At 45.0% G+C, this 144179-nt stretch overlaps 1 protein-coding gene across 1 annotated transcript; it reads left to right on the top strand.

Annotated features, from left to right (window-relative positions):
• Nucleotides 1-39624: 39624 nt before the first annotated feature.
• tafa1b (TAFA chemokine like family member 1b) lies at nucleotides 39625-139994 on the top strand (the record flags this gene model as incomplete). The annotated part of the gene is made up of 4 exons (XM_079748450.1): nucleotides 39625-39748; nucleotides 124792-124932; nucleotides 138276-138400; nucleotides 139968-139994. 4 exons carry the CDS (start codon nucleotides 39625-39627, stop codon nucleotides 139992-139994), a joined length of 417 nt encoding a protein of 138 aa, XP_079604576.1.
• Nucleotides 139995-144179: the final 4185 nt, after the last annotated feature.

Genomic DNA, 144179 nt, shown 5'->3' with positions numbered 1-144179 from the left:
TTGGTCAAAGCACAGTTGAGGGTCGAACAGGACACCAAGATTTTTGACAGATGCACTCTGTGGGATGGCGAGGCCATCCAACCACAGTGAGACATTCTCAAATTCTCTCTGGTCCCGCTTTGAGCCAATAATTATCAGCTCTGTCTTCCCCGTATTAAGCTGCAGGAAGTTCTGTGACATCCAACTCTTCACCGCAGCCAGACAGGACCTAACCTTCTGGATTTGGGCCGAGTCCCTTGGTTCTATAGGAATAAAGAGCTGGTTGTCATCCCCGTAGCAATGGAAACGAATTCCGAAGCTGCGGATAACGTTGCCCAAGGGAAGCATGTAGATTGCAAAAAGTAATGGACCAAGGATCGACCCTTGTGATACACCAAAGCGTAGTTTGCAGTGCTTTGATTCCGAACCCTCAAGGAGCATGGAAATTGTGTTCTATCTGTGAGGTACGATTCAAGCCAGCCAAGAGTCGTACATCCGAAACCAACATAGTGCTCAAGACGGTGAAGAAGAATGCTGTGGTCGATTGTGTTGAACGCAGCACTGAGGTCCAGCAGCACAAGCATTGAGCTTGTATTTGTATCCAAATCAAGAAGGATATCATTTACAACTCTTGTCACAGCAGTTTCAGTTGAGTGGAAATTCGTGAACCCCGACTGGAAAGGTTTGAAGAGATTGTTCCTCGTCAGATAGTCGACGATTTGCTTTGCTACAATCCTTTCCTTTACCTTGGACAGGAAGGGCAGGTTCGATAGGCCGATAATTCCTGACTAATTCAGGATCTAGGCCAGGCTATTTGAGTAGCAGTAAATGTACTGTGTAAGAATCCAAAGTTCCTTTTCATGACTGACCCCTCTGGCTGTAATTGAACTGCAGCCTGCTCCAGCTCTGCATGAAAGTACTGGAGCAATACATAGCAACAAAATGTGAACAAATTATTAAATCTAACTAAACAATAATATAAACTTGCTTAAGCTGGCTCTTGTTTATATACCAGGGTACTCACATTTTTTATTCCACAAAAACATCCCACGGGTTGAAGAAGACAACGCAGTGAGGAGGGTCTTTTTTAGGGTGAAATATAACCACTTCATAAAGCGGCCATTTAAAGTGATGGAATCATGTCCAATCGTACACATATTCACCTTAACAAACTAAAACGTAAAATTTGTTTAAATTGGTTCAGGAAAGTAGTGAAGCCAAATTTGTTAACAGCTATCATGGCACCATGTTTATCTTCATCATTATCTTCATTATGTAAGAGACAGCTGCTTTCCAGCTTTAAACATCGCTCAAAATATATTGTACTTCAACTTACTTCAAAATTATTTACAGGAAGTCATTGCAGAATTCTCCATGTGTGTGATTGGCTCTCTGCCCTTCTCCTAGGGTGGGAGTGTTCCAGTCTCTGTCAAATTAATTTAAATTGGAACAAAATCGGTGGTAGAAATTTACTAAATACCGATCACAGCAGCATTCCTAATTAAAAAGCCATTACCTTTTGTCTTATCCCCTCCCTTTAGATTTTAGAATGCCAGCCATTGCTCAAGACGGATGGAAATAAATAACATAAATAGATTTTACTTGTAGTCCCACACTGGGTCAGAGATGTCACCGGTGGAGTGGAACACACTCCTGTCTTTGGCAGGATGTCTAGAAGGGGGCGAGTTATGTGTGTGTGTGTGTGTGTGTGTGTGTGTGTGTGTGTGTGTGTGTGTGTGTGTGTGTGTGTGTGTGTGTGTGTGTGTGTGTGTGTGTGTGTGTGTGTGTGTGTGTGTGCGTGCGTTTGTGTGTCTGTGTGTGTGTATGTTTGTGTGTGTTTGCCAGCAAGTGAGAGCAAGAGACAGAGAAAGAGAGCAAGAGAGATAGCAAGAGCAAGAGAGAGAGAGAAAGAGAGAGAGAGAGAGAGACATGACCCCTGGTAGGTAATGTACACTAAGCAGCCAAAGGCAGCAGAGTAGTTGCTGCACCACAGGGACCGTAGTGGCTGGACATGCAACAGGCCTGCCAGTGGCACAGCAGCACACACTACCGCCAAATGTAATGGACTGTTGTACCGACTGACACGGCAGAGAGAGGTGAGACTTCCATTTAAATCGGATCCAGGTGGCAGTCACTGTGTGTTTGTGTTTCCAAGTGTTTCCAACAGGTTTATGTATCAGTTCCAGGAAGATCCTGGCATTAAGAAGGACTGACACACGAGATAGGCACTTTGAGTTTTCATTGACAACCTCACCATTCATGGAGTAGGTAAACAAATTGGAAATAAATAATTGTGTTGTAGCCAGGGGCCAGAGTAGTTTATTTTATTTCAAGAGTGCATAATTGTCCCCGGCAGCTTCTGGGCCTAAATCAATGCCTTGTTTTAGTTTCGACATAAACTGCTTGCTAGTTTAGGTGAGCTGTGCCAAAACAGAATAAAATAAGTCTTTGTCTTAAAAAGAGAATGTATGCACAGACCCACAGCATTGAAAAGAGCCTTTCACTTATTTTGTGGGAAAAACCCACCATGGCCACTGCATAAATTATATACTTATGTTTTGCATCCTAAATGATTACCATAAAGTTCTCTACAACAGTCATCAACACTGCTCTCAGCACTGAGGAGAACATGTGAAAACACTTATGTATATTGTACATAGGCATCTTGATTGTAATAATAATTGGACCAAGTATGTTGATATCCTGAGGCGTAGACATTGTTTTGACACTGGGTTTACCTCGAGGGATTATTATTAATGTGAAGTTGACTTAGTATGCGCGCAGAGCATTATAGCAGTGCGGCTTCGCCTGTTAAGCTTTATATATCGCAAATTGCACCCATATTGCCCTTTATTTTAACATTTGGAAGTGTTATTGCGCTGCATTTTAGTCACGCTTCTATAAACTTCTAAGGCAAGAGAAGGGTACACTAAGCTACACCAGAAGTTAATAACTAAAATGTGCACCCCGCTGTCTCATTTTGTTCTTTTTAACAGTCACAAGATGGTGTTTATCCCCCAAAAAAGTTAACTTTGAGTTGACTGTAAGCATCGCGCAGGGCTGCTGAGCAGAGATACTTCCCCTGGGGAGGCAAATCACGTGCATTATTCATCGCATGATGAAACATTTACACACCAGTTAGGATTGTGTGTCATTATTTCACTTGCTTTTATTGTTAAATGCTTCAGCAGGAACTCAGACCAGTCTCTAATCCACTTATTACAGATGCAGATTAGCTGTGGTCCTTCACAGCCATCTTCTTCTGTCAAAATCTGTGCGAGCGTCTCCTTGTTGGTAAACGCAAGGCATTATTGGTAATCGTCCCTTGGCTCTGGCATGCAGAGAGCCGGACTCCTGAGGCAGACGGCTGCAGATGAGTGCCTCCAGTTGCGTGGTGTACAGCCAGCGCCCCCTCACACTCCATGCTGTAACGTAGCACTTGGGGGTGAAAACATTGCCACCAAATAATTAAATAGACCTGAAAAAGGGGGAAATGGCATTTATATGCAAATGCATGTACATACGTGACTTGTCTTGCATGCATATGCATGTAACTTGCGGTACGATGCAGTGTGCTGTGCGGAGGTTAAGTGAAACCATAGTATTCCCCAGTACGCCTGCTAACTACCTCTTTGTTTCTATGGTTTGCGTGTGACCGTATATAAAATACATTTCTACCACACATATTTATATAACTCCTTTTCTAGTATATGATTAAGGGAGGAGAGAGATAGAAAGATAGAGAGAGAGAGAGAGAGAGAGAGAGAGTGAGAGTGAGAGAGAGAGTGAGAGTGAGAGAGAGAGTGAGAGAGAGAAAGTATAGGTCTGAGGAGAGGTCTGTGTGCTTCTTCATAATAATCTCCCTAAGGTATGACTTCGACACGTATTTCTCATCTATTTCCTCCTTTTTCTCCCCCTCCTGTGAAATAAAGCGATGAAAGCAAACAATAGTGTGTGTCTCCGCTTCTTACAACACCCTTCATTATCTCCAGAACATGTGTGTTGAGGTCACGGTGTAAAACGGTACTAATCCAAATCTCCTTCATGCCTCCTTACTACCCAAGTGGGACAGAAGGCAACGGAAAATAAGCACGTAAATCCAAGTGAGTGCATTGTCGATACCGGATGAGATCAACCCCCAGCATTAGCACAAGGGGTCCGGCAATCACTGAGAGACGTTCCAGCGGGTCAAGTGCCAGAGACCGCGGGTGAACGAAACAAGGTTTAGATGATCGCGAGATTGAGGGGTGTGGGGGGGAGTCGGGGGGACGCACTCACACCAGCTCCCAGCTCCACTCCGCCTCCTCCGACTGAGCTCCGTGTATCCGTGTCACAGACACTCGGGGAGTAAGTCCGGAGCACTCCACAATGGCTGTAATTTCATGAAGAGGCTGAAGAGCCGTGTCTCTTCTTTATGGAGCTAACCTGATTACAGGGCCTCCACGTGGGCCGCGGCGGCTCACGCTGTAATCTGAGAGCAACACCTGGACGGCGAACGATGCAAAACAGACTGAATGGGGGAAGCCGTGGCGCAGCACCAAAACATATTAAGGTGGTCTATTCAGGTCTGCAGTGACCTTGGCAGGGATGGGAAGGGAGGAAGGGAGGGAGGGAGGAAGGGAGGGAGGGAGGGAGGAATGGGGGTAAGCCTGCTACCCTTTTTCATCCTCTACTCAGGGAGGAAAAACAAGCCAATTGAGAGGGTTTTTTTACTAAGTAGTTTCTAAAAGGGGTCTGCGTTCATCTGTCAGGTTTCACAGGACAAGATCCAGTTTCTGAGAGCGGGGACCAAGTCATGCCGTTAGAAGAGAAAGATCGATATCGGGGAGAAACAAGGGAGGGGAGAGAGAGAGTGAGAGCGAGAGAGTTAGAGAGAAAGAAAGAGGGGGGGTGAGAGAGGGATAGAGAGAGGGGGGAGAGCGAGAGAGAGATAACAAGAGAGAGAGCGATTGGAAGGAAGGCAAGACACAGGCTGTTGAGATAAGAAAGATAAAGAAGGACGGGTGGACTAAGAGACGGACAGACAGACAGACGGATGGACAGAACCTATGCACAGAAAGAATCAGACAGAGGGGCCGGACAGTGTGTGTGTATACCGGAGAAGAGGAGAAGGAGGGGGAAACAAACAGATTTATGTGAGGGGCGACAGCTAGGTCTCCAGTGGTATCATTCAGCTGACACCTGCCCCGCGGCCCACCCTGTGGCCCCTACCCTCCCGCTGACGGAGCGATGGGAGTCAGCCCGAGAGGCCATGACATCAGATGGACATTTCCCTCTTCTTCCGTAATATCAAGCTGGACTGAGGAGCGGCAGTGGTTGTGCTCCCCATGGTGCTGTTCTCTTCTAGTGTTGCCTCAAACATCTCGCTCAGCCCGACGGGTTGGCTTACGCCTCCTCTCAGGAGGAGCAGCAGAGATAGGAACCCCCCCCCCCCCGCCCGACGTTGAGAGTGAGACACACACACAAACGTATACAATTAAACATATTCACACGCAGATGAACACAAAAACATACACAAACAAACGCATACACACAAATATACACACACACGCACAAACATGTTCATACTCAGATGGACACCATGCGAACACACATAAACACACACACACACACACACACACACAAACATACACACTCACCCGCACACACACACATTCAACATATTCGACATATTCACACGCAGATTGACACACACACACACGTAGATAGATATACACACAAGCACAAACATATTCACACTTCGGATGGACACACACACTCACACAAACCTATTCACCCACAGATGGACACACAAAGATGGAAGCAGACACACACACACACACACATACACACACACACACACACACACACACACACACACACACACACACACACACACACACACACACACACACACACTCGTATCAGCGTCGTAATCCTGGCAGAGTGTGAGAGTTATGTCCTGACCAGGGCGAAGGCGCTCTGTCATACAGGCCAAAGAGAGGGAAAGTATGGTGGGGGGCAGAGGCCTATAAACGTGTTTAATAGCATCGTGGGTAGACGGTGCTTCTGCAAAGCACATGCTTTTAATTAACGACCCAGCCACCCCGACCCCATATTACCTAGTGGTGTAATAATAGAAAAGAATGAGTACCTACAAAAGGATAAGTGCCATGCCTTGGACCCTATGATGCCCCAGCACCTATGACTCAAGCCAATAAATCAATCTAAATGACTCATCATGTCTCAGGCTCCTTTTGTTGTCAGTGTGATTATTCGTGACGTTTGAATCGACTTATCTCAATTGTTCACTAAAGTGTTGAAAAGAAAAAAAATGGTTCTCCCAATGAAGATGGCCAAAGCTTGGAAATTGAGGGAAAGAGTTTATCCCTTTCTGCCAGCACTGCCAGCACTCAATGCACTGTCCCCTGCGGCTTCTGCCTTAGAATTATACATCATCCTTAGAATGAATAGTATATATATATATATATATGCAATATATATACTTTATATAGTGTGAATGGATGTTGACGATATATTTTCGGAAACATTCTGAAATGTTCCTTAAGCACCACGAGAGAGCTTGTCTGGGCAAGGAGAGAAACAAATAAATAAACCCAGGCTCAACGTCCGACCGTAGCACAAAGAACAGCTAGAGCCATGCCCTAAAATATTAACCAGGTACTTGCAACCCAAGATTAAAAACATGTATGGAGGGGAGCAGAAAGAAATATTTTATAGCTCAAAAGAGAAATAAAATGAAAAGATGAAAGAAATAAGTTAAAGGGGCCTCAGCTTTTTCGCAAGAAAACTCCGGGAAAATAGATTAGTGGGTTGTGACCTCTCGCGGCCCGGGCTGCTTGCTCCGCCACATTCCCGGCGCTCTCGGTTGTGACAGTCCTCGCTAGTGACTCATGCATCATGGATGAGGAGGCCCCCGGGCTCTGCCCTCCTCTGTCTTATAACCGTTCCTAACATTTGATGTCGAGGCCTCGGCTCGGGTGTTGTGGACGCCGTCCGGCCTGGTTACCAAGCCGGGAATAAGAAAAAGAAAAAAAGGGAATCGGGAATAGGGAGACGCATGTGTAAATGGTCAATGTCTTTGCACCTTCAAGTGAGCGAGCAAGGGCTATCTGAACGTTTAGGCTTGTTGGTAATTGATTGGAAAGTATATGCACTTGTGTCTTTTTAAATAGGAAGCTTAATTGCTGCAAAGGGGATTTTCTTTAAAGTATTCAGACAGTTCGGTGCCTCGGGTGGAAAGAGTACAATATCAATACTGAAACTGGAGCCATGAGCTTGCACTCTCTCTCAAACAGACACATACACATACACACACACACACACACACACACACACACACACACACACACACACACACACACACACACACACACACATACACTTACAAACACGCACACACACAGGCAATTACACACACACACACACACACACTTAGACACACACACACAGTAAACAACAGGTGTCTACATACGGCACTGCGACTATAAAGTGCAGGTAAAACCCTGATATACCCTTGGAATCGTTGAAAAAAACATGCAAATCCATGCTAAACATAGAAATATAACTTACTTTGAATATACAAATATTACTCAGTCCGTAAGCATGTTATGCGTGACCCTCATTCTAAATGCTAGGCTGTACTTCTAAACCCATATGGAAATCCTTCCCTCAAACTGGCAGAATGCAAATCTAGAGGGCTGATTGCAAACATTAGTTACCACAAATTATACTTTATTATAGAAATATAGAGATAGAGAGAGAGAGAGAGAGAGAGAGAGAGAGAGAGGGGGGGGGGGGGGGAAGAGAGAGAGAGAGCGAGAGAGAGAGAGAGAGAGAGAGAGGAGAGAGAGAGAGGAGAGAGAGAGAGAGAGAGAGAGGGAGAGGGGGGGAAGAGAGAGAAAGCGAGAGAGAGAGAGAGAGAGAGAGAGAGAGAGAGAGAGAGAGAGAGAGAGAGAGACAGTGGGAGTGGGAGTGGGAGTGAGAGAGAGAGAGTGAGAGAGTTATTTAAGACTCAAAAGCGTGACATCCAGATCATGCATTTTTAATGAACTCATTGCTACATCAACATTACCGAGGTCTAAATATCCCTGGCATATTTAGCTCCTCTGAAAACCACAAATAAAACAAAAGTGTCAAAGGAAGTAAACAGTGGTTCTGGTTACAGGCGGGGTGAGTGTTGTTTTGCTCAGCAACTCTGTTGTTTTACGTGTGGCTACTTAGTGACCTTTCAATTTATTCATATTTTATCTAGTGTGAGTGGTAATCTTATTCACAGCTAATATCCCAAGGCAGTGCTTATGAATATAATATTATGTATTTATATGTGTACATATATTTTCATATCCAGTCCACTCAGACCACACATACACAAACACACCCACCCACACACACACACACACACACACACACACACACACACACACCCCCCCCCCCCCACACACACACACACACACACACACACACACACACACACACACACACACACACACACACACATACACACACAAACACTTTCATCTCCAGCTCTAACTTTCACACTAACATACCATACACAGCCTCAGTAGTATCTGAGCTGGAAGGCAGCATATTTATTTACTTAATGAGAGACAACAAGAACAAATGTCACTACTTGTATTCGGAAATGAAACATTTTCAAAGCAGCACAAGGTTATTATGGATCTCTTCACTTGGACAATCTACACAGAGGTGCTCACATTCAACGGAAGCTGGACACTACTTTCTATATTTGAAGTGGCCATGCATCTTCACAGTGGGGAAAATATTCAATGGAAGCAGGATTCTATATTTGAAGTGGCCATGAATCATGCCCAATTACAGGGCAATTGTATAGACATCTTTGAATCTTGTGTCTTACCCCTTGTCTTGCCAATGTCAACAATGAGAATAAGTGCCTTGTTGTGTGTGTGTGTGTTTGTGTGTGAGTGTGTTTGTGTGTGTCCTCGCCCCAGGGAAAAAAGTGGCCACAAGATAATGAGCAATATGGCCGTGTTCTCCCTCCATGTGTTTTCCCTCCGTCTCACCCCACCCTGGTGGGGTGAGACAAACAGCTTGGTGGCCGGGTAGCAGGTGCACCACACAGGATAGACCGAGCTCTGAACACTCTGCTGGCTGCACGTTTCCCTCTCCTGCTACTGTAGACAACTAAATAGGACCGCACTACCTTATTACTTCGTCCAATCGGATTGCATTTTTGTTCAAAGGTCTGTTCCCCATTCTAAATGACTTTATAGAAGAAAAAATAAATGGACATGGGATATCAGAGCCAGATTACGGTCCACTTTCCTAATGTCACATAATATCCAATCATCAAAATTATATCTTGATCCATCGTCGTTGTGTGTATCTATTAGTAATGATTTAATCGGTTGGTTTGATGCAGTGTTTGTGTATGTGTATGTGTATGTGTGTGTGTGTGTGTGTGTGTGTGTGTGTATGTGTGTTTGTGTAGCCAGGCACAAAATACAGTATTTAGATTGTCGTTGTTTGGAATTTACAAATGTTTATAATCTGTTTCAGGACTTTTAACATGTCAGCCTGCTCGAGAAGGACCCTATTAGATGCCTATTATTGTAACTCAGCCAAAAATAACCTCACAACCCTAGAGCCTTATCTGAGTCATACTCATTCTTGAGTTGAGTTGATTGTGGATTCCGAAAATATTCAGCTGTAAATGATTTGGATTGAGTCCAAAAATATTGAATATTTTGAATAACCATCGGTTTCTCGGGCAACAGAAGATTATGTTTTATTACCATAGTACATTAATGTTATGTATGAGAGGAGACACCATAAATGGATGGTGTTATTACTACAGTACATGCATGTTATGGACAAGAGGAGTCCCCATATGTGGGTGGTTGTATTACCACAGTATATGAATGTTATCTACGAGAGGAGAGAATGGTTTTTGGATTCAGATGGAGGGAGTCTGGGATGAGTCCTTTTTGGAACAAAAGAGAAAGAGACTGATTTATATTTGTTGTATATATGATTTATGTATGAGGTATGAGAATAATCAGAGCCTTGGTTAGCCCTTATCGTGTGAAGTGTGGATCACGTACTAAACATTGTGGAGCTTGCGGAGCAGCTACTTTCGCAGTTTACTAACTCCGCAGTCAGTCTAAGTGCACTGCGTATCGTGTTCACACAAGGTAAGTTCACGTTCCATCGCATGGCGTGATCCATTGATAGTACAAGTATAGGATCTGTGGGAGAACAGTGTGGGGGAAGGGGGGAGTCTGTGAGTGTTCTGTCATTTAGTCTCACAGTTGGAGTCTCTGATCTTTTTAGTGATATTGATTCCACTCCTCTGGGGTTAGTACGGTGTGTTATTCCTTCAAATTCTGACAAGCAAAATACCATTTGACAAACCCCACCGATTGCGTTTGCACTGACATTTAACTTTTGTACGTACCCTGAGATAGGTTCTGTGGAGAGTATTTTAGGACAGGCCAAAAACAAGCGATGCCTGACAAACTCTTAATATCCAATATAGCACGAGACGATGAACAGTTGTTGATTCATAATTTGCGAGGTTGCCACCCAAGGTCTATCAAAAATACATCTGTGCAGCTTCCCCGATTTTTAGCTTTAGATCGTTACCCACAGGCCACGCTCTGACCTGAAGCTTCATAATACTATGTAACATAATCACATGGCATTCAACCTTAGACCTTATACTGTGGAATGACTGGTAGACCTCATAATCTAAGCACTCCTATTATGGGAATGTGTGTGTGTGTGTGTGTGTGTGTGTGTGTGTGTGTGTGTGTGTGTGTGTGTGTGTGTGTGTGTGTGTGTGTGTGTGTGTGTGTGTGTGTGTACGTGCGTGTGTGTGTGTGTGTGCGTGAACAATAATGTATTTATGTGTGTAAGTTACAGTAAAACGTGGCTGGGGGTCATTGATTATAGGCCAGTAGGGCCCGCAGGCAGATATGTCTTTATTGTATTTCACTTCAGCAGCTCCTTCATCTTACTTAACTGTATCGACAACCCAACCAGAGAGACGTAGGGTGGGGAAATCGCACATGATCGCCCCATCAGCGCCCCTCAACCATCCCAGGTAACCCTTAACCCTGCCTCCAGAATCTCCAGAAATTTTATGTGAGAATATATAAAAGTCCAAGCTGTTGTGCGGGGTGATAAAATCGGTTACACATTGCAGTAGGCAGAGTTTATTCAGTACAAATGTCCTGAATAAAGTGAGCGAGTAAGAGAGCATGCAAGTCAGTGAGCGAGAGGGTCAGAGTGAGCAAGAGAGAGAGAGCGAGAGAGAGGAAGAGAGAGAGAGACAGAGAGAGAGAAACAGAGACAGAGAGAGAGAGAGAGAGAGAGAGAGAGAGAGAGAGAGAGAGAGAGAGAGAGAGAGAGAGAGAGAGAGAGAGAGAAGAAAGGAAACAAGAGGTTTCAGGGAGTTATACAGAGAGTTAAAAGGAGTGGGACGAGAGAGCAAATAGATGTTTTATTGCAACACATCCAAATATATCCAGGCAATGTGTTATATATGCAGGGCCCATTTATGTCAGCAAGCATCAGTGCAGCCCACATATAGGCAGAGAGAGCGAGAGATAGCCACTTCACCATCACAACCCTCTCCAGAAACAAACACACACATACACAAACACACACACACAACACACACACACACACACACACACACACACACACACACACACACACACACACAGACCACCGCAAAATAGCGGAGGGGTACATGGTAGTATATCGTGAAGAAGACCCACAAACCCTTAAAACCAGATTATAGTGGGGTAGAGTAGGCCCCCAAATAGGAATCAGTTTTGAAGCGGCCCCCCAAGACACTAACATATGATGAACAAGTTAAATGACCCTTGACTGGAGCTGAGAGCCAGTGGGTCTTTGGAGCGGACTTTAGAGGATAACCTCAACAGCTCTTAAGAGTTGCGTTGCGTACATTCACTCACTCTCCACTTAGGGAAGAGGCGGCGGCGGCGGCGGCCGCGCTGAGAGGAGGCTCGGCAGAGCCCTGGCGGCCAGGGTGACATGATGTGTATGTTGATATGAACCATCGGGTGCTGTAGTGCAAACGGCTCCAGGCCGAGAAGTGTTTGCGCAGGAGGGAGGGTGACAAGAGAGTGAGAGCGAGGGAGGGCGAGAGAGAGAGAGAGAGAGAGAGAAAGAAAGAGAGAGAGAGAGAGAGAGAGAGAGAGAGAGAGAGAGAGAGAGAGAGAGAGAGAGAGAGAGAGAGAGAGAGAGATGGAGATAGTGTTTGAGAGAAAGAGTGCCAGGGACCCGCAAGGGAAAGAGGAGGCAAAGAAAGGGAAGGAGGTATAAAGAAATATAATGGAAGTGACATGCTGGTGTGTGTGTGTGTGTGTGTGTGTGTGTGTGTGTGTGTGTGTGTGTGTGTGTGTGTGTGTGTGTGTGTGTGTGTGTGTTGGGGGGGGTTAGAGCTTGTGTTGCATGTAAGTGGTGCAAGGCCGTCTCGATGGTGTGACCACATGCAGGTTTGGGAAATGAAAGTGAGCAGAGTGGTTACAGCAACGCATGGAGATGTTAAGCTACGACGGCGGGGGATGCTAACCAGTGTTGACAATGGGCCGGGCATTGGGAAGGTATGCTAGGAGGAGGAAGGCTCTCTGGAGGCCACCAGCGATTGAAATGTAAATTTAGAAAGAAGCACTTCAGAAAGAAAGAAGTTGTCTCCCTTCTCCCTCTCTCTCTCTTTCACTTTCACTTCCACTCACTCTTTCTCTCCAGCATGTCAGTCTGTGTCTGATTATGCCAAGGTAATGTCTTATGTCAAGGTAACTGTTTCTTTTTTTTCAAACCATCCCAGGGTCATTATGTGTTGACAGCGTATTGCAGCCTATTGTCTACATTGTTGCATACTGCAGTAAACACCCCCAACACTTCTTTATGCCTTTCTTACACTCAACACACTTAAGCAGTAGGGCCAATGAAAGGTTTCTTGTGTGTGCTGGAGAATTGGTTGCCTTATTGCCGTGGGCGTCCTTACTGCTGTGATTATAATGTCACCTCAAGACATGTTGTGCCATGCACACTTCCAAGAAACATATGCATGCTTTTCTCTCTATAATATTTTGTTATTTATAACTCTTGATATAAATAATAAAAACATGTGTAGACCAAACTTGTTATTTCCTTCCAGTTTATACTCAGCTGGGAGAATAATTTAATATGTAATGTGTCAGCCAGAGGATCAACAGGGCAGCTTCCACATGCATTCACTCTCAACTTCAAAAGGTCATTAGTGGCACCAACAGGCCCCCCTCCTCGAACCGCCAATACCCTGCACAGAGCAAAGTAAATCCCCTCTGTGCTTCTCCGACGTGCCCCGTGGGGTTTGGATGTGTTGGTGTGTGTGTGTGTTTGGGTGTGCGTTTGGGTGTTTGTGTGTATGTGTGTGTGTGTTCATGTTTAAAGAGCTCATGACACAAACTACATTGTGGTGGAGGTGGAGAACTGCAAAGATACAAAATACTAGTGCTGCTACTATAGTACTATACTACTACAACTAGTACTACTACTAATACTATAATATAAATAATAATATTGACATATATCATCAAATTACTGCTATAAGTCTAAAAGATTTATATGACTGCAATTATTACACTATTATTGCTACTTCCAATTCCAATAATACTATTACTACTACTACTACTAATACTACTACTACTACTACTGCTACTATTACTACTACTACTGCCAATATTACTAATATTACCGCTACTATTACTGCTACTAATTTTACTTCTCCCAATATTACCTCTTCTAATACTACTACTACTACTACTACTACTACTACTTCTTCATCAACATGGACTAGTTACCCAAAGCAATAACATGGGCCAATAACATTCAGACACTCTGCAAGCAGCCTTTATTAAACTAAGTTAAGGCAAGGATGAGTAGAGCTTGATCCTAAGCCTTTCGGTCCCACTGAAACCCCCAGAAGTATCCACGATTATTGACAGAATTAAATTTAGCAAATGAACATTGATTAATGAAGTGGTTAATCAAGTATTTTCTAATCAGTGGCTTGTTCAATCAGTTTCCAGAATGATGTGATTTGTTGACTGAAATGTCCCTGGTCTGATGGCTCAAGGAGTATCCGGCGCACACATAAACAAACTTGAAGCATGGGTTTACAGTCAACAATCGAACATAACTATTTTTTTGCTCAATCCAAAGGGCCACAGCCAATTGCTGGCCTACGACCCACTGTTTGAGAAACTCTGCCCAAATGCCTGAGATCTGGTGAGGGTAGTAGTAAGAACAGTCCTGTATCAGAGGCTCCTCTGATCTTCTGGTGTGTGGTTGTGGGTGTGGAGGAGGGGTGGTAAGGTACAGTCCTGTTACAGAGGAGCATAGAGTGTGAGGCTGTGGGTGTGGAGGAGAGGTGGCTAGGTAAAGTCCTGTAAAACAAGTCGTCCTCCTCTTATCGGAGGAGGAGGAGGAGGATGTTTAACACAACATGAGGCTCAACCAGGAGCCAAGGAGAAGGTGGAGGAGGGTGGGAGGGATAGACTGCCAGGGTTTGGTGGCGTTGCTGAAGCTGAACAACAGAGAGGGTTCGGGAGTGAAGTATTCGATGTAGAACTCCTTGTGTGTGTATGTGTGTGTGCGTGTGTGTGTGTGTGTGTGTGTGTGTGTGTGTTTGTGTGTTTATGTGTGTGTGTGCGTGCATGTGCGCGCCCACATGTTTGTATTTGCGTGCAGGCTTTCAGTGACCTTGGATATTGCTCTGGTGTGTTCCATGCAACACACATCCATCAATACATTCCTCATAATGGGTTGCATGTCTCAGTGACTCCTATAAGAAAGCTGTGATAAGCTTGATTGAGATCACATCACTGGGATGTTCATGATATTTTAAGCTGAGGTGATGACAGCTCATGAAGATCGTGGGTGTTCTAATGGTGAGGATAAGGATGATGTGGAGGATTCTAGGGTACAGATAGCACACTCCATTGATGGTAGGGAAGATGAAGAACAGTTAAATATTCAGACTAATCCTTTTCTAAAGAGCGACCTTACATAGTAACTAACATTACATGAGTAAACGATTAAAGACAAAAGGATTTCATTTAGATTTTTTTCACAAGACAGCCATTCCTAGAGTTATTTGACCTTTGAGGAACCATGTATTATATATTCAATGTTATATAGTTCTTTATCCGTTGATAATATTGGATGGAGCAGCTTCTATCATTCATAACCACAAACCGAGAATCAATCAACCGAATGAAGATGATTCTGTAAACAATGTTCAAGACATGCAAGGAAAACAAGAAAAAGGAAGTGATGAGGAAAACCGATGCTGTTGCCCAAATAAAAATATGCTTGCACAGCAGTGTACTTTTTGTTCTCAGGAGCTCACAGGGCTAATGAAGTGCTACTCTGCAAGGGAATTAATTAGCAGGAAGGCTAAGCGAGGGGTGATGCTGGAGATAAAGGAGCTATATAGAGGATGTGCTGTGGCTGAGGGTTTGTCAGTAAGCAGGATGGGAGGGAGAGGGGTGAAGGGGAAGAGGAGGGTTTGAGGACATGGTGCAGGGTGAGATGAGGGAGAGAATAAGAAGGTGGAGAAGACAGAGGTGAGGAGCAGGTAAGCCGGGTAGAGCAGGGGTGACAAGCAGGATGTGGAGGTGAGGGAGAGGTTAGAGAGAGGTGAGGAAGAGGAGGCAGGGGATATGGAGGAGATGGAAGAGGAGGAGAATGAAGTAAGGGGGTGAGGAGGCGATGAGGAGGGGTGAAGCAGGAGTAGTAGAGGGAGGTGGGGGTTGAGGGAAGGGTGAGGAGGGAGGGAGAGGTGAGGAGGAGATAGCAGCCTTTAAAGTCTACAAAGCTATTGCTAAGGTTTGTTAATCGTCATAATTCGTTTTTTTTCATAATTTTGATAGCATCCATATTAAAAACTGCAAAATCTTGCGTCATTGTTTCGGGAATGTTTCCGTTAAAAGTTCAGAGGAGATTTGTTCTATGCTTAAAAGCATACAATATAGTGATAGTTAAAGTTTAGTGTGAGGTTGAAGAAGAAATGATGGAGGAGGAGGAGGAGGAGGAGGAGGAGGAGGAGGAGAAGAGAGGCTAGGAGGAGGTGGACAGCAGGGCTGAGAACAGGAGGGCAGAGGGAGGACAGGGAGTGTTTAATGAGAGAGATGAGGGGTGGCGACAATGCATTTCAATGGGGTATCTGCCGCGCCAGTTAATAAAACAAATGAGTCTTTGCAGTGCTGCAAAAACCCTCTGGAGCTGCAGATCATTGCCCGAAGGCGGAGAAACTGCCTTTTCTTATTGAATTATCTTTTATTTATTCATCTTACTTACAGCAGAGGAGGAGGCAGAAGCAAACTGGCCCTTGTAGCTCAGCCAGTCATCACACCTGAGCTTCACAACCGACCCTCTTTACACAGCCTTTTGACCTGAGCTGCTCACACAACACATGGGCAATGTAAGAGACTACGGGTCATTAGAATCCCTTTATTAGAAACTCAAGGAACAAGAACAACCAACAACCCCAGCATGTCGTCGGTTGGCCACCATAACCCTGGGCAACATTCATCTGCTAGGCTGAGAGAAGCGATGTCACGCTGATCAAAAAGTCAGCGGCGAGTATGTTTGACAAACTTGTTTGCCTTTGATATATTGCTGTTGTGGATGGACAGACACGGATCAGGACACTGTGCTCGACAAGCAAGAGAACAGCATCAGGAGGTACAACTGCCTGATATTGCAGCCATCTGTAGTACATGTGTACTTGGTGACTCATATGACTGGATGCCAGAGAGAAAAAACAAAAGAGAAGCAAGCTCAGTGTACGGAAAAACGGAAAAAAATGACGCCTGGTACCTATCTTTGGACTGTCCATTGTGACATTTTTTATCAAATTTCCCTGTGCATATTTATTTTGCAAACTATGCCCAGGGGGATGAATTGCATTCATATTTGCAATGGTGTTCTATAAAAAAGCCCAAGGCCAGAGTTTCAGACTTTTCTCAGACAGGTGCAAGGTTGCTGGAGCTGGGCTGTGTAGGAGGCCAGGCAAGGACAGACAAAGCAAGGAACCAGTTGGAGTGGGTTCATGTAATTAAGTGGAAATTAGAAAAGTGAGCAATCTCGCTATGAGGAGAGTGGCATTGCTCCCATGTAAGCCTGGCGGCTATCATTTCTGGGGTGCTCAAATACAGTGAATAGCTGTCCATGGTGAATACCGGTAAGTAAGATCTAAGGAGCTGTCCATGGTGAATAACGGTAAGTAAGATCTAAGGAGCTGTCCATGGTTCTGAAACACATTGAAGACCGTTAAGCATGTTCTAAGGAGCTGTCCGTGGTTCCGAAAAACGTTGAATACCGGTGAGCAAGTCCTAAAGACCTGTCCGTGGTTCTGAAACATGTTGAATACCGGTGAGCTAGTCCTAAAGACCTGTCCGTGGTTCTGAAACACATTGAATACCGGTGAGCAAGTCCTAAAGAGCAAGTCCATTGTTCTGATCACCGATATAGCAAAGGGCCTTATCCGCTGCAAAGCAATTTGTGATTTTTTTTTTGTCTGTAACTGTATGACACATTCTTTTAAAGAAAAGTAACAGCTACCTAGGTTTTTAATAAATTGTTAATTTAGCAACAATATTTTGTTGGAATATTGATAGCATCTTTATAAATACTGGAACATCTCGTTTCAATGTTTAGGGACTGATGTGTTCATTCAAAAGTTCAGATGAGATTGATTGAATGCTTAAGAGCGAACAATATAAATAGAGTGAGCGTACCAAGCAGAAGATTTAGAGTTGAAGTGAAAAGGTCAGAACATGCAGCTGCCGGCGTTGCGAGAGGAATTGTTAAAGCATCGATCTGTCAAAGCATCACCTTGTGCTGCTTGTTTTAATACCCGCCATCGATTGTCTGACCTTCGGGTATAAAAATGGACAGCCCCTCAATGTGGCCTGCATGGATATTTCCACTTATATCTGTTTGTCAAAGCTCTTAGAACCCCTGGCCTGAACAATCAATAGGCAGAACTACAGCTGAGATCCTTCGATCTACATCCAAATAAATCACCAAGCGCAGAATTAGGGCCACAGGGTTGAATGTAATATCACGCAGCATTGGACTTGGACACTCACTGTTCACCTGCTTTTAAGAGACCTTTAACAGAGTTAGCTTTTACAAGAATATCGATGAGGTGATGGAAGTTGGACTTAAGAGAATCAAATATGCATACGTATAAATCCATATTTATAAACATTCAGTATTAATTGTATATGTATTCAGTTTTGCAAACAACCAATGATTTATGGATGAAGCTTTCCACTGAAGCAACGGTATCAACAGATCAGCATTAATGTGGTTTCAATGATCTACCACAAAACAAAGAAACACAACATCCATCTTGATATGTGGTGGAGCAAGCATCACACTCTCGATCACACCGGGTTTAATGGGAACACAGTGTTTCAATAATGGAGTAAGCAAGCATCCCAAGTCCTTAAATACTGTCTTTGAGAAACGAGTGGCTGTTGGAGGTGACAGCAAGATTAACGGGCGAAAGACGGTTGGAATGCCTGCCTCCAGTGCCCACTGCATAGGGAAGTGGCATCTGGAGTGAGATAGAAAGGTGATAGCAAAGTGCAGAAGTCCAAACTAGGTCAGAACTATTCCTGGTTTCCTGCCATATGCTTAAACGCGGCTCCGATACACAGGTGGCAGAATATCAATCTAGCCGGTGAGCTAGCAGGCTCCCTGAGATTGAGTCCTGGTCTGATGAAACCCAGTTCCACACAAAGGATTAGCTAGTCAGGCGAGATGCAGCTTACAGCCAGGGCAACCTCATTCATCTGCCATCCTCTGAAGTTGCATTCTGACAACAAGGTGCTAGCATGGCAAAAAATCAACAAATCACATATAAGCAAAAAAGACTTGAAGAAACAAGCATGAAAGTACATGGTGAAGTGTTGGAGGAAAGATGTGACTTTCAATATTGAAAATAATGCGTAGTTTCTTCTCAGCTCCTGGTTTTAGTGGGGACTTGTACTCCATTACTTATTAGTTATGTGGAATTTATAAAGTGGTATTCCCGTAGCTGTATGAGCCTCGACATGAATTTGGGTGCAGCGAGTTAATGACTGAAGAGGTATGCATAAGGCATAAAGGGGAAGAAGCTCATGATTTGTTAATAGTCTAATCTTGGAAAATTCTGAACCATTACTGCATTACCGTGCATGCGTATGCTGTTGCATTTCATAGACGGTTCACTTTCCACCACAAAGCTCTCTTTTCATGTACTCATTACCCAGTTTAATGATGGGATAGCAAATGGATCGACAGTGGTTGAGTTATAGAAAGTGAAAACATTGATCCAATTATTTTTCTCTTTGAAATATGAAGGCCGTTTTTAGGGGACATTTAACAGAGTGAGTGATGTCCCCAGCCATGTCATAGCAATGGCCATATATTACTTATAATTAACTTTTTTCCCGTTCAGCCGCAGTCAGAAAGGGCAAAACGAGACGAACGATTTGGCATTTACGCAAAAATGTTTGGTAATGTTTCTCAGACCACGGAAATTCATCCATCTATAATCTTCATGGACATTTTACATTTTACAAGGATGTATTCGACGCAGCGCCTCTAACCCTTCAAACTCCTAACCAGGCTCCCACAGAGACACACCTGAGCTTTCTAGCGCTCTGCTCGTCAGATCAGGTGCCTCATTATGGAGACGCTTGCCTCTTGGCTGCTATTAAAGAATAACTTTCCACCATTCAGTGAGAGTTTAGAAATCATTATGTCTTCAGTGTTTTGGGTTCTGAATTCCACCAGATCACATGCCTCACAAGCCCAATACCATAGAGCAGATAGGGAATAAAGGCGAATTAAGTGAATACTATAGAGTGATTACACAGTAGACCGTCTGAATGTTTTTGTGAGGGTTTTTCCATCCTGACCGTAAAATGAACCCCACTCCAACAATACCGTCTTTTACATGGAAGACTGTGTCAGCCAAACTGCCAGAGAATCAGCCTACTTCTATTTTCCTAAGCTTACTCTTTCTCTCCCTCTCTCTTTCAAAGACAATCTAACATTGTGTCTGCTAACTTGCCAGAATGTTGTTTGAAAGGAGATTATGGGGTATCTGGTAACACAATCCACAACCACAGACTGCATCTAACAAATAAAAGCCCCAAAAACTTGGTGCTGGCAGAGAACAATAGTGTGGCGTGCAATGTGGTCACATGAGCCCAAAAGGAAACGTCTAGGTCACATGTGCAGAATAATGTCACATGATTTGCTCCTGCTAAACCTGTCAGCTGATATAAAACAGCTGGTGGGCAACTTCCTGAACAAAGACAGAAGAAGTGAATCACTTGTGCTTCCTCAAGGGCAGGTGTCCTTGTCGTCAGAGCTGAGTCCTAAATCTTCCTAGAAAAGGGTAACAGAGAGGTGTTTTTATTCTGCCTGGCTGGCTCTGACGACAAAATGTTTCAACCCTGTTTACTGCATGTTTATACACGAGGCAGCTGGTAATAAAACATTGAGTCAATAAATTGTAATTCGGAAACGTAGCTACTTAGTGTCCATCATGTGCACTTCGCCGTGCGCATAAATCTACACCGTCGCATTTTCCTTTTTTTTTTACGTGGACAATTTCCAGCTGGGTTGAAAAATGGGCTATCCGTGTAGTGTCCTAAATTTCACTGTGCCTTGACAGCCCGTTGCCGTATTTACCGCGTGAAATATAATGCAATAAGATGTGACTAGAGGAAGGGCCGTAGCTCTTTTTGATTCGCGGCTCCGCTGCAGAACAGAGCTGTCAGCGGGCCTCCCTGGACTTTTTTATTTGGCCGGAGAATACGCATCGCAATGGGGAGCGTGGTGGCTTCAGATAGATGGATCCTACGGGGGGTGGAGAGGGCGGGTCGTGTGCCCTCCGCCCCCCTGGTCCCCCATCGACTCACAGTTCACATAAGCCCTGCAGGTCGCAAAGTGTTTCACTGCTTTTGCTTATTGACCACATGCCGTTTGTTCATACCACAGCAGGAGGTGGAGGAGGTTGGGTGGGTGATGATCACTGCTGGGGTAGGGTTGTTAGACTTCAGCTCAGTCTGGTGGTTTAAAGAATTCAATCATGACGCTTGAATCAATTCTAACAATTTAGAAATACAACAGACGTAACATAAGCAGCATAATAGAGGAAGCTGTTCAGCAGGTGAAGGGGACTTCAGGGATAACAGCAGCTAACCAGGTGTTAAAGAGACGGTACATACAGGTGATTCTTCATCGCTTGAGCAACGAGACCAAAAGCAAGACTCAACAACAATGCCACAAGGTGGGATGCAAGGTGTGCCGATGCATCAATTCAATTCACCAATCTTCCACTTTATCACCTTATTTCTTTCCAGCTTATTTCCACAGGCGTATCATTCACCCATTCTTTTCTAATCCCCCTCGTCTTTGAGGACTGTAGGTGAATACCTTAAAAGCAGCACACAGACATGCGCAAAGAAGCGTGAACTCACATCAGCACAATGATAAAGCCATCTGTCCAGGCCAATGCTGACCAGCAGTATGCCCATGTCGCAGCAGCCTGAGTCTCTCTCTCTCTCTCTCTCTCTCTCTCTCTCTCTCTCTCTCTCTCTCTCTCTCTCTCGCTCTCTCTCTCTGTCCTTTGATATTTAGCAGAGGAGCGGCAGAAAAACAGGGGAACCGAATGAGAAAAAAAGAGAAGAAACTCAAAATTTATAATGTGGAGAACACTGTGGTTGCTAACCCAGCATTGGTAGCGCCACACGGCTGACATTGACAGAAGCCTCGGGGTCCTTCTTCGTACAGCAGAGCCCTCGTATGCTTCTTCCTCCGCCTCCTCCTGCTCCTCCTCATCCCCCCCTTACCCTCTATTGTGTCTAATCCACAGATTCAATTTACTGGCGTTTCAAAGCGGTTCAAACTTTTATTGTGCTGCTGAACCAAAAGAACACCGTTGAAATGAAATATGAGAGGAAGAAAGAAGACATTTTTTACTGTGAAGTTTTACTGGCTCATAATAGCCCAAGCAAAGTTCTGGCCTCTGTCTCTTTTATGTTTTGGGAGAATGTGATTATTTTTGTGAGCTTTTGGTTTGAACAAATGTTAATCACCCTTTGTTAACTTTATTTGAACAATAAGGATATGTATTATGTAGATTGCAATAAAGCAGATTGATTTAATTTCCTTCTTTATCTTCCGCTTACCCGTCTCCTTCCCTGGAAACTAATTGGATGAGAAACAAGGCCGGGCCGCAGCCGGCAAACTCTTTCCAAGGGAAATAGAGCAAAGCTTGAAAGGTAGATCCATTTCTAAGACACATGGCCAAAAAGTGCAAAATGACTGTATGGTCCATTCGCTCACAGGAGAAAGCCAGAGAAGAAGTAATGCCTTATGGAAATGAAGTCGGTATGACCACACTGCTACAAAGTAAACCACAGGCCCGAGCCACATGGAGTGTGATCCATGCAGAAAGGATCTACCCAGTTGCGGTCTATGCAGCATATCATACAGCAGCTGCATTATGTATAAGTTAGCAATGCATAAATGCATAAGGATAGAGCTTGAGCAGGGGTGGATTGGATGGACTGTGGGTTATGCACAATAAACATAGTTGATTACCTTCCATCCTATCGAGAAGAGCCGCTACTTATTGATGTCGTCACGCCGAGGGAGAGTTAAAGGGCTGCTAAATCCCGCCGGGAAATCTATGCCGACCCAGACAACATCACCAGAGTGAATTTCCATGCCTAAAACAGGCGGGGAAATGAGCGTTAAGGGGAGCCGACAGCATTGAGAGGATTGTCAGCATGCATTTCCTGGATTAGTGTAGCAGCTAGCGGTGCGGAGAGGCTGTGGCTGTGTTTGTGGCTGACAGAAAGGTAATTAATTAAAAACGCCTGTAATGCTCTTCGCTCTGGGTCGTAATGGCTACATTGATACCGCGCTCCGGAAGACAGGGTTATGCGGGGCATACAGCGTGTCCAGGATGTCATCCCATTAGGCAGGGCCACAGATCTCACGTCGGTTTCCCTGTTCATTGTCTACCTGCTGTGTGTGGTCTTTTGTGGTCTTTTGTGCCGAACTTTACTGGTCCAAATTTCTCCATAGCCACCGTGAGACTTGGAGGATTAAAGGTGACATATTATGCCACCAGTTGTGAGTGTTATTAGCGGTTACAACCCGTTCGGAAAATCTGCCTCTTCTGACATCACTAGTGGGCGTGTCCACCTAGATGTGTGCTGGATAGATCAGTCTACCAGCCTATCCAGTGGACTGTTGCAAACATTGCTCATCTATCCAGCATACATCTAGGTGGACATACCCACTTGTGATTTCGGAGGCAGATTTTCAAAACGGCTTGTAACACCTGGCGGTATAATAAGTCACCTTTAAATTCTAGACAATCAGAAGGCCAAACGTTTGAGAGGATTGGAGGTGATTAGGACCATGTTCTGTTTACCGCACAGCCCCAGGTGAACCAACTCCAGAGCAGCCATCCATTGGACGCACTCACCGTCTGCTGGTGGCCTCTCCATGACCCCCCTCAATACAAGCAAACTCTCTCTTGGTCCATCTGTCTGTCTGTCTGTCTGTCTGTCTGTCTGCCTGTCTGTTTATGTATTCATCCATCCATCTATTTATCTCTAAAGGTAGACTGATATTCCTGACGCCATAGTTCAAAGGTCACATGTGATTCACTGGCACCGAGAGACAGATATGTCTGTTACCATGGCGACGGGAGCTGTGAAAGGATTTCACTTGAGTTCGGCAAAGTTAGTCGTGACGTTCTCCATCAATCGTCGGGCTCCCTTAGAACTGTCCTCTGGAGCTGTGCGGCCCCTTCCAAACCACACAGGTTTGAACTCTGAGATGTACTTTACAGTCCGCCTCAACGTATCACTGCAGCACAGCAGGTTGATGCTACATGCTACGTGTCATTGCATTAATGCATGGCGTTACCAAGTATAAGCTGATTACCTGGAGAGAAACGAACCAATTGAGGTCGAACCAAGGCTGCTATGATACCATCGAGGACACAAAGGGCATGTCCTTGGTCTTCATTTTATGTCAATTTCCATGTTTCACAGATCCAGTTCAAGTCGGCAGTAGAAATGCGAGGTATTTAACGACCGGCATAATGATGGGCTCGATGTTCATCAATATTTATGGTTATCAACCTATTAGTTTTATGGTTTCTGTTAAGGTCATAGCGATAAACTACCACCCATTTTCACCATCTTTTCAGGCATATTTTGTCCATTCAATGTTAGCCGTAGCAAATATTTACTGCACTTAAATCTGGGAGTACAGTTTAGTTGCCGGACTGTCTTAAGTGTGGTTGAATTGAATCCAGTTTGCTCATCTAATAAACCATTAATATTTCCGAACGGAATCCGTAGCTTCTTGCTACAACATCCATTATTTTGTAGTAATATTACATTATTAACATTGCAGTTAAAGATGCTTCTAGCTGCATCCGCAGTTTAAATCTCACCTCTGGTGTCTATTTACATCTGGTTCCTCAGGACTATTCCGGGAGCAACTTTAATAGCGCTCTAAGTGACTACCTCACGGGTTTCTTTCGCCTTCAGTTTAAAGAATGGAATTGTGCTCATGAATGATTTAGAAACTAAAAATATTCATGATAATCCTCTTTTATTGCCAATCTATAGTAGATCCATTAGGCATGCATTAGTAAGTGAAGTGAACGGCCTGCATTAAGCCTTCCTAAATACGACTTGTCAACCCACAGACACTTTCAGTTTCAAAACACTATTGTGTATTCTGTTAATTATGAAATGGGTTCATTGTTTGTCTTCTGCGCGGGGCCCTTCAAACGAAAATCTCAGGGATCCCCAAAAAATGGCGTTCAGTTGGAACAGTGGAGACAGACACAGCGGCGCAGCAGTATTACGTCAGGGGGACTGAAGATTGAAAGAAATGTGCTATGACTGCAAATCGGCAGTTCTGCTCTTTATGTAATGGGGATGAGAGGACTTGGGTGCGGCCCTATACTTATCCTTCCTTTAAAGGTATTTTATTTTTATTACAGTAGATGTATCCACTGGGCTATGGATGGATTCTTAAAACGGTTGGCATGGTCTTATTGAATTTCTACTTTGATAATCACATGAAAGCCAGGAGCAAATGACCTACGATTGGATTAGCGGCGCCGTTGTGACTACGACAAGAACAGGTAAAAGGGCTTCAATAACAGATAAAAGCTATCGACTGCCTGAGCTCATTTTTATGTTGTAAACTAAAAAATGAAACACAATTATTTTTAAGTTATCATCCTTTAAAGCAAATGATTGGGGACTACTTCAAATCCTGCCCCCTTTCCCCTCTCTTCCTTTGGTTTGGACAGAGCTACATATGGTTGTGTTCACCATCCCTTCCCGGTGAGACAAAGCCTCGCATCGTCGCTCATAAATCCCCAAACACAATCCCGGTCTTACAGCCGGACCGACCGCGGAGCGCGGCTCCGGCTGCCTCCGAGCTGTGGGCACATGGGCTGCTTCCCAGAGATAAATGGGGACACTCGAAAGGCTCTCTCCACAGCACTCCACCTCCTTTGTCACCTAGTCAAACTCTCGGGGGCTGGGTAGGGGGGAGAGGAGAAGAGGGGGGGAGTGGGGTGGGGGGGCATGGAGGAGATGAAAGTTGAGGAAGTACGGTCAGGTGGAGTTCGCTGCAGCCCCCCTTGGCGACGGCGGTGATCTGACCCTGAAGTGGAAGTACATCTTTGGCGCTCTGATCCCGCCTCCAGACGTGCCCCAAGGCAGGGCACACCAGGAAGAGCACGAGGGGGGGGCACTAGCAGCAGTAGAGAAGGAGGGCTTAAGCCACATCCCCGCTGCGTGGCATGTCTTGGCTTTGGCCATCCTTGCTTATGAAACACAATACAACCCCGATGGGTTGTTACGACATCAACTAATGGGCAAAACAAATGCAATCCCGTGAACACCGGAACGTGAGTGACCATCAACACTCCCTTGTGCCTTAAGAGTGGTCCTGTGGATGCGTAGGTTAACATGTCAATCCATTTCAGTCCAATCTAAAGACATATTGACCCATTCAACCACATGCAAATTGGGAGTACTTGGAGCCAGGCGAAAGAGACCAGCCTCCGTTGTCCCGGTAACAGCTTTCCTTCCCTTCTTACAAACTGGAAATGGATGGAAGGATGATAGGGCCCTACCCTCCTCCATCTGTCACTCTCTCTCTCTCTCCTCCCCTTGTTCTTCACCCCAACGAGTCAAGCCCAACATGAATATAAATGGTTGCGGGCAGTGGTGGAGCAGGGACCGGGCGCCGGAGAGCGGTCTCCCCGCTTTGGCCTCTCACCGCAGCGCCGCCCTAATGGGTTCAGCCTGACTGAATTCAATCATGTCCCCTTGATACTCTGTGAAGAGGATGCAAATTGTCAATCGAAGGCTCCCCCTCCCCGCCCCGAACCCCGCACACCTCACCTCTCTCCCTCTCTCTCTCTCTCTCTCTCTCTCTCTCTCTCTCTCTCTCCTCCACCCAACCTACTCCATGGTCTCACCTCGTTTCCCTTCATCATTTCTGCATCATTCACCCCCTGCTCCCCCACTTCCCTCGGCTTGCCCACTCTCTCACTCAGTCTGACAGGAGTTTTTATTTGCCCGCATGCCCCCCCCCCACCCAACCGAATACACACAGACACACACACACACACGCAAGCACACATAGACACACAAACACACACGCATGCACACAAACACACACACACAAACACAGACACACACACACACACACACACACACAGACACACACGCACACACACACACACAAACACACATACATATATACACACACATTACACCACACACACAAGCACAAAGGGAAATGAGCGCACACACGCAGTCCTCCTGTCGGATCCGTCTTGATCTGCACATAACCTGTTGACACGTACTTCATCTAGCCAGAACGAGATAATAAGTGGAGAGAAGGTCACGGCAGACTCAAACTTCGTCCATTCCCGGGGCCATTGGTGATGTATTATAAAATTGATGCTGCCTCTTAAAAGTAGTAGAATAAAAATGGGCGGTTTGGTGGGATGTTTTAAGATAATAGAGTATTTTTTAGTCCTCAACATCCCTGTAAGCTAACACAAACAGAATAAAGAAATGCACTTACACGCGGAAAACACAATAACAATGCAAAAAATGAAAATTGAAAAATGAATTAATGAGGGTTAATCTTAAAACACCAGGCAGCTGTCAACAGGCCTGAGGAGATGATGAGTTTTGATTTGGAAAGGTTAATATATGTATTGGTTTGTTTCTTTCCAGTACAAGCACAGCTACCAACGCAGTCAGCTCAAAATATTTAGGCAGTGGTTTGTGGGAACAGTGGCAGAGGGTGGGTCGGGGCACACACACAATTGAGGGAAAGAATGAAAGCTATTTCCAGACACACTAGGTAGTACTAGGAAGGTTTAGCCTGGTCCTCCTTTGGGTTTAGGCTCACCCTGTAATGGTGAAGATAGGAAAGACTTGACAAGACAATACTCTTGGCACACCCTCTTGGAAGCTATGATTAAATAAAAAAAAATTGTTGAAATTATTTTGTGCAAACAAATTATAAATATAAATTTTCACAAACATTTAGAGTGAGGTTTCTGTCATTGTGTGGTTAGGCTTGCTCCACTTTGAGGAGCTTGCAATCGTCTACCACTTAAAGCAGATAGATAGAAGAGTGAGATCGATGAGATGTGTGAATGTGTGTGTGTGTGTTTGTGTGTGTGTGTGTGTGTGTGTGTGTGTGTGTTTATAGGTGAGTGGAGAGGGGTAAGGTGATGCACTGCAATTAGCCATGATGAATTGCAAGACTCTTTGGATACATTGTAAATAATTGATTTTACTTTTAAAAGAAACATCAGATGAAGGCATTCCACAGCGAGCAGCATCAGTGTCAGGGGCTGATGGGATGGAAACCGGCTAAGAGTCCATTTCCCCTCCGTCTCCCTGTGGGGAGGGGGGGCCACAGTAAATAACCGCCACATCGCCCCAGGGTGAAAGGTAGAGAGAGAGAGAGAGAGAGAGAGAGAGAGAGAGAGGGGAAAGAAAATCCTCCACACTCTCTTTCAGTACACTTTCTCTTCCTATGCTCTCTCTCCCCCCCTCTCCGTCTCAACCACCCCCCTCGCTTGCTCCCACTTGCAATTCTTTGCTCATTCATTCTCTCCAACCTCCCATCCCCAAAGCCTCTTTGTGCCCTCAGCTTTCTTCCAGCTTCTCACTGTGCTCTGTGTGTCTCAATCTACATTGCTTTCTTGACACTCCCCTCCCACCGACCCACGTCCTCTCAATTCACTACACACACACACACTTTCACACACACACACACACACACGCACCAACACGCACGCACACATACATTCGCACACAGACACACACGCATACAACATTCTACCACAGCCCCCAATCTCGATTCACTAGACACACGTGCATGCACACACACACAAACACTCACACACGCGCACGCGCATACACACACACACACACACACACACACACACACACTCTTCTTTCTCTTGCCCTAGCTTGGCAGAGGATTGCTGAAAGAAAGGTGGAATTGGATGTCTTCCTCACACAGGCGTCCCTTTGAGACTCTCAGGTGATTTTCCTCTTCTTCTCTTGTGTGCAGAAGTGAGTTGTTACAGCTCAGCACTTCAACGTCATCCAAGACAACCAACAGCCGTGGACCATCCCATATGGCCCTCCGGGGTTCAAAGCATATGGTCGTTTCATATGCGCACACACACTTACAAACACGCACACAAACACACACACAATTGTGACTCCGCCATTCAGTGTGCCCACCGAATGTAAAGTTGCAAGGCGTCACATTATTTTGTTCCCAGCCTTGTGTCAATGACACGTCTGACAAAGATTGATGCATGTACATTATTCACCTAGCTCGAGGTCTGTGGACGTGTTTTTATATCGTTTTCGCTTGGTTTTTTTATGTAATGAAAGAAAGAGTGCCATTGCATGAGTCTTGGTGAGTAAGTTGACAGTTTGGTTTCTATTACGTCAGCCACCTCTTTCACAGGAACAACCAGTGTTGATGATTCAATATCCTTCAATATTAACATGATGCCTGATGATCAATGAAGCAGCATTCTGTTTGAAACAAACTAAACAAATGACACACCTAGTTCCTTATTGGGACACCATGGGGAATTCATCCCTTACCAGCTTGTGTTGGAAGAATACTCTTGATAATTCAGATTCAACAGCCAGCATTTGCCATGAGGCTCCCAATCTGCCCTCTTCCCTACATCAGCATTGTCAGGTGCAGGAAGGGAGCAGGACAGAAGAAGCTTAGACGGCCTTCTCTCATGATTGATTCAGTAAGGTCAATGTACGACTTCCATATTACTCTGATAAGCGCTGAGTCAGACCTCGTCCAGGTGATGAGACCCACAGATCCACTATAAAATCCTCATGTTTCTTAACCCAATTCCCTCCTCTTCTCTCCCTCCACTCCCGCCTCCCCACCCCCCCACTCCTCCTCTCAACACAGCGAGTGTCTAAATCTCTCCTCACAGTGGGAATCCCTCGCTCCTCTTATCTCTCTGTCCTTTTTGGTGTGTTTGCAAGAGAGCGAGAGAGAGAGAGTTAGAGAGACAAGAGAGGGACAGAGAGACAAAGAGACAGAGAGAGAGAGAAAGTGCGAGAGTCAGATAGAGAGAGGCGGCCCGAGCACCTTATGGAACACAGCCAGATCAAGGTCGGAGGTGAGTGGGCAGAATAATCCCTTTAAGAAAGCCTGCCCCCTCCCTCCCCCCTGGCTGAAGCAAAGCTGGCGTGAGGAAGGTCAGACCGGGCCTGGCTGTGTAGCTCTGTCCCTCCTCAGTGTCTAGCCCTGGGATTGTTGCTGCTGAGGCTACTGCTCCATTACAGCCTGGCTTATCACCCACGGAATGGGCTGTACACGCTGAATGCAGAGCTAAAGAGAAGCCAGATGAATGTTTGAATGGGTGGGCCCAGGTTGAATGCCTTACCTTTTTTTCTATCAACCTCCTCCCAGCTCTCTATTCCTTATCATCCCTGTGTCATGTTAGCTGCTATTCTCCCTCCCTCGTTTCCTCTCTCCCTCTCTCTCGCTTCTTCTCTCGCTACCTCTCTCACTTCCTCTCTCTCTCTCTCTCCCTCTCTCCCTCTCTCTCTCTCTCTCTCTCTCTCTCTCCGTCTCTCTCTATGGGTCTCTCCCACTCATTTTCTTCTGTCTATTCTTTACCTTTCACGCACGCCCACGTGCTCTAACCCTATGTGCAGGGAATTGAATCGCTCCCTTCTCTATGCTGTGTCTTTTATGGATGACCTGAATGAGGAGTAGGTTTTTCTGAAAGGATCATGTCCTTTTATATGGGTCAGGATATTGGGGAAAGAAAACACTTTGTTGAGCCCACGGACAGTTTCCAAATGAATGTAGTACCATCTTGGCCCAAATGGACATTGTTCCAGTTGTTGGGTGCTGTAGCTTGTCCCCTCCCACTGCCGTTACTTTTTATGCTTACCTTTTTCCTAACTTGCGGTCTTTGTGTTTGTTTCAGTCCTTCTTTGTGCTGCCACCTAATGTAATTCCCTCCAACACACTGTTGGCAAACAGAAACAATGCAGCTCAATGTGACAAATGTGGTTTGCTTACAAACAGGCATCCGTAATGAGTTGTGGTTGAGATCATACTGCACAGTTGACTTGAGATTTATAGAGGGATGTGTTTTTGTGTTAAAAAGTCCTGAACAGTGTTTGTCGGGAAACATAATTATAGCTGTTTACCGTGTCTGATGTTTAGAGAGATTCTTCTGAGGCAGCTCTGCAAGACCAAATACTGTGAATATGTTGTCCTTCTGCCTGCAGAGCTCTCCTTTTAAACCTCAGTTCCCCACAATACACAAGCAATCCCACTGCAGCTGGTTCACACCTACACTGCACCAACAGAAACTCATACCAATTTCTTTCTCAAGATCCAACAATCCATTTCTACAAAGACACATTTGTTTGTACTTGGAGTAAAAACTGTATAATTAACACAGAAACTCATTATGGCAAATTATATTTTGGGGATTTCAAAAATGATCATCACTCACCATGAACAATAACCAAACCTCTAACTTTATATTTCTTTCATTCTTTCTTCTTTCTTTCTTTCCTTCTTTCTATCCTGTCTCATCAGTTTTGCGATCGAAACCGAGCAAAGCATTTCCACAGGTGGCCTCCTTGTCCCTGGTCCAATTACGGCGCGACGGCAGGAATATTTTTATTGTTCTTTGAGGAGACATTCCTATGGCTGCCAACGTCTCTGAGAGTGGAGGGGCCTGGCACACCCCTCTGCCCTCCCTCCAGCCCCCAACCAAGGGAAACCAAATGTCCCCTTAAGAGACCGATCAGGTCCCAGTGTATTACCCACACCAACTGACCTACTTCGAACAGCAATAAACACACACACACACACACACAAGCGCACCCTTACAAATGCACAAACACACACACACACACACACACACACACACACAGACAAATACATACCCAAAAACACACACACACATTCATGCACACAACTTATTTTTACATGTGTGTTTATGCTGCTGTCTCTGTGATTGAATATGTGGCAACAAACAATGCAAATGCATGGAGTCTGGGCAAGGAAAGGCAGCAGAACTCTGAGTCATTCATGGCTGAGGTAGCAACCGGGTAGTCAACAATTAAGGTCATCCATGAATGATGAATTATGGACTAAACATCCTGTCCCCCTGTATCGAGTCAACGGAAGGCTCTGCAACTGACAGACAGTTGATTGGCCTTTGAGTAAAGTACACAACCTTGTGCCAACCCTCCATCGGTAAACAATTGTTGAGATTATTATTATTAACATTATTAATATCACTATTATTATTTATACTATAAAAGGTCCCTGTTATTTGACAGGGGAATTCACTGCAACATCATTATTCAATTTTGTTATACATTCCTATTTGTTTACCAGGAAGTGAGGTTGACATTTATGTTTGTGACTGGCAACATTGTAAAGGCAGAAAGAGCAGGTTTCTCTAATCTCCTTGATATGGATGAACAAATGGGCTTTTTATATTCTGCATTTTTTTCTCCAGGTGCTTTAGAGATGACATTTAAATTGGTATACGTATTTCTCCTTCCCAGCTGTGTGTTATACCCCCCTGATGAATCAAGAGACATTTACTTCCTCTACCAAAGAAAGATTAACTCAAAAACTATTTCATTTGTTAAACTACAGAACAAAATTGAAGCATTATGCAAATAAACCAATGTCTTTTGAGAGTAGCAGCATACATTAGCATGTGTTCCTCAGGCGGGTTCCAAATGCACACAAATATGTAGAAATAGATTCTTCCAATAATATTAATCTAATGACATACATTTGGCTATCACAATAATAATTACTAACACTGTTTTATCATACTTTAGGAAGTGATACTTTTTAAGCTATAGAAACACATGATATGCCTTTTCTGCTATTTAAAATAACTTTTAATTGGAACCACAAAGAAATCGCTCATTACTATAAACAAAAAACTTTCTAGCAATTTGTCTGCCATCTGTTTTCCTACCCCTCAGATCTCAGGATATGTAAGGTTATAAAACACAAGTTCGACCTATAACAAATAAGTCTCGCTCTTTTTTATGCATTATTATCTTTGCTCATTGCAACACACAATTGATTTTATGCATGTTCCCGTCCCATTCTGCTTCCACTGTTTCCTTCCTGGCAATATAACCTTGTTTCTACCCAGTAAACTAGTCCATGGAGAGACTGCAACTCCCATCCCCACCACACAGAGCAATGCTTACCTTGGCTCTGCACGAGGGGACGCAGTGCGAGGCGTTGAGGAGCAATACCGAACACACATTCATTTTTTGGGAGAAGGAGTGGGGGGCTGCCGAGGGTATTCGGAATCAGTATGTAGGTACTGCTCAGGGGTTGAGGGATGTGCTTATTGGAGCCTCAGCGCCGTACTGGACGGAGGAAACTTCATCAATCAGCGGAGTCAGAGAGGGCGAGAGAGGGTGAGAGAGAGAGAGAGAGAGAGAGAGAGAGAGAGAGAGAGAGAGAGAGAGAGAGAGAGAGAGAAAGGGTGGAGAGGGTGAGAGAAAGGGTAGAAAGGGTGAGAGAAAGGGGAGAGAGAGATACAGAGATGGATGGAGAGAGAGGGAGTGTGATACAGAGAGAGAGAGAGAGGGAGAGCGAGAGAGAGAGAAAGGGAAGAGAGTGAGATAAAGGGAAGAGAGAGTAAGAGAGAGAGACAAATGGAAGAGAGAGAGAGAGGGATGGAGAGAGAGAGAGGGATGAAGAGAGAGAGAGCGAGAGAGAGAGAGAGAGAGAGAGAGAGAGAGAGAGAGAGAGAGAGAGAGAGAGAGAGAGAGAGAGAGCGAGAGAGAGAGAAAGAGAGAGAGAGAGAGAGAGAGAGAGAGAGAGCAGGGAGGAGTGCAGGAGTGGAAGCAGGGGTGCAAAGGGAAATGTGCTGGCAATCTCTGCTGGTTAACAGGGCTGCTGGGATGCAAACACAGGACTGGGCAGTGATTGGTTGGTGGTGGATGGGTCTTGGCGTGTGTGACAGCGACAGCTGTTTGGAAATGATGGCATCCCAGAGAACGAGAGGCAGGGCGGAGTGTGGAGGGGTGGAAACAGCACAGCCCAATGATGGCAGAATGGGCCCGTTCCCTACCAGCACACTCTACGCCGCCGTACACTGGGAGATAGAATTGCACCAGTACAACGCAATGAGAAGCCAAAAACAATGGAGGAAAGTGTATCGTTGCAAGGCTCATGACTACAAACCCTGCCGAACGCAGAGGCCCGGCCTCCTCCAAAGAGGGAGCTGCCTATTTTCCTTTCCAACCTCCCAACTCGAATGGCAGTCGCTTTGGGCCAAAGACAGTAGGCATGTTATGTTATGAATAAGCCGATTCCGCTGGTGTACGCGTGCGTGCACGTGTGCATGTGTGCGTCTGCCCGCAAGTGTGTGGGTGTGGGTGTGTGTGTGTGTGTGTGTGTGTCGCCACTAAGCCTAATGGTTAGCTGGCTGCAGTGACTCCCCCACAATTCAGCACCATATGAATCTGCTCATCCGCCCCGTTCTCCCCAGCAGCGATAACGACCCTTAAGCTGTGGCCCCTGGTGCCACGGTGACTGAACTGTTATGAGAAAACACACTAGAAGCCAAAAAGAAGCCAGGCGACCAAATAAAAATGTCAAAAGCCGAAGACACATCGAGGAGTGACCGGAAAAAGTCCCCGAACCGCGACTACCCCCTGAACCGCGTCTACTGCCATTACACTCTTTGTTTAAGACAGAGGCGCTGATATATGGCTGTGCTCAGCCTCGCCTCCTTCTATCTTTTGTCCATTTAGCAGTTTGGAGCATTGCATTACATTTAGCAAACACACACACTGGATGAAGCTGTTTCCGGCAGGGCTTAACTGCCCCACGGAACTATTATTGAACTCAAAATATCATAAGCAATAAACAAAACATTACTGTTGAGTGGAGTATATACATGTAGAGTATACACGTGGGTATTATTCTATAATGAAGGAATCCGTCCGACTCTCGTACAGCCTCGAGTATGTCTCTCTCTCTCTCTCTCTCTCTCTCTCTCTCTCTCTCTCTCTCCCTTCTCCCCCCTCCATCTCTCCCTCCCTAGAAACACTAGCACAAGTGTCTTCTGCCAACATCAAAAGGCCTCAGCTGTATTCTGTGGTCCAGCCTACATTTGGTTTCAATTTCTGTGAAATGCCAAGCAGCTAGCCGTAGTTAGCTGCAGCAGGTGTTTGGGATTGGCATATACGCTGGTGTCATCCTCTGGTTAAGACCGTAAGCAGGGTGCAAGGTTCCACCATATGGCACAGGAGGTATTCTACATATGGAAGCCAATTCCCTGGCCGAGGGCGCTCATATTTCACGCAAATAGGACTGCTCACTGGCCCGTCCCCAGCTAATGAAGAGTGGAGAAATGCCAGAGAAACAAAAAAACTCAGAAAGAAACAAGGAATTCAAAAACGGGGGGACTTGGATGTTTTTTCCCGACTGACTCCAGCTTCTGGTTGCTGCGGCCGAGTGGCATGTCGCTCGATGGGCTGAGATCCCCGCTGGAATATCCAGCCAGATGTCAGCATTGTGAGACTTTGTTTGAGTCTTGTGGAGTGGGGGTGGGATGCTACAATACAAGGAGCAGCGAGGTCACCCTCTCTCTTGCTCGCTCCCTCTCTCCCACACATACAAACACACACACACACACACACACACACACACACACACACACACACACACACACACACACACACACACACACACACACACACACACATATAGATACACACACACACACACACACACACACACACACACATAAACAAACAATCAAACACAGACACACACTTCCAGTCATATGTCCAACACACACACAGGACAGACAGAGCTCCAGCAGCCAGTAATGGATGATGATGGTGATTACGGGCCTTGGAACAGGCATGCTGCCTTCTATTAAAAGCACTGGGCTTGGAGCACATTTCAATCTCCCCTCGTACATGCTCAGAGGCATTGACTAAAGAGAGCCCACCACCCCCCACACACACACACACATGGGCGTGCGCGGGCACACACATGCGCACAAGCATACACAGTTTTGAAGTCGTAACACTTTGTGACACGGGCACACAAACGCACACACACACACAGACTCACATGCACACAAACTTACAGGGTTGCCAACATTGAAGTCGTCACACTGAGTCAGACACACACACAGACACACACACACACACACACACACACACACACACACACACACATCTAGACTACAGGCTATACAATTCTGAGCACCATGCCCCCTGATGCTGGGGCTTGAAGAGGGCGGTAATAAAGCATGCTTCATCTGATGATGAAGTCTTGATGCAGAAGTAGGCTTGCTTTAAGACATGTGATTTAATTCGTTGCCTCTCTCCCTCTCTCTCTCTCTCATTTTCTCTCCCTCTCTTTCTCTCTGTCTGTCTCTCTCTATCTCTCTCAGTCTCTCTTTCTCTCGCTCTACCATCTTGCCCAGCTAAGATGGATCGTAGCACACATACAAATGCCTGCACTCTCACACACTCCCTCCCTCCTCTGTCTCTCTCTCTCTCTCTCTCTCTCTCTTTCTCCTTCCCTCTCTCTCCCACGCTGACTCTGACTCTCAGTGCGCTGTAGAGAGAGGAGCGAGGTGCACACGTTGAGCGCGGCAACTCTACAGGGGGGTGGGAGTGAGCGAGCAGCAGACACAGCAGCCGCTACGAGCCAGCCTTTCCACGGCACGCGCGCAGCCAGGAGAAGGAGAGCCGAAGACGAAAGAAGAAGAGAAGAGGAGGAGAACTAAAAGGGGCAAATTAACTCCCTGCCGCCGCGCCGGGGCTCCATACCGCCACAGAGAGAGACACACAGCGAGGGACAAGACAGTGACAGAGAGAGATACAGAGTGGGAGAGAGAGAGACATATACAGAGAGAGAGAGGAGAAGAGGAGGAGGCAGAGGCAGAAGCTTCCGTCTTTGGTTGAAACAGCAGCGAGCGGATCAAGTGTCTTTACAACCCACAGAACCTGGATAGTTTTGCGCTTCTGACTCGTGCGTATTTGTGCTCTTTCTGGCTGTCCCCTTCCCTCTTTGTGTGTGCACGCACATGAGTTTTTAAGGATTTTCAAGTGGCAGCTACACCAAAAAGGACAAGAGGACAGAGACAGTATTTCATCCTCTGCTGTGGCTTTTGCTTTTTTTGGTTTATTTTTTGTCTTTAGTGTGTGGTGATTGTCCTGGTGGAGGGATCTGCTGTCTGGGAATCGCTTGTTGTTCTCACACTATGGATGGATTTAAGAGAGTGAAGTGAGAGAGCTGGACAGGCAGCAACACTGACTGAGCGTCTTCTGTTCTGGACTCGCTGCTCAGGTAAGGGCGTGGGGGAATGCTTGCCTTGCTTTTGGCTTGGGGCTTTTTGAGTTCCGATCAACATTGTTTTGCTGGAACAGGCACCATGTGGTGTGAATTTTCAAGGGTTGCCTGTAACAATGGTGGGGCATTCCTAGTCTGTGTGTGGAAAACTGACTAAATGTTTTCAGCGCATGTGCCCCCAACACATATTTAGTGGAGGGAAGGATTCAAATATATATGCCAACCCTATGATCTCAAGGAGTGTAACGTATCAAAATTAAATTACATTTACTTGCCAAAATACATAATTTAAATGCAGCTGCATGTTTGAGAGGCTTCTCTTGTGTTGCATCCTCGGATGTAAGCTGCTTTTAATTACAAGTCAAATAAGGAACGAAGTAAACATGTTGAGTTATGTTGTCTTTCCTAAACTTGTCCAGACAAGAGACAACCAGGAGGTTATACAGTGAAAGGAAAGATAGAGATTGAGAGAAAGAACGAAAGAGTGGGGAAAACACTAACCTTTTTTTATTTATATCTGATTAAAGAAGGCTTATGCATATGCATAGGCCACATTCCAGCATGGTTATTCCTTCAAGCTCCTTGTTGTAGGGAATTTTATAAACATATTGTTATGATGAAGTGAATTATATAGGAATATTATTATAATGAAGAGGAGAGGAGAAAGTTAGAAGTTGGTACAAACAGGCAGTTTTCACTTAGGGACAACACTGTGTTGGGAGTCTATAATTGTTATCTAATAATAATAATTGTAATATATTTATAATTATTTATATGATTATTATGAGTCTAATTATAATTTTACGCAAGTATGATACACATTATGCTTGTTATTATTTTGTTGATTATGTTGATTATTTTGATGAAGTGTCAATATTTATTTTTATTATATTACTGTTATTATATAACAAAATATGTGAGCATCCTTTGTTTTGCTCTTGAAACAGCGACATGCATATTTTGTCAGTTGATCCAAACAGTAACTCAGTGGAAGACTAAAGCAAAAGCTTGAACAGAAATAGATCTTTTCACATTTTGGTATTTTTTACAAAACAAACCAATGATGATAGAGGAAAAGAGAACAGTTCACATTTCCCCAAACCTGAGGATTATCATGGGTTTAGTGCAGGGAAGAGGATTTACAATGTGCTGTTAATAATTATATGCTTAATTTGTGCATGCTGGGTATTAAGTGTGCTCAATGTCATCTGAGGGCAAACACCAAAATAGAAAAAATAGAGGGTTCAACCTATCAAGTCGTGTTAGATATTTTTAAATGACCTTCAACTATTGCTTAAAAAATGGTTTGGAAGCAGAGACATTCAGAATTATCACCCCAGATCACGATTTAGTGGAAGTGTCATTTCCCTGGAGTTTAAAGGGCTTAAATTGAAGGGAGGAACGACTTTTCAATTTTATGTTGCCAGATTAGATCCTGATTATGTCAAGTTAGTGTCGTACTCCAAAAATTCCAGAACGCTTGGAGAGAAGCAACTCAAGAACTAAAATCAACCCGACATAGAGTATATCTCTGAAATCTGGCGCCGGTTGAGTGAAATCCCTCAACTGATTCCATGGAGCCTGATTAACAGCATGTGTAGGAGGTTGTGGAAATAGATACAAAAAAAAAAACATGGAGGTTGAGCAGATCTGGAGTGAATCCAACATCCCCCCCCCAGAGCCGTCGTTGGGCAGAGGTCTTCTAAACCTAACTTCACAGGTGCTCCTTTTTAAAACACCAGGTCCGGCGCTACAAGCACCTGGATAGGACGAGGGAGATTCATTATTCACACCAAAGGAGGGGTCGGGGCGTGTCTCTCTATGCTAGCCCGCAGCAAACCATTAGCCTTTCATCAGATGGATCTCTGAGGTGGCTGTCCATGTCTATAAATACACGTCCATCTCACCTCACCTGTCGTCTCCTACTGCAGGAGCCAGCGGCTATCATCCGACGCCATTCAACGCTAAGTACTTTCATACGATTGGTGGTTGTTTCCGCAGTCTGTTAAGGTGGGGTTAAGATTTAGGACATTTCTGGCCTTGTGTTTTGATCACATGTTTGGGGGGCCCCAGAGAGAGACAGCCTCCCCTCTTCATCTTGTCTGTCATGTCGTATTACTCCAGCGAGTATCCCACCAAGACAGCTCCTTGTTGCTATCTTCCATCTTCTATTACAGTCATACCAAAGAGTTCTTTGTAAACGTTGTATTGTCCATGATCTTGTGGGGGCAGGATTGTAGGAAGGCTGATCCCAGCCAAAAGTGTGGGCTATGATACCCCTACGGTCTCCCCTAGCCTATCAGTAGGCATCCATGGGCTGAGATGCCTTATCCCCTACCTGATCTTTAAGGACCTCTATCTGAATTCCCTGTCAGAAGTCGCATTAGATTAAAAGCATCTGCTAAATGCCTCAATGTTAAAAAAAAAAAAAAAGATATATGTGTGTGTGTGTGTGTGTGTGTGTGTGTGTGTGTGTGTGTGTGTGTGTGTGTGTGTGTGCGTGTGTGTGTGTGTGTGTGCGTGTGTGCTGGTGCATGCGGCCGTTCTCTGACCGTTGCCTCTCTTACTCTCCGTGGCCCTGCAGATTCTGGGGGCTCTGCCATGTCCTGGTCGTTGGCAGTGTGGATAAGCCTGGGCTTCCTACTGGCGTGCCAGGCCACGCTCTACCAGACCATCCAGCAGCACCATGTGGCCCGTCCCGGCCGCACCGACATCCTCACGCTCGGTGAGTCCCGCCTGCTCCTGGCTCTCGCACGTGATATCGGAAAACTGGAACCGCCCGTGGTTCATCAGCACTGTTATGCGGCCATCGGGTGCTACGGCGTAATGATTACCTGTGTACAGGAGGCCATCGATGAGGAATCGCACTGGACGTCAATGCGCTTAATGGCTTTATTTTTAGCTGAGAGTTACTGTCAGGGAGATCGCGAGAACGCACGGCTCCGCTGCCTTGTGCTAGTTCAAGGAAATGGAAATAGGAGCGGGTTGACAGGTGTTTCGGACCAGACAATAGACCTGGCCTACTAGCCCATTTAGCTGGTGATTCTCCACATATACTGTCTTCTAAACATTGCACCGAGGATATCTGGTGTTTCTGCGGAGAACCTTTCTTGACTGCAGCAAGCACAAGCTTCCTGGCTGCTAAGTGTAGGAAAAAAAGGTGCTGGTATCCAAGGTGGCTTTGATCAGCCGAAGCTTAGATGGAAACGACAATTACGTTCCGCCTTTGCTCGACAGAAGCATTTGGCAATTATGCCTGATGCGTTCTCCACCATAGTGGCACATGAAGGGGATAGGGAGCGTTGAGCTGGGTCTGACTCGCTGATTATGTAACGCGTGTTTCCTCCATAACGCTTGTGGCAGCAGCGTGTGCGCAAAATGTCACCGAAAAAGGGAGGGAGGTTATTTTGAACCCAAGCAAAGGCTTACTTTAAGCCTTGAACAATAACTGTAACTCTGCTGACGATATAACCCCTCCCACCGCCCCAAAAAATAATTATAAATCTCCCACAGTGTGGTGCGGTCTGAAAGCTGAGTGACGGCTAAACATTGACATTATCTGCTGCTTGCTCGTGCCCATGTAGCATGTTGGAGCCAGGAGCCAGTAATTGAAGTAGAGAAGGATGGGGGGGGGGGGGGGGGGGGTCACAGCTGATGTCTAATGACGCGCCGTTCTAAGAAAGGCAGTATAAGAAGAGAGGCTTTTAAGAAGTTATTTTAGCTGTGGTTATTTTAGCTGTGGAACGGGGACATGTTCAAATCAAAGCTTGTTATTTTGCTGCCCTTATAAAAGGCCTACCACTGGACGGCCCTGTCAGTAGAAACAAGAGAGTTAGGTTTGTCTAACTGAGCTCTGAATCCATTTTCTAGGCGTTGTTTGCGTGTAGGGCCATGGGATGGGTGGCTGGGTTGCTTAAGGTATACCAGCGGAGAGGCACCAGTAAGTGGCTTTCTGTATTATGCATGAATCCCAAAGGGGTAGGAAAGCAAAGCGCCTCCCAATGGCTTTGGCCAAGTGGATTAACCCAGGTCATGGCTTTCAGGGACACACACAAAAACACATACCGCACTCACATACTCAACCCCACCATATTTACACACACCCAAACACACACACACATACACAAACTCACGCACACACACAAACACAAGCACACAGATACACACACAAACATACCCATACAAATACAACGAACACACAAAGCATTCACTTCCTCTCACACATGCAAACTAGCAACACCCAGCCATAATGGTATGGTATTTTCATTGGTCCGTTGGGATTTGTGGGCCTGCGTATCTTGTGAGGAGAGAGAGAGAGAGAGAGAGAGAGAGAGAGAGAGAGAGAGAGAGAGAGAGAGACAAAGACAAAGACAAAGACAAAGACAAAGAGAAGGTGAGAGTGAGAGAAAGAAACAGAGCGACAGCAAGAAAGAAAGAGAGAGAGACAGACAGGAAGCGAGAGAGAGTAATCGAGAGAGAGACCGAGACCAAGAGAGAGAGAAAGTGCGGCAAGATTGAACCACGCATAAACGATGAATATAATCTGTGCTTTATTAGACCATTCTGAGACACTAATTTAATTGAAGTTATTACCGTAAGTGATGGCAAGCTCCAGCAACCTGAACAGGGCGAGAGCGCTGTAACGACTTATCAACGGCTCATTTTATTCAGCCTGCTTCACACAGAGACTTTCATCACATCCACAATTGCTACCTTTACTGTTTCCATATTGCCAGATCAAATCTATCACTGAGTTATTTCACCATCAATGCTCCTACGAAAACTTTTATAATCAGTATAAATTGCATGGATGACATGAATAATGGGTGTTGGCAACCTAATGTGTTGATAACTCAGGATATGTTTAATGTTATTCAATACTCTAACTGGCTAGACTCCTTGTCTAGAACTACCAGTGCAGAACCCCATTACACCGTTTACTGTATGTCACCTTTATCTTTTCATGTCATTGGACATCAGTCTTGCTCAGCTGTGGATCAGCATCACACAAACTCACCAGAACTGCTCCGATAGAAGCAAAATGCTATGATGAATATTTGAATTACAATTGATTTTATAATTTGAGACGTTCTCTCGTTTCACTCAGGCCAGAACCTCCGATATAAATAGATGGCTTTGTAGCACGATGTGATAGAGAGGGAGGGAGAGACGAGAGGGACAGATAGACGGCAAGAGACTGTGTGTGTGTGTGTGGGTGGGTGGTGTGTGTGTGTGTGTGTGTGTGTGTGTGTGTGTGTGTGTGTGTGTGTGTGTGTGTGTGTGTGTGCAAGCATGTGTGTGTGTGTGTGTGTGTGTGTGAAAGAGAGAGAGTGTGATTGTCTCTGAGTGAGGGACTGTATGTGTGAGAGAGAGAGAAAGAGATAGATGTCTCACACCGATAATTCCATTGGCTGCTTTGTTTGGCTGCTTGCAGAAATCTAATATCATTTAATGGTTCTGTGATTATGAAGGAAGATTTTGAACAGGGGCGATGTGTGGTACAAGTGATGTGTCACGTTGTATTAGTCGTCGGAACGCAGAAAAGTGTGAATTACTGCACTACCTCTGCTGCATTATTTTATGCCAGAGCTGCCGCATACACGACCAAAAAACAGAAACCACATGGATACATCTTGATTTCGACTTTCTACCCACGCAAGAAGCTGAAGGACCAGAAAAGGCATATTGCTCTCCATTATCTATCTGCATCACGTCCTCCTCCCACCATATCCTGCATGTTCCAGCGCTATACGTCTCGGTGCACTTCAGGATTGATTCACTTGTACATCATACTCATGTGAATGACATCTTTCTTTTCGGGGTAAATAAACAAACAAACCAAAAAATGACAGGAGAAGAGAACCTTGTCGGAAAGAGCAAAAACAAACCTCAAAATGCAAGGCGGTGCCTTGAAGTAAAACCTTGAGCACATTGGCTCGCCGCCAACCTTGCTGTCTGCGAAAGTGAACAATTCAGAGGCTCAGAACAGCATCCTGCACACAGAAGTGTGTGGAGAATGGTGGAAGGTGAAGAGAGAGGGGCGGGGGGGGATATCTGAGCATGGGAAGGCGAGGTCGTGTTGAGAGAGGTGCGGCTCCAATCCTCAAGCCTGTTCCTGAATCCAACAAGGTTTGTAAAAAAGAAAAGGACCAACAAATAAGATGTAGGTTTTACGATTGGCTGCTATGGCAAGCAGACACTGGGGAAAACCAACACATAGGCAAATAAGTTTACACATTTATACATTCAGTTATTTATTTTAACGTGAGTAAACCAAGCCGGACAAAGCCCATGCTGTCTCTCTCCCCTTCTCTCTCTCTGTCCCCCTCTCTCTCTCTGTCCATCTCCCTCGCTGTCTCTCGTCTCCCCACAGTTTCATGATCTCTGGGACAACGTCCAGGGACTCAGGTCTGGACATTGTAAATAGTTGCCCTTTCACACATGGAGCCCACTACAGGAGATTGTCAGACGCATTCTCAGTTCCTGGAAATACTCTGTTTGGTTCAGGCAGAGGGAAGCGCCTGTGTGTGCAGGAGGCAGGACTTGACGCAGAACGTACGCCGCAGAAATCCCTCTGTTTAGTTTACAGCACATCCAAGATGGCGGACAAGGCAACAACCCAACCGTAATGAAGTCTTTGCATTGACATCAATGCAACATGTCAAATTCTTAGTTATACCTAAATGCTTAAACATCATCAATGCTTGAATTCTTCTTCTCCTTCTGCATTTACCGCCACCTCCCAATGCCGGAGTAGGTAATACAGGATCTAGGTGCTGTGTATTCTCCAAGCAATGACCTGATCTGTTCACACATTGCTCAATCGAACATTATACAGACGTTGTACTCAGGAGCTGGCAGGGGAAACTCAGTTTAATGTCAGGTCCAAGTGATTAAGACATTTGCGTTCTCACACACAGCTCCTCTGGGTAATGTCTAGATAAGTTCAGAGTTGCAGCGCAAGTGTGAATAGGGGTTCTATCTCTCTGTCTCTCTCTCTCTCTACCTCTCATTCTCCCTCTCTCTCCCAATCACTCTCTCTCCCCCTCTCTCTCTCACCCCGTCTCACATCCCTGACTACAGCTCTTGCTACACAAGATTGATGGCGGCCTGATTCTGGGCAGCCAATTCTAGTCTCTCAAGAAATAATCCACTACATTGACAGATGAGCTGGATTTGACGTGGCACACAGGAGCGTCCGGCTCGGCTCTGCTCTGCTACACTCAGCCACCTCCCCCCTCTCCCCCCCCCCCCCCCCCCCCCCCCCACACACACACACACAAACACACACACACACACACACACACACACACACACACACACACACACACACCTCTCTCTCTGCTCTCACCTGTCCACACATTTGGCTGAAGCCGCTCGTTGGCCAGAGAGTACCACTTCAGTAAGAACCAGGTCACTTTAGATTGCAAAAGTGTGTGTGTGTCTGTGTGTGTGTGTGTGTGTGTGTGTGTGTGTGTGTGTGTGTGTGTGTGTGTGTGTGTATGTGTGTGTGTAGGGTGGGGGGGAGAAGGGGGGGTCATCGGCCTCCATTGAATGGGTTAATGACTGAGTTGTGGTAGTGATGTGTGGAAGTACGTAGGTTGTTGTCAGCTTGTATGACTTTACTTTCTGTAAAAATGTGGTGTGCTCATCTTCTCCATTTCCCCTTGATGTGACATGATATGCAGAGATGTTGTTTTATTTTAGTAATTGTACGTAGGCCTATGATGTCGCAAAACCCAGGGGAATACTCGTGGAAGCAAACAACTCAGCACTCAGTATTTCATTGCGTATGTCGTAGGGTACAGTAGTCAGGCGGTCAATTGGGGTTGAGCAGGCATTGAAATTGCATTTTAAAGTGTTTATTTAAAATGCTCAGGCAGATTGCACAGAAATGCTACATGAAGACAAATAACTAGCATAATATAATAAAACATGAAGGTTGTAACAAGCCTGCAACCATGGGCATAGCTACCCACAAGGCTGTATACTGGCCTTTAAGAACAGGCTAGACAAGAACACCGACGCCATTTAATTGGAAACATGGAGAACACGTTTGAGACACTAACCAACCTGAGTGGGGCTTCAAATCTGCTGCACAGACTCGTTGCACAATGTGGGGCACCTCTTCACTTCATCTGAAAAGGAATACAACAAGGCAGAAGTGACAAAATCACTTGTTCAACAATGTACTCGCTTTACAAAGACATGTTTCCTTCGAGTGCATATACAAAATAGCATCTTCATTTTGCACTCACAAAGTCGCACGACGCAGACAAGTAACAGCATGTAGCTTGCTATAACATTGGGGAAGCATATATGCGACTCGCGACTTGATGTACACATATTATCCACATTATATTGATGCAACATTTATGGCCAAACTGGTGTTGCGAACTTGGTCGCGTCCTGAACTGACATTTTCCAGACAGCTGTTCTGCAACCATTTTTTAAAGTGTTTGTTGGATGTTTATTTTGCAACATATGTATAATACGTGCATCATTTTCCCAATGTCTTGTTATTCTTATTCAACAAACTGCCAAATTGGAGTTGGTTGAAAAAGGGACACATCATGTTGTTCCGTCCACAAGACCGCTGTGCTGCGGCCAATTCTTTTTAAATGTTTTTTGCTGTTTATTTTGACCGTATTCTTATAACATAGATAACTTAAATGTAATCTAGTTGAATTTATTTAAAATGCAGCCCATTCCCTGCTATGTTTAAAATAGTTGCTTAGTCCGTAGCGCTGTGAGCACGCCTATGCTATAGCGTAGCGCCTCATTACATTATAACTAAAAAAAAATGTGTGTGTTAAAGTTTCTAACTTCATAAATCGCTTGCAATGTGAAATAAAAGCACTAATAATATATATATTTTAATATTCAGTGCCTCCGTTTTCCTCCGCACTCTCGGTGTCTATTGCAGTGCTATTACACCTGGGTGGCCCATTTATCTCTAATTCGCAGAGTATAATGCCACTCACTGAGCACACAAAGAGCTTGCAACCTATGCAACAGAGCATTTACAAGGGAGGCTGGCGTTGATGTCATGATTAGTGACAGACGTAGAGCCGCCAAGGGCGAATCAGGGGAGACAGCACAAACAGGTGTGAGCCACCGCAAAGGTTAATGAGTGACATATCAGAACATACACTGACGTCTTTTTCTTGTTGATGTGTAGTCGCGGAGTAATGAGTGATCGCAGATGGGTGGTGACTCTTTTAATGAGCTTAATGTTTAGCGAGTGAAAGGCTGGACTTCTCCTGAGGCAGAACGTTTAATATTACACATTTTCATATTTCCTTGAGATGATCGATGTGGTGGCCTCATATCGGATGATTTAATCTGATGGAATGTCATCACCATCCGATTGATAAACGGTGTGGACAGAAGTGTTGAACTTAAAACACATTATGTTTTTTTTTATTTTACAAAAGCACTGGCTGTTCAAGTGCTGCTGAATAATGTGTGGTGGGGCTTTATTCAATTTTCAAATTGTGTTTTATCTTCATATGCAATGTTCAGCCGCTCTGGAAGGGATCGGTCCGAGATAGAACGCGCATGCTGCCTGACTGCACCTCGACGCTGGTAGCAACGTACCTTATCGTCGATAAATGAGCTCTTGATGTGTGGCCATTTAAACATGTAGAGAATTGAGTTTATGCCCCTGGGATGGTTTCTTCAGACGATGGATATTTCTTCGAGGGAATTAAATCGCTGGCAAATAGCACCATTTGTTTAAAAAAAAATCTCTCTCTATTTGGAACCCTATTAATAAGACCCCTGACAGCTAGAATCAAGGTGTGGGGACATAAGCCTTTGGTTCCCCAATAGTCTTAAACTCAATCCTAGTAGCTTGTGTTGTTTGAATTGTGAAATAAAAACGATTTGGTTCTGACAGAAGAGCCATCAAGTCTTCAAACCTAGCTTCTGTGTTTTTGCTTGAGTATTAATTCAATGAGGGCCATTAAACCATGGGGGTCATTAGCGCATATGATTTTACAGGGAAACAACCCCATTCTTGCAAATTAGGTTGAAATGGAAATCTCAGATAAGGTTTTAAATGAGCAATGAAACAAACATGGAAACACCAACATCGTACACAGATCCACACATAAAAGATGAGAAATATCAACAACACCCTCCATGCCTATCACACTAAACAACATTCTGGTTTAATAGATCCTTTGATGCACTACCTTCTGCATATAGCATCTCAAAACACCAGCATTGTCAAAATAAAAGAAAGATGAAAACGATCCCTATAGATGCCTAGCTTTCAATGCTCCAGATTGCACGATATTGTTCTCTGTGGCAAATGGAAGGAACCCCCAATTTTAAAACCTGGTAGCCAGTAACTGCCCGGCCACTCTGGCACTTGGCCCTCTTAACCCCCTCTCCCATTCCCCTCCTCCACCCATCCCCACCCACCCTCACCCATCCCCACCCAGCCAGCCCGCCTGCCCTTCACTCCTTCATCTCCTTGTCTCTGTTGGGCCCCTCAGACGATTTGTCATGGATCAAATGAAACAATTTGTCATGGATTAGTGCACTTAAATGTCTGTGTGATAGTGGAAGCAGTCACTGGAAAAGCTCAGGAATCCTATTACACCGCCTTTTTTTATGGCCGGGGGTAGATGGAGGTTGAATTGGCACTTTATATGGACTGCCCTACGTCCCTTTTACTCCCTGCACAACATATAATCAGTGATTCACTCTTAGGTGGACTTCAACTGATGTGTAACTAACACACTTTAGCATTTTCCTCTGATATAGTAAGTTTTAATAGATTATCTTTTCCCTTTTTCGCTGATTTATTTTTGTTCTTTATCTTCAGTTAACCACCTAGCCAGCTCCCCCTCCTCCAGGCTCCAGCCCTTCTTTACTCCAGTAAATACTCACAGTCCCTTCTATTTTTCCAACCTCGCATAGAAATAAGGACTAACAAAGGCAGATGGGGAGTACTTCATTTACTTGGATTGCCTCATATATCACACACAGCAACGCATTTGCATTTCTGCCCTCACCTCTCTTTTATAGTGAACTACTCAACAAAGAAAAAAAAAACATGGAATGTCCAGGAACACTATTGGCCACCGTTTGATTTCTTTGGAGATAGATTATGTTAACCACATGGTTCTCTGAGCTCTAATGCTAGGAACAGGAGAAGAAGACTTGCTTCCTGGGCTGGGAGTCTCAAAAGAAAGGTCTCTCTCTCCCCGAATGAATCGACTGCATTGTAGACTTGCGCTTTGCTTTTGAATTAGCATTTATTTAATTTGATTTTACAAGCCCTTTTTATTACATACTGGGACATATTGCTCTATGTCCCTGTATGTTTATTCTGCTTCATTTGTACCACTTGCAGGAAAACCTAAGGAACAGTGTGTTAATTTACATTACATTTACATTTAGGGCATTTAGCAGACACTTTTATCCAAAGCGACTTACAATAAGTACATTTGTCATAAGAAGTGAAACAATATATCGCTGTCAGTACAGTTAAGATGTTCATAGAACCAAGTGCAAGTACTTACAATCGCTAGGCTAACCCATTCCCCGTGTACAGCAATGATAGCAGCTACTGCAGATGCTACACAGTCTTACTAAAAACAACGACAGCAGCAAAAACCAACACAGCGGCAATAGGGTTAAAGTTAGTACAACCAATTGCAATGCTAAACACCAGAGTTCTTAGTTTCAAGACTCACCTACAGCCAGATATGAGACAACCTTCTTAAAGACAAATATAAATGTTCCTTATTAACACAATGCATTACTATTATTCATATTTTTTTCCGTCTACCAATTCATCCCCAGCCCGTTGTAACGATCCACACACTCAGTAGTGTTAACTGCGGCGGCACAAGCCACATATCAGCGGCAAACACGTTAAAGTGTTTTTTTCCCCGTGCCCCTTTGTCAACCGACAGCAGATTACGTCCCACGCCTTATCTCTCTCTCTCTGAAGTCACATAATTGTATCAGGCAGGAATCGCAGACACCATTCATCCTAGATCTTTCATACGTGTCTAATACCTAGCAGGAAGGAAATAACACAACAAACAGACCGCTCACACCAAGGAAAGATCTCTCCACATTACAGAGTATCTTAAGACACATAATATTAAGTGCTTTCTGAAATTGTATTTCACATTATGTAATATGTTCTACTTGTGTCTGACAGTTAGTTTCTAACGTTATTCCCATCTGAAGCATGCAACATGCATGGTAGGAAGGAATAAAGATGCTGGATACTGTAACATTATCATGTTTAGCCCTTTTCTGAGCCGTCTGCTGAACCAAAATAGCTTGCTTATGTTAATGAGGAAAGAAGACACCGAGACAGGTAATTGTAATTCAGCGGAGGCACTTTGCATTATCATTTGGAACCACTGCAGGGGACGAATGTTTCTTATCGGATGGTTTGTTTGGGGACGACCACCCCGCTCTTCGGGATATCGTTCACCCGGAGAGCTGGGGACGAGATCGGCTTAAGGCAAAGTACGGATCGGCCCAGGAATATGTTTGTTTGTACACAGTATGTCATTATGTATTCACACATTCATTTATTGATGTACACTAATTCAGAGGGGAAGGTAGTAGTAAGTGGGCCTGAGATAATGACAGAAAGGGTTTCTCTCATGCAGGTCGTTGCTAGGTTTTGGGGACGTTCGGGGCTTAACCTGGACCTCTGTAGTAGGGTCCCGGGGGATCCAGTCCCGTCCTTTCTTTTTGATAAACAAGCTCCATTTCCATGCTTTTTTATGCCCTCTGGCACCTTATTTATATTCAAAGTACATGTCTTGATTATTGAAAAATGTAAATGTGTATCTCAAAAACGTATGGTTTTTCCCACATTAATTATGAATTGTGCTGAATTGTGCAACCACTAATAAATATTAGTGGTTGTTAGTAGTAAGGATTAGTGTTAAGTAGAAGTGGAATACATTATAACTGCTATCATTAAAAAGAAATTGACATGCTACAGTGCCAGACTAGAGATAAACAGTTAAATGTGCTTATGTTAACATTAGTTTATTGGAACATAACATGTTCTTTAACACAACACACAAAATGTTTAGATAGTAGTACAATGACAATCTCTCTGGCTCTCTCTCTCTCTCTCTCTCTCTCTCTCTCTCTCTCTCGTCACAAAATTTGAGTGTGCTAAGACGTTTGAAGATCTGCTGCTTGAATGACACATAGAGGATCTAAAACATACCTGGCTTTTTCATCATCAGCAATATCATATTATTTTTTAGGGCTGGTTGGAAGATGAATAGATCTGTTTGTATTTCTGTATTATTATTGTTTTGGTGAAAACAAAAATAATACAAGACCATTTCTTTATGGCTATTCATAAAGCATTCAGGGCTGTAGCCTTGGAGGCCCAGGTCTAATGATACCACTGCTTTCGGGTATGGGATGAATATAACAAGTTATTGCATCCCTTTCTAAAGAGTGCTTTATAATATTTTTCTAGGTTCTTATTTTTATTCTTGACAGGCTGAAAAAAGCGCAAATGGAAGTGGAATAATTTGCGCCCCAGGTCTGAATAAATCAATTTTGTGGTCATGGACTTTCCAGCAACCATGGTAAATGTTTATTAAACAGGTATCTCTGTTGCATTGTCTCTGTCACCAATTTTACTTTTTACCGCCTTTTTTTTGTGTGTCCAAGATGACAGCTTTTCATTTATTTATTTTTCATAAAACGATATTCTGTTTACCCAAAGGTGAGGTGACAGGCAGCATAACACACACAATGTTATTTGGGAATTAGGGGAAGCAGAAATTATATTTCCTGGCTGTATCCCTGACCTGTCAGGCGAATGATTGAAACACCATCCACATTTTTTTGGGGCGGTGTGCGGAGCTGGCCTTGTCAGCACTACGCCAGGGCGCATTTGTTTCGTCAGATTTTCCCTGACTGTACCCGGGTGTCCGCCCGCCCAGCGAAAGCCCCACATCCACTCATCCCGCTGACAGCTGGAAGGTCTAATGTACGGCAATCCGAGGTCCCGCTGTCATCCGCCTTCACCCCAAAACGTGCATAATAGGAAACACGGGGAGATCGACACGGCTACAACACAAAATAGCAGACGCAATTTACGATTGTGTCTGGCCCGCCACAAGGACACGATGCACCAGGTGAAACACATTCGGTGTCCCTGCATTTAAAATGGCAGTCGCTAATACGACACATGGCAAAAACTGTGACACACTTTTTGTGAGTGTGAGATGTTGGAGAATAATTAGCGTCCGTCGGCAACTGCAATGCATCATCATTTGCAGGCGGATGCCCAGCGGACCGAGCTCCATTGTTACGCGGCCGTGTACCTCTCGGGCTTGGGGGCAAGCGGCTGATGGGGACTGGCTCAGAGAGGGAGAGAGAGAAAGTGAAGGACGAACCGGCGCCGGGGTGCATCTGACTCTGTAGCCTAATGACCCACTGGAGCATCTCACTCTGCCTCGTCCTCCCTCTCTCTCTTTCTCTCTCGTTCAGGCCTGCTCTCTTTCTCACACTCGCTTCCTCTGTCCTATCTTGCTCTCTCACTATGTCCTCGCTCCCTCTCTTTCCTTCTCTCTCCTTCCCTCTCTTTTCCTCTCTTTCCTTCTCTCTCTTTCCCTCTTTTTCCCTCTCTCTCTACCTCTCTCTCTCTCTACCTCTCTCCACCTCTCTCTCTACCTCTCTCTCTACCTCTCTAAACCCCTCCCTCTCTCTCTCCTTCTCTCTCTCTCTCTCTGTCTCCCTCTCTCTCTTTCCTTCTCTCAGTTCATTCTCTTGCTCATGATATCTGTTCTATCAGAGACACACGTCTCAGTTTTTTTCTGATGTGTTTTAACTCGACCTGTCTGAGAGCTTCTGGTCACTCCTCCCTCTATGCTCTTTTTCTTTGTCTCCAGCACAGCTGGGGCGTCTTTTTGTGTCTGGAACACACAATCAACTCCAATTTCCTCTGTAATTGAGCAAAGCGGGAAATAATAAGGCAGCACCACACTAAACAGGAACACATGCACCAGGTTAGCAACATGAGGTGCTCAAATCCCCTCTCTCCACACCGCGGTGATCAACACTGAACAGTATGAGCAACTGCTATTTATTCATCAGGCAGGAGGCTATATCAACCACTGTGCATTATTTGTGCGGATTAGGTGGCAAGAATGAGGTGGCTGCAAACAACATCATGCTTTTCTCCCACACCGGCAGCAATGATAAATACCACAAAAAAAAGGCATCCATTAAAAACATAAAAGAGAATTTCTCTGCCTCAGCAGACATACCTGAATTTTTGCTAAATCCTATTTTTGGATCAAAAGATCTATCTTTTGACCTTGTTAATTTTCTAAAAGTCCTCACACCTGCGAAATTAGGTGTGAAGCATGCGTGCCGCATACTATTCACAGACGAGGAACGTTGCCCACACACATCTCCGTCTTTTATATCATCTTGCCACCCCCTCATGGAGTTGAATCCTCATAAAGGGATCCAACTCAAGGACTGTTATGAAGGATAAACAAACAGACATGATCTGTAGTTATGTCATGTATGATCACCTCTAAGTCATGGGTTGTATCAAAAGACACACATAGGAAGATGGAACGTCTGCCATATTTGCTAGTTAGTCTAAATCCTGTGCATTTTTCACAGTCTAACTAGTCATATGGAATCCTCTTTGTGACTCCAAATCTGACTGTTATGATTTGAAGATCTGTGATCTTTATGCCAAAACGATAAATGCATGCCTGTTGGTATTTCTATATTTTTTTCTTGCAGACATCTTAAATCAGTTTGGCCCTCCATTAATAAAGGCTGTCAATGTTAAGAGGTAAGATTGTTTAACGATACCGAGGCGCATAAAAGACATAGCGATGTATCCAATCTAACGAGCAGTACAGTACCGGGCCAGTTTCAACCATTTCATCCCTCCACTCCCTCTCCACTCATTTCATAGATGAATACATTTCCTTCAGCAAGCCTATGCTCAACCAATCTTTTCCCTCTTCGGATGGCAAATTGAGGGAAATCTGCAACTCGATTTCCACCTACACCTAATACAAGGGTATTTTGCAAGTATCTTATCACCTCGGTCTCGCCTGGCTGTCAGCGTAGGTATGTGTGTGCCTGCGTGTGCAGAGACCTCTCCCTCTATAATTCCACGCTACATTCACTCTGTCACAGCCACTGGAACGCAGGCTCTTGCTCCACCAGTCCGGCTCTGTTTATCCCCAAATACCTTTCTAATCACCAGCCCACAGTTGCCACTAGTGTGCTGCTAGCATGCTACGAGCGTGCTATTGTTCCAACATGCTTTCTCTGGAGAGAGGCATGGGACTGGGCTGTAAAGGATGACATTAACCCGCTGCTATTAGTTGCTATGCATCCAAGAGCCCAGATACTGGCCCTGGACAGCAACACAATCCTGATGCCGGGTATCTGATGCCTTCACTGGGGCAGACCTGGGTCGGCTCCAGAGGAGCAGTAATTACAACGCTAATTGATTCACATTAGAGGCCGGAGAGGCGCGGCAAATCTCTTTCGGTTTTATTGATGTGGTTGTTGTGTCACAACCCGGCCCCCGCCCAACGGGCCTCTGGCTGTTTTGCTCTGACTGCTGTAATGGGATTGGTGGGAATGCAAGGTGGGAGTGGGAATTTTGTATCTGCATGTATGCAAGGGATTGAGGGGGTTTGAAGGGGGTGGATCTAAGGAGGAACTGGGAGGGCTCAGGTCTCATTAGAGAGACAGCGGACCCCATATTTCTGTTTCTGACAGGTTGCTCTGTGCCCTGACACCCAGCGCCACAATTTGTAGAGCCCAGTGTGTATGAGTGTGTGTGGGACGACATCTTTGTGTATGTGTGTGTGTGTGTGTGTGTGTGTGTGTGTGTGTGTGTGTGTGTGTGTGTGTGTGTGTGTGTGTTTGTGGGGGGGGGGGGGGGGGGATTGATATGTGTGAGGGAGTGGGTAGGTGGGTAGAGGTGTGGGTATGTGTGTGTTACCAGATGAATCCATCCAGGGGCATAGGGGCTGTCACAATGTTTGATTTGAGACGGATCATGAGGGAGGGGGGGAGGAAAGGAGATAGGGGGAGGGAGAGAGAGAGAATGTTAGTGTGTGTGTGTGTGTGTGTGTGTGTGTGTGTGTGTGTGTGTGTGTGTATGAAACACAATTGCACCTGGGGCTGACAAGTCACGGTAAAATAAGCTCCATTGCTGCTCAAGCAGACACTGAGGTGTCACACTGTTGTGGCCCCGTCTTCTGCTGCCACGGCCACTCCAAAAGTTAGTCAGATGAGTCTCCAGAGGTTACCAAATACAGGAAAAAAAAATCACTTGATCCAATTACTTTTATTTAAGTCCTGAAACTCGGAGTGCCACCTCCACCGCACGTTTCTGCCAAAGGCTATTATGTGGAGAAGACAAAGGTCTTGTTACACGAGCCCAGCCCACATGCTGATTCATTCAGTCACCTGTGTTCTGTTTGGACCGCATGTAGAGCTCAACTGGAGGACAAACACACACACAAACACTCAGGGCTTGTACAGTACACCCCGCGATGGGCGCCTCGGTGACATCCTCATGGTAGAGCCAAAGCCTGGTATTAGCTTGAGTACCTCTCCAGCGCTGGATCGATCAGGAGATATTTACACAGGCCGTGGTCGCTCCATCACATCCACACTGCTATCCTTTCCTGCGTCACGCCATTGCTGTCTCTCTCTTCCTCAAGCTCTTTCTTTCTCTCTCTTGATCTGTCCGGCTCTCTTTCACATTATCTCTCTCTCTTTTTCTGTCTGTCTCTCTTTCACCTTCGTTCTCTTGTTCTGTCCATCTCTCTATCACCTTCTCTCTCTCTTTCTGTTGGTCTCTCTTTCACCTTCTTTCTTTTTCTCTCTCTTGCTATGTCGGTCTCTCTTACACCGTCTTTTCTTTTGTCATCCTGTCTGTCTCTCTTTCACCATCTCTATTTCTCTCGTTCTGTCTGTCTCTCTTAAACCTTATTTCCTCTGTCGTTCTGTCACTCTTTCACCTTCTTCCTTTCTCTCGTTCTGTCTGTATCTCTTACACCTTATTTTTCTCTCTCGTTCTATCTGTCTATCTTACACCTTCTTACCTCTGTATTTCTGTCTCTCTTTCACCTTCTTTCTCTCATTAGTTCCGTCTGTCTCTCTTTCACCTTCTTTCATTCTGTCTATGTTTCTATCTCTCTTCTGATTCACTCTTCTTCTCTGACCATTCCTCTAAGACGTGTTGTATTAACAAGGCAGGGGCTATGATATTGGAAGGGGAGTACAAGCCCCTGTTAGGTCTTATGGGCTCCCCCGAACACAGCATCTAGGCCCCGAGCTAAATTGATACGTGAGAGATCTCATGAGGCCAACTTTTCCCCTCCTGCCTTTCTCTCCCAGGGCCAAATGTGTAACACGGGGACCGAAAATAATCTTTATATGTATCTCGTGCCTTAAGGAGGAATCTTCATCCTGTACAAATGAGGAGTAAATAGGGAATTGTGTTAAGAAAGGAAGGAAAATTGTATTTCTGTCCTGGTAGGTGTGCGTATGCATGTGTGTGTGTGCGTGTGTGTTATTAACTTATTGTACTCCAGGGGAGTACAATAAGCCTTGGCCTTGTCTTGAGAACCACATAAATCATTGTTAAAACATATGCTACGTCTAAATGCCTGCCTTGTCTCAGAAGACGAGAGATATGGATTAGATTTCTTTATTTTTTACTACTTTTGTCGTATTTGCCTTTTTTGTGATCAAGCATTGTAAATTCATGGTTCCATGCTGAGTAAAGCCCTTTGAACCTTGGGAGAGAGCAAGAGAGAGAGAGGAAGAGAGAGGTAGAGAGAGAGTGGTAGAGAGAGAGGGGTAGAGATTGGTATGGAGAGAGAGGTAGATATAGTTAGGGAGAGAGGTAGAGAGAGGTAAAGAGAGAGAGAGAGTGGTAGAGAGAGAGAGAGAGAGAGAGAGAGAGAGAGAGAGAGAGAGGTAGGGAGAGAGAGAGAGAGAGAGAGAGAGAGAGAGAGAGAGAGAGAGAAAGAGCAGTAGTGAGAGGTAGAGAGAGAGAGGACTCCATCAGAAGGCCTAGTGTGGCTAACTAAGTGTGTGTTATTGGGGTGGCTGTGCCTGTAGGTAAATATCTCTTTATTCCTTTTCATAAAGCGGTCTCCCGGCTGCTGCTGCTGCTGCAGAGGATCCTGAGGAGACAACTATCTGCTGTCGGGCAGATTGCTGGCTCATAGCAACGTGTGTGTGATGTGGTGTGTAGTGTGGGTGTGCTTATGAGTGCCGTGTCTGTTACGTCTGCTTTTCTGTTTACCACTCAGGGGGGGTACCGATGGTTTCATTGCAGTTTTCAATCGGGACTGATTGTTTGTGATGTGGTGTACTTTCTAAACGCCTATGACTCAGAGAAATGGACCATGTTGGACAGTTTTCGCGGAAGCTATGGCACCTATAGCAGCATTCAGCTCGAACTGACCTAACTTGTTCGAGGATGTAGTGAGCCTGCTTTTGGATATTGGAACAACATTGAGCAAATGTTCACTTTGTTTACACCTTCAGCGATTACCGATTCCCTTTGCACATGCTAACTGCTTTTGTAAAAGCGGTTTCATTATGAAGGGGAGAGTATGACAAATTAATAATAATAATAATAATTTATTGTATTTATAAAGCGCTTTTCAATGACCCAAAGACGCTTACAGTGAAGGGGGGGACCTAACTCACCACCACCAGTGTGTGGCACCCACTTGGGTGATGCATGGCAGCCAATCTGTGCCAGAACGCTCACCACACACCAGCTTGAGGTGGAGAGTGAGGGAATTAATGAGTCAGCCAATTGTACAGGAGGATTATTGGGGGGAGGCAGATTGAATTAGCCTGGTTGGGCCAGGACACGGGGAAACCCCTACACTTTGTGTAGGGGTTTCCCCCTACACAAACCTGTGAGCCTTTCCCTCTCACCTCACTCCTCTGGTCCCAGATCACACATCTCAAACAAGAGACACCACAACACTCTCTGGATGTGGATTGGCTGTAGGGTGGCTGTGATGGCTTTTCCGGAAGAAGTAATGATGCGTATCGTGTGCTACAGGGGGCGCTATGGAGATCTCAGCCTCTGACCATACCACCCAACCCTCCTCCTGCACACTAAGACACACACACACACACAGACACATACACACACATATTCTGCACCTGCAAAGATACACACACACACACACACACACACACACATATTCTGCACCTGCAAAGATACACACACACACACAGATACACACACATAAACACAGATGGCCTCCACGTAGACACACACACAGACACAAACCTTACAAACACACTCCTTCCAGACAGACACAGATACACATGCATTCCTGTCACACACACACACACACACACACATTCCTGTCACGCTCACGCATAAACACACACAAGAACACACTCACACGCAATCCTATCACATGCACACACACAAACACATACACAGACACACACATAGTTCATCCAACCTAGAGCACTGCAAAAAGCAGTAGGGCGACAGTTGATCTAGGGAGGGAGAACGCTACAACACGAGATTAGCAGGAGCTTATAAGACTAAGTGTGATAAGCATCCCACTAAGTGCCCTATAGTTTCTCCATTTTGTTCTGTTCATTCCAAAAAACTGCACTGTCTAAGTGGAGGGATGAATATTTCATCTCTACGGCTCTGGGGGCGAGAAGTGCTCTCCCTGTGTCGACCCTGATCCCCGTGCATCACCGCCTGTCTGCTTTGTGGTTTCCTCCCTTTGTCCATTGTAACTGATTCATTAAGAGGGTGAGATGGTAGCGATAGGGCAGGCGGATACACCGCTAACCCCTTGTGCAACACTACAGCCTGTGTGCACCATACACACACTTACACACACACACACACACACACACTCCACAAACACGTGCACGTTGGTGCATAGGAGAGGGTGGAGGGCGGGGTGAGGAGGGGATTGTGGTGCAGCTGTGAACACCCTCACAGGCACGTGAACGCTCCTCATGCGCTGAACACATGAATGCAATGGTGTGTGTGTGTGTGTGTGTGTGTGTGTGTGTGTGTGTGTGTCTGTGTGTCTGTGAGTGAGTGTGTTTGTGTGTGTGCAGGTGCGTGCGCGTATGCATGTGCTAAGGGGGATAGAGAGAGAGAGAGGATGGGGCGCTGATCAAAACTAATTACCACATTAGCATCACAAACGGCCGCGCAGGCCTGGTTCTCGGCGGCGGCGGCGGCGGCTAACTCGAGGAGCGTGTGCTCACAGAACCTTTCCTCCTGACACCGAAGGATGATGGAGCGTCTCGCAACGAGCTCCTTCAGCTTCCGATAGCGAGTGCCCAAGTACTCCCCTCCCTCGGCCCCATCACACCCACACACCCACCCACACACACACACACACACACACACTATGGAGAGCAAAGCCACCATCAGAGTTGAACACCGATAATTGCCGCACACTTAGAGAGACATAATGGCAATAAAGGAACGTTGCCAGATTACAAAGATGGTTCATCACAGAGAAGATTGTTACTGCCAAAGGAACGCATGCGGGCAAAGAACATCGCAAAACAACAACCTGCGTCGTAAATGAGTTCGATGGCAAATAAACGGTGTAATTGACGTTTTCTCGAGAGCCATCGAAGCACTAACCGAACACATATGGTGTGTGTCCGATTTCATGGTGTTTTGTGTCCTTTATTTCATCTCCAAATCTGGAGCACAGAGCCATTCATTAATAAAGCACGCAGCCACCCGGCTGATTTGGCAGGATCTGGAAACCAAAGCCCTGAGTTTGATCTAATGTAAAAAACATAGTAAGCATCTATTAGTTCGGGCTGTACTGTATGTGCCTGTGTGTGTGTGTGTGTGTGTGTGAGTGTGTGTGAGTGAGTGTGTATGTGTGTGGGCTGCCGCTGCAAAAAGACTGTTCATGTTTTGAGTTCCGCTATGAAGAACAAGACTCGCTGACACGACTCAGGGCCCGGATCACATGACCCCCACTGCCTCCCCCCTCCCCCAATCCCCCACTCCATGTCTCCCTTCTCTCAGCACGCACATCTTGCATATCAGAAGATGCAGGATGTCAAGCTTGTTCTCTCCGTATGAAAACAGATATGAACGTCAGAAGCCATCGGCTGCCTCAGTGATTTGATCGTCCCCGCTCGTCGCGCGGCTCCTCTCCGTTCAGGAGATGAGAAGGGGACTCGACCCGTCAGCAGCGCGCCTCATTCTGTGTCAGGGCGGTCGGGGGGACGGACGGACAGACGCACGTCAGATCAAGAGGCCGGGATGAACCGTGATGCCGCTGATGGGATGTGTGTGTGTGTGTGTGCGTGTGGTTTTTCACCAGACGTGCAGAAAAAACAGCCCACTGTGCTCCGAACTGAGCCCACGTGGGTCTGCAGGCCCGTGGAGAGTACGGCGGAACGCGCACCGATGGAACCAATCGAGTGCAACCTCGCTGCTTTTATAAAACGCTCTTCACCGGTCTCTTTTTTTACCTCCCTTTCCTTCTTTCCTCTTTCTTTTGCTGGGTAGCATGTTTGATTGATCCGAGGGTGCATATCTACATTGGCATGTTTCTTAGTGTGTGGGTAAATCGATGTATATTTTCTGAATGTAACCTGGGATAGGAGACGGCCATGGTGGAGCCCCCTCACCCCCTCCAGCTCCTCTGGTAATAATGCACCAGGTGTGTTATTTGGCAGAGTGGGGTACCTGCGGTGTAGCGATGGACTGCCAGCGGTGAACGCCGTGCTGCTGATATGAAAGCCTTCCTTTGTCCTCTAGCCCGTTGGCCCTCTCGGTCCCCGGGTGTTTGAACACGATCAAACAGCTCGTAAGCAGCAACAACAATTCTGGTAAATTTTCCCTCATTTGCTCAGGGATAATAAAGGGCTATTGGCCGTCGCCCACATCTCTGCCAGAGCTTTGATCTCACCCCTGGACACTGGGCTAGTGTGGGCTAGAGTGATAGTGTGTTGGTGTGTGCGTGTGGGTGTGTGTTTTTGTGGGTGTATGATGTGTGTGTGTGTGTGTGTGTGTGTGTGTGTGTGTGTGTGTGTGTGTGTGTGTTTGTGCGTGTGTGTGTGTGTGTTTGTATAGTGTGTGTGTGTGTGTGTGTGTGTGTGTTTGTGTGTGTGTGTTTGTGTTTGTGCGTATGTGTGTGTGTAAGATGTGTGTGTGTGTGTTTTAGTGAGTATTTGAGTGCAACTCGTCCAGGCAGCTGCTGAATGCAGCCAAACATTCAGGGTTTTCCGTAAAATAAATAATAATAAAAAAGTAATTTCCACAAGAACCTTTTTGTTATACACCATCCCCCACAAGTCTTACTGTTCTTCCCCCAGCTGTCAGTTTACCACTAGCGTATGTTTATCTTCTCCGGGCTCCCTCTGCATCTCATATAGAAAGCAGACTGGTAGACAGCCATTCCATCTGCAGCAGTATAATTCGCCTTTCCTTTCCAAGAAACATTACTCACCCGTAACAAGATTGCAGCATAAACCTTACCCACAACAACCGTCTCGTAGCCCAGCCAATGATTGCGTCTCTCCACCATTTAGCCAGATTTTATTTTAAACCACAACCTGTTACGTCAGCTGCATAAGTGTGCTGTTTAATCAGGAGGAACTAAATCTGGAAATTGATTATTTACTCAAGGGTTGAGCTGCTGTACCGCTGGGAGTGGTGTCGTTCCACGGCGCCTAAGGTCATCTATGACTAGGTAAGCGGCGTTGGGTGGTCCTTGTTCTCCTCCCTATGCTGCCAGTCAGGTGGCGTCAGGTACTTCCAGTGGAGATGGAGGTGATCCCCCTGGAGCCTGGGGGGGGGTTTGACTCTCTCCACACCCAGCATTATACCCTTTCTCAGGGGCGCTTCTCCCTGTTTCCCCCTCTCTGCAATCAGTCAGTCAGTCAGTCGGGAATGAGTCTCTCTCTCTCTCTCTCTCTCTCTCTCTCTCTGAGCCAGCTGCGATCCGGGCAGAGCTGAGGAGATCGACACCTCATGATTTTTTAATATGCACCCCACTCTACTGCACCTCCTCCTCCACCCCACCTCCACCTCCCCCCGGGGTAATGCGTCGCAGGTGATGTATTTTGTGATTTCACATATCCTCGTCACCAGGATATCGTCTCGTCTCTCGCTCCCCCCTCCACCCCCGCCAAATGTGTCCATCCCTCTGAGACGGCTCAGTACTCTTACACACTTCTCTCTCCCTCTCCATCACCTTTCACCTTTCCTTCCTCACTACCCCCCCCCCCCCCCCCCCCCTAACACACCCTTCCTCCCACTCCACTTCTTCTGAAGTGCGAGCACTCGTGTTCAGTCATCCCTGTCAGCGGGGGTCCCGTGGGAGACACCAGATGGAGGGAATAGGAAGAGGGGGTGAATGCACACTCGTGTCCAGCTTAGATGAACGGGCTCGGGAACGAAAGAGGGGAGGAATGTACAGGTGCTGATTGTGAATTGATCTGCACAATGCACACCTTTTTTCCCCCTCACAAAAAATGTCCACATTAAGACGTTTAAATGTAATCGTCTGCTCACAACATTACACTTGTCTTCTGAATAGCATTTTTCAAGAGCCAGTGTGGCTAAGCCATTATGTTGCAGAAACCACACAGAGGACTCCCGGCTCCAGGGTCAGAAGCTATAACGTGTGTCGGCTAAATTTCATCCAACAAAGAACGGAAGAAATATTAACAAAGCGCCTTAAAGCATCATAGGAAGCTGAAACAAGGGAACAAGGAATGTCTTGGTGCCTTCCCATGCATACTCTCTAGCAGTTTGCAAAAGATCTTCAAAGTACATAGTTTATCAAGCTTGCTTTGCCTTCACAGGTACTCCGGGTTACGGAGCAGGTGCGAGGGCAGAATTATCTGCTCTCTTTATAATCTCCCAGCGCCATGGCACCCAAGTTAAGATACTTAAGGCTGTCGCATTAGCAAGCTGCCAAAATTTAACACAGGTGCAGAAAATAAACATTATGAAGTGTGGGTGTTGCATAGAAAGCTTTAAGGTACAATAAAAGGTGTTTGTAGGAGTTTTTTCATTCCATCACCTTTCTTCACTCAATAACAGCCTCCAGGTTAGTGTTTTGTTTACCTTGAACTTTCAGAGACATTTTGACAACAAGGGATCAGAGTTGCGGCGCGGATACTGTAGTCTGTCGTTGGAAGGAGTCTCCCCGCCAACGCCGTCGTCTCTTCTGGGGTGGCACAGGTGGAAGCGGGGGGGGGGGGGGGACTTTGAATTCTTTCTTTCTCTTTCGCTTGATCAAAAAGCGCCCAGCAGATCACAAGGAAAAACGGTGGAGCAGTACCTGCAAAGGTCACCCTGCCCTCCATAATTCATCAGGCTGTCACAACTAAGAAATAGAGAGCTTCTTAAAAAACACAGAAAGCCGCCCTTAAAAGAAGCAGCAGGTATAGATAGAGAGAAACGGAAGGGTAGGGGGACATGAGTGACTTGTTAGGACCGATATCTCTATGCTGCACAAAGTTCATCCATTGAACTCTCGCCCCGGGATGTTGTGGACGGACCCCCGTATGGAGGACCCCATGCGGGGGTCCTCCATACGGGGGTCCGTCCTCAACATCCCGGGGTCCCCAGCCCCCATGTGGCTTCAGCAAATTAAGTTGAAAAAGAGTGAGAGAGTGCGAGTGAGGGAAAGATGAGGCTGGACCCCCCCACGCCTTGACTCCAACGCCACCGGTGACCCCAGCACCCCGCCCTCCAGGGTCAAAAACAACAACATGAAAAACATCTTGTTTCATATACCCCAATACAAAACCTTTAATCCACCCCGGCCCCCCGCCCCCGTGCCATGCCTCACAGTCACACTTCTCCCCTAGATCGGCACCCGTGACTAGATCAGCCTGGAAAATAAATAGGAACCACAGCTCTTTTTCAAGGACCTTTGCAGTTTTCATTGAACCCACATTATGTATTTTGTTTTTATTTTTATTCTTAGACAAACTGACTGGCAAGTCTTTTAAAATTGACTTTTGCAGTTGGTAATGTGGTTACTGGAACATTAGATTAGACGGGGTTTTAAAATGAACTGAATTAGTAGTTGGTCATCGCCACAGTATCTATTAAGTCCTTTAGAAAAATGTGCACCTGTTATTCTACGCCAGGGGCAGAGTCCAACGGACAGAAGGATAGAGAGAGACAGGGTAAACACAGCTTTCACTGTGATATCTTAATACATATGTTGTCCTTGAATACATAGCTGAACATTCTGCCAAGCTGTTATATTCCTAACAAAGCAAAATCCACTCTGCATGGCCGTTGCTACAGGGATACTTTCACACTACGGCTCAGGAGTTGTCCTGTGGCCCTCTCTCTCAATAAAGAGTGAGCCACAGTATCCGGGACCTGAGCACTCGCCTCACAAACAGGCAACAAATAACACAGGTGAATAAAAGCCCCAGCAGAGATCCTCCGCTCTACCCAGCGGAGTTCGGCGAGAGGTCTCAAACGGTTTTCTCCACAACCAGCCCCACTATTTGTAGTGCACCTTTCAACACACACACACACACACACACACACACACACACACACAGCTTATAAAAAGTTGTCTTCACAACAATTAAAAAACTGTTGATTGTGATCTGAATCACTTATTTTCCTCAAACCAGCCCCTCATTCCACTGCGACCCCTACTCACACACACAGACACACACACACTCACGCACGCACGCACGCACGCACGCACGCACACACACACACACACACACACACACACACACACACACACACACACACACACCCTCACAGATTTGAACACATATACAACCAATATCATCCACACACACACACAACAAAGACAACATTTTATGACTCCTCCCCTACCCCCCCAAACACACATACGCTATTCTAATAGCGGTGCACAGTATCAGCAGAATAACTGCAGCTTGGCTTCCATACAGCAGCATGCTGCAGCCCTGCCTGAGTGTGTCAGGCCCCCAGGGCTTCACCAAGGCTTTGATCTAGACCACAATGCACGCACGTGTGAGATAGTCACACACACACACACACACACACACACACAAACGCACACACATACCCGCACAGCCAAGGCAGGCACGGGCAAGTGCGTCTTGATCGCACACCCTCCCAGATAGAGACAGACACTCAAGCACTGCGGTAAAACTCGTGAGCGTATTCCTGCAGCCACTGCATCTGTGACCGCATGCATAGGCCAGGATCCATACATTTATTTATATATGTAATAGGCAAACATTATTAAAAACACGCAAACACACGCAGTTCACAGTTCTGCGCTAGGTGCAAGCACGAGCAGCACACTGCTTGCACCTCCCCTCCTCCTCTGATTGACTCTTGAGTCGGTGATTAACGGAGACGGTCCGACGGGGGTACTAACTCTGGAGAGGAAGCATCAGCCGGTGGTTCTTTAGAGGGAGGAAACAAGCTGCATATTTGTAGATAGAGGAGTGATTATGCTGTAGGGGGGAGGAAGGGAGGCAAGCCTCGGTGGGTGGGGATGGAGGGTGTTGAGATACTCTGTGAGTCACACCCCCCTCCTCCTCCTCAGATGGCGATTGGAATGACTCTTAAGATTGTTTTATGTGTGTGAGAGCAAGAGCAAGAGAGAGAGAGAGAGAGAGAGAGAGAGAGAGAGAGAGAGATGGATGTATAGAGAGATAGAGAGAGAGAGATTGATACATAGAAAGAGAGAGACAGAGGCATAGATTGATGTATAGAGAGAGACAGAAATGAATGTAGAGCGATGGAGAGAGAGAAATGGATGTATAGAGCGATAGAGAGAAAGTGAGAGACATATGGATGTATAGATATAGGTAGAGAGAGTGAAAACGTTAGAGAGATAGATGGATAGAGCGATAGAGACAGCCAGACAGACAGACAGACAGACAGAAACCACTATGTCTTTTTACATTATGAACCAATGTGTTTCAAGTAAATTCATCCTGAACTGAATGTTCTCTTTTATTGGTTTCTGTGTGCATGTGTATGTACATGCTACATTCTTGTTGGATGTCCAATGGCTTTGAAATATGAAGGTCCCCTCTCTCTTAATGATTAATAAATTGTATTCCAATACATGCCACTCTGCCACTGCCTGCCTCTCTAGACTTGTTATAATTGAACCAATGGATTTGGGAAATGAAAAAAAGGAAAACAGTTGGTTGCATAGGACGTGAGATGAAAAGCAGCAATCTTTTTCCCCTCCTCAGTAAATAGTCTTCGTAGTAAAATACTAAAATACTTACGCATACACACACATGCACATACACATGCATGATGATTTATTGAGTGTGCTAAAGGACTCATCAGGAGAATATTAAATGTTGGTGTGCTGGGCTTTACTTGTGTGTGTGCGTGCGTTTGGGCTTATCTGAAATAACCCAATTTGCTGTAAATGTTAGTTTGGTTTATCTATATGTTTATCTATAAGTTTATTTATATGTTTATTTATACGATTATTGTCCAGGAATGGAATCGATCTGCGCCAATCCTTGCTCCAAGTTGTATAAAGTGAAATAAAATATAAAATAAACAAAATAAAATGAACCTGCTGAACTATTACCTGTTTTAGCTGTAAGCCCACTCACCTTGTACTTTCTCTCACTCATTCATCTCTCACTCTCTCAATTCCATTCAATAACACTTAATTGACCAGCTCCATGAATAACATGCTGAGGGGGGAAATAGGTATGAATATTACTTTACATTTGAGCAATTCTTCCCTCTTTATTCCCTAAATAACACTGTTATCTCTAGCTCTTCTCTCCATCAGAAGCACACACACACCAATGCCTAAACATACATGCATGCATAGACACACACACACACACACAAATCGATGTACTCACCAAAACACACACATACTTGTTCACACACACACACACACACACACATCAACACACAAATACACACACACACACACACCTACAAACATTTTTACAGAGACACACACATACACACTTGCCATGCTGCATTGCTGTCCTCAGTATTAGCTGCAGTGTAGCTCCGAGGAGGGAAACTAACAGCGTAAAGCTTCTGCTAATTGGCTGGCCTGCATTGGAGTCATGTTTGGCTACGGCGTGGCCACACGATGCTCCCCTGCGAGAGAGCGAGCGCTTGTTTGTGGCTTTAGAAAAAAAGACGGGCTGTAATCTCCCTCATTACGCGGTGTGTGTAAACAGGCGTGAGGCCGCTGTGGACCGCATTTGCTTCGCTCTGCGCCCGGGTGCTGGGGCTGACACACAGGCACCTCAGGTGCTGTCGCCTGTGCCTTGTGCTAAAGTATAGCAGAAGGAAGCGTGACGTTCTGCAGGCGGAAGGCCTCTCATTAATGCAGAGCACTCGGCACAATGACACGTGTAATCCACATGGCTGAAGCTTTTTTCTTTTTCTTTTTGGTCCGAGTGTCATGGAAGATCAGCTAAAGGCTAAAGAAGCTCCCTGAATATTGAATGTGTGACATTAATATTACTGAAACACCCATTAATCATTAAGACAAAGAGATGTCACCGGATCCCACGATTGTCCGCCCGTTAACAGTGGCACTCTCGCCTACTCTCTCTCTTTCACTCTTTCCTGCGCTCCATCTCTCGCTCTCACTCTCCCCCCCCATTTCGATCTCTCTGTAACACGGGGAAAAAACGCAGCCTTTAACGAGACACTTTACATTCAGTTACATCACGGTGCACCCAGTCACCATCAAACGAGGAAAAAGGGTCGAGACAAAGGTATAGCTCAAGGCAGTCGATACAGCCCCTCCCCCACAACAGCCCTGATGCACACAAACACGCATAGAAGAGAGAAAGGTCAGGTCCTTGGAGGGCCCCATCGACCGACCTATAAGATATCTTCACCATTGACGGGAGCCGCGTTTTTCCTTTGATACCGTTCGAACGCCACTGAAATGGAGAACTTATGAAGATTGACGATTTGCTGCATTGCTGAAATGGTGATTACTTTCAGGGACAAATTAATCCAGGCCAGTGGCGTCGTACAGGCTGTACAGAAATACAGACATAAAAAAGAACAGACAGGTGATGGTGGTGGAGTGAAAACATAAGGAACCAGCGTTGGGAGGACCGTAATGGTCTGGTTGATCAAATCATTATAAACGTCTCCTCTGGGCCTCACTGCAGCCGCAAAAAACATCATTACCAATATCATTTGTCAAGATGACTTTGTTGTGCCATTTCTGCCTGAGAGCATTCACCATGAAACGTAAACAGCCGCAGCAGAGCATTGGTATTTCGATAAGATATTCTTATGTAAAGTGGTGGCCCACAGTTTATTCGTACACAAAACTCCGTCCCGACTCGACGCACATCGATTTCAAAAGACAAATGTTGAATTGATATTTGTGTACAATGTTCACACTACATTTGCTCTCACGCCTAATGCTCTTCGGCAGAATCAGCACAAGAAGGTCATTTTGACTTTTTATGGATGTTACGAATGTTTGTGTGAAGCCAGGAGTGACGGTAGCAATGGTTTGATCAGCCGCACCGGAACGGCCCTTTAATATTGGAATAAGGAGCAAGAGACAGAGAGCCAGAACCGGAGCCAGAGCGAGAGCTAGATCCAGAGAGAATGAGATGTCAAAAGCTGTCCCCTCCACCCGTCCTCATGCACCAGATGTTTTCCATGGGATTGCCCAGGGTTAAGCAGAGTAAGAGGGAGCGGCATGGTGTAAGCCTATGATACGCTGGTTTGCTTGAAAGGTTGCTCAAGCGGACAGATTACACAGGAGGAGATCGAGAGAGAGAGAGAGAGAGAGATAGAGGGGAAGCGCAATAAATTGACATGGTCTGATGTATGGACACGGTCCACCCGCGCTCACACACACACACACACACACACACACACACACACACACACACACACACACACACACACACACACACACACACACACACACACACACACACACACACACACACGCACACACACTGTATTGAGCATATAAATAGGCCCTTTCCATGCACACATCAGAACAGCATCCCAGTTAAATTGTTGTTCCTGTGAACGGTGCATCCTCCCTCATCGGGGCAAGAGCATGACCTTTGCTCCGATTGGTTATTAATTATTTGCCAAAAAAGAGTGGCTGGAAATGTCTTTTTGCTTCGGGCACAGCTGAACCAATGTGTGTGTTTGTGTGCCTGTGGGTGTCTGGAGAGATCATTGTTTACCCGACCTAAGTGGTGGAACACAACTCTAACTCTGATGCGGACCCTCTGATTAATCGTCCAGAGCTCTTTGTCTCTTTTCCGACACTTGATGTGGCAAAGTGGAGTCGGATTCATCCAATGAGAGACAAAATTGAGACACATGATCTGTATTTAGACAAGAAGTGGGAAGCGATTGGCTGGCCGCGCGACTGATGCAATACCCTGACATTCTAATAGACAGTCAGTCGGTTCACGGGTGTTTTCACATTCAGACGGTTCAGCACTCAACATCTCTTCTCATTGTGTTAGCTTCTCTCTCCCAGAGACCCGTGCTCCAGCCCTGAAACACACAGACCAACCCACAGATGTACCCTCGTCAAGTGTGGTGCAACGCAATGCAAGACGAGCCTAGCCTCCGGATTTCCCTATCTTGACCTCGTCCTATCATGAGACTTGATCCGTTCTGAGCAGCAGTTAGCCGCCCTCTTCTGTTCCATTTAGGAGATACCTCAACGCCTGTGGCGACCTTTCCTCCCTCCCTCCCCTCCTCCCTCTCTCCCTGTCTCCTCTCCATCCTCAATGGGGGTTGTGTGGTGATGGACAGAGACCTGGGCCAGGCAGTCCCCCCAGCCCGTCCACATCTGGCTCCTGTCAACCTTCCTCTCTTTCAGCAGCAGGACCCATGTGCGCAGTAGTGACGACAGCCCCCGCTCCCTCCCTCCCCAGCCCCCTTGCTCCCTGTTTCCACTTCCCCTTCCCCACCGAGCTCTGGCAAGGTGTTGGCGGGGGGTGGCGGTGGCTGGTTGTGGGAAGGGAACATGTCATTCCACAAGGCACCATCGCCATCTGGGTCACCTGCATATCCCTTGCAAAGAAACTCGTGTTTCCATGTCGCAGGCCGACAGACGTGAATAAGCGATGCGTGCCTGTCATTGTGGCGCCATGTGTAGTGATGATATCATCACCGGCATTCTTCTGCTCATTCGACTGCAAAGCAGGACAACTTGTCAACTGCCAGGTGCAGTTTTGGACCACGACCGGGTAACCTTTTCCTGCGTTTCTGTACTGCTGAAGGTTGCACTGTGTTCCGATAAAGCGGCTTTTCCGTGCAGTACCTTATGCTCACATCTTCATTTTGTATTTATAGAAGTCATTACGTGGCTTAATGGAGGACTGTCTTCTGATGAGTTTGATCTCTTTGAAGAGAACTTGATGCTATCATCAGTAAGGGAATCTAGATGGTCCAATCTCCAAGGCTACATATGTGATGGTTTGATTTCAGTGATGCTTATGGTGTTGGCTAACAAAGAGGAGAGGACAAAGAAAGAGAGATAGCAAGAGAGAATGAGAATGAGAGAGAATGAGAGAGAGAGCGAGAGAGAGAGCGAGAGAGACAGAGAGAGAGAGAGAGAGAGAGAGAGAGAAGGCAAGTAGTGGAAATCTCAGTCAAGGAGGATTTTGTGATGCGGTCTTACAGATGGAGATGAAATAGAGAGCGAGGGAGCGACATAGAATGTGGGGGAGAGAGGGAGAGAGAGGGAGAGAGAGACCTCTATCTCACTTATCTTCTGTTTGCTCAATTTCCACTGTGTACCAGGGAGCACCTGGGGTCTGCCCGGAGCCTCCCGGTGCTCTTCAGCTAGCAGCGTCCGGGTAATAGCCAATCCCATTTCCTCCTCTCCCAAATCAGAAGGGGCCAAAATACCTTGTGCTTTGTTTAAGATTCCCAATGAACAAACTCATCCCTCTCCATTGCTGAGCCATTACATACTAGATAAAGGTACCAAAAAAAATCGTATTTTCTCCCAGCCAAAGTATAAACAGAGCAACAGACCAAAAACAAGGCAAGAAAAAGAGGGCGTTTGGCCATTATGGAGCAGATTATTGTTACGCAGCTCGTAAAGAAATAATCTAGAAATATTGCAGAATGATAAGTCACCTTGTGACACTGAAGCCCATTGGTCACGCCAATCATGGAGCGATTATCTCATAATGCTGGGCATTACAATGAGCAAACCCACATGCAGCGCACACTTAAAGCCCAGAAGTCTGTGCACAGACATACAAGGCCGGCGATTAATCCCTGGATTTGCTGTACTATTATCTTACCACTCCTATAGCGCACCTCATCTCCCTTTGTGTTTGGCTAAAGAATTCAAGTGCAATTATCTGACAGCTCGAAGGGCTTTTGTCAATCAATCCCTTTGTGACAAGATGGCTTGTTAATCTATAAACCTGGATGTATTCTCTGTCATTCCCAAGCTGTGCGTTAAGAGAAGTCGTCACAAATCTACGCAACTTTCAGTGAATTCTGAAATGTGTGCTTCAGATGATTAACTTGAAACAGGTTTAAAGATAAGAACAGCAGTCAGATGTGATCACTTTCCTGCTTTCCAATCGACATGTGATATAATGGTCCCTGTGTATTATCGGCACTTGCTTTCCTCATGCTTGCTTCATGGGTGGCTGTAAAAGCTACAATGCACATGGCCATTTCCTGTGGTCATCCCTGCGGCTTAGCAGTCCGATACGGCGAGTTGTTAAAAGTGTATTTCACAGCGTCTGGGCCACAGAGCAGCAGGAGATAGGCAAAACAGCCCAGACAGATATAGCATGTCATCCCAAGGGTACACTCCTTCTGGTCAGGCAGGAAAGAAACTAGGGGAGAATCATTAGGAAACCCAAACTCTGGAAAACCTGAGCTGAAAATCAATGGGCTGAGTTGCCTGTAAGGACCGTGGTGTCCAGAGAGCATTCAGCTTCCCGATCGCCGCACTATCAACATCTCCTCCTGATGTGACGAGCCCAGCGGCATGATGGGAGAGCCACTTGCAGTCTGTCCGTTATTCGTGGGACACGCGATCTGCTACAGCCCCCCCGAGAGCACAACAAACAATACAGCCATAGACACACAGGCGTTCCACTCATACAAGCTGCATGCCTCAACTCCTGATCACCACACACACACACACAGAGACACGCACAAAGGACATTTGTGTAAGTATAGCAGGGGGTATTGATAGTTAATAAATGCACAGAGTTTTTCTTACATGCATCATTCACAGATGCACACATGCACAGGCAAGCACATACACACACAGACAAATAACACTGCCCAGAGCCACAATATATAGAATAACAGCAGTATTGATAATGAATAAATGACAACAAGAGACCAGACATTGTTCTGTTCTTAACATGCTGCATGCATTGATCCCTGATCACACACTCGCACACAAACCCACTTACACACATACACACACACACCTAAGTATATCCTAAATATAACGGCAGTTAAGGTCATATATAAATGCAACAACAAAAAAGTGTGTGTCCTCAATAATAGGGTTAGATACTTTTTCTTCTTTCTTCTCCATCCATCCATCTATTTATGGGTTCCATACTTTCAACATAAGCCGGTATGAGAAATCATATAAAATATGTAGCATTGTACTGAGGCCTTTTATTTCCTACCATTCCTTTCCTTTTAAAACTCCAATCAAAGTCTATTTGTTTCACCTGGTAACTGTACAAGTAAGAGGGAGTGATATTATCATTGAGGCGTTGTATGTGGTTACCTGAACAAGAAGAGTTCTGCTCAGCTAAAGTCTAAGTTCTGCTCTCATCTAAATCCGATTCAAACATAAGTTTCTAAAATAACTCAGTAGAGAGATCTAAGAGACTAATAATAGGTAATTAGTCTCAACTCTGCACACACAAAAAGAATGGACATTAGGTGCACTATAACATGTTATTCTATTTTGGATTGTTTTCATTGCCTTCTGCTAATTGCAACACCCCCAAACAAGAAAACGCAGCGCATGTTAATGGATTTCATATATATCAGAAGGTCTACCTCATTCATACCTGGCTGATTAATGAATTACAAGCTAAGAAATGAGCCAAGCAAGTGTTTCACGTTTGGTATAATGCAAGCCAGTCTAAATCCTTCTGTATGATAATATATAAGTACTTATTGTGCTGTTTATTAAATCCCAAAACATTTTGGTGAGGATGGATGTGTTGACTCAGCGCTGCCCAATCAAGCCATGCATTCTTTACAAAAAATAAACCCACTCTTGGAACAGATGGCGAGAGGCTGTTTATGTTCCATCCGACCCGACGTCAGCGAGGTAGACGCTCACAATATACTCCCGTTATCATGACTCCGCCGCACAATGACAAGATAAAGCCAAGAATATGTGTTGTCTTTAATGGACTGTCTGGAGCGATCAATTTGTGTTATAGTGCTATTTTTCTCCCATCGCAGACGAGACTTATGTTGTACAGACACTGAGCCTCGATGACGTTCCCCAGAAGGTGCATGTTAAGTTAACTTTGTCGGCCAGATGAAGCTGCTTCTTCATGACGCTTTGCAGTACAACATATTCTCTACTGGCTCCTTTATCTGCCGAATAGCATCTTAACTGTCAGACAATGCGTGTGTGTGTGTGTGTGTGTGTGTGTGTGTGTGTGTGTGTGTGTGTGTGTGTGTGTGTGTGTGTGTGTGTGTGTGTGTGTGTGTGTGTGTGTGTGTGTGAGCATGTGTACTGTGTGTGTGTGTGCGTGCGCACGTGCATTAGTATGTTTACTCATGTGCAGTCTGTGGCCACCATGTTGTCCCCTACTTCACATTAGCAACTCCCATCAGAAGCGTGATGGCTGCCATGCAATATCTTTAGGACTACAGCTTATAGTGCAGCCAGCTCCAATTACAACCCATTTAAATGTCCCACCATCTTCTGCGTGGTAAGTAGCTGTTTTCTCAGCGATGAACAAACACGCTTCTAATAGCTTATGCACATATAATTATGGCAGATTATTGCCACATTAAGACATTAGTACATTAATTGAATTTGATTACCAGTCTACCGCTTATAACCCACATAGAGCTGCCCCCCCACCTACCCAGAATATGTCCTCTCTACTTTCAATAAGGAGGGTATGGTCACACAGTATAACTTGCAATTAGATGTTATATGATGGGATACGTGCACATCGACGTGCGCCTTGTGTGACTGTATGTCTGTATGTATGTCTGTATATCTTTGTCTGTGTGTCTGTATATATGTCTGTATGTATATATGCATGCATGCATGCGTGTGCGTGTGCGTGTGTGTGTGTGTGTTTTTGTGCGTGTGTGCCTTTGTGTGCGTGTGTGCGTGTTGGTGCTTGTGTGCGTGTGTGCAAACAGAATTTCATTATTGAGCGTAGGACATACGCAACATAGATCGATTTAGCCCTCCTCTTGCTATCAGAAAATATCTGAGAGCTCAGCTAACTACCAGCATGCATTGAGAGATTTGAGATTGGTTATTCTGTAGAATGAAGTATTGATATAAACAGTGCTAGCATAGACTGTGAAAACATGGAGAACAGACTATTCCTGTGAATTCAACAGCATCATTGATCAAGACGTTGCTAAGATGTTCCCCTTGGATTGAAAGTTCCAGAAAATACTCTGAAGCAATCAAGACTGGGTCTTATGTATGTATCCATCTGCCTCTGCTCATCAAATGAGTCTCATAAAGCAATATCACATTTCATATTTCACCTAAGGTTGCGCCATCAATCAGCTCTATCAGACAAAAGTATTAAATACTGTATGACCAGTGTATCCTTCCAATAGTAAGAACTTATCTCAATCATGTATCCTGTAATCGTTATGTATGAGTATATGCTTTGAAAACACTTGAGTGAGCGGGCCTCAATGTGAGGCCAGTGTTTTCAAATCCATACCCAAAGCCCCCACTTTCAAGCAGGAAGACCCCTGCAGGAAGGAATCAATTAATTAATGATGTATTATATTGCAGGCTACACCTCATGGGTACACAAGCTATTTTTTAGGCATCTCGCGCAAGGTCCTCTGAGCACACGTCCTCTGGGACTAAAGTATGGCTGCTTTTTAGCCATCCATCACCACATCACTTCCCCTCCATCTTCCCTCCTATTGTACCGGCTCTTCGCCCTCGCTCTGAAAGCTACAATTTTAAAAGCTAAGAGTATTGTCTGCGCCTCCCTTTATATGACTTATTCATAAGAGGAAGAAAGGGACAAAAGCTTTGCTAGGTAGATAGAAAGAGATAGATGTTGGATAAAATAAACAAAAAAGGGTCTGTTGTACTCGATTCTGCACATTGAAACAAAAGACAGCTCTCACTCTGTAAGTAATACCCTTGTGGACAGTGCTCGCTGATGATTGTTTATGACACCCAAACCTTGACAAAGCTTGTATCTTCCAACAAGAAGCAGACTTGGATGTTTTTGTCATTATAGAAACCGTTGCAGACATACGGCACTTTTACATTCTTCAGAAACTTGAGGAATTTATCAGTATGTGTCATGTGTACTTATTAACAGTATGCTTAGTATGACTATGGCCAATGTTTCCAAGTGTATGAAGAGTGTATGAAAAAAATCTCTTATCTTGTTTGGTTTATTCTGCCTGGTGTAAAGGTGGTCAGAAACAATGTTTCAATCTGCATTATCCATGCATGACATCAGTGATCCACGTGCTGTTTTCCCTCTGATGTTCCTCCTCTGATTACTCGCTCAGTTTGTGTAACCTGGCATATAGTTCCCTCGAAACTATAACATGACGAGAACACTACGGTTTCTTGGTGCATGCGTAGACAAAGTTTGGCTTTTTGAGTGGTCCATAAATAAAGTCTTTAAATGCAATCAGTGCTCTCTGTTGACACACGTCTCGGAGTCTGTTTGAAGATTTGGATGAATTGAGTCATATGGAGAGCTGCCGTATGAAGATGAAAGGCTCGGATCCTGTTCCTCACACATCCAGTCGACGTCAGCTGAGCCAGACATCGCTGATCACTTTGATTTCTGGTAGACGGTTGAGCTACACTGAAGAGTTCACCTTCTGTCTGCACACCGCGTGCTCGACACTATCTGCAACCTCATGATTCACCTCACATGAGGAAAGAACAAGAGATGATAATAATCCCTCCTTAACAAGTATATTGCGTGTTGCACGAATTACACCAATTTATCCTGTTCTGCACAATGTGCACTAGAGTCAAGCCGAACCCAATGGCACACACAGAGGCTAAATCATTCCCTGTAGATGATTTAAAGAGGACAGGTTAAGTGTTAAACACTTCATCTGAGTGCCATCCTCACTGAATGACGGTCATATCAGCCCACCACATTCCGCAAAAATAAATATTGGAAACACAGCGTGCTAATGTGCACGAGTTAGGTGTTACAAGACACTGCAGAAGCCCTGTTACAGAACATGTTACCGACTGCACAAGCTCTTCTTGGCTGCAGCTGTAATAAGATGTTACCAGCTACAGAATGACTTCTAAAATGCAATTTGACGGTTCTTCATGGGGACCAGCTCTTCATGGGGATCAGCTCTTCATGGGGATCAGCTCTTTGTGGGGAATAGCTCTTCTTTGGAAACAGCTCTTCATGGGGAACAGCTCTTCGTGGGGACCAGCTCTTCATGGGGATCAGCTCTTTGTGGGGACCAGCTCTTCATGGGGATCAGCTCTTCATGGGGAATAGCTCTTCATGGGGAACAGCTCTTCATGGGGAACAGCTCTTCATGGGGAACAGCTCTTCATGGGGAACAGCTCTTCATGGGGACCAGCCCTTCATGGGGAACAGGTCTTCATGGGGAACAGCTCTTCATGGGGAACAGCTCTTCATGGGGATCAGCTCTTCATGGGGATCAGCTCTTCATGGGGAATAGCTCTTCATGGGGAACAGCTCTTCATGGGGAACAGCTCTTCATGGGGACCAGATCTTCATGGGGAACAGCTCTTCATGGGGACCAGCCCTTCATGGGGAACAGGTCTTCATGGGGAACAGCTCTTCATGGGGATCAGCTCTTCATGGGGAACAGGTCTTCATGGGGAACAGCTCTTCATGGGGAACAGCTCTTCATGGGGACCAGCACTGGCCAGAGAAGATTCCTTGAAATTGTTCTGAAACTACAATCCATCAACAAATCTACTAATCCACCAATACATGTGTGAATCAATAAACAGATCGATAAACACATGAATTAATCAATCCATCTATCAATCAACTTGTTATGCAGACACCAGTATGTCTGAAACACGACTTGAACATCTTCATTGTATCAACTACAGTCGTCATTTGAAATGAAAACAGATTTTAAACAGCTTTTACAGCTTGTATAGTGTTTTCCGAGGTTAAATAAACTAAAATCAAAAATCAAAATCATAGTTTGAGGCGTTTCTGAAAAAGCATCTGCGTTATCATTATTTTCAATCAAGCCCACTGTAGTCAGAGGTTAGGTAGATATCAAGGGAAATATAACTTCAACAACTGTTAAAGGTCCCAGAGGCACTTTTAGGAATAAAAACATTGACTAGATTAAAACACATTGTTACAGATGTAATTTCGTCAGAATCGGTCTCTTATAACTGATAAAAACTGTCAGAGATACTGCACACTGTTGCAGAATGTCTGTGCCAAGATTTAGTGTTGCCATGGAGACATATCTCCGTTACCAAAGTTTATGAACTATCCAAACACCCTTATGTATGTTGCCGACACACTTCAGGGCAAAGCATTCATGGGAAACAGAATAGGCAAGGGAATTATCTTACTATATAAATTACAATATATACTATAACCCCATCTGAGATGTAAAAGCAGCCTTAAAGTCAGCCTTTTCTCCCAAACTACAGAACAACTTTGTCTAGAGGCAACGATAACAGCTTGGGAATCACTCATTATGAATGTTTGGGAGAAACCTCTGGTGGCTTGACTGCGTCTCCTCACAGAGAACAGTAGCACCTGCAGCATTGAAATCTGAGCAGTGGGTTGGTGTCGGTAACGGTCTACAAAACCACCAACGTGACTTTTGAGCACTGGAGAGTTTCCTCAGGGGCCATGGCCCCGATGAACTGGAATCATTACGACCTCTTGGTCCTGGCTCTGCAGTAATAAAGCCCCAGTCTCTAGGCCGAGGAGGAGGGAGGTCAGGGAGGCCAAACGGTGGCTTGGGAATGGGTCAGCGCTTACAGTAAAAGGGTCCAAGCTCTCATCGATCCCTGGTTCTCAGGATGGGGCAAGCGAGAAGCTGGGCTTCTCACACTGCAGTTGCAGGGAGATAGAAATGGATGCTGATGCAGGAAAACGGGAAGAGGAGGGGAAGGCCGAGGAGAGGTCATGGACATGTGTAAACTGGGGTGTTGGTGAAGTTTTCGTTCTTTAATCATCAAAATGAGAGGAGAAAATGGTCTCATTGGCATGTATCATCACAGAGACAACATTAAATATGGTGAAAAGTTAACTGTAAGCCGGTGCGCTCATTGTGTGTTGAGAGACCCTACACAATAAATGTGCTGTAAGGCCCGATAACTGTGCTTACATTTATTGTATTTATTTATTTTGTCTGCATCAACATCTCTTTATGAGATATCAAATAAAAGGAACTTGTTTACTTGTCTTCCAGTTGTGTTGAATTTTCCTAGCTGCGATGAGAAGGAAAGGTTGAGAAAAGAACATTGCCAAAGTATTTAAACTCTGAATAGAGGTTGCCAAGCCACAAGGAAAATGCTTTGCACAAAATCGGTTAAAAAGCTTTGCTGAAGTGCAACAACGGTATTATATTTTGCTTTTCAGCACTAATGTGCAACAACACCCAACTAGAAACTAGCATACAAATGCTGGAACAAATGGAAAACAAACACAAAAAAAAACACATTTGGAACGTGTCACTGGTCTGAGTCAGAGGAGGGAGGGAAAACAGTATATTCCGTATTCTGTACAGAAACACACAAACATGCTCTCTCTTACAAACATGGAGATGGTGCCCACACATACATTGCCCACAGTAGTGCATGCACACACACACACACCCACACAGAGAGACACAAACAACACAGATACAGCAAGAAGCCTCCTCAAATTGCCGGCCCACTCCATTCCCCTCTCCTCTGTTATTTTCTCTTTTTCCAGTTCTCCTTTAAGCTTTCAAAGTTGTTTTCCCCCCGCTGTGTTAATCAAAGGTGGGGACAACAGCACTTCACCTGCACAGTTTCCGCCGTGATCCGTCTATGCAAGCATGCACACACACACACACACACACACACACGCACACACACACACACACACACACACACACACACACACACACACACACACACAAGCATGCAAATAAACACACAAACAAACACAGACACACACCAACACACTTACGCACACACAAATACAAGGACACACACTCACATACGCAGAGTAACTAATTATTTCACTCAAGGCAACACACGCACTCTTATTCTATCACACACATGCAATCAGAAACATAATCACTCACTTACTTGCACATACAAGGGAGGCACACGCAAACGCAAACAGGTACACACACAACCACTCATGGATGGTTTGTTCACTTGCGCAGATGGTGAAAAGTTGTATTTATTTGACCCTGGGAAAAAGAAATTCTGCAGTTTGAGGTACAGAGTTAGAGGATAATGTAGGAATGGCAGCTGAAGCCATAACCACAAGCTGATGTTCAATTAAGCCAGTCTTTTCTAAGGAGCAAGCACTAATACCTGCATTCCTCCTCTGGGATCAATGAAGTATGTTTTATCTCAGGATTCGCGCCAGGGGGAGACCTGTGAATACAGTGTCTTGCCAAAGTCTTGCCCTCATCGCTAAATGGTGAATGGGAGGCATTTATATAAAGCTGCTCTAGCAGAGCTACTCAGAGCACTTTACATGCTATGCCACACATTCACTGATCTAAACAAACACACACACACAAACACACGCACACAAACACACACAGACGCACACAAACACACACAGTAGGCATACTATGCCTCACATCATTCACTAATTCACATACACACACACAAACACACACAGACGCACATAGACACACACACTCACACACACACGCACAAACAGACACACTCACAAACAAAGGGACTGCAGTGTCAACCATGGAAGGCGACTTTGTCAGGAGCTAACGTGGACTGGAGCACACCAGTTAGCAGGACAGTGGGCAGATATGTAAATAATATAGTTAACAGGGCAGTGGGCAGTGGGCAGATAAACAACATAATCAGGACCAGACCAGTTAGCAGGGAAGACTATTCTACACATCCAATTAGCAAAACTTGCAAGTATTTGTAGTTTCTTTCTAGTGTGTAGCCCATCACTGATAACAAGAAGAAAGCCAAGGAAATGTAAAACAAAAACAGAACTCGGAACTTACATTATGGTTCATAATTCACATGAAGCATGAGAATTATTTGAGTAGAGTAGTATAGAACAATCTTATAGTGGAATGATAGTCCAAATTAATACATTTTGGCAGAAAGAGGATGAACAAAGTGTCATCCATGCACACACAGCCCTGTCACAGTCAAGATGGAAAACCATCAGAGGCGAAGGACATAAATGGTTGAGCTACACCCAGATAGGACGAGCGGAATTGAGACGGATCAGTACGATTAATCTATCATCATCTTGGTGTCTAAGCCAAACCAAACATTGATGGGGCCAGACCCTAGGAACATACAGGGATCAAAAAGATGAGCAAACACAGCCAGTATAATGTGGTTAGCATAGATTGAACGCAATCTCACTACTGATACTATTACAGCATACTATTACAGAGAGGAACGCTAGGTAGAGCCTCGATCGCCCTGCTGATTTCTCTTTGACTCGCTTAATTAATGAAAGGCTTGCTCCTACAGACCAGGGGGCAGCCGCAGCATATATATTATGTAGCTAGGTCTGCTTAATAACACCAGGCTAACAGAGTGCACGTTTGAATGCTAACATGAGGACTTTTAAGTCTTGGCACCAACAACAATGAATGTAAATCTAATTACATGTTCTGCTATTAAGGAAATCAAAGGCTATCATCAGAACCATGCAGGGAAGGTACAATAGGCAATAATTTCAAGCTAGCTCCAGTCTTCTTTACAGAAAAATACTCAGTTCCTCATGTTTCCACCTTTCTATCTAAAAACTCTTGTAGACTTAAAGTGAGCATCTACATGACATAATGTGTTTTCAAGCACATTTCAAACCCACAAAGTTGCATATTGTACCTTTAAAAAACTATTAATTAATTAGCAGGTGTTTTGGTGAATTATACATTAATTTTTTTTGGAGGAAAAACACGCTTTCTTCAAGAAGAAAAAAGTTCCGGAGTCACTTTCAAAAGAAATAAAGACATAGTTGCTTAAGGCAAGTAGCCCAAGGCAAAGATGTGTGTTTACAAAGTCAGAGTGAGAACGCTTGTAAAGTTATTTTGCACTGAGATGAATAAATAAAAGCTGGCAGATGAAAAACGCAAACTTCACAGGAGGAAACGTTGAGCTCTGTCATCTCTGAGGGATGACACTCACCACAGTTCAGACAGTTGTAGGGGACCGAATAATCCTGAAGGCTCAATGAATACACTCACAAACTAAGACACCACAGTGCAAGCGCAAAGAATACAATTTGCCCCTAAGGCACATCTAGAAATGAACCTTGTTGTATTATTATTACTGATACTAGTTTGTATGTACAGTATCTGGATGTTGTTCAACTTTAAACATATTTTGCTTCTATTTTATATTAACCACTATGCAGGCACACACGCGAACGCATGCTCAAAGGCACGCACACACGCACACCCCCATACACATGCACACGTACACCCCCATACACACGCACACGCACTGCCCCATACACACACACCACACACACCACACACACACACACACACACACACACACACACACACACACACACACACACACACACACACACACACACACACACACACACACACACACACACACACACACCTTTCTGCAATAATGAGAAAGCCCTTTAGGATCTTAACCATTGTTCATTGTTCACACAAAGGTCACAGAGGTTATTTGACTGTAGGCTCGTCCTGGTTTAGTTTCTGGAAACATTTTGCTTTCTTTCTCTTAATATAAAGTGAAAAATGCCACGTCACAACGTTTAATCAGGGCTCTGGTGTTACAAGGATATGTATAAGCAGGTTTTGTGGGGCTATTCATCTAGAAATACCAAAGGTGAATGGATTCATTAAAGTTTCAATACAGAGCATGATTAACAATGCTGTGCTGAAGAATTAAAACATCCGGATGTCAACGTCTACAGGAATCCATTCATCAAAGTTGAACAATAGGAAATAGTGGCAAACACCTATCCATACTACTGATCCATGTGTACATAAGACCATGCAGATACAGTATGTGCTCCCTATGCGCTGGTTTTTAAGACTCTCAAGGTCTGGTTGTGGAGGGTATCCAGACTCTCAAAGACCCTATGTGCTTGGTATCCAGGCCCCTGTCTCCAGGTTGGGTCTCCAGGAACCTGTGTGTTGGGTCTCCAGGAACTTGTGTGCTGACAACACCACCTCCATCCCACATCGGGCCTTTGAAGGAACCTTCATACCCGACCCTTAGAACCCAACAGCTGTCTGCTCCATCGCCTTCTCACGTGTCGCCGTGCTCCAGTGTTGTCCTCCAGGAGGAAACAACCCTTTATGTTTTCTTCCTCTTTTTCGTGTGCTGGCAGCTAATCGCATGTGATTGCTCGTGTTTTCCCCCGACTGTGTGTGTGCAGCGCAACACAGCTTGACAATGACAACATGAGTGGAGCCGTCTGTGTGCTTGTTGTTCCTGTGCATGGAGAGGAGGACAAAGTACGGGAGGGGTGCTGTGTGTGTGTGTGTGTGTGTGTGTGTGTGTGTGTGTGTGTGTGTGTGTGTGTGTGTGTGTGTGTGTGTGTGTGTGTGTGTGTGTGTGTGTGTGTGTGTGTGTGTGCGCGTGCGTGTGTGGGTGTCAGGTCAAATTGTTTCCAGATTTCATTGTGTTTGGTCTCTTATCTATTCATCATTCGTTTATCTGCATCTCTGGCAGGGCCCTGTCTCACATGGGGCACCCTGGTGTGTTTATCTGTGCACATGCGCACGTATGTGTGTGTGTGTGTGGCAGCTATTCAAAAGCAGAAAGAGGCAGTATGTTATGTTTGACGACATAAGGGTGGTTGGTGCTCCAAAATGGCCACAGCCAGTTGGGGATTTAGTGGGAAATACAGATGTTACCACTGGCTGTGTGGTTTACCGTTATTCCAGCTGTTCTTGGCTTAGGAAGAAAAGACAACGGGAGAGAAGCATATTGGTGCGTTGACTTTGACAACAACAGAGACGTTGGATGATGAATGTCCTACAGGCTTCCTACCCCACGGTTACCTCCTCGCCCCAACCGTAGATAACGTACAGAACAGAAGATTACAAAGTAATAAAGAGACAGCGAACACAACGAGGCCCGGGAAGATGGATCAGTCCCCGCCTGCTTGTCTCAGCAGCTGCCACACAGGAGAACAGACGGGAATGGATCAGGCAAATAGAGGAAAGAGGGGGAGGAGTAAGTGGCAGAGTCATCGGAAGAGAGACATATTTAAGTCTGCCTAAGACGCTATAGTATCTATGGAGACTACTATACACTAAGTCAGGAAAGGAAAAGATGTGACGTTTAGAAGATTGTTGCTGCAGATGTTCGCTGCCATTAAAGTGTTTACGTAGGGGAACTAAGAAAAATAAATCAGCGACTAACTATCATTTCCAGCTGCTGACAATGACCTGTGCATCTACAGCCGACAGCGGTAATTAACTCTCACACTTAGAGTGAGTCAACTACTAAAGCAACTGCCAACCAGAGTTTTTTTCCACCAATGAGCATGAAACAAAATATATTCAGCAAAACTAAAACCAAAATCCTCAAATTAAGCCGATCTTATGAAAATGTTTTTATTTCATTGTTATTTTAGCTTGACCTCTTTCTTCTGGATAACAATGCATAACAGTATGGACAAGAAAACAGAAATTTCTAGATGTAAAAATAGCCCCTGAACACAGAGTTACTTAAGCTACATAGAGCTAATTAAAGAACTGGCACAAATCAAGAACAAAGTTAGCTCTTAGCTCTGAAGGTGGCGATACCTCCATACACACTAGCTAATTGATCTGTGGAGACCGTTTCCATGGTTGCAGCGATTTGTTCAACACATTTTCAGGCGGGTCCATAGTTTCCACTGTGTACGTGACTCAAAGTTTTAGTTTGTGAACACTGCTAAAGGTAGTCCATCATGACCGATGATGACTTCTCCTCCCGTTTGTGGGCCCTTTGGAGACTATATAATCCAATGTGTGATGCAGCCACAGAAAGGGCATGTAAAGGCTGAACCCGGCAGGGGGGGGGGGCAGGCGGAGACATGGGCCTTCTTCTATCGCATTTTGGCGAGGCGATGTTCTGTTGTCTTGTTCTCTGCATTATGCACTCCTTGAGGGAAAAGTCCCTGCCATGTGGAGACGGATTTATCCTAGATTTCTTTAGAGCCATCTTTACATGGTCTTCAGTCACTTTTTTTGACCACCTGCAAAATGACAGCCAAATTGAAGCTGGCAGTAGGGAGTCGTTATAGCACTATGAACCTCGGGAAGGAAGGAAGGCTGGATGAGGCTCTGGATAGTTGGCGGAGTTGGTAGCTCCTGCAGAGTGAGAGGACGAAGTACAGATGGGTGGTTTGCTACATACAGCTTCAAAATAGTCTCCCCATTGGACTGTTGCGTAATGAGGAACCATCCACTGTTCTAAGGGGGCAGGCCATGTTCTAGGGCCTATATTTGATCAGCATGTCTGTGTCTCTTCTCACTCTTCTTATCTCCCCCACTCTTACTCAATTAGGCGTGGTTAAACGGGAAAGAGCTGCCCACTGCGGCTTTCCAATGTGCAGCTTCATATGGAACCACACTGCACGTCAGCACGTTGACTATGCAACGGACCAATGCAGCTGTATACAGGATTAGTTCACTACAAGTTGCTCCAACCCTGATCGTTGAAAATATACCAAAAGAGTTTGTAAGTTTCTCTTCTCCTAGCTCCCTGGCTGATGTTTAACTCTAATTTGTCAGAATGTCAGTCAGCCTCCACCAGCGTTCAACTTTAGCGTGAAAGATAACCGTAGGGGGAGAGACGTGGGAAGACACTGGGGAGGTGCATGGGGGGGTAGACTGTCTTCTTATTCCAAAAAAAATCCCTGAAAATGAGTGTGTGTGTGTGTGAATCTTTATACATTTCAATATATTTTGCTCGGGGTGCTTTCTCCTTGCTGTGGAGTGGAGGAGGGGGAAGCATTCCAATAACCGTACACAGAAAGAGGATATGAGAACAGAACATGTAAGAGAAACATTTTATCTGAGTCTGTGTGTGCATGTGTGCGTTTACATGTGCGTGTGTGCGCCTGTGTGTGTGTGTGTGTGTGTGTGTGTTTGTGTTAGTGTGTGTGAGTGCACACTTGACTGGGTGCATGTCTTTGAATGATTATGTTGTGTGCCAGATTCAACCTTTTTTATACTCCTGACACTGCTATAAGGCAGCACACTACTCAGTAATCATTTTAGTGGAATTGTTGTACAACAATCAGATGACAGTGAAATCCAGCTTTGTTACGACGCCAATCAGGCCTTTTGATAGGTGGAACAATAGCACTGCTGCTCATGTTGCGCCAGAGAGAGAGAGGAGCACCTGGAGAGCCTGCATCTGAGCGGAACTTTAGAGCACGTGAAAGGGTCAGATCTCAAACTGCCACCCGAATGAGTGCTCTATTCTCTCTATTCCCATCTGAGGTCAATTTTAATCATGGCAATTCATATGCAAATGAGAGCCTTAAAACCAGGGCTAAAACGAATGCTCCTGGAATTAGGTCTGGATGGCAGTCAGCAGCAGCCAGTGCAGGAGATGGGCTTTCATAGGGATGAGCCTCTGGTACAGTGGTGTCCCCGCCATGGTTACGGTTCTCCCCGGCCTGTCTTTATTCCTTGTAATAGGAACTGTTCTTCCGTCTCTTATGCATTGTCTGCCGATGTTAGCCTCCCCTGCAAGCAAAGGACTGCATTATATATTGTGATGTGAGTCTTATGCAGGCTTACTCCCACTGACAGAAGGAAAAAACTGGAGACACTCCGGATGAGATGTTTTTTCTCTTCCTCTCCTTCCCTATCTCTTCTTTTCTGTTTTGTATCAGTGGGAAGAGGCTTTAGCAGGGTTACACGCCAAGACAGACCTTTCCTTGCCTAGTTTATCATCGTTTCAGTTAATCCGATTGTCCATGAGCAGACGGCAGCGGCGAAGGCCCTGCCGCTGCGCTATCTTTGTACTGCACTGTGAGCACGGCTCAATCTAAACTTTGCAATTTTGGGGGAAATAATATTCTTTTCATTTATTGGGAAAATCTTCCGAGCCATTCCCCGAATGTCATGTGAGAGAAATAAAATCAAAGTTTAAATATATATATTCATCTACAGGGGGTTTTGTGTGTTTAAAAAATGTGCATAACAAAACTTTATTACAACTATAATACGAAAAAGGACCATCCTAGACCGCCGTCACAGAAGGAGAAAGCATGGTTCCCTGTGAAAAGCATGAATATTCCCTATTCACGATTCAACAAGACCTCTTAGTATGGATCTGCACATGGCGTCCAGCATTTTGATGGGTTGGCTTGCCGCTGGTTATGTTCTTTTAAATATTTTGTTGAAAAAAAAGCTATAATTGCACCACCCCTGACTCATCCCATGGATAAGAGATACACTTTGCTTTCAAACTGATGACATATATTCAATGCCACTTGAAGGTCAACTTCACAGGAAATCACTGTTAATATCTCTCTACAGGCTACAGATTCAGTGTCATTTTCTAGAACAAAGAGTTCATTGTATTTGTTTGCCTTTTTTGGTTTCTGAAAAAATAAAAATGACCTAAATTACTTTGTTTGCTCCGTTGTAGTGTTATCTCTGATGTGTCTTTCCTCTAATCTTAAGAGACGTCGTGGCTCGGTAACCAAGTCAAATTGTAAGCACCCTTCCTGCTGGTTTGGTCCATCATTACGACTTGTTACATCTCCTAATACCCATTTTGGTTGGAATTGGGAGGGCCGTTCATTTGCATGGATGATAACATCACTGAACTGCACATGCACACAAAAAACACATATCCGTACACACACACACACACACACACACACACACACACACACACACACACACACAAACACACACACACACACACACAGAAGATTGTGCTGGTGAGTCCATTAGACGGCAAGTTAGTCTCCAAGCATAACATGGGTGGATTCCGCTGTTTAATAAAAAACGAGAGTGAGAGGTTTCATTAGGACTTTGCCAGTGACTGTCGTCGTGTGGTTTGGACCTCAATGAGAGCGATATGTGCACACACGCTGTAATGTGCCAATGTGGCCGTTTTTCTCCTCCCTCCTGCAGTGGAGAGTACCCCTCGCCTGCAGAGGAACTAGGAGAGATCCAGTAATTAATTCATCATGGGGTGAAGGCTGGGCCTTAGGGCACAGAGCTCACCTGTTGTTGGTAAACAGATAGCAGTTGATTTATGTACCGTTCTGCTCATCTGTGTGTGAGAGTGTGTGAGTTTGTGTGTGTGTGTGTGTGTGTGTGTGTGTGTGTGTGTGTGTGTGTGTGTGTGTGTGTGTGTGTGTGTGTGTGTGTGTGTGTGTGTGTGTGTGTGTGTGTGTGTGTGCATGCGTGCGTGTGTGCTCGGTGTGTCCGCGTGTGTATGTGTGTGTGTACTGGGCTGCATAGGCAGCACATTACACAATGCACCCCATTATCTACAGTGCTTATACCCACAGTCTGCCCACAGCAGCTTCCCCAGGTTCATTATATGAGTTGAAGACATAGATAAATAGAAAGACGGACAGGTACAAATAAATACACAGATAGATATAGATAGCTATAAATGAACTGGGGGACGGAGAGAGAGAGAGATAGACAGGTAGACAGAGAGATAGAGAGACAGATAGACATGTAGATGTATAGACAGTACATATAAATAGAGAGATAGATAGACAGATAGAAAGGGTGATAGAGATGGATTGAGAAGTAGATAGATACGGAGATAGGGAGAAAGGAGAGAGAAGAAGAGAGGTAGATGGACAGACGGGAGAGACAGAGAGACAGATGGACAGGTAGATAGACGTGGGGAACCTATATGTCAATTGAGAGCATTGTGCATCACAGCAAACAATGACTGCTGAATTATTAAGTCCATCCTGTCCCACCAGCTATTTGTCCGGACGCTAATGGCTTTGCTCTTTAGAGGCAAGAAAGAGGAAGGACCGAGAGTAAAAAGTTTGGGCCCCACTCTCTAAACCTTTGCTCTTCTGCCTCTACTTAGCATGTGTGTAAAAATAACTAAATAAATAAAGGAAAAGAGACGACAGCGGCCGTAGCACTTAGCCCTTTTCTTTGAATGGTCATTTATTAGTGCTAAGAGCTGTGCTAATCAAGGTTGCACGCAAAAGGATTACAAACATACACAGACACAATCACCAAGCCAGCGTGAGTGGAAGCAGAGCGTCGTATTGAAATGGGAGCCGTGAGCACGGACAGAGCAGAGTCCTGCTGGGGTGTGTGAAGCTCCAGTGGAATCCAGCTAGCTCCTTTCTATTAATCCACTTTTCCTGAGGCAGGTCATATTCCCCTCCAATCCCGCTGTTATCAGTCGATATCAGCCCAGAACACACTGCCTTGTGTTGACATCTACAAACACACACACACACACAGACACACACACACACACACACACACACACACACAAACACACACTATTCCGTGACATATGAAGACATTGGTGCTCCAGCAGTCGAGACCGGTTCTAAAGCGGTCGATTCCGACCCTGACTCCTCAGACCAAACCTGCCAAACACTAAAGCACATATCAGATAAGCAAGCAGATGTCTCTTATTGACTCACACAGGTCTGCATGAATGCACAAATACAGCCTCAGCCTCCTACACACATACATGCATACATACCGACACACAATCACATACGCACACATACAAGCACACGCGTCCACAGAAAAACAACCCGAGACAACTTTTCCCCAGCTTGCTTCTATTCTGAAGGTTTCTTAGTAATCTGCTATGACTTCAAAAATCATCCATTCAGCAAGGAGTTCAAGTAACCTTCGGCCTTCAGATGTTCGCCCATCTCAGATGTTCGCCTCAGCATTGAATGGGAGCTGAGGGCCAATAAACAACCATGACAGGGGCATCCAGGCCAATCAATACTAGCACCACACTTTTTTTTTATCTTTTATTTTATTTCACTGAAGCTGCTGGGAGCGCTTATTAATCACACACACAGAGAGGATCCACCTCAGTTCCATCTTGTGGAGGAACATTCTTGCGGAAGTGACACCATATGTTCTCCCAGATGCCCTGGTGTCACTCTGTTGTCTAGTGTCACTCATCTGAATACATACGGATGTTTGCTCCAGCTGTTGTGTCTGGGCTCCAGGTCATGTGAAGGCAGAATTCTCTCGATTTTTTATTTCACTTTTATGTTGACATTTTATATAATTAGGTAATAATTAGCGAGTGGTATTTTTTCTGGGAGCTCGTGAAGCTGCCATTAGGTTGTATGTGTTGTTTCACAGTGGGCCTTAGTTTGTTACAGGGTTATTTGCATGATGTTCTTGTATTCAAACTCCCATTATATTCTAATTATATTCAGAGTGACAAAATATTGTGTAAAAGCTTCCTGAGAAATCATTATTCGTTTCTTTGTACATGGTGACCATTTTATCTACTCCCTAATGTCAAGCAATTACGGGAGCATGTCACTGCATTATGGGGATGGAATGTTAACTTGAGTAATGGAAATCCATTAGGCTATTCCAAGGCCTACAATTTGTTTGTACATTTTAGCCATTCCTTAAAATTCTAGTACTTTAATTCTTCTGATATTGTAATGGCCATGTGGCATGTCTATTCAGCCTCTATATGTACTGTAGCTGATAATAAAGTAATATTGTTATGCTTGCAGTAACAGTAGCCTAGATTGTCTTTTCATACAAATAGTGTGAAGATGGATGCATTGGATATTGACGCAATCTCTGTTCCCAGCCATTAAACATCAGTTGGTTTTGCTCAGTCCCACTGCTTATGTCTTTCTCATGTGGTGCTTTAATTCCAATGATCCAATCCACATGCACACACACACATGCACACACAAATGCGTGCACACCCTTGCACTCTCTCTGTCTTTTGTCTTCAAAGAGATGCACAGTCAGAAGCAATTCACACAGAAATGACAAGGATTGAAACTCCCCCTATAGAGTTCACTTAAATGCTGTGTGCCTTTACAGGATGAAGGTTTCGTACTTCACTGACGGCAATTTAAATTCTATGCGAATGGTGCAACATTAAAGATTTGGTTGAATTAGTCCCCCACAAAATACGGTGCTGCATATTACCAGAGAGTTGTGACATTGTTTACATTGAATTTGTGCTGCGGTATCATTAGGTTTTCTCCTTCAAGTGATCCAGTAAGTTGGAGCCAGCATCACATTTTTCAGTTTACTTTTGCCATGTGTGTAAAAATAACTAAGAAAAATAACTGTTCTAACCAAGAGGTTAGAATATGCCCTCTGGGCAGAGCTATATTCTCATCCTCTCATGTTGAACTGAGGTCACACTGGACACTGAAGTGATGGAAATCCCCTCTTGAGGTACAAAGTGCTGTAACCAGATGTTACGGGCTGACACTAGCCGGGCCAGCTGCTAACTTGGGTAAATATCTCATCATGCAACACAATACATAGATGCTTTCACATCGCATCAAAACTTTAGCTTCAAATTCTCTTGATTATTGAAGATCAACTTTAACCACAAAAAAACAAATGATGTTTACATGAAATTGCACCAGCAAAAATCATACGAGCTAAAATGGTGCTAAATCTGCGATTATAAAGATGAAAAGAAGGAGAGACATCTGTCTTACCCGGGAGCATTTCATAAATCGTTGAATTCCAAAATTGTGTTGCTTTTTTTTTTCTTAACATATGTCAACCGCCTCTGACTGGGAGTTTTTGAGTTGTGGCAGTCATTACCGGTCACATGGCTACGAACTCCATTAGCGCGACCGAGGGATTCAACCAGAGCCTGGACAATTATTGGGGCCATGTTCTTGTAAATATGTGTCAGGTTAGATTTGGTTTGACATGGAGAAAGTAAGGAGGGGAGGAGCATGGTGGAGGGGATTAATGTCGAAAAGGGGGGCCTATTTTACCGAGGCATTAGGTGCCCGGTGGAGCGCTGAGGGTTGCGACATCTAACTTTGTCGCAGTGGCTGCTGGGACGAGTTGGGGAGTGATAGGAGGGACTACACACACGCACACAGACTCCCAGAGTCTCCGGGTCCCTGACCGTGGTGCACCACCATTACCACTGGGCTCACACTCTCTGTGTGTGTGTCATTTTTAATCCTGGGCAGGGCATTAAAACACAAGGACTGAGTGAATCAACCTGTACAGGAAGAAGGAGTCGTTTAATAGTCTAGCAGACGATAAGCAGGAAGCCCCGAACCCCTACCTGATTAATGAAATGTAAAGACACAAAATAACCCTAACCCTTTTAATAAAAGTGTCGGCCAAAATGACAAACACTACATTGTAAATATATGGTGAATCTGAGAGGGGGAAGTGTTCAGAAACAGAAGAAAGAAGCGCAGGCCAGCGGACACTCAGCCAAACAAACGAAACGGTCCAACCAAGAGAATGATAGAGGATAAGTGGAATTCCCGGACCCCCTCCCTGGGTTGTGTGTAAACAAACCGGGGCCCATAACAGTTGTGTGTTTGTCAGGAAAGGGGCTGGGGAGGGGGTCTTCAAAGCAGGCCATAGGATTTTGCGTATCGCTATTTTAGCGGAGTGACCTTTGAGTGAGGAGAACACCTGCAGACAGCAATATGGGGACTGATGTATAGCCCGGGACTCCTCCCAGCTGGAGGAGCAGATGCTGGCAGGAGAGCGGGAGCGTGCTTTCCTATCCTCCTGTCTCCTCCTCCTCCCCCTCCTCCCCCTCTTCCCCCTCATCTCCCTCCCTCTCTCTCATCTTCCTCGCCCCGTTCCTAATCTTATATATTAGAGTTGGGGGAGACGGAGATGACACACTATTAACTCTCCCGGCATTAATCTTAATGCGTTGCGCTAGAGGACTATACACAGACTATTTTAATGCAATTAGCCGTTGCCAGGGAGGATGAGTTATTCAATGGCAGCATAATTGCGTCCTTGGGTTTTTTACTCTAGTCCATCCCTGGATGTAATTACTTTCATACGGTTTAACACATGGCCCTGCTGTGGCGTATACCCAGTCATATAGGGATCCCCACACACACACATGCACTTAGGCGTACGCGTAATAACTTAAGATGACACACGTATCATAAACTACTATCTAGCAGTTGAGAACTTTTAATTGGCCGGTTCCTGGCTATGGGAAGTGAAGGGGTGCTTTGGATTGCTGAACTGCCGTCGTCGGGTAAGGCGTGCTCCATTCAGTAGCAGTGTAAGCCAATGTGATTGTGTGTCTGAAACAACACGGTGGCCGACAGTGTGCTGGACTTAGAGAGGGGGTTTGACCAAAACTCTCATTTCTGTATTAGTATTGCTCACTTAACACTCATTCAGTTAAATTCCCCATCCCTCAATGTCACCAATATCTATTCCACCATTCCTCAACCCCTTCATTCTCACACACACACACACACACACACACACACACACACACACACACACACACACACACAGCTATTCTTTACTTCCATGTAAGTCTTGATCCCCCACCCACTTCATCTTCCTCTCACTGCTCTCTTCTCTGCCCTTAATGTTTATGTCTTTAGACACACACACACACACACACACACACACACACACACACATGCACACACACACACCGGCCAAAGCACACACAAGCACTCACACACAAACACACAGCCTGGCCAAATTACACACACTTGAAGCTATGGACTTAAACAGGTGCCAGATTCCTCAGGCTCTATATCACCCTTTTTTTATCCCCTGTCATACCCCTTTCTCCATCTCTCGCTCTCTCCCTCCACCCCTCTCTTTCTCTCCATTCCTCTTCCTCTAACTCCCTCTCCTGCCCTCTGAGCTTTCATTTGTCAAGCGTCAAAACAATAACTGCCAAGTAACCTTAGTGGATCTGAAGGGATTGAATGTGGAGAAAAAGCAGCTTGAAAGGCGAGGAAGAGAGAGAGAGAGAGCGAGAGAGCGAGAGAGCGAGAGAGAGAGAGAGAGAGAGAATGCTCCGATCTCAATGTCCAGGACATGTAAGTAAACCTCAGATGTAGATGATGGGGGATTAACAGGAGGTACAGAGGCTCTTTTTCATCTGCATTCTATTAGTGTTCATTGAGACTATTTTAACTCTATAGATAAGAAACGAGTGCTGGGGGACACTATGAGATGATGACATAAGTCGAGATAAATTGCAAGAATCCAAAGCACAAAAGAGTGTGGCCACCAGAAACATTATAAATTCTTCTCTTGCAGCACACGCGAGGAGCTGCCTTTTCTTTAAACATTTTACGCTCTCCCCTCAGTCTTTCTTGTCTCTGCAATCCTACATCAAAGTGTATCACATACAAAGAAGAAAAAGGTGCTGGCTTAAGGCATTGTCCTCATGCAGAGTCGTTGCTTAAACAAGCGTACACGTGTAAAGTAAATGGTGGGATGTAAGGAGGAAGGCGGAAGACATAATCCCCTGAAAAGTGCTTTGAGGGAGGCTCACGCACTCTCTCTCCTTGGCTCTGCCGCAGCTCCTTCTCTGAGCACAGCAGAGATGAACTTAAGGCCTAGAGAAGAGGCAGGCACAAAGGTGATGGAGGCTCATGCCTTTGTCCACACATGTACAGACTGTTAAAGAACATTTATTCTTGCATTGCACTGAACTGAATGAAATTACGCTGAATATGATAAATGTTTATATATAGACACATATATATATATATATATATATATATATATATATATATATATATATATATATATATATATATATATATATATTATTTATAAAAGCAATCATAGACATTAAGAACGTTTGAGGGGCAATGGTCATTTCTTAATTGCTGTGTATAGTGTATTTAATAATTCAGAATGAAATCAGATTGATTGACTATTTAAAGCCGGTCTCAGAGGAGGCTATAGCTCAGCCCGGCCAGGCTCCCTGGCTCAGTGAATTAAAGCCAACACGTGACATCGCCCTCTGCAATCCGACGCAAAGTTGGAAGCATTAACTTCACACTGCTGAGCCACACACATTTGGATGGAAAATGTTGTGCCAACCCACAAACAAATGTGCGCACACCCACCAGACGACACCCCCCCCCCCCCCCACACACACACACACACACACACACACACACAAACACGTCGCCACACACACACAAACAGTATGCACCCAGTACAGGCTAAGTGATCAGACAGAGCTCTAATCCCTGAATCCACTGATCCATAAAGTGGTACTATTGACCCTCTCTGACAGCCACGTCTCCGTGCTTGTTTTTACACCAACTGTCCTCCTCACCTCCACTCCCACCCCTCCCACCACCACCACCACCACCACCAACACACTTCCCTGCCACTCTCAGTGCATGCAGTGAAGGCTGAAGGCTGCTTGGCTGTCATATGAAATCTGCTCCGAGCTTGCGCATGTGTAAATGAGCGAGTTAGCGCGTGTGTGTGTGCGTGTGTGCGTATGTGTGTGCGTGCGTGTGCATGTGTTTGACAGGTGTCAATGTAGACGTTGAGATCCTTCTACCTATTATTTATTCTGCTGTTGTTTCGGTTGTTTTCTCAAGCGAGAACTGGGCGCCGGCGTTCAATGAACGCAGGCGATCCCAGCAGGGCGGGTCGTGCCGCTCTACATAACCACGGCCTAGCTTCCCTCTCGTTGCAGAATAACAAAGCCCGTCTTCACTGGACACTAGCAGCGGACGGTACGGCCAGAAAGCTGCAGCCGTCTGGCGGTAATGATTCCGTGGTCACGCTCAGACACATGCTGTGATGCAGACAACCAGCCGGCTCATTTATAAATGATCTGAGCGCTTGATACAGCCCTGGGAGAGAGAAAAGGAAAACACGGAGCTGTCACGAGATGAGATATTATATATAGAGAGAGAGGAGGAAGAACAGAGGGAGATATGTGATGTGGGCGAGAGAGAGAGAGAGAGAGAGAGAGAGAGAGAGAGAGAGAGAGAGAGAGAGACACACACACACAGTGACCAGACATTAAAGTAGATAGGGAGCAAAACAGTACCCTTTACTGCTGAACTCCAATGTTCTTCCTTCAGGCTACGACCCTCAACACACCAGCTCCACTGTGACCCTCACCCGCATGAGCGTCGCTAGCAATTGAAAACATTCGGGGCTAAAGCCCAGAAGTTAGAACCCTTTTAAAAGGGGGGTTCGGTGGTTTCTCCCCCGAGAAAATTTGAAAATCGGGCTGATGAAATATGCAATTGTAACGTAGTTTGAGAAGGAAAGAAAAGACCAATCGTCATGTCGGACTCATGTCAGGGCAGGCCTACTGAGTAGGTTAATGTTTACGTTAAGGATAGGAAAGTGCACCACATACACCAGAAGCCAAAATGAGACATTAGAAAAGCTTGTTGCCAAATAAACACTGTCATGCGCCTACCCAATGAATTCAACCGTGTTTAATTCACTGCGGCAATATCGACGTGATGAGCTATGCATAGAGAATACAATTTGCAACATTTTGCAACAAATGATTCTAAATCTGCCTATAAATGTACACGTCAGTATTTTGCCGTTTTCACTGGCTACAATATTGCATCTGTCAGGTGTCAAATTTGCTGAACAAAATGTTAAACTTCAATAATTGTTCATAGTCAACTTATATAGTCCATTTATTTAAGCTCTCAAAAGCATAACCATATGCTTTCCCCACATCGGCGGGAAAACACGGTACATCCATGTAATCAAATCGTATGACAACTTGCGACGTTGACAGATTGTATGTGTTGCGTGTGTAGAGTGAGTGAGAGGTTCTGGGCGCACAGCTCAGCCTGCCGGACGGCGCTGCAAGGAACTTTCATAAACCCAATATTGTTATCCCGCAGTAATCAGCCCGACAGCCCCAAAACGTTAACGGCCCACAAAGAATTCTCCCGACTCTCCCGATTACCACTCCGCCACCGTGTGTGTGTGTGTGTGTGTGTGTGTGTGTGTGTGTGTGTGTGTGTGTGTGTGTGTGTGTGTGTGTGTGTGTGTGTGTGTTAGCATGCGTGCAGGCGTTATTCGACTTAGGTTACTAATATTATATATGTTCGAAAGTTCAGTGATTGAAACAAATAAAAGCCTGGGCAATTTAAGTTTTACGGTACCACTGTCATGCACCTAACCGATGTCAAGTGGACCGGGTAGAATTCACTGCAGGTCTCTCTTCTTATATCCATCTTACAAAAGATATTTTATTACTGTCCTTCTCAACACTCAATATCGACATTGAATTTGCAACATTTTGCAACAAATTATTCTAAATCAGTCAGAATTTTGCGGTTTTCACTGGGCACAATGTTGCATCTATGGCTGCTGGTAATGCAACCACAAAGAAGTATACTCTACGGGGCTATTTTCCTCATTATTATTATTTTCTTTATTTTTTTGACGGCGCAGCGATCCGGGGCTATTCCCAAAAGATCCGGGGCTATAGCCTCGAATGCCCAGGTCTAACGACGCTCCTGCTCACCTGTCTGGATTGGAAGTGCAATATGTATCTGTTCATAATGGACGGCCTGTGTCTGAATGTACACAGGGCCCTCTGCTGTCGTCTGCTGCACTAGCATTCAGTTTGTGTCCTCGGTAGATACAGCGCAATACAGATACAACACAAAATAAATCAAACGTCTCCTTTAACCTGATAAGAAAGGTTGTCTGAGGGGAGATGTGCCGTTTATATAATTTTTTGCAACTCAAAACTCTCTGTGTTGGCCCAGGGGGAAGAGTGTAGGAGAATTAGTTATTAACAAATAGGCCTAAGCTAATAAACAAATGACGACCACATTAATACACAACTCTAGTATGTGTGTGTGGGCATGTGTGTGTGACGGTGAACCATACGGATAGAACATCCATCAATTAATTGTCACAAATGGCTGACAGACAGAACATATTGATGTTGTTCCATTCCATGCCTCAGCTCAACAATGATCCAGTGAGTGGGCGGGAATAGTCACTTTCAGAGCGCGGACGTCAACAGAAGGAGAAGATCATCAAGAGGCACCCACAAGCTTGTTAACCATCATTTTAAGATGCAGGTTTAATCCACCAGACTATCAATAGATTTTCCCATTTTTCCTCTCATGAGAGGCAGGTCATAATACAATTCATAAAAATCAAACACTATAGAATTATGAAGCGCTGCAATGAGAGCCTGACGGAGCCTGGCCTGGTTTAGTGGGAGTTCCAGTGAAGGCTGCTCCAGTGTGTGCATATGTTTGTGTATGTGTCTGTTTGTGTGTGTATGTTTGTATGTTTGTATGTGTACTAGTTTATTCGCATGTGTGTGTGTGTGTGTGTGTCTATGAGTGTGAGTGTGAGCGTGAGCATGTGCGTGCGTGTGAGCTTGTGTGCGTGTTTGTGCGTGCCTGGCTGCTTGTCAGCCCCTGCCCCGGCCATGTGGTTCTGGGTATATACAGAGAGGTACATTAACCTTGTCCATCCTCCCAGCACATCTGCTGCAGGGCACCTTCCATCAACACACCGCAATCCCTACAGAGGTGTGACATTTCTCAGTCACACCTCAGCTTCACAGCCCTGTAGTGAAGATGGATAGTAGCAAGTAACTCATGCCCAGGTGAACTAGACTCCACAACTCTAACATCTCTTAACCCCAACCCCCCTCCCCTACCCTATTAGACACATTCTAGATGCCAATCCACCCACCCACCCACCCACCCACCGGTCTGGCCAGGCCAGGCCAGGGCTGACAGCTTGCTGGCCAGCGTGTGAGGTGGGATTAGGAGGGGGGGCACGCTGCCAGCAGTACTTGCAGTAGCACTAGACTGCTGGCCACCAACCCCTTTGGTCTTGACACACAGTGGGCGGAGCAGCTGAGACAATACATACACCGAAGGGCATATTCTATTGTTACATTAACCGTAAGATACAACGAAAATCCTTTAGTCCATCCAACATACCAGGATGTGGTTCGTGTGTAAAAGCTGTTTAAGATTACTGACTTAATGAGGTACATTTGCAGCAAAAACGTCATTATGTCCAATAAATGTTGTCTACAGCTGGACATGCTTGAGAAGAGTGTGCGAAGTAATCGAATTCAGTGGCTGATAAAGGGTATACTATAAATAATCATATGTGTTTAAAAAAATTGGGGGGGAAAATAACAAATAATAACATATTAAGTTTATCTGACAATATGCAACTGACAAATATCAGCATTGCTTCCCCATTAAGTCACACTAAGGCAAATACTGAAAAGCTCACCAGGCGATAATTGTACACTGAATAAGGTCTTTGTAGTCATCGCCCCCCCCCCCCCCCCCCCCACAAGAGAACTTAGCTGTGAAGCAAACAACACCTTTTTAAATAGCGGTCTCATAGTGAAACATGGTTACAATTTGGAAGCCCTAGTTTCTCCTTAACCCTATCGCTTAGACACATGCTGCATGGATATCTCAGATCACACTTCCCACAGTGAAACCTCTAAAAATACACACACACAAACACACAGAGATCCCTCTGAGGGATACGCGTTGTGTGGGTGTTTGTTGTGGGAGTTGATTCTGTTTTAGTGAATAATTATAGGATGCGGTAATTGCATAGAGCCACAGATAATAAAGACTTTGGAGGGATATGGTAAACAGCAATTTCTTTGTTTTCATTGTCAGCTCTGCACCATTTCATTTTTTGGGATTCACACTTTCAAAGTCAGTGTATGTGTGCATGTGTGTATGTGTGTGTCCCCATGGAGCCGCTCTTGTTGATCAGCACAGCAAGCCTGCCTCTAAACGCCCCTCCGTCCCGCTTGGTACGGGGTAGCTGCAGCTATTATCCAGGTCCCGGCCTGCGCCCAGCCCCCCGCCTCCCTGTCGCCCAGCAGAGTGATAATGAGGTCGGGCAGGACGACTCCAGGAAGGGGAAAGGCAAATATGACAGGCCTGTGAATATGGATGGGGGGGCTTCCGATGCCGTGGAGAGAGACCGGAGCCGGAGGGGCGAGAGAGCTGGTGGTGGTGGTGGTGGTGGTGGAGGTGGTGCTGGTGGTGGTGCTGGTGAATGAGGGGAGTAGGGGTCTGGGTTGAGACAGCGTTGCCTGGCTCTCACAGAGCTGGCAGAGCAGACAGTCTGGCTTGACGTGGGGGGTTCTCCCTGCCTGATTTGACACACCGTGGCCAGGCTCGCTGTAGCCTGAACACACCGAACCCAGCATCTAGGAGCTGGAATGCCCGTCGAGGTTGCTATTGCCCGTTATGGCCCGCTCTTCTAACACACAAGGTTCACCACCTTCTGAATACCGAGAATGGGGGAGCTACTATCTCAATGCATAAGTGTTTTGCCCCGCATGATATTTTTTAGAAGCCCTGAAATTTGTTTGGCTGCTTAAAAATGAATATGGAGGATTAACACCTGAGGACTGGCTTGTGTATTCACATCGCACCCTGTTGCAGATAGATCAAATCCATACACATCCTTCCTACCTTGAACTGCGCTGCTGCGCTCACATACAGTAATCATGTAACCGCTGCGTTGAACGACGAGGGGCTGGAGCGGGGGAAAGTAGTTAATCATATGAATTATTGAATAAACATTCATTGAAAATGTAAGAGACAGCCTTGGATTCCGGTAGCGGTACTCAAGCTAAGAGAAGTCCATGGCTGGCGGTATTAATCCTGACTTATTAATTACAAGGCAGTCTCTGACACACTCCTCAGACACTGAGAGAGAGAGAGAGAGAGAGCGAGAGAGCGAGAGAGCGAGAGAGAGAGAGAGAGACTGTGGGAAACTACTGGTCTCCGTTGGCAGTCGTAATTCCCATTGAGCAGAACTTGAGGGTGTGTCTGTCTGGTATCTGTTGCTCATCTCTGCACTCGATGCAGAGGAGCTGTTGACCCAACCATTACTGTGTACGTGGACGAAAGAGCTGAGAGGAGAGGAAAGTGGCGGCGGCGACTGTTAAAAGCATTTGTGCTTGTGTCCATGTGTCCGTGTGTGTGTGTGTTTGTTGAGAATAAGCAGTTCTTTCAAAGGCGGTTTCTTTACAAGAGTTAATTGAGGATGTTGGCCCACAAAAGTTGTTTTTTTCCAAGTCAGGAAAAAATACAGGATGTATTGTTTATTCGTTCGATGCGAAGGAGCAACCTCCCCCTACGAGCAAACAAGTGACCATTTATACATGTAACAGGATCTGTGGAGGACGAAGCGTGTGTCTGCAGGAAAAGTTAGTTGCTTTGAAATATTTTTCTTTCCTCTGCCATCCATCTACACCCATGTCTGACTGCAGGAGTTGACATCATATAATAAGCCCCAGCACCCCTAATGTTGTTAGTGGATATTGTTCTGAGGCAAAGTGCAGACGGGCCCAGGGTGATTAGGCTCGGTGATGAATTTCCCTGTTGTATGGAGACCGTTAACACACTAGAAGGATTGACCCAAACCCAAGAGCCCGCTGGGCTATTATTGATGTTTATAAAGTGATATTCCTTTAATGACCGTGCTCGCCTTGCTTACCAGCGATGTGGAGTGTTGAAAGGCTAAGTTGAGTTATGAAAGTTTAAACAAGCCCGATACTCTTGAAAAATAGAACTGGAGCAACGAAGTGGCTGCTTAAGAGCAAAGTGCCCAAAGGATTGAGATTATTAACGTCGGCACATGGGTTTGTGTGTGCACCTGTTCACGTTTGTGTGCATGCAGATGAGTGTGTGAGGGTTTGAGGGAAACCTCAGTTCAGCCTCAGTTTACTTTAGTTACAGGCGCCTCTAGAGGTAACAAATGAAAGGATCAGTGGGTTTTCGAATTACCAAGAATTCATCACTTTCTTTTTTTCTCTCTGGCCTCTCTACTCCACACTATCTATTTTTGTGAGCAAGCTCATTTGTGTTTGTGTGTGTGTGTGTGGGGGGGGGGGTTGTTTGTGTGTGTGTGTGTGTGTGTGTGTGTGTGTGTGTGTGTGTGTGTGTGTGTGTGTGTGTGCGTGCATACATGTGTGCGTTCATGTGTGCTTTTTTTCTGTGTGGGTGTGTGAGGGTGGATTTATGTGTGTGGGTTTGTTTGCATTGGTGTATGTGTGGGTGTGTGTATGTGCACATGCAACTAACAACCTAATATCTATATGCAGTAGGCTGTGTCGTGTGTAGGTGAATGTGTAGCCTGTCAATCAGGGGGTTATCTGTGTGCACTCAGGCAGTCCCCGGAGTCAGACCTTTACTTGGTAATTGATTCCCTGCGGCCGGTTCGGCCGAGGGCTTGAGGAGGTGTTGAAACTTGCACACAGAACAGTGTGTACACTTGGCCAGAGAAAACCCCACAAACCACTCTACCGCCCGCTGTAGAAGGGATACATGTTTGATAATGTTGCACTGAATCGACACCGCGTACCTACGTGCAGAAGGATTACTATAATGAAGTGGCTGTGGGTGTCATGGGTGACTCAAGTATATACAAACATCGTCTTTAATGTGAATGAATTGAATTATAGGATGTCCTTGTTGCTCGCAGAAGCGCCAGCTTGAAATTGCCCCTTGAGGGACACATTTCGTATTTTATAAGAGGCTGAGTGGATACTAAAGAATTGCACTCTTTACATTATTCCCTTCAGATTATATTAAGAGGGGGTCTTTGGCCTCACCAAAGCACCTTCCCTCTGACCAGGTTTTGCAAGGCTTCGGTGCTAAAGGTAACCCTTTCCCCTGGAACACACAGAGACTCAGAGACAGTAGATAGGTCTGAATTAGTATTAGCAGTAAGTCCCGTCTGAATTAGCATGAGCAGTAGGTCTCATCTGAATTATAATTAGCACTAGGTCCCATCTTAATAAGTTGAATCAGTAGGTCCCATCTGAATTGGTATAAGCTATAGGTTCCTTCTGAATTAGTGTTAGCAGTAGGTCCAATCTTGATTAGCTTTAGCATAAGCTTTACGGTAGCCAGGGTGGCAGCCAGGGTTCTTCACAATGAGGACCCAACCAGAGAAGGAATTATGAGGAACAAGGACAAGCTATCAGCATGTAGAAATGCTTTCGAGGTAACCACTGACCCATCTGGAGTTGTTATGTGTGTGAATGAATCCTACCTTGTGTAATGTTTTTGCTCATGGCTGCTAAGTTATTGAATATGGCACAGTGTTATAATTTCCATGTTCTTTGTTGCACAAACAGAGAGCACATGTATTCTGAAAGATGATGTTGAATCAGAATGCATCAGAAAAATGCCTATTTTCAGAAACTCCCTGTTCCATGGATTATAAATGTTTCTGTTTGTTTACATTCGTCCGACAACTCCTCTGCGATCAGTAGTGCTCGGTTGTAACACAACAAAGCAGAATGATTGCTTCAACAATAGGGGGATTGAACAAAAAGTACATTCATTCTTAAGGAGGGATGAGGATATTAGCTGAAAGACATGAGGTGAGATATACTTCACGCACCAGATCTTCTCACCCAACCCACCGATTTGTGTGTTTTTTTAACTGAATGTTCAGATGTGTATCTGTGTGTGTGTGTGTGTGTGTGTGTGTGTGTAAGTGCATGCACGTGTGTGTTGCCAACATCATGCCATTCATCCCCATGGTGGCAGTCCCTTCAGATCTCCATTAGTCAGTTAGTGTTAGACGCTGAGACACCGGCTTGTTCCGAAGCAGCAGCACAGCACAATGGGCTCCTACTGTGGCAGATTGTGATGTGCAACGCAGGGCCAATTAGAAAAAGAGAAGTGTGGAGTGATTCATGCACATTTTGATACGCCCTGGTGTGTCTCTCTTACTCTCTGTCTCTCCGTCTATCTTTCGCCCCCGCCAACACTCCTGTGCCTCGTCTCTTGTTTTCTATCTCGTTAAGTGTGTATCCATTCCTTTTGCTCTTTTTTACCTTGATCGTTTCGCCTTCTGGATGTTGCTCTCCCTCTGCCTCTATCTCCAGGTCTCTGGCTCTCTCTCGCTCGCTCGCTCTTGCTCTCTCTTGCCCGCTCTCTCTCTCTCTCACTCTCTCCACACTGACAAGCGAGGGATTCTGTTAGAGTCCATTTAACAGCTAGTGTGCATCAGTTCCTCCACACAAATCCTAATCTGTACAGTGAGACGGAACTGTTTGGTATGAGACTAGAGCGACAGGGCATGTGTGAGTGTGTTTGTGTCTGTGTGTCTGTGTGTGGGGGTTTGTTTGTGTGTGTGTACGGGCTGAAGAGTCGAGCATGTTTGTGTGACACATGATGACATGGACACCTGAGCCGGCGGAGGCCAGTGCTGTGTCAACGTCTCATATGGAACGGCGGCGCGAAGGCACAGCCTGCACCACTTTCCTGCAGCAGACGTGACTTCACTTTTTACCAGGACTACCGTTTGTTACTGACTACTGAAGATTGCTGTGTGTGTGTGTGTGTGTGTGTGTGTGTGTGTGTGTGTGTGTGTGTGTGTGTGTGTGTGTGTGTGTGTGTGTGTGTGTGTGTGTGTGTGTGTGTGTGTGTGTGTGTGTGTTCACATCGGCATGTGCGGGAGATTCAATCAATAGGCTTAAGGTTGGTTGGCCCACGTGGCCCAACCTACATCCGCTCACCCCCTCCAACACACGCACACAGTTTATCGTGTCCCCCCCATACACACACACACACCACAACACCACCACCAACCCCCATCACACAACACCTGTGGTAAACATCTCAGTGGGACACTGCGGTGCTTGTCAACCTCCACTGCAGTACATGTTATATTGATAAATCTCTTTTGGAGTCAGATGCGACAGGCCTGCGTGTCAGTGCAGCTGCAGCAGCAACAAAAATAAATAAATAAATAAATGAAAAAATAAATAAAACCTACAATTCCCTGTGTCTACCACGTCAAACAAGATGGATCTATTTGACTGTTTATGCTTCAGTCTAAAACAAAAAACAAAAACAAAAGGTTGCCACAGATTTTCTGTTTAGTCGTCAGATAGATGCAGTGTTTCGGGGTTGTCGGTAACGAGAAGCCAGAAGAAGCAGGAAAAAGAGAGAGCCGGAGAGAAAGAGAGAAAAAGGGGAGGCAAAGCACGAATAAAGAAGTGATGGATTGAGGCAGATACACTAGAACGGGGAACAAACCGTTGTTTTAAGTATATTAACCTCTCTCTCTCGCTCTCTCTCTGTTAACTTTACCCACTCTCTCACGCTGGCTGAAGCGCATTTTTTCTAATCCTCACTCGTTCTTTTAAAGAGAGAAATTAGCATGTGGCAGCCGCGGCCTCTGTAGCAGAGTCTCAGAGGGAAGCTCTTGTGCCAGCCAGGGCATATTTAGTCTACTAAATGCAACATTCATAACTCAGGTATGTGGTCTTAAAGACTACCAGCACTATTGCACACACGCATGGCTGCCATCAATCTCACCATGGAGGAAACTACTGTATAAAACTTGCTACTGTAGCTTCGGGGTGTTTCTCCATCAAAGAGCAATGTGGTGTTCTCTGTGAAAGAGGATTTACTACCACCACTACACATGGAGAGCTTGCTGTGAGGGGGATTGTGGGAATTGAACCGACAATGATGTGGTGAAAGGCAAGAACCTAATGGCATTGACTTTATTTAAATAAGAAAAAAGGTATTTATATTGACCTAGAATGAATCTACATGGAAATATTGCCATTAAGCAAGAAGGGGCAACATGAGAGGCAGAGATTTAGCAACCCAGGCTACATTTATTTAGTTAAGCAATGGTGTATTTTTGGTGTGGTAGCTCACACATGCAGGAAAAGTGTTTTTTTGTAAACTCATTAACACAACAGGTTCCTTCAAAAGCATTTAATTCTGAAAGCTAGGCCACAAAGTAACGGAAAGCACATTCAAGATGCTGAATAATACCAGCCAATGGTACATTAAGGGTGAAGTGTCTAACAGTTTGCACCAATTTCAACCAAATGATTCGCAAGTGCCCAATGGAAATTGTGCACTTACCTGCAAATACCTCATTTCGGGTTGCAAACCCATAATCTTGCCTCCTCAATTCGCTCTCGGAGCCTTTAGGTAAGGTGTGTACATGTTAAAGTGAGTATTATTATAAATTTTATATTTGAATTCTAGTTTGGCATTGATTTCCACAAATCGGTTTCTCCTGAGAGGTCCATAAAGGCTTCATCCACAGATACTTCTGGTTTATTAAACTACCTAGATTCTGCTGCTCCCCTTGCCCCTTCTTGTTATTTATCTAAAGCATTAGCGGGGAATTATGTGATGGCACGGTGTAATTACTAAAGAAACAACCTCTGAAAGGGTTCTCCCACGAGACGCACCTGCTGTTATTATTGTTATTATCATCGTCATTAGGGCTAGCGTGCGGCTTGTCTGCTGAGTTCCCCACTCTGTTCCTCGGCAGTGGCTGATTAATGCAGTGCAAACATGGCCTTGTATCTGTCTGGGAGGACAGGCTCAAAGAGCTGAGCTGCGCAAAGCATCTATTCTGTGCAACATCACACTCCCCCCCCCCCATATACACACACACACACACAAACAAACACCACCACCACCACATTCCCTCCTTTCTTCATGCTGTCCTCTATGAAGCAGTATGATGTCTCTAATTAAACCCTTTGCAGGAGACCGAAGCAGCCGTGGACCAGTACGTTGGGCAAAAGCCAGATTTTCCCGAACGAGGTTCACTGATGTGTCATGTGGTTTTGTAGGTGTGGTTTTATAGGGCCGTTATGATTCAGACAAAAGAAAAAATTATATTCACAATTTACTTGAAAGGATGGAAAGATATGTTTATCTTGCCGTCATTGACATGCAAGGCCAGTGTTCCTTCTGAGCAATGAAGCTGTGAATACACATAGGCAGAACGCTGGAGCGTTCACAAAGGATATAGCCTCAGTCACAGCCGTTCCCTTCGGTCCCTTGTGTAGTTGAGCAAGCTTAACTGCCAGTTAAGATACTCTCTCTGCATCTCTCCTGTTCGATTCTTTAAAAAACGATGGTTGACAGATATGTTATCATGCAAAAAGAAAAAGAAGAAGTGATGTCTGGCTCTGCAAATCTCCTCTGTGCTTGAGAGACAGGAAACTCGGTCGATGAACACACAAAAAGCAACTCAAGTGCTTAGTCACTGAGGTAGATACTGTCTCAACACTAGCTGAATACTAACGCAATACTACCTCACCCATTACCCGCTATAACAGAGATACTGTCTGAACACCTACCGAATACCAACGCAATACTACCTCACCCATTACCCGCTATAACAGATACTGTCTGAACACCAGCCGAATACTAACGCAATAGTACCTCACCAAGTATCCGCTATAACAGATATATGGTCTGAACACCAGCCGAATACTATCGCAATATTATCTCACCTATTACCCGCTGTAACAGATAGACAGTCTGAACATCAGCCGAATACTATCGCAATATTACCTCACCCAGGACTCGCTATAACAGATACGGTCTGAACCCCAGCCGAATACCAACGCAATACTACCTCACCCAGTACCCGCTATAAGACATAGTGCCAGCATGAACAGGAAAGCAATAACCTCAGATAATTACAAAACTTGGATCCCTTTCTTTAAATGCTCTATAATGGGTAAGGCTGAAATCAGTTGAATGCAGCTCAGCGAGTTGTTTTTCTGATAAGAGGCAGCAGCACATGAACTTTGCTCCAGGTCAAGGCTGAGTATATACTGCTCAGCAGGAGTCCATGGTACATATGCCAATCTCGCAAGGGCTCTTCAGCCACTGTAAATTGGAAGAGTCCACGCAGGGTTTTCTTCCTGAGTATAAGCTCCTAGTTTTCCTTATGTAGGCATGCTTGTGTGGGTGTGAGTGTAGGCATCTCTCTCTCTCACTCTCTCTCTCTCTCTCTCTCTCTCTCTCCCTCTCCCTGACAAGACAAAAAGGGGATACACATACTATCTTCAATAGAAAACCAAACGTTAGTTCCTCTTCCATTTTGTCCACGACACCCCACTCCTCCCTCCCTGTCCCGCTTTTCAGCTGAGCCAAAAAAATTGGCCCTCGAACACGAACACCCCTGGACAGAACATAATGCTAGCTCTGTAAAGTGCCTCACTTTCTACCGGAGATAAATTATATTTCTCGGAGCAAAAGGCAGGTCGAGGCGAGGGAGACAAAGCGAGAGCCGGGCCACTCTCCTCTGCAGCCATTTTCTGGCGTATTGTGCACGAGGCGTCTCCCTGCTGCTCGGCTCCAAGAAGCCAGGCGCTCGGTGGACAGCAGGCTTGCTGTGAGCTGCCTATTGGCCGCCACTCTGAGGCGATTTGTGGCATCGGAAAGTAAGCAATTTGCATAATGCCACGTTATTTCCACTACAGACTTTCTCTCAGTCAAAGTCGGCATTTAAAAGGGAAGGAAAACTCTTTTGGTCTTTTTCTATAGCAGCATATGAGCCCACCGTTTATGTGGAAAAGTAGCTCACTTGAACTTGGACTTTTGACTCGGGTCAAAAGTGCATAGTAGAACATCTGCCAGAGTTTATACTGATTCAATTGCAATAAACAAGTGGGACAACCCCCTGTGCAAAAGTATGTTTTTAGTGACATTTGTCATATCAGCTCGGTTTTGTAGAAAAGAGTCCAAGACGTTACGGATGTGGGTGTCGTGGAGTTTAGCTCAGTATTTTCATTGGTTATACCTCAGTGTGTGTGCTTTTGTTTATGTGTGTGTGTGTGTGTGTGTGTGCATCCGGTTGAATGTGTGCTTGCATGCATGTGTTTTTGTGTGTACGTGTGAAAGCATTCACACAAACCTGTGTGTGTGTGTGTGTTAATGTGTGTCTGTGTGTATGTTTGTGTGTGTGTGAGAGTGTTGGCACTTGGGGCACAGGTGTTCGTTAGCATTCACAGGTACCTGTGTCTGAGTGTGCGTGTGCGTGTGCGTGTGCGTGTGTGTGTGTGTGTGTGCCCTGCACGCATCTGCACAATACTAATTGCCTAAGAGAATGACAGGCTTCTCACGACCTCTGGCGGCGCCCTGACCGCCGAGTCCTGACTAACAAGGGTCACCGGCATGACAGTACCCTCATTATGCCACCGCACCATGCAGATCAACCGCACAGTCCAAAGCCCACCCTTAAATCTCAGAAAATAAAGGCTTTTCCTGAAAAGGTTACGATGAACAGACTCTTCTCCTGCTTCTAGCCTCGCTCAGCTCCAGGAAGGGGGAGGAGGAGGTCGCTCTCCTCCAAGGTGAGGGGGGAGAAGGAGAAGGAGGAGGAAGAGGCGCTCCCAGCCCACCATCATAATTTAAAATTAAGGGCATGCAGCAGTATCATTAAATGGCGACCTTTGAACTGAAATGAGACCCAAGATGCATATTAAGAGCTCAAGACGGGTGTGAGGGAGATGGGATGGGGGATGACAGGAAGGGGGTTGAGATTTTAACAATGGTACACCCACACTGACAAACACCACACCACCGTCACAATCGCTGATGTCTTCTTATTCATTATCCCGGTGGCCTAGACACAAGACCCAGCCCCCACATCACCTTTTGGCTTTTTATTGTGTGGAAATTTACATTTAATTACCATACAAAACCATAAACCTAATGATGATCTAGGTGTGCGTGTGTGTGTGTGTGTGTGCGTGTGTATTCCTGCTTTTGTGTGTTTGCACATGGTCTTTTTCTAATTCTTATGCCCATTTTGGTTGAAAAGTATAAACTCTAGTTGGAGGTGCAACATGTGCAGCATACTGGTTCACTTTACCCTGCAATTAACTGATTACCTTTCTCATGCCTACATTTACTTTTCTCTGTGTAGGGTTGTATAGTATGGCATAATTGCAATAAGCAAAAAGTGGATCCTTAAGTGGTGAGAAATAAAAGTGATCTTTATGCTAGCAATGATACTTAAAATGAATTCATATATCACCATTTGTTTCTAAAGCACAATCAAACACAAAACAAAAGGGAAAACCCGTTTAAAAGCAAGCTAGAATTATTGTTGTCAGAAGGTATTGTACAGAACTGATGGCCCTCTGCCATCATAGTAGAGAGCATGATTTTGAAACCAAACCAAAAAAACATCCCTTCTCTTATTGCTCCCTCCCTGTGTTTCGACTTCTTTGAGAAGTTCTAAAGTTCATCTAATGCACCTATGATTAACAGGCAAGATAATCTGATCCAACCAGGGAAGAGATGCTCTGATTGGTCAAAGAAACTGGTAGTGGTCTAAAATATGGTCCCGTACAGAAGCATGGGCAGTCAACGAGAAATGATATTCCTAAAAGAAATTTCACTCAGTAATAGCTGATGTCCAATAGCTGATGTCCAAGCCAATTCACTCAGTAATCGGCTTGTCCATTTAAAAAGAAATTGCAATCATATAATAGTGCTTAAATCATACTTTAATCACTTAAATCATACCTACAGTATATAGAACCTTTAACCACAGAGACAAAGATACACCTCAATCAAGTAACTACAATGGAAAGCGGGGGGTTTAGGGTGAGCCATAAAACATTAGCCCGTCTATTAGGACAAACCAGGGAAGGATTCTCACGCATGATGCTCAAAGTTTAGCAGTCGTTTTAAACAGATTAGCACTGAACGGCTGCTCCTTGGCAGGGGAGATCTGCATTTAAAAAAAGGGGGGGGGGGGGGGGGGGGGGCAAGAAATCACAACCCCTCTTAATCCTGAAGTAGGGCAGAGGAAGGTAATCAATATCCAGAGAACGGTGCTCTTACTCTCTCTTATCTTAGCTCCTATTCAGTAAGAAGAGGTTAGAGGAGGAGAAGGAGGAGGAGGAAAAAGGAGGAGGGGAGAACAAGGAGCAACGAGAAGCCACAGTTAATAATTCAGGCAAAATATCGGTGATCCAGCGCTGTCAGATGAATGTATGATCTTCCAGCGACGAAGGAAAGCATGGGCATGCCTGTTCTGCTGCATTGAAACATCCTTGAGAAAGCCAAGTGAAGAACCCTCCGATATTAACTGTATTTCAGTGTTTCCTTTTCCTTTTTATTATTATTTCCGCAGTTCAACCTGGCTGTATGAGGGGGAGATATTTCACACATTATGCTAGGTCTTGTATCTGTCTGTGCTGTCCGACTCCGTATATAGTAGCTGCCAGCCAGCCGAGGATAAATCACTTCCCAGCTAGCTTATTACATGAAATGAAGGAATTCATCATGGTGACAGTCGGCCGTTGCAAGGCGTTCATTGTGATCTATCTCTCAGAAATTGATTGATTCATTAACACACACACACACACACACACACACACACTCACTTCTTCCGAAGCTGAGCCACACACTGATGCTACATATGTTGAAAAGAACTGCGGTTCTGTGTCACCGTGGTTTTAGTCACCTCGATCTTTCTCTCTGTGGCGGGGTGCTCGGGTACCACGGCAACGCTGACAATCATGTTGTCACTCAGCTCATTAACTGGGCGATGAGCAAAAGCTTGTGGAGCATTCTTCTTACATCACCCGGCATGAGTTATGGTATGACAGGAGTTTTATTTGTTCACCCGATGTGCTCTAACACCGGAAACCGCCAGACAACTTTGATCGGAAAGACAGGTGGGGGGCCTCGGTGCAGCAGACCTAATTATGATGTGTTAAATAATCGAATAAATGCCTCAATGGAGGCAGATTTTTACAGATATGGAGAATATGCTTTGTAATACAGACCGTTTGAATAAAACACACAGATGCTCAGATGAAATGAGCAATTTCTTTGTGATGGAACTTGGTCCGAAACAATGAAAAAGACAACACAAAAGGCATGCTACATGCATAGCTATTCCATAATGGGTATTAAGGTAACTTTAAGGTAGCCTGCTTCTCTCTGACAACTCCCAGTTGTTAGGCTCCTCTCCTCTGATTGGCCAGTGTGTCATCCACATGGGTGTGTGTGTGTGTTTGTTTGTGTCTTTCTGTGTGTCTATGTGTGTGTCTGTGTATGTATCTGTGTGTCTGTGCGTGCGTACGTGCGTGAGTGTGTGACATTGTGTGTTTGTGTGTGTGTAACTAGGAGACAAGCAGACAGCAGTCCTTCTCTTTCCATTTGATAACATTAGTGACAAGCTTCCAACGGCTGGCGTGCGTAACAATCTAAGCCAGTGATTTTAATTAAAAGGCATTTCAGTTTAGCCTTTAGGCAGCCAGATTCCACATCGATGGATTTGTGATTACAAACAGTTTTTTCTTTTAAGTATTTCAACAGAGCTGACCCGTGCTCATGCTGTTCATCTCCTTAAATGAGAGCGTTCACCGAGGGAGAAAAGTTTCAGCATGATTACTGAAGAACTTTATACAGCGAACTGCACGTCAGTGTACGACTTATTGAAAATTAATGAGCGGGAATATAAGGAATGTGATATCAAAAATGATAATAAATCATACATGATACATAGATGTAAAATGAAATTGTATAATACATGGATAAGTTGGACAGAAGGAGATACGACACATTGTTAGTAGTTTGCTTGTTAGTGAACTCGAGCCATCTTCCTCTTTCCTAGCAGTCAGGATCTCTGCCCGCTTCCCTTTACCCACTTATTCTCAACCTTGTGTACGCTCTGCAGAAAGACCCCAGCAGGAGCCCCACCTGCGTGGCGTCGCTGGTGACATAGTTCACTCAGAGGGAGGGCTGGGGTTAGAGGTCGTGGTCATGTGGTACACCTGAACCGTAAAACAACGCAATACATAACTCGTTCCTGGCAATAGCTCTAGTTCACTCCGCCAGTGAACCAAAACAAGGAGACTATGTTGCAAGAGTCCTTAATATCCACATTTTTAATGAATACATTTGAGAGCAGTTGGGTAGGTAGATGGGTTTTGTTTTGTTGAAAAGGAATCTGCATCCATCAACCATTGCCAATAGCAAGCTTCCTCGTGAAAGTGACAGATAGGAAACCTTTTCAACTATGTTGTAGTTCTGGTTGTACTACACGCCTGGGTAAATGTATCCGAATGTATACCCATTCCTTTTTTCAGTTTGGGAACGGTGTCAGCTGTAAGAGTGGGCCAATAAGGGAGCTCATCCAGATAAGTCTATCTGCGGATAAACAGAGGAATGCCACACTGTAACTGCTGGGGATTCGCTCTCCTCTCCCTGCAATCAACCATCTGTTGCTGAGCCTTGAGAGTTACACTCTAAATTGATTTGTGTGTGAGAAACAGCTGGCACATATAGTTATTGCATTTGCTCCCATTTAGTTTGCATGGGTGTTGACACACCAGTGCAATAATGTGAAAATTAATGTACAAATTACACAGTGATAAAATTAATCACGATAAGAAATCTTTTGAAAAAAGAGGAATAATAAAACGCCCTTCCTCAAGCGGGGTTGTGAGCGAACCACCACAATTACACAAGATACTATCTGGTCCTGTTTATGCTTCTGCTTCTCTATCGCTGTCTGAATGGCTTCATCATAAGTAAAAAGGCTGCTTTCCTTTGTGCAAAATTCTGTGTACTGATAACGAAGGGTTATTGCAAGATGTCCTTCAGCGGCAGTAAGCAGCATGCATCCACCCTGACACGGCATCCTCGTCCTCTACTGTCCCTCCAGCTCTCTTGTCCTCATAACGGCACGCTCCCAGTAGGACACACCAGGGACATGTTTAGGAGGGGAAGAAAAGTGTCTGACAACACCATCACCATGCAACGTTGGCAAAAGTTGTGATCTTCGGCTCAGTACTCTTTCTGACAGATCCCTGATTTTAACAGTTTATCCATGTACATGTAGGATAGAGCATGTAGGAGTTTATCTTCCTACAGCGACCACACAGTCTTTGGATGTTGGGAGGACCTCTACTGGAAGCTGGCAATGTATCAAATAGAGGGAATGTGAAATTGCTAGCTAGCTGGCTGCTTTTTGAGTCAACCATTGTTGTAGAATGCTCTCACAAAGGGCTCTTGCAGTTCTTTAGACATAACCCAGTATGTTTCCATGTACCAGGACATATAAGAAAGAAAATCCTATTACATTCTTAGTGCACTTTAACCTCAGCGATTCTGTTAGTATTCAGCAAAAGTGGGTTTTTGAGGGTTCTAGTGGTGCACTGACATCACTAGTCACTTGTCACCACATCATCATCTGTCCGCTTTCACTTCCTGGAGTGATGGCCTCACCGCCTGACCTCCTGGGGAACCTTAGACGGTGACTCAGCTGGAAAAAGATTTAATGAGAGGGAAGGAGAATGTAGAAAAAAATATATATTACAGAAGTTTTGGAGGGAGTAGAAAGGGGGGAAAGTGCAAAAACTAGTCAAAACCAAGAAATGTTCTGTACAAAAGCCATACATGATTGACATTACGGGGAACGTGTGTGCGTGCATGCCTGTGCACGTGGGTACACTGTTTCACGGGCATTTATTTATAAGAGAGCGACAGAATAGAGACGAGAGGAGCTGATGAGTCCCACTAACAAGCTATTTCATCCAATGAGAAATGGTGCTGCCCGATAGCAGCTCTCTCTCTCTCCCTCTCTCTCTCTTCTGACCTACCTTGAAGAGAGAGAGCAAGAGTGAAAGAGAGAGAGAGGGGGAGAGATGGGCTGAGAGGGACAGAGAGAGTGAAAGAGAGAGAGAGGGGGAGAGATGGGCTGAGAGGGACAGAGAGAGTGAGAGAAAGAGAGAGGGGTAGAGAAGGAGAAAGTGGGAGAGCAACTATTGAAGAGGTTCAGAAAGATTCCACATTACTTCATTGCTTGTAGAGTGAGCAAGGAGACAATGGCTTTTAATCCACACCAATGATACTACAGTCATGACTCCGATGCTACAGGGTTACACAGGCAGAGGAGCAGGGTACATGAAGGATAAACAAGATTGCAAACTGCTGACAATGCTGCCACTACCCGATCCTTTATCTCCTGCCGGATTCTCACTCGTCATGTGCAATGGCCATCACCTACAGTTCCTTTACCACACATGACTGACATGCAAAGAAAACCTGATGAGTTTTTTTTTAATAGGCCTATATATGCCTACTAAGGAAGTGGGCTGTTCACAAATAGTATCCTTCTGTCAAGAATATAAAGAATTCATAATTAAAAGCCATCAACGAAGCAGGAAAATGTTCACGTTCACATATTTCTTACAGCAGCATTTATATCCCTTTGGTGTCAGGTTCGGCTCTCTGTACGTGTTTGAGGAACTTCTTTCCTTGTTGTTGTTTAAAACCCGTATATACGGATGCTCAGATGTTGTTAAGGTGAGCCTCTAACCACCCGGTGAGACGCCAGGAAATTGTGGTTCATCTTAAATATCTTTGTAAATGTCAACATAAATTGGCTGATTAGAGATTTGAGATATATTTTTCCCTTGAAAGATATTTTTTCTCAGACTCACTGTCATCTATGAAGCTCTCTCTCTCTCTCTCTCTCTCGCTCTCCTTTTCCCATCTCTGCCCCTCCCTCCCTCCCCCTCCCTGACCACCACTTCCTCCCCGGGGGCTGGGGCATGCAGCAGGGTTCTGACATTAGTATGCACACAGCCTGCAGTCACACCTTGATGTGCAGCCACATGATTTCACAGTCCACCCTGATGCCACAGATCATATTTATAGGCGTGCGTGCGGGGGCAAGACGGATGAGAAGGGCTTGAAGAGCTTTTATTTGATTTTATATTTATTTATTTATTTGGAACGTCATATACCAATTTTATTTACAGCAGATGTTCCAGTTCAACCAAACCCAAAGTGTTGGAATTTGGGGAGATCGCATTTTTTAAATCCAGATGTTTTTGAATACTCTACATTGTATATCTATATAAATAATGAGGGGAATTTCATTCATCTTGAGGCAGGGTGAGATGAAATACATCTCTCCTCGCCTTGTCCCGTAAGTGTTTTTACAATTACATCCCTTTGTGGGTGTGTCTGTGTCTGTGTGTGTGTGCGCGCATGACCTTGGGAATCAGCCAGGTATCAATTGAAACCTGTCTTGATTCTAATCTTCATAATTAATGGGTGAAGGGCTCCTTGTCCTTTATGATACTTCATCTCAGAAGAAATGAAGACAATGTTTCTGCTTCCTCATTCTGACACCGATCCATTCATGATGGAGTCCTGGCTCCCGTGTCTGAAGGAATGCCGCTGCTACAGTATCAAAAGCAATCCATGTATCCACACTTTCCGGACACAAAGGATGTCTTGCTGGGTCTGATTGAATAGCGCCATGTCTGATTAGTCACAACAATGAGCAGCGGAAGTGTCTTTTTTTATGCTAGAGTTTGCTCTGTGAACACAGAGGCCACCTATCTGACCAAAAATTAGCTCTCTTCTGTGACAAACTTCTACCTGAAACGGTCGCCGAAAAGCGCAGCTCGGAGTGGACGAATCAAAGCTGCATTGTCATCTCTCGAGAAGGTGGGGTGGCCAATTGAAGGGCTTGTTAATGATAAACTAGCCAATCATATTTCTGTAATGAATCATCTTCTCCTCGTATCTGGAGACAGTGCAGCCTTATTACCCATTTCGTTCACCACCGCCACAGTAGAAATAGATGAGAATGACACTTGTGTTACCACATAAAAATGTTATCTCCGGCTTTAAAGCTTATCAAGCAGACAGTAATGACATTGAGTGAGTGAATTGTGTGTTGTGATGGATATCTCTGTGAGTAATATGACACCAAATTGAGTTCCAACCCTCATATTGTTCTGCTTGTGGACTCTGCAAATAACTCGGGTCCCTCTGTGCTCTCTCGCTCACTCACTCTCCCCCTATATACAGCTGCACTCTCTTGTCCTGCTCTCTCGCTCTCTTTTTCACTGCATCTCTCTCTCTCTCTCTCTCTCTCTCTCTCTCTCTCTCTCTCTCTCTCTCTCTCTCTCTCTCTCTCTCTCTCTCTCTCTCTCTCTCTCTCTCTCTCTCTCTCTCTCTCTCTCTCTCTCTCTCTCTCTCTCTCCCTACCGCTCTCTTTCCCTCCCTCTCCCTCCTTTCCCTTTCTCTCCCACTACCTCTCTCTCTTGCTCAATCTCTCTGTACACTGCCCTGTCTCTCTCTCAGAGCCATTTTTCATGGTTAAGATTCATTCAAACAGGTGGAGAATGACATTTTTTTGGGGGGAGGAAACTCATATCGCCTCATCGTGACAGATAACAAATGGCAGTATTGTCCGGTGGTCATGGCAGCTTCCGGGGTCCATGGGAGGATGCTGGGGAACGCTGTGAGCCAAGCTCTATTTACATCGGGACCCCCTCCTTCCCCCTATATCCCGGACCCTAACGCTTCCCTTCTCCAAGTACCCTCCTCACAAAGCCTTTGTGGAGGAGGATGATTAGGTTCCGTAGAGAAGAGGCAGCATTCAACACAGCAACAAATGACTCCTACACCCGATAGATGAGTTCCACACAATCCAAACGGGAATTACGGCAGTAAGGAATGTGGTGGAAACGTCTGCCGTCCTGGTTTTTGGACAAGGGTGTTCTCAGGACTTTGTTCTCCATGTGTACCGGCGGGGGTCAGGGGCAGGGTAGTTGTCACAAACGAACCCCCCCCCCCCCCCACTTCACCTTATTTACTGTACAAGGATAAATAGAAGCAATAGGCCGCACTATTGCAAGGTTGGGTCAAAAATGGCTCTTTATGTCGGTTGTTTGCACCCTTTTAGAGTGCACAGCGCTTCTTCTCTAAATGCCATATTGGAGTTGGCTGTGTTATTTACCATCAAGAGGGACACAAGAAGCATTTACCACATTGATTTCCCTCGCAGTGTGTTGCTAATTGATTAGCATTCAAAAGCTACTTTTTCACCGTGATCAATGTTCCACCATAACCTGCAACTTGGAGCCACATTTATGACGTATATTGGTTTTCAAATCAGAATACACCAACGTGATCAATAAGAATTTCCTCTCATCAACCTTCTCTTAATAATATGGACAGAACACCTCCCTTTCGAGTTATTGTTCGAAGTGACACTTATTTTTGAGGGCCTGTACCACTTTGTGTATAATAGACCACAGCAATGCAGGCTTTCTCCCCCTTTTTGTACTAAATGTGTTTAATCCAGGATGGTCTTACTATACATTTTCTGCTTTCCTGCCTGCCTCAATGTGTTGTCACAATGTGTGTGCGTGTGTGTATGCACGCACATGCGTGCGTGCGTGCGTGCGTGCGTGTGTCTCTTCAGTTTGCATGCCTATATAAAGTTAAAAAATAGGCGTCTGTAGGAGCCTGCTGCTTCAAATACACTGCTAGCGCATTAGCTCCATCCACCCGAGGAAGTGAAGGAATGCAAGCCTATTAACGTTCCTTGCATATGCTTCCCTGCAAAAGCACAGAGTAGGGCTTGATTACTAACAGAGAGAAGCACCGCCTCTCCCCTCATGCTCCACCCTGGGTGGAGGAGAAGGAGGAGGAGGGACTCTCTCTTTTCTGTGTGCATGCATCCATAATTTGCAGCTAAGTGCACATTGATGCATTATACATATTAGATAATGTATTACGTGTCACCCGGGCGGACCCCGAGCCGTGGCTGGTGTGAATACGCCCTCCCCTGCCATCTCCCTCGCCCCCCTCTACCCCTCCCACACACACACACATCCCCGCCTGGAGGAGCTGTGACTGTAGTGCCGATAGCCTGTGTGCTCTCCTTCTGTCACACTTCTGGGAACACTGACACGTCGTGATGCCGCTTGTGCCCCGGCCACAATTAATATCTCACCCCCAGGAGTGAAAGGATGGGGGGCGGGGGGCGGGGGTCTAGTTCAGGGCGGAGAGTCAGTCCATCTCCCTCATTCCAGGGATCACAGCGTTCATTCTGAGGATCGTCGTTTTCCGCCAATAGTGCTCCGTTATTACATTAAAAAAAAAATTGATTGAGTGATTTTTAAATACCATTTAGATCTTCATTTCAGAAGCCCGCCGCTCATGTTCGGGAGCAGTGACGCGTGTCATATGGAGACTGAGGTTGGACTCCAGCGCAGGGTTCAAATACAGCATGCCGGGAATCAACGTAGGATGCTTGCTCTCACAACCTCCCGTCCCACTACACTCACACATACACACAAAATAGGCAAAAGAAAGGACTAAAACTTTGACAATTGTCGACCTAATCTAAATGTTGTGCTTCCAATTTAAATGGACAGTATTGTAAATTCAGAATTATTACTGTAGTGTGGTGCTGTAAAGTATTTCTGGCTTCCCTCTGTCAGAATAATGCCTTGTGAAATGGGCACTGGCCATGCCTCTGCCCTAACTGCATTTCCTATATTGACGTTACATTTACATCGCAATACATCCTCCCATACCGCCCAATAAAAAATTTGTATATGCCGTCTATATTTCAAATAACAGCTGAATTAACGTTCAGGTTTAAGTTATCTTTACACCTGAAAAGGCACAGAATGAGGTTACATCCTGCATATGTTTAACATAATCCCTCAACTTTCTTCTGATTCAACTGTGGAAGCAAACTTCCAATACCTTGTAGATCTGTGGGTTTCTTCACTGGTTTTGATTAAATGAAGAAAAAATGTAAGGATGAAACAGACAAAATTAAACTATCATCAGTCATCCAGAGAGTAAGGGGATTACAGCTGATGGACAAAACTTTAGGTGATGAGAGACGGTTGATCATCAGCTTTCTCTCGCTCTCCCTAAGCTGGAGAAAGGACCCTATATTGATAACAAGCAATGACATAGAGCTATATGGCTTTATAGACATATATATACACATGCACACCACACATATATACCATATGCATACACATCCCACATCGGGGCCTTCCAGAGGCCTGCTTAGCCTTTTAAATTGGGTTTGTCACGCATTCCTTACGGAGGGGAGTAATTTCATGGTGCTGAACTGGTATTGATGGAGCCTGGGTAAATGAGGCACGTAGCAATCGTTAACTTTAATAACCATAAAGATGTGGCCATCACAGTCATACCGGCCTCTCAGAGGAAAGCAATACAGGTGATTAAGAATCGACCTGGGTCCAAACGAGCCTCGGCCCTCTCAATCCTCCCTAATGGAATTACCAGTTAAACATGTCAAGACCATTACCAACAATAGAGCCGTTTGCTTTTCTGTTTTTATATTTGTATTTTAATGCAGCTTAACTTCATAGCTCCAGCGGAGAGTGATACCCCCGTGGAAGACAAGGTCCGTTAAATGTCCTCATCGCTCTCGTTCAGAAAAGATATAGCAGACATAAACACACATATGTTTTGCAGCCTTCCACATCTTAGGAGCAGGGTAGTCTTAAGCAATATATCAAACTTTATCAAAAAACAACACAAGCCAACAAACCCACCACATGCCGTACCAAGGCGGTGGGTTTGTGAAACCTCTGGTGTGCTGGGTCAGTTCCAACTTCCCGTCAATCATTACGAGCAGTGGTGAATCCCATAGTCCATAGTTCTCATCCTACTCATCTCTCCCCCTCTCTCTCTCACATAACTCTCCCCCTCTCTCTCTCACATAACTCTCCCCCTCTCTCTCACATAACTCTCCCCCTCTCTCTCTCACATAAATCTCCCCCTCTCTCTCTCTCTCTCTCTCTGCACTGCAACCGTGATGTCCTGCTGTTGTTTATCCACCCCACTTCCCCCCGTTGCCCCAATATTGTGGCAGCTTCTGTCTAGGGGAATAAAGGCAGCAGATCGCAGGGTCAGGCCCCCCCACCCTCGCAGTGTACCAATAGGAGCTGCTAATAACTTAGTAAATGGGGAATCGACCTCAGAGTCTGCTTCCAATAGTGCAATGAGGTTATGTGAACCAAGAGAAGTGTAAGGCTTATTGTGTAAAAAGAAAAATGATAGTTCATGCTGGTTTTGTTCATTGTGATGCAGTTATTTCCACAGTTGGCTTTACAGAGTAATCATATTGGGTTGAAAGGCAAAACACAGAGCATTTATGCTGATAACATGTTTGGTAAAAAGGAAGTGACAGAGTGCATGTGGCCCCAGTGAAAAACTGGGAAAATTTTCTAAAAATTATTGTTCGGTGGTTTGAGACAATTGACAGTCTTGGGTTAAAAAAGCAAACCTGTTATCCTGCCTCAGCAGCTCTTCCGCAATTGCGACAGAATAATATATATTATATATAATGATGAAACGTGAGGTGCCCTTTACTCCGCTCTGTTCACCTCCCATTAACACGGGTGGGTGAACCAGTCAGACTGTGCACTATCAAGTATCCAAATGGAATTATTGTTCAAGCAATCCGTCGGTGCACATCGCCTCTCTCTTTCTCCAGCAGCCACGTGCACGGTGCCTGCGCTGCAGATAAGGAGAGAGACATGCCTATAATACACTCACACGGCTATGACGGCCCAGCAGGCAGAAATACATACAGCACTGCTGTCGCCCGCACTCTTCTGACTACTTCACACGTCGGCTATATAACGCAGGAAGCGCGACGCTAAGGGCATAAACACCGCTGAAACTGTATTAGGCCCTGGCAGTGCTTCCTTCTTACCGGGAGTAGGACCCTAACAATGACTTCAAAACCATGAGACCATGAAAAAGAAACACACATACTCAGACTCACACTCAGACTCACACAGACATAGACAGAGAGACACACACACTCACACACAAACACACAGCCACTAAGAGTCATTCTTTTGGTTGTTCCATTTCCTGGGGTTAGCGTGTGACCTTGTGTTACGGTTTCACCACGAAGACACTCCGTGGGGCGTGTCGGGACGGCGTGGCTTCTGATGAATAATGGAGGCCCTATCAGTTGCAAAGATAGTCGTTAGAATAAAATAAAACGGAATGCTCTCACCACCAGCTGCAAAACTCAACCATTTGGAGTCCACACTCAGTGAAGCCTTTTAGCATGTTTAAACGCTGCCCTGAGTAGACCGGGTGCATTCCTGAAGTCCTCCCTTGATGTTTAAGTAATGCTTAGCTAAATTCAGATGATGGGCTTCATTAAACATACATGCAAACGGGGACAAATGGACCACATTCTCTTTGATAGCCCTCTCTCTTAAAAGAATGCTTTAATATTTTCATTTTAAACTTCAACCTACAGTCAGGGATGCTGATTAGTGTCCCATGTTGGCTGTCACATAGGACTTGATAAGACAAACAGAATAGAGCTGGTTTTCATTGCTGAGATGAATGACAGCTTTTCAATCAAGCTGTGTTTCATGACGTGCAGCAATGGGCAAACAAAAAGGGCTGCTTCTATAATGGATGAATTCATGGCACAAAAAAAACGTTAGAAAAAAGCAATTGAACTCGATAACCAATGAAGTTCCAGTCAAAGTCGGAGTTTGAATGAGTGAGTTGGGCCAATTTAAATAAAGAGTACAAAGCTGCTTTGTTTAACACATTTCACGATTTCTGTAGAGATTATCTTGGTTAAGATTAAATCCTGTCTGCAACGTGGAAAGCATATCTGTGAAGCATTTTTAGAAACAATAAATCATTAACAATGGGGGGCTGAATGTGTCCTCAAAAGGCCTGACATGTCGTCCCTAACAAAAGGACTGGGACTGTATATCTTGATGGGCTAGAGAGCAGTTACAAGAAGAGTCTTGGAGAGAAACAGAAAGAGACAACTAAGAGGGAAGAACGGGCAGAAAGGATGGGCATAGTGGGTCTCCAGAAGAAATTAGGCATTCGAGTATGCATGCTCAGGCGACTTGTTTTCACCTGAGTGCCCACTGATTAAGTTGTTTCCAAGAGGAGGAGGAGGAGAAATACATGAGAGGGTTCTCGACTTTTCCTGGCATCCCTGCTAGTGTCCTTCCCGAGCCATATGCTGGGCTGAAACGACTTAAACTCCTTGGGAAAGATGGAGAAAAATAGCGACGGAGGGGGAAAAACACAGAGGACAGAAGGTGACTGAAATGACACACGCAAGGAGTGAGTGTTTATCTCGGTGTCACAAAAAACTTGCCAGATGCAGTGAGACCAGAAGGCGGCAGGCTGTTCTTTGTCATTCAAGAGGATGAGAGCAGAAAGCCCTGCGCTCCTTCCTCTGGGTTCTGCTGGGAGTGTGCTCGCTGCGCTGCAGAACACTCGTCACGGTGACCTTGTGTTATTGGGACAATGCAGCTTTTAGGGGTTGGTTGTTTTTAAACCGTGAGGGTGTATTTGCATTCCTACAAACATCTTTGTGGAGCAAACTACAACCCCGTCACTGCAGCAAAATGATCGTTACTATATTCTGAATGTCATCACAAACATATCTGTGACAAAGCAGACGTCCCAGGCCTCATTTCCGAACTAATCTACTAATTCCCCACGCTTGCTTCGTCCTGTATCCATTTCGCAGTTGTTGTTGCCTTTTTGTTAGAAAGCTCCCACCCTCATTAACAACTTTTGATTGGCCGATGTGCTAAGCTGTAAACAACAGGGGCATTGATTTCTTCAGACATAATCACCTCATCCAGTCGTGTAATGGCTGCTGTCAGTGTGGGCAGCCGGGAGAAAAATGTGCAGCCGACGGTGCCGTCGTTGCCCTTCACCTCCCCTCATCAAAGGCCAGAGTGCACCGCCACCCACTCTATCTCTGTGGGTTGGTTTAACCCTTTTAGCCAGCTGACAGGCCCTAAGTACTCTATCCATCACAACCTGCACACACGTCACAAGTCATTTACAGTGGTGCATCACAGCCGCATAAACAATTACAGTGTACCTGTGGGTTGGCGATCGTGCACACATGCACATGCCCACAGACACTCACACACACACACACACACACACACACACACACGCACACACACACACACACACAATGCAGACACATGCTCCTCTCCCCCCCACACACACACATAAAAACACAAATCCAAAATCACACAGGCAAACACACACACTCAACCCTATGTGTAAATAAAAACAAATTTCTAATGGCTGCATCCCAGTGGTTTATGCTAAATGTATCATGACAGACACATTACCATCGACATATCTCTACTAATGTACAAGCTAGTGCGACAACTAACACAGACTCACACAAAGACTACACAAAATGGTCAGCGTCAACTCTCATCCAAAACTGAGAGTCATTTTCACATTTAATAGATGTTGTCTGAGGGGCCAATGGTCCTCTAAGTGTCTGTCTTGGCAGGCTCAGCTGAGCTATAGAGAAGAGGTCTGGTCCAATAGGTTCACATATATTAACCAGATGGCACTAGGTGATTGGCCAATAGCATAGTCTTGGCCCACAGTGAACCATTGCTTATTGGTTGAACCTGCATCAATCAAGTGTGCTAGCACGCATGCATATGCCAATGTGCATGAAGGTAGGGACATGGAAAATGTGTTGGTTTCTCAAAGCGAACTGTTCATTGGCCCGGTCCCATTCAAGCTGTTGATTCATTGGTACCCACCTTTAAACTCATAGCTCAGTGGTTAAACAGCAGTTTTGATCATAACATACATAAAGGGTTATTATTGTTTGTCTTAAAAGGCTGGCTCACTGCTGCAATAAATGTTACACAACAGATACAATAGATAAATTAAACAGTTGTTCACATAAAAGTCCACTGCTCCTGTGGAAGGAGTCCAACTTCCTTCCCCTAGTTTCAAATACTCCCCTTTCCTAACGCAACATAACCGATCATTATACAAGAATGATAAAAAATGTTAACGAAAAAAGCTCACCATTTAACACCCGATCTTACTGACTTTGCTAAAGGAGTTTAAATTTCATCATCTACCCATCATAATAGTTCAGACCTACTGAGCAATCTCAAGCATCAGACAACAAACCACAGGCCTATCCTGTGGATAAAGAAGCTGTTGGTAAAATATTTACAGAGCGTAGACAGAGTGTGATGTGTGGGAATTTAGCACACTTGGGAGATTTTTTTCTTTTCCTCTTCACCAATCTTTTCAGAATCTGTTCTTGGCCTCTTCCTGCCCAGAAATATCACAACAACAGTCGTTCAGGAGTCACGTTAACACTGCATGACAGCAGCGTCCAGCAGGACTGCAAATGTTTGCCTTTTAATCCTCCGCTCAGCTGCCTTTGGTCTGGCCTCCGTCGACAGTGACGAGAATGGGAGAGGAAGAGTGTGGCCAAACTTGTCTGGTGCCTCTCTGAGTACACTATTTAATATCCCAGGCTTTTCAAAAATTGTATATAAAACAACAGGGGGCGGGAAACACATTTATCTTTTTGTCACATCGATTTCAGACATTGAGTAGTCCTACATTTCTGGGAGGCTTTTTTTTCAAAATAGGATTGAGGGAGGTTTCAGGCATTTCTACCTATTTCCTCCACTCAGTCCTTCTTAGAGAGGATCTATGCTCTATGCTCTTCCTGTTTACTTCTCTCCTTCAATTCCTCCTTTTTTTCTCTACCTCTGTCTTTCTTCGTTTCTAACATCCTTTCTTTCTCTCTTTCTGTCTTTCTTCCAGTCGCCGCTGCCTCCTGCCCTCGCCACCTCTCCCTCCTCGTCTCCTCTCCCTCTACTCTCCTTACTCTCCCTTTGCGTCGCGTGTGCACTGCGATGAACTCAGGAGCTTTAATTGTTGGACGAGGGCGTGCGTTGCGGCGGCTGTCAGCGGAAGATAAAGAGCCTAGTCCCGTGGCGTGAGGCAGGGGAAGAGCGGTGATGGAGGGCCGCTCTCCTGCAGCTCTGCTGGCTGCGTTAGCCCTGCGCTTTATAACTGTGAAGGGCCACTTCCAGTGGCTCCCCCATTACTCACCGCCTTGGCCAGGTCCACGACAGACAGACACACCCTGTTCTCCTTCACTTTTCTCTCTCTTCTCTCTCTCTTCCGCGTTCTCTGTCTCTGTCTCTCTCTCTCTCTCTGTTTCTCTCTCTCCGTCTCTCTCCCTCTCTGTCTCTCTCCCCCTCCCTGGCTTTCGCTTTCGTTTTAAAAAAAGGCCCTGTAGCTTCATCTCCCAGCCGTCCCCAGGGCAACCATCCCCATTGTTATGGTGACCTAGTGGAGCCCCTAGAACATCCTGACTCCTCTCTTTACCGCAGAGACAATTATCTCTGACGTGTGCCATTGTCACTCCGGGACCTATTGTGCAGCATTTGCTGTGACGGATGTCCACATACTATCGCAGTGCCTTGGCAATACCCGAGACATTCCTATACACCGAGTGAATCATATTAATGCCATTTGAAAAGCAGCGAGGATGCATCAGGATGTGGGCTGGTTCGTAGGCAGTGGGGACAGGCAGTGCGGAGGGAGAGGCAATTAAATGTAATAATGGAGATCCCTCCTGGGGCAGATCCTTACACACACGTGGAGAGAAGATCCCTGGGAGACGTATTTGCAGCGTGCGTTGTGTGAACGGATTTTCAGAACATTCCTGGGAACAAGATCTATACATACATATCAAAGAGTGGAACCAAATTGCCATTGACATTTGTTTAATTTCCTCTGAAAATCGTGTGATGCCACGAGAACGATGACAACGCTGCTGTAGACTTGTGATTAAAGTTTAACATTCAGTGTCTGAAAAGAAACGCTGCTTCTCTGTATAGATTGTCACCTGATCATTTAACCTCCCTCACGTTGACAATGTCTGTGTTTTCTTCCTCTTTCCTGCAGAGGGAGGGACGTGTGAGGTGATCGCAGCCCATCGGTGCTGTAACAAGAACCGCATCGAAGAGCGCTCCCAGACCGTTAAGTGCTCCTGTTTGCCAGGAAAAGTGGCCGGAACAACGCGCAACAAGCCCTCATGCGTTGACGGTGAGATAGCATCACGTCTCTTCTAATGTGCTGTGTTGGGTGTGTTGGTCGTAACATGTGTCAGTTACTAGATGCTGGGTGAAGGTTTGAGGAGCAAACCAGAGGAATTATTCATGTTCAGTTTTCACTCTTTTTACATAGGAGATGTACAACAACTAACATAATTCAACAAAGGTTAGCGTAAGAAATAAAGCCAGGAACGACGAGAAGCGAATGTCGTCCAAAGTTGGCCAACATCAATTGGACATGACATTTTGGGGCAATATTTTCTTTCCCCTAAAAATTCTCTGTAGATGTTAATATAACTCCACATTACCAAGAAGGCTGTGACCCAGCTGTATTGAACAATGTCATGCTTACATTGTAGGTGCAAATATATTATCTCATCCCGGTAATAAGGGTTGCAACAAATCTATATATAGAGGTAATAAGGATTGACAAACAAAAACAAACAGATATATCAAGGTAACAAGGGTTGCAACAAACATATATACATCCAAACAATAATAAAAATACATAAAACTAATAAAAAAAAAGATTTACAGAATAGCCGTATATGCGATATGGGTTATGTGCTTACACATAAACCTTATGGCCAGTGGCCTTTCACAAATCTTTATCCTTCTTTGATGGAAACCATTCAATTGAAAACTTTTTATGTGTTGCTGAGAATCATGGGAGAGGGAGGATGACTCAGTGTTGATGGCTGAGCACCTGAGCGTTTGGGGCCATGTGGTGGATCACTTTGCCTGGGGCCGCCCAGACTCTGGCAAATGAATAACTAATAAACACAAGCCAGGGGTTTTCTGGACAAGCACGTCTGACATGTTCTCCCTGGCTGAGGGAACAATTGTCAGCGAGACACAACCCCCCCCGGAAATAGAGGAGGAGGAGGAAAATCAGAAGCCCGGTGAGGCAGAAACAAAGAGGCTACAGCTTCATGGCACAACAGCAAACCTCCTGGCTCATCCACCTCACCCTCAACCTTCACCGGGGATCAAAGTCATCTCTGTGACTGGTCCCTTTCGTGCCAATAAGGAACGCCACAGGAGACCCCTGTATCATGACTAATGCTATAGGGCAGGGCTTTGACCCCCCTGCACACAGTGGCTTTCACAGGTTGGTTACCCACGGCTAACAGCCGAGGAACCCCGGAATATGAATTAGGAATGGGCCGCCACCAGAGCTTTGAGCTAATTCAGTGTAAATAATTATGCTAGAATGAATGTTTCTAACGTTTTTCTTCAGCAGAGTGTTTGAGGTGGCTCAGAAGTACTCAATTCTGGTGTTTGGTTCACTTGTTTGATACATTGCATGGTTTGATTTAATTTCTTAGACGTTCAGATACAATAGTGACACATGCACTAGTTAACGCTAAGAAGAATATTATACTATTTTACTTTACATAAAAATTGATCATGATGATGCTTATATATGTGAATCATAATCACATGTCATATAACAGTAAGTTTGACAATTGTTTTGGTTGTCATTGGTATATACCCTTGGTAGCATTATACTATAATACTATATCCTAACTAAAGCACTTTCTTTTAAAGGGGACATCTCATACCACCAGGTGTGAGTGTGATTAGCCATTAAAAGCAGGTTTGAAAATGTGCAGCATTGTGACATCACAGGTGGGCGTGTCCATCTAGATGTGTGACGGATAGACACGCCAACAAAATTGACTGAAATGAAAATAAATCCATGTAAGAGAAAAAGCAAACAACCTCAAACTACACAAACTGAAACAGACGAACGACTGACATGCATGGATGAAATTAAGAGACTGGTGTTGTAATGTCAGAATGAGAGCGAGCGAGAGCAAGAGCATGAGAGAGAGAGCAAGAGCACGAGAGAGAGAGAGAGAGAGAGAGAGATGAAGACAGAAAGAGAGAAACATAGCAATAGTGCATGTTTGGGAAAGGGGAGGGCAGCTAGGAAGGGTAAAATAGAACAACTTTTTTTGGGGAAGATGGAAGGATGAGGATGACATGAGAACGAGAGACAGAGAGAGAGAGACAAAGAGAGCGAGATAGAGCCAGAGGATGAGGGAGGGAGAAAAGAAGAGAGAGAAAGGGAAAAAGATAGTGAGAGAGGGAGAAGGGGAGAGAAAGGATGGGAGGGAGAGAGAAATTGAGAGAGAGACAAAGGGAGAGAGACAAAATGAGAGTGTGAGAGAATTAGGGAGGGAGAGAGGGGGAGAGAAGCCCTGTGATGTTTACTCCCAATCTCTCTGTGAGCTTGGGGGAGACTGACTTCCTGAATGAGTTGATCTAATGGCTGCTGCTTTAATCAATAGAGCTCTGATAGAGGGGTGAGTGGTGATTAAAGATAGAGGCGAGGAGGCCAGCAAGAGCATCTCCCTGGAAAGTACCAGCACCATGCTGCCCCAACAAACACCTTTTAATCGCAAGGTCTTTCTTGACTGAATATTAAATAGTCGCTGAGGTGCACCACTCGTAAAGTGCGCAGACAGTCCACACACGGCCAGGGCATTTATAGTTGTTGTTCGGCCCCAACATTGGTGCCGACACGTGTCTGCATGTGTGTGTGTGTGTGTGTGTGTGTGTGTGTGTGTGTGTGTGTGTGTGTGTGTGTGTGTGTGTGTGTGTGTGTGTGTGTGTGTGTGTGTGTGTGTCTGCATGTGCGTGTGTGCTTTTGTGTGTGTGTAGTGGGAAGGGGTTTTGACGTCCCTCAGAGGTTCTCGATACTTAAATGCCAATCGAAACCTGGTTGTCCTGTGTGTGTGTGTGTGTGTGTGTGCGTGTGCGCGTGCATGCGTGCGTGCGACCCCCGCTGGGCATCTGTCCCTGTGCCTGCATGAGGGATTAAAGGCTTGTGGAGTCAGTGGCCTATCCCCTCAGCAGCTACAGCAGTGGGGCCCAGATGGGGCCCTCTCCCTGGGCCCCACAGTTATTAATGTGGTGTCCAGATGAGGAATGATGCTGTGGTACCAGCTCATCTCAGCAGGCCCTGGGGGACACCTTCTGACATGGATGTCCTATAAGAACGCACCACAACACACACACACACACAGACACACACACACACACACACACACACACACACACACACACACACACACACAGACACACACACACAATAACACTCATTCACATGTGCAAACACTCAAACCCACAGACACACACATACGCACACACACACACACACACACACACACACACACACACTAATACCACTACACACATGGGTACACATACAAACATGCACACGCTATAAACCACAGACATACACTAATTGCTGCATGGATGCATACATTCAAAACCCATCATGATGAACATGAATCGCAAAATACACATTATATATCCACCAATATACGGCTTGTTGTGCCTCCCTAAATAACAACACAGGTCATGATTGCAAGATCGGGAAACCTGAAGGATATCTTAAGAAGAATATTATACTATTTAACTTTACATAATAATTGATCCTGATGATGCTTATGTATTTGAATCATAATCACATGTCATATAACATATAAGTTTGACAATTGTTTTGGTTGTCATTGGTATATACCCTTCGCACACACACACACACACACACACACACAATAACACTCATTCACATGTGCAAACACTCAAACACACAGACACACACATACGCACACACACATACACACACACACACACACACACACACACACACACACACTAATACCACTACACACATGGGTACACATACAAACATGCACACGCTATAAACCACAGACATACACTAATTTCTGCATGGATGCAGAATTGTGCCTCCCTAAAAAAACAACACAGGTCATGATTGCAAGATCGGGAAACCTGAAGGAGTACAAGCAGCTCTTACCCTTGGCCCTCTGCTGCAGAGCTAGCCTATCAGCGTACATATATTATGATGGCTAGCCGTGCTAGACTAGCGTCATCAATGTATTACGACGCGGCAACAGCATGTGTGTATCAGCATTCCATGCTCTAAGCAAAGCCTTGTTTCAATGGCTGCACTCGTGGGTTAATTCCCCTCGAAACGCTGAATGATTTGGTCCTAATTAATGTACGGCAGCGCGAGGACAGCTTTCATGGTGGAGAGGTGTCAGACTCTGACAGGGGGGCCGGCTGTCAGATTATCCCTGTAGCTGGAATTGATTATTAGCTCTGACAAGGAGAACTTTGTCCCAGTTATGTCATGGCCAAGCAGGCTCTTAGTGAAGAACATCCCTTTTAACAAGTCAAACGCTGCGGCCTCTCTCTTCCAGGCCTCGCTGGGCCAATCACAGACACTCACGTTAGATGCCTCTCAGTGCAACCCCCCCTTCATCCTGGTGGGTGATATGGCACACCCACAGAGTATATGTGTATACACAGCTACACACACATGCACGCGCCACACACACACACATACGCACACACACACACACACACACACACGCGCGAGAAAAAGCATGTACACAAAAGACCTCCTCATGTTCTACATTTCAGAGTAAAATTGTACGCATGAATGTGGTTTGCATGAGAACACATTCTCTCTCATGTCACTTTTGTAAAAGAGATGGAGGCACTTGCCACTGATCACTGATGGGGAATAAATTCTTCTGTTTGTCTAGCACAGTGGTTCCCAACAGTCGTGTACCCCCTGGGACAATTGAACCCCAGCATCACGGACTGCTGTCTAAAATGTTTTTGTTCTTAATGCTGCTGCATAGAGAAAAAGTGTATATATGCATTTACATACATGTATACATAACATATATATAAGAGACGGAATAAGCGATAATTTCGTCTGTTTCTCTCGATTTCAAACCAGAATTTTGGCTAACATTCACGGCTATTCCAACTGATACATGTCGTATATTAAGTCACTCTTGAGGTAAAAATCACCCCAGGCTAAAATAAGAAATATCATATATTGTATAAATATTACAAAGAATTTATGAATTGAAGCAGCTTATAGCTACACTATCAATATGAATGGGGAGTGGGAGGTAGAGGTTCATACAAATTGTATTATGCCATATCTGACATTCATTGCCCCGCCAAGTAGCTCCAGGTGTCTTTTCTCTGAACAGTGTGTTTCATTGTGAGTGGTATGAGAAAAATTATGCTGCAAATAATGGCTTTAGATTTTAATATCTGTAATTATTAATTATATATTATTCCTATTGATGCTTAGTTCTCGGAACAACAGCCATCCACTGAGACTTTTGGGGCCCTATTTTAACGGTCTGAAACGCAAGTGAGAAGCGCAAAACGGAAGTAGCTTTGTGGGCTTTCTCTGCCGCTGTTGCTATTATACCGGCGGATAAATGACTCTTGCGCCCGACGCAAATCTGAAAAGGGTTGCCCAGAAGTAGCCTATTTACCCGTAGGTGTTGTTTGGGCGTAACGTGCAATAGACCAATGAAAATGCCGTCTCCCATGCCCTTTAAGAGCCATGAGCGCATTTGAATCTGACGAGTTGATATTTTGACAGCGCGTTTGCAGTCTCTGATGAGACAGATGCATGAGCACATGAATTTAATACTTCAAATGGCTCAGTTTATGGCCAAAATAATATCGCCTAATTCACACATGGAATAGCGTTTTCTAACTTCCGAAATACTGAGTCGTCATGTAAATTTCGGCAAAGAAAACTTAGCCTAACACACACGATATAAGGTCCTATGGCCGCTACTGTTGGTCTATTTAATGATATGCGGCAATACATTAACACACATCGTTTCTTACCAGTATTGTATACATTATCGTTATCAACTTGTGATCCTAATTAGGCCGATAAATCGTTATAATATCGCAATCTCAATTCACACCTCTGTGGATGATTTTTTTTTATTAAATCATTCTTTTTTTTTTTAAGCCTTAATTTACAGGTGTGTAGAGTTGGTTCAGTAGTTATAAAAGGCCAGCAATTAAATACAATCTGCTGCTATATGTACAAAATGAATCATTCCGTTTTTGATACTGCACTTTTATCAGTTATAAAGGGACATATGAAATGCAACATGCCAGAGGTGCCAAAAAACTATGTTTGGTACTGCCATTTTTTTTTTTTTCATGGTTCATGCATGCAATAAAAATTACATTTTGTGAGAAAAAAATTGTGGCAGAGAATCGTGATATCATTTCTAAGCTAAAAAATCTTGATTCATATTTTTCCCCGAATCGTGCAGGCCTAATCCTAATATGCATGTGTTCCCCCGTTAATAGTACATTGCCATGGACTGTATTATGTGTTACATGTTTAGTTTGCGTGTGTTTAAACAGATGGAGTCAAATACGCGCGCCTACATTCATTCATTCTTTTTAACACTCACTCGCGGTAAACTATGTTTTCTAACGATCAAATACTCATCAATCCTAAAAGTTATGGGCTTTTACACGATGTCTGTGTCAAGAAAAATGTGTTTGCTGTACGGTGTTTGCAGATGCATTAACGCGATTTTGTTTTCGAAGGCTGCATATAGCCTACTTTGCTTGAGTTCATTATTGTTATTATTTTAACGCATGGCATAGCCTACTACATGGCTCATTCATGCAGCCCCTATGGAAAAAAAAAAGGTTTCCACAATCCATATCATCATAATATTTCAATTAGGCAAATCGTTTGCATGTATGTAATGTGTATAGCCTAAGCTTATTTTGCAGTTCCGACCTGCCATGGTATTTCAAAATAGCAAGACCAACTGCGCTATCCGCTAGTGCACTTAGACCAAGTATTTGTCGGTCAGTTGCGCAGCTGCTTAACCGATCTGTAAGATAGCACCATGTAGGCCTATCATTAGCGCCGGAAGACGCCTCTGCTTTTCGGCTATACGCCTGTCAGGGCGCAAGTTCAGTGGCGCAGGTTTGCTGCGGGGGGAAATCGGCTTTGCGCCGGGTTCAAAGTAACAAAGATACATGCGTCGGCGTAGAAAGTAAATTGCGCTGGATGCAAGATAGGGCCCCATAGAATCAAGTTAGGGGTCGGACGGAGGGTGGACACACACACACATACCCACACACCAACACATAAATACACACACCAACACACACACACACACACACTCAGGGGAGAGTAACTCAAACTTGCCCACCAGGAGAGGTTATTGTCCCGGGAGGAGGTGGAGATCCTTCGTCACATCCCACAGAGCCCTTCCATTATTAAAGGAGTAATACAGCCAATACAACACTTGACATTGTTATAAAACATCTATTGGTGATTTATAGAACACCCCAGGTCCTATTTTAAAGTTTTTTGTAGTATTTCACTTTGCCGTGGCTAAAATCAATTCCTGTAGACGCCACAACGTCACATGGACCCATTGCTGCAGTAGTAGTTACAATGTGGTTCAACAGGAGAGTATATCTTCAAATCACTGTAGCCTCTCAATAACAACAACTCAGGGTTCTCTCTCAGTATTTGGACAATCCTCTTGCAAGAAATCAGTAATTTAGTAAGTAGATACAGACATTTTTCCTCTTAAATCCAGAATTCACTTTGATTATAATCATGATCACCCTACAACATCTAAGACATAAACCAAGCCCATTTGTCCTGTTCTGGCAGCAGGGAGCCAAGATCTGCTGGGATCATATAGGCTGCGACATGCCTCAGACAGTGATCATTGAATAGCCCTTAAACATAAACTTGCTACCCTCTGTGATAGCTGCATACCGAAATGTTCATTAAATACAGTATCAGTAAAAATCTTTCACCAGCTCCTTAATCGTATGGTTGTTGTGTCGTTGAGACGGGGTAGCATAAGCAATTCTAGATAACTTAGAAAAATATCACACTGTTTCAGTGTTGGCAGGACAGAAGGAACAAAATAGAGATCCAAATGCAGATCAGACCACGGTACCCGGGAAATGAAACAAGAAAAAGGCTTTTAATAAAGAATCACAGGTCCATGAACTGGCAGAAAATACACAAACAACGAGCGAACCACACGGACCCACAAGGACGAAGGGGCATGAGAAATAAAACAAACAAACAAGGGAACAAAGGAAGGGAACTTGTATATATTGGGAGAGACTGATCGGAGAATAAGGTGCATGTGGGAAGATTGTGACAAGGATGAACAGGTGAGGGGAATGAGGTGCAGGCAATATATGTGAAGTGAGGGGAACAGTCTAAGGGCTGGTGGACAGGTGGAGAATGAACACTTAACATAAACGAAGAGTCAGACACACTGGAGCAGATCACGGGAAGCCTGACACGACAGTCAGTGACCAATTACAAATAATGATAACGTAAATATTACGCACAAAGGAAAAATAGGATTTGGTGTGCGTTGTACATCACCAATATACATTTAATAACAATGGGTTGTACGACAGTGTTTCATGATGTATTACTACTTTAAGGTGTGATTATATTCATAACATTTGATCTGCAGATCAGTTTCTCTTTCGTTACTTTTGTGTGGCAGTGCAATGTCAGCTACATGGCAGATACCTGAACATTCTTAATGAGGTTTGGCATTTTTTGTGTTAACGGAATATGTTCCATTATCTATAGGCATAAACCCCAAAATTAGTTGTGCATATAGAAATACACTGGCAAGCAAAATACAAACAAGTAAATTCATTATTTCATGAAAGAACAATTTTGTTTATATTTTGATCTTGAAAATATGGACATGTCGTAACAATAAATAATGTATTGTTATGAGGCAAATTCAGGTCAGAAACTACACACAAGGCCATCTAGTTATTTTTTGTATAGACGAGCCACAGCCTTGTTGCAAGTGTTAGTCCTCCTGAATAGCTATTCAATGTCAGCTGTTTGTTGTGCATGAGGCCCAGAGAATGAATGCAGAATAATGACAGTCTGCAGCTGACATTGGGTTCTGGGGTCCCGATCTCCATCCCTCACTAATCCACTTCATCGGCGCGTGGCCCACTCCACTACTTCACTATGACCACTGCATAAAGCATGCTCTTGTCTTGATGCAAGCAGCATTTAAACCCAGCCCGCGTGTGACTGGGAGTGACTTGTGTAACTAAACAGCTTAGTGAGTGATGTTTTAGAAATGAAGTAAATCTGTAAAATGGGCCTTTTAGGATTTCTAAAGGCTTGCATGAATGGAAGGACTGGCTGGACTGATTCATTCATCAATCAATTTGTTTTGGATGAGACATGACAGAGTGTAAATACAGCCTGGGGTTGGCCAGCGCGTCGTGGCACAATATCTAACAATACAAAAGGAGGAGAATTTCAATGGAGACATGTCGGGTAATAGAGAGGACGATACAGTTGCCCTGCAGTGGGGCTCCTTCTGTTTTCAACGCTGGTGATCACCGCTCGACCAGATACAAAATCAGAACTCCTATTCATTGGGGCCAGAGGCCCTCGCTTCTCCTTCTGTCAAGGTGTTCAAACAATGAGCCACCTGCTATGGACTTCAAGAAGTTCAATGAATCATACATCCTGCTCTTTCTGTGTTGACAGACGCACATGGGGAAGAGCCGTCTCTTCATGCTTCCCAATCAGTTGAAATCCTGCTGTTTGTGGTTTGTCCATCAGAGCGAACTTGCTACAGGGGCTAACATCTTCAATCAAACACGTTGTCCTGTTTGTTCTCCTCTCTGCGTTACAAAGCTTTGCTTGTCATGTTTTTTGGGGTAGGTAGGGGAGGGGGGAGTTGTTCTCAGACCATCTGTCTTCTTTGAAAGGAATAATTGGATATTTTTCATGAAGATACCGTGTGCATTTTAAACCACATTGTGATTGAGACTTAATTGACAGGGCAGTGAAGACAAAGGTTTGAATGAGAGAAGGAAGCGTAGGAAGTGAACCTTGGTGTACAAGGTGTTATGCCTGTGTGGCCAGCGCACTAGCGGTTGAACCACTAAGAGATCACAGACGCCGTACATACTGGGTCGAAACTGGGTTGAAATGTGATTACGGTCATTGCACTGGATGAATTACGAAGCCTCTGAATAGCTGTGATCATTCTCCACATGGAATGATTTGGAAAAGCAGTCCAGAGCCTGACGTCCTTGTCCCTGCTCTTGACACATGGAGAGAGAGCACGAACAAGAGAGAGAGCGAAAGAGGGAACAGGAGGAGAAAAGGATAGAGAGTCAGTTTAGTCTCTGATGGTCAGGGGAAGGTTATGCCCTCTCCGTGTTGACGACGGGTGTGGGAGTAGTTACAGTATGACATAAGCACCCGAGTGTTGGAGGTCAGTGGTTCACCAGGGAGGGAAGCGTGGATCTAAGCCCAGCGATGGCTCTGCTCCAGCGGGCAAGGTCGAACACCAAATGCCCTGGGCCTTGGTTCGCGGAAATTTTTGTGCAATCAAATAGGAGGTGTCCAAATGAGGCCCTGTTCTGTGCTTTAATCTTCTCTGCTTGGGCCCTTTGAGCTCACAGACCTCAATGAAAAAAGACTGTCAGCCTTGTGACATAACGGAAAAGGTGGGGAGTGGTGAGCATGAGCAGTGCTGGGCGAAAAATTACGATAGAATTTAAGTGTGATTAATCATGATAACCATGCTGTTGAGTATAATAGCTCTTGGCTGCTTCATGCTGGTTATTGTCAGTATGAAAGAAAGGATGTTTGATCTAATCTGGTAGAAAAATTTAGCTATCAGACAGACTGTAGACTTTCCAGAAATGTTCGGACGGGCAGCGGTGCATTTGAATGAGATAGTATATTGCATGGAAGCTGTTTAGCATTTCTTCATACTTCACGAGTTATATGCTCCCTTGATATAAATAATCAAGGCGCCATGAGCAGAATATTAATATAAGCTTTGGGGAAATTGTGAAGCAGTGTAAATATTTTCCATCTTTCATGCAACACAAGCTCTCGTGCATCAGCAGCTCTTTTGAGGCCGCCGCTTTTAATCTTCACTTCCACATGTTGGCTTCCACTTTGTTATGCACCCCTTTTCTCTCCCTTTCCATTTCATTTTCCACCGATTTCGTTTTTTCCTATTCTCAATGTGGGTGGGTGGGTATCACAGGTATTACTTTGCCATTCTCAATTTTGAGTGGGTTCTCCCATCTCCCATCACATTGATGAATATAAATCGTCCGTGGTGGGATTGCGCCATGCAAAATGCCGAGCTCCCCTCTCCGAAGGCTCCCCGCGAATCTCTGCAGTCCCGCAGTCAGGGCGATGAATGAAAGGACATCTGTACGGCAGGTTGTTGAGGTGGTGGTGGTGGTGGAGGTGGTGGTGGTGGGGTGCTCTTCCAGCACAGGGTATTGCTTGAATGGATCTGATCAGATCCTCTGTCCCCCAAGCGGCCCGCTGCAATTTGACAAGGGCTGCCGCTTCGTCCCAGCGGTTGCGCTCACAAAGTAGCACACGGCAAGAAGGGAAGTCTGCAGCACGCTGGAGCTCAATATGATTAAAGATCCACCAGGAGATTGGTTCACATTTTAATATGTTATAGGAGAGGTGGAAGTGCCGGTGTGATTGGGATTAGTAGAAGAATGCTAGGTTTTAATGTTCAATGTAATGATTTCATTTTCCAACTTTTTACTTCAGTTGTGGTACAGTTTTTGAACCTCAGTAGCTGCAATACAGTTTAACGCAGGCGTGTTTGTGTTTGCGTGGTGTGTGAGTGTGTGTGTGTTTGTAATTGTGTGTGTGAGTGTGTGTGTGTTTGTAATTGTGTGTGTGTGTGTGTGTGTGTGTGTGTGTGTGTGTGTGTGTGTGTGTGTGTGTGTGTGTGTGTGTGTGTGTGTGTGTGTGTGTGTGTGTGTGTGTGTGTGTGTGCGCGATACATTCAGTGCGGAGAGAGAATGCCCTTTAACCTCTTTCGTCCACCAGCGAGAGGGGACGCGTTGCTCATACATACAGCATTCATTGAAGTTTGGCCTGTGTAACCTTGGTAACTAGACGAGAACATTCTAGTTTTCATTTTTTAAAGCTTCACAAATGAATCGGGCTTGAAAGAAACGTTATTGGTTGGAACTAAAATGGGAATAGAAGCACATGTTTCAGTTAAACATGTGCATCTGTTTAAGATTGAAAAGCATTGCTAGCAAGCTCCTCTCAAGTAGATACTCAAAGGAGATTATTTCTTACAGAGATGGATGGGATGGCAAAGGGCTACAAATTTTGTGATAGGGAGCGAATGCTCCGAATCAAGTAATAGCGAGCGAGTGAGTATGAGGAGCAACAGGAAGGACCTTGTACTCATTCTGACCAGTTGGGCTATCAGTTATGTTATTGGCTGCTAAATCAATAATGTTTCTGAAGATTAATTATTTTTTAATTGTAATACAAGTGTTTTAAAGAGACTGATGTTGCTTGCATGTGCATGTGCTTGTGTAGTGTTGATGTAGTGTGTGTGTGTGTGTGTGTGTGTGTGTGTGTGTGTGTGTGTGTGTGTGTGTGTGTGTGTGTGTGTGTGTGTGTGTGTGTGTGTGTGTGTGTGTGTGTGTGTGTGTGTGTGTGTCTGGTGTGAGGGTGTATGTGTGTTCGCACACATACACCCTCACACCCTCACATGATATCACGCTGGGTTTAAAGTTTGATCCACCATTTAGGGTTTTAATCAAGTTTTTCAAGACATGCCAGACAAGCACACAAACACACACACGCACACAAACACACACACACAAACACTTTTAGGGTACAGGAAGCCCTTGATTAGAAGTTGGAACATATTTGTTTTGTGAGATAGCTGCAGGAAGAATTTAGTGGATGTTAATGAGAAGCAATTAGTTTTGATTAAAAATGAGATTAGGCCCCCGCATGCAATGTGGCTATATCAAAACAAAATAATGATTAATCTCTGTTTGTACAAGACATTACTGTCAACAGCCAAATACCCATTCGCAAAAATGCTACAATCGCTCCGGGATCCAAACGAGATGAAGAAAACATGACTGCCAGTCTCATGAGGCCTTCCTCATGCAGTTTGTGTGTGTGTGTGTGTGTGTGTGTGGGGTTGTATAGGTGTGTGTAGGTGTAGATTTAGGCATAAATGTGTGCGTAAGTAAGGGAGTGGGTTTGTGCGAGTGTGCTCCTGTTTGTGTGTGTTTCGGTGTATTTCATGTTTGGTGTGGGTTTCTCTGGGTATTTGCGTCTTGTTTCCATGTTTCTGCTTTAGAGCGTCGAACTTCAGTTCACGTCTGTTTATGTCTGTTCACGTATTTCAGTCTGATGCATCGTCTTGTAACATCCCGTTATCCTGTCGCATCATGTCATCTTGAAACATCAGGTCATCTATTAACGTCATGTTCTCCATGACCATCACATTATCTCGTCACATATATCTTTTGCACTGATTTGAATTTTTCCTTTTTACCTCAATTTTGCCTTTAGGGTTATGAATAAAGTCACGGTTGGTGTGTTTGTAGCTGTGCGAATTAAGTCTGTTTGTGTGACCTCCCCTCTCTCCCGCCCAGCATCCATCGTGATCGGGAAGTGGTGGTGTGAGATGGAGCCGTGCCTGGAGGGAGAGGAGTGCAAGACTCTGCCTGACAACTCTGGATGGATGTGCTCCTCTGGAAACAAAATCAAGACCACGAGGGTGAGACCCCCTAGAGTGCTGCACACACACACACACAAACACAAGCGCGCGCGCACACACACACACACACACACACACACATGTAGTCGTGCACAGACAGGTTTCAGTGCTCTACTTCTTCCTACACTCAAAATAAGCAAGTCAGTGAAACAACATTACTTTCAACCCCTAAAACAACACCACAACCACTGTGTCCCTCTTAGAACCGCCTTGTTAAATTCATCTCATTTGCAGGGCGATGCAGGGTGCAACACATCCGTTTATACAACAAGTACTACTCAAAGTGTGATACTGGGGCTTTGTCATTACAAAACGGACATAACAAAAGAAAAGAGAAGAAACAACATGTTAAATGAGACAGTAAACAGAGCTGGGCTGCGCCTGAGGACACCGTTCTCTCAGAGTCCCTGTTTGTTTGTTTGTTTGATTTTTCCCACCGTCACCGGGCCATGTCAGGTGACCCTGGGTGTGATGTAATGAGGGCCGTGGAGCCTCTGGTGTGTGCGGTCAAGTGTGCTGCCCAGAGCCGTGTGGATGCTTCATGGCTGATTTGTATTCCTTCCATTGACCACTCAACCCCCAACACTCCCTTTGCACAAATACACACAGAAACAGACACAGAAACAAAAAACACACACACACACACAAACACACACACACACACAACCATGCACATGCATGCATAACACACATACATGGATATACATATACACACACAAATACAAGATCGATCCACACCTAGTGTTTGTTTTAAGTTGACCATGACCCCCCCCCCCTCGACTCTACTAATAATTTAATGTTAAAACTTTATATTTTCTTTAATGTTGACATTTGTTTCGATTTAAATTCCCTGTAGATTTAAAATGGCACAAAATATGAATTAATAGTACAGTTGTGATTTGAGTGTGATGAAAAATTAATTAGTTTAGGAAAGGTTTATAGGAAAGACAGCATAGGATTTGATTTAATAGAGCATGATCATGAGAAGACACAGTCAATGAATTACCAATCATCCTCATTGAGAGGATGTGTGTAAATAATTATGATAGGGAAACGTTCACATCGTGGGCTGTAACAAAAGAGCAAAAAAGGGTGAGGGGAGTTACCATCATGGACATGGAGAGTTATGGATTGACCACGGCTAGTAGGAGAGGCAAAAAATAATTAGCTATACACTATAGGGGGAATTGGACATGTCTGCCTGGATTCAAGACAGCTAAAGGAATCTACACAACAATGAAGTCAGGAGACTGGCATGGCCTCAGTATCAGACTCCGTGGCAACAGTGAATGCTAACTAAATTAACACCTTTCAACTGGAGAGAGGAAGGGATCTATCTCTAGCTACAGGGATAATTTTAACAAATGCCTTTTAAATTGATTCGTAACAAGGTTATAACATTTGTATATATATTTTTTTAATATTATTAGGACAGAGTCTATATGAGAAAATATGTCTTCCTGGCACATCAACAACGGACAGAGCCATGGCATTATAGGCCTTAAGTCGTTTTTATCATATACCTTCCCAATGAACACTTCATTTTGTCTTGACCCTCTCTTTGCAGAACACCCAGCCATACTCTCCTTTTTAGCTTCCGGAAGCAAAATGCAGAGGATGCTACAACAGAAATTGAGCTGCATTCTTGCTTCTGTAAAGGTTAGTCTTTCTCCTGCTTTTGCTGTCCCCTTCCCGAACACTTTCTCTCTCTCTCTCACTCTCGCTCTCTGCTCCACTCTCTCTCTGGCTCTCGGCCTCTGTCTCTCGCTCTCCATCAACTGTGTGGAACTTTATGTTGAGTGGTAGCGGTGGGGGTGACTCATGTTCAATGACTTCTCATTAACCCTAATACTCGGTGAGAAATAATCAAGTGTGTGTTTACATGCTGTGCATGATTAAGCAGGCGTAACACAACCACTGAACGCACCGCCGCCCACACTAAATATGTACTGCCAAGTGCGGGCAAGACATGCATAAATAAAGTACACTCGTTTAATTATACTGGGACATTATGTGTCAAATATGAATGGAGAAAAAATGGCCATTCCCCCATGTAAATGATCATAATATGCATTTATTACAATGAGTATGATTATATGCACACATTAACACACACAACACACACACACACACACACACAGACACAGACACACACTGCGAGAGGCCAGTCCAGCCCCTGAGCAGGTCTCCTCCGTCCCTGATCAGTGTGTAACGGCAGTATAAATCTCCTTTCTCTCTCATTTCATCCTTTGTTTCAAGTCCTTCCTTCAGCTATCAGCTACTGTGTGGCGTCCATTACAGCGGCTCGTTAGCCAATCCCATTACACACTAATCTGTCACATGCTCATTGCTTTGTGTGTGTCTGTGGTCCCTCATAATATGCCAGTACACCCATTATATGTGTGTGTGTGTGTGTGTGTGTGTGTGTGTGTGTGTGTGTGTGTGTGTGTGTGTGTGTATATATGAGTGTATCATGTGTGTCCATCACGGGGGTCTCTCACTGGTCTGATCCCCCTCCAAGGGGCTTGTGGAGGCTGCTATCAGCTGACACCACATCCTACAGACTACATGGCGAAGCCTCTTCATCCTGCTCTCCCTCTCTACTTAATCAACATGCTGGTTTCCCCCTGGCTCCTGGACCACATCAATTCATTTGTGGTTGCTCCGTCACAGGCCAGAGATCCCAGGCTTTGTTTTTCTGTTTCACTTGCAGGTTCTCATGCTTCTCTGAAACTCTCAATGGCCTACGTCCACTTAAAGCACAGAGCGTGCGCACACACACACACACACACACACACACACACACACACACACACACACAAAGATATATATATAATCAACCATGGAAACTGGTTGGCACAAATTCTGGATGGCATGGTGACAACTGCAAGCAACCAACCATTTCTATGCCCTCTCTCTTCTCTCTCTGTTCTGTGGCTGTCCACTAGGCAGACCTTTCTGTTTGGGCACGTCACGGGAAAGAGTGAGAATCGGATGGAGACACCTTTCACAAGCACACTCTCTCAGCGTGGGAATCCATTATAGAAACCACTGCCTAGACACATCAACCCATGTCCAGCCCCCAAATGACCACAACGATCACACATTACAGAAGAGAGGCGATACAATTTCCATTCAAACAATTCCACTGCAAGCCTCTGAGAGTGACGGAAATGTGCAATAATATCCTTGCCAGGTAGGTATGCTATATCATAAGAACCTCAACAATACTACATTTGTTAAAATATGTGTCAACCATCAACACTCCACATCCATTAATTGGGTTCAGAGTGTGGCCTCCATTCGTTGAAGGCCAAAAGGAATGCCACAGTGGCATGCATGTAAAAGCTCCAATTAGAGGCAAGCGCTGAAGCCGTGTGGGAAAGCCAGAGCAGAACCCTTTTGTTACGGCATGATCCATCATTTGTCGTCCTGCCTTCGCCTTTCCCCCACTCCAGGCCCTCATGCACATGTTGACGTGGCAACGCTTATTGTATGGAGCAATGGGGCAAGCCGTCGACCAAATTACACACATCAGGCGCTTTTTACACGAGTCCGTCCGAGCGAGGAAACAGTGACCTACAGGCAGATGTGTCTGCGTCACCTTCATCTTTTTCGGAATGAGGGGGAATCACAAGTGCGCCCCGGCGGTCGAGACACACTCCGGGCGGGCATGTCTTCCCGTCATACTGTGACCTCATCTAGAAGTCATCAATCATTAGAAGGTACGGAACGAACCGAGACACAGACGGGAAGAGAGAACCCAAGCTCTGGAGGTGAGACGAGAGAGAGGAGTTGAGAAGGACGTGAGCTGAAGTGAGATGGGAGATGATACGTGATACACTGATGTCAAAAGACAGACAGACACAGCCGGGACTGCCCGAGATTGTTGACGATCCATTGACAACGATAATATCACAGGATCTATAATTCTTTTTATGCATTTTCTTGTTGATTCGCTTTATTGCCAAAGGGGTGTCAGAAGAGGTTTCCCTAGATAGGCTGATTGATTTATTCTGATCCAAATAGACGAGAGAGAGAGAAAGAGAAAGAGAGAGATGCTCGGCCGTGATTCCATTACACTTTTATTGCTGATTGTCCTTGCCTACCTTTACTAACAGAAGATAGGTAGATTGTAACTTAATGCTGCCAACAAATCAGGATGAAGACAGCTTAGTTCCCAGAAAAGTCTGGATAGGCGGGAAATCCTTGCACAAGCCGCAGCTACCTGCTGGGCAGGATAAAGAAGCAAAGGACAAGACTGAATAAAGGAAAGGGGACAAATCTAAATAGAGGAAAACACATGCACACATACACACACACACACACAATGTCACATTTACAATTCCGCCCACGGATGCCCACAAACAAGTACACATGGTTTGAAATGACAGCATTTGCATTGCATTCGCTTTTCTCTGTGTTAACAAACCTCTGGTGGATTCTGAGAGACAGAGAGAGAACCACGACAATAACAACCTGTTTCTGCTCCTGTTACTGCTCGTGTTCTGAAGAGGTCAATCTGGACTGGAACCCAAAACTTAAAATGTTTCATATATATATATATATATATATATGACGTAACCATGGCGCCCCCCGAGGCAGACGTGTTTGTTTGCTCCACCGTTGAATGCCGAGTTTTTCTTCTTTTTTGTGTGTATTTTGCTTTTTCTACTTTTACTTTCTCTGCATGCCATGCACTGATAACATGCAGCAGACAGGCATTGCTGGACATCGACAGCACACACAGCCTTTCAGATTTTACTGGCTCCATACCACCGGAGCTACAACACATTATCCGGCACCGCGGCCACCACCATCAATCCCGGGAAGACCCCGAAACACCGGACTCGTGTGAGCTAGCTGACCCCAGGATAGCACGTCGGAGACGCCGACACAAGCGGGGCAAGAGGGGGGTGCTACATGCTAGGCTAAAAGCCCGCGCTAGCCGACCACCGCTACCCAGCCTCTTGCTAGCTAACGTGCGGTCTCTGGAAAACAAGCTGGACGAGCTAAGGGCCAGGATTACAACTCATCGGGAAGTAAGAGAGTGTTGCGCTCTAATCTTCACTGAGACCTGGCTCTCAGACAAAGGCTGTGTCTCAATTCAGGGGACGCATCCTTCGAAGGACGCGGTTTATGAAGGTGTGGCTTTCGTAGACCGTGAAGGCTGGACCGAAGGCCGAACAAACGTTTTTAAATGAGACAGTCTGGCCTACAGAGCATTTCAAGTTTGCGTAACAAGCCGTTAACACCCTTTACCCTGCGTGACACCGCGCCGCTCCTGTCACCTAGCAACCCTGACAGCTGCGGTTCAAACCGGACGGCGGAGGAGAAACATGGAGCCGTTATATAATAATTATATAAAATATAGTGTTAATTAGTTTAACGTTATATGGTTTGTGTTAATGTCATTGAACTTTGACAATAAAATTACAAATTGAAAATAGTCCCAAATTTTTTTTAGATAATTTCTTTTTTTACATAGTTTTTTCATTAAATATGTAATTTGCTGCAACTGCCACTTCCGCTCTCTCCGACGCCATTTCTGAAAAAATCCATGTGTGTGTGTTTATCAACAACTCGTGGTGTGGAGATGTACGGACTGTTCATAAGCATTGTTCGCCAGATGTGGATATTTTACTGCTGAGATGCCGTCCCTTCTATCTACCGAGGGAATTTACTGCTGTGTTTTTGGCTGCTATTTACATCCCCCCACGCGCCAACTCCATGGCAGCGCTCAGCGAACTCTATGACGTCATCAGCGTGCACGAGACAG

This window comes from Pollachius pollachius (assembly GCF_949987615.1).
Source record: "Pollachius pollachius genome assembly, chromosome: 12".
Classification (NCBI taxonomy): Eukaryota; Metazoa; Chordata; class Actinopteri; order Gadiformes; family Gadidae; genus Pollachius; species Pollachius pollachius.
Note: the sequence above shows the minus strand (reverse complement) of the source record. Positions and strands in the feature narration are given on the sequence as shown.